Source organism: Oryzias latipes, chromosome 23 (genome assembly GCF_002234675.1).
Source record: "Oryzias latipes chromosome 23, ASM223467v1".
Taxonomy (NCBI): domain Eukaryota; kingdom Metazoa; phylum Chordata; class Actinopteri; order Beloniformes; family Adrianichthyidae; genus Oryzias; species Oryzias latipes.
This window is the reverse complement of record NC_019881.2, coordinates 3,203,689-3,347,867: the sequence shown is the minus strand read 5'-3', so window position 1 is coordinate 3,347,867 and position 144,179 is coordinate 3,203,689. Positions and strand designations below refer to the sequence as shown.

Below are 144,179 nucleotides of genomic sequence, written 5' to 3'. Positions count from 1 at the left end.
ATCCTTATTTTCTCCCCCTCAGTCACAGAGCACATCCAACATGTGCAACAAGTGCTACAGAGACTATTGGAAAACCGGTTATTCGTGAAAGCTGAGAAGTGTCAGTTCCACACCACCTCCATATCCTTCCTCGGCTACATCTTTGAGAACAAGCAGGTCAAAGCTGACCCTGAAAAGATACGAGCTGTAGCAGACTGGCCTACCCCCACCACTGTAAAACAACTACGTTTCCTGGGGTTCGCCAATTTCTACCGCAGGTTCATCCGAAATTACAGTCAGATAGCTGCTCCCCTGACAAGATTAACTTCTCCATCTGTCTCTTTCCACTGGTCAGAGGAGGCAGCCAAGGCCTTCTCCACGCTGAAAGAGAGGTTCACATCAGCTCCTGTTCTTCGTCATCCTGATCCAACCCTGCAATTTATCGTGGAGGTAGACGCATCTGACACTGGGGTAGGAGCCGTTCTGTCACAACGATCCATGGACACACAAAAATTGCACCCTTGCGCGTTTTTCTCCCGACGCCTGACCCCAGCTGAGAGAAATTACCATGTGGGAGATCGAGAGTTGTTGGCTGTTAAGCTAGCTTTGGAACATTGGAGACACTGGTTGGAAGGAACCAAGAATCCCTTTATCATTTGGACTGACCATAAAAACCTCTCCTACCTACAATCAGCAAAACAACTCAATCCCTGTCAGGCGCGGTGGTCTTTGTTTTTCACTCGTTTTAACCTTCTTTTGTCCTACAGGCCAGGTTCCAAGAACCAGAAACCTGATGCCTTGTCTCGCCAGTTTACTTTAGATGCACCAACACTGCCGCAACCCATCCTTCCTTCATCATGTACACTTGCTGCTGTCTCTTGGGAGATCGAGGACAAAGTTTTAGAGGCCCAGCAACAACAACCAGATCAAGGTACAGGCCCAGCTAAACGCCTTTTTGTGCCAGACTCTGTTCGCTCACAGGTCATCCAGTGGGGTCACACCTCTCGCCGTACCTGTCATCCTGGTGGGGCCCGCACCTGCTCGCTGCTGAGACGCAGATTCTGGTGGCCGACCTTGGAGAAGGACGTACGGCAGTATGTTGCTGCCTGCCCAACGTGTGCTCGTAATAAGGCCTCGCATCAACCCCCTGCTGGTTCTCAGTTTGTCCTCAGGTTTTCACCCTCAGACCAACGGACAGGCCGAACGCACCAACCAGGATCTGGAGACAGCCCTGCAGTGTGTGACTGAGGCAAACCCCTCCTCCTGGAGCGATTACTTGGACTGGGTTGAGTATGCCCATAATTCCCTCACCTGCTCTGCTACAGGTCTGTCACCATTTGAATGCTCTCTGGGGTTTCAGCCACCCCTGTTTCCAGCCCAGGAGGAGGAGGTTTCTGTGCCATCTGTCCAGCTGCACATCCGCAGGTGCCGTCGAGTGTGGAGATTGGCTCATCGGGCACTCCTGCGTGCTCGGGAACGTAGCTGCCGCGTGGCTGATGCCCGGAGGTCTTCTCCCTGCTATAGCCCTGGTCAGAAGGTGTGGCTGTCTTCCAAGAATATCCAACTCCGTACTGACTCAAGGAAGCTATCTCCCCGTTACTTGGGCCCCTTTGAGGTTTTGGCTGTCATCAACCCGTCTGCGGTCAAGCTCCGGCTCCCTGCCTCCATGAAGGTTCATCCCGTTTTCCATGTCTCACACCTCAAGCCGGTCTGTTCCAGTGCCTTGGTCCCTCCTTCCAAGCCCCCTCCTCCTGCCCGGTTGGTTGGTGGCCGGCCCGCCTACTCTGTCCGACGTCTTCTGGATGTTCGTCGACGTGGTCGAGGGTTCCAGTACCTCGTTGACTGGGTGGGGTATGGCCCGGAAGAGCGTGCCTGGGTTCCTCGGTCCTTTAACCTGGATGACTCCCTGATCCGGGATCTTCGCAGGCGTCGTCCAGACCGTTTTCCATCGCCTGGTGGCTCCCGTTGAGGGGGGGGGTACTGTTGTGGTTCTGTTGAGCATGCCTCCTCCTTGGAGCCCAACACCTGCTGCTCATCTCTACAATCAGCACCTCCCCACCTGCAGGCCATCACAGACTCTATTTATTCCTGAGGAGGATCTCCAGCCAGCGCCAGATTATTGTTCACCCTGTGGGAACAAGTCCTTGGCTTTGAACAATCCTTCACACTCAAGAGCAACTAAAATAACTTTTGCATCTCTTGCCTGCCTGCCTGCCTGCCTGCCTGCTCAAATTAAATAACCTAACTTCTATCAGTTTGTGTCTGCACTTGGATTCAGTTATCCACTCCCCTCTCCCAACAATGGGTCCAAGAGTGGTTCTTGGTCCCGGACCAGACTCCACTAGGGTGCATTTACCCAACACTATCAACACAGTTTGAGATGTGGATATCTTTATCAAGTTTTGTCTTTAAAATTACAGTGGCAGAAAAGTTAAGTTTGATTCCAATACTGGGCTGAGATTTGGACATGAAAACAACTCAATCATTTTTGTCTCAGTGCTCCTCCAGATCCTTTGTATCTGGGCAGTGTAACCACTCTGACAGTGTTTTTATATTTGCTTTGCTTTAAACCTTTTAACCCTGTTAAAATCACTTGTATTTTTGCTTTCAAGTATGTAAAATAAGGTATGTTTGGAGCCTGTTGATGCAAATTCGCATCAATAGGTGTCAAGGGGTTAAAAAAAATGAATCAGATCTCAATGAAGGGACCCCCATAGTGCTGATGTGGGACATGACAGGTTTTAGCAAGTTGTGTGTTTTTCAGTTCAGTTCCTTTGCAGTGGTTCCATTGTGCCTTGCAACAAACTAGCAACCTGTCCACACTCTAAAAAGAAAAAAGTTGATCCAACTTAACCCTTGTGCTATCCTATGGGGTCAAGATGACCATTGACGTGTTCTCCCTACCATGATAAAGGTGGAAAGATTTCATGTAATCCATGGACACCAGTGAAGATCACAAATCATTGAAGAAAAAAGGTTCAGAGCACTGTCTAGTGGGTCTAGATGACCCCACTCCCAATGTTAACGTGCCTAGGATAGCACAAGGGTTACATGAATCACTTCAATTGGTAACACGTAATTGAATTAAGTTCATTCAACTTATTTTTTGTCTAACTAACTTTAATGTTGATTTAAATTACATTTTTTGTAATTTTATTTGTTTTTACAACTTAAATTGACACATTTAGCTAAAGTTTCAACCAATAGGCCTTGTAATCTCCATATCAAAGACATGAATGACCCAGGCAGGAGCTCACGTGTCGTGAACTGTCTTCAATATTGGGACAAACCAATATTGGTGGGGGTGGGGGGCTTAGCCTGCGATGAGCCTTGGGGGGGGGGGGTTTACTAGGCAGTGACCCCCCTCCTGTGGTTGCCGTATGGAGTGGGCCCCCCCTCTTTCGGTTTTATTTGCACCTTAGACATGTAGGGCCCTTGGTAGGGGGGGTGCTTGGACATCACTGCCAGCAAGCAGCGGATGTCCTCCTAGCACCCTACCCGCCAATTTTAACCGCACCTTAGACATTTAGGGCCCCTTGGTGGGGAGGGTGAGGGGACGTCACTGTGAGTAATCAGGAGACGTCCCCTTAGTGCCCTACCCGCCAATTTTAACCGCACCCCCCTTAGTACACACACCCCTCCCCCCTCAATATATACATCCCAACATAAACACACACACATGCACACACACACTCTCTCAAACACACATACACGCACACACATTTTGCAAGGAAGGTGGGACCTAGGACAATCTGTCCCCTGCCTCTTCCCTGGTGGGGGGTACGGGCCCCTTTGCAACGGCGGCTGTGTCCCCGGGGTGCTGGCTTCCTGGGCCCGGCGGTGCTCTCTCTGCGCGGTGGGGGGGTTCACATTACATCTGAGCCGGGGGTGTTCGTGTCCCTGGGGGGTGGGTTCTGGTCCTTGCTCCTGAGTGCTGGGCCCCGCCAAATTTCCAACTGTGGCCGAGCCTGGTCGGGCCATATTTACAACACCCCTTGTGGGCCCTCTTTTTTCCCCGGGGTTCCCCCCTCCTGGGCGGGGGCGGCGGGCCCCTGCCTCGCTCCTCCCTGGACCAACCGTTGGCCGGGCGGATGGCTGCCTGGAGTGCGGAGTGGGTCTCCCTTGGGGGGTCCTGGCCCGTACCTGGGGTTGGGGCGGGGGGATGCCCGGAACTCCTGGGTGGTGGTGGGGTGCTCGTCTGGGGCTGTGGGCGTCCTTCTCCGGTGGGGCCCTGCGTTGGGTTCTCCCGGCGCGGCGGGGGGGCTGCTCTCCTGGTTGGGCTGGGGCGGCGCCCTCTTTCCCTCCGTGCCTCCCTGCTCTCTGGCTCTGGGGGCCTTGCGGCGGCCCTGCTGGCCCTGGCCTGGGTGGCGGGCTTGGTCGCCCGGGCGGCGGTTGTTCCCTGCCGGTTCCCGTGTGGTGTTGGGGGGAATCCGGCTGCCGCTGCTGGTGCGGTGGGGGTCTTGGGGTGGGGATGGCTGGGCACTCTCCCTCCTTCTTTTCACGTTCCACCATCCATTTTAGAAGAACATAAACACTCACCTGAGCACAGGTGTCAGCTCAACAGACTGAATGACTGAAATATTTCACACTAGTTGGTTTTAAGGCATAAGTATGCGTGTGAACACTATCTGTTTTGCCTACATGTCGACAGGTGGACATTTTTGCAACTAACAGGTGTGTTTATAACATTTGAGTGTGTGTGTGGACAGGCTCCGCCCTTTTTTTTTTTGTTTTTTTTTTTTTACATTTGAACCTTACCATAATGATTAACAACCAGTAAACTTGTTGATTTATGCTGCTTCATGGTCTTATCCCCCTTCCCCTCCTATTATCACCCCCTACCCCCCCTCTCTCTAACGTCCCTCTTTCTTCTTCCCCTCTTTCCTTTTCCGTCCGGTCCAACACCAAAGATTTTCAGACATGTTTGAAATTAATAAAGTTTGGCCTCAATTACAAAAGGGGTTTATTCAGACATACCTTTGGTTTGTCTGAAGATTAATAACCCCTCTTGTTAAAGTAAAATATGTCCAACCCAAGAGGCCCTCAGCTCTCATCTGTCTGCCTAGCTGTTGGACAGGACAAGTTAAAAAAAAAAAAAAAAAAGAATATTGGGACAAACCAGTGGCGGTTCTACACTAACTTACTCCCATGGCGAGTAACCCCACCAGCCCCCCCCCCCCCCCCCCCACACACACACACACATACAAAATTTGTGTTCCCTGTCTTCTATTTAGCCATTTTACTCAAAAAATGCATGAATTTTCTAGACTCGTATTACAGGGGGGTCAAACTCAGTCACACAGGGGCCTAAGTTAAAAACACACTTAAGGTTTTGGGCCGAAGAAGATAAACATTTTTTTTTTTTTTTTTTTTTTTTTTTTTTAACTTGTCCTGTCCAACAGCTAGGCAAACAGATGAGAGCTGAGGGCCTCTTGTGTTGGACATATTTTATTCTAACAAGAGGGGTTATTCATCTTCAGACAAACCAAAGGTATGTCTGAATAAACCCCTTTTGTAATTGAGGCCAAACTTTATTAATTTCAATCATGTTTGAAAATCTTTGGTGTTGGACCGGACGGAAAAGGAAAGAGGGGAACAAGAGAGAGGGACGTTAGAGAGAGGGGGGGGTAGGAGGGTGATAATAGGAGGGGAAGGGGGGTAAGACCATGAAGCAGCATAGAGCAGGCAGGTTTACTGGTTGTTTATCGTTACGGTACGGTTCAAATGTAGTACAAAAAGGGCGGGGCCTGTTCACACACACTCAAATATTATCAACACACCTGCTAGCCGCAGAAATGTCCACATGTCAACATGCACACAAAACAGATAGTGTTCACGAACGCATACTTATGCCTTTAAACCAACTAGTGTGAAATCTTTCATTCATTCAATCATGCAAACTATTAGTGCAAAGGTGAGCTAACACCTGTGCTCAGGTGAGTGTTTATGTTCTTCTAAAATGGATGGTGGAATGTGAAAAGAAGGAGGAGGAGCGCCCAGCCACCCCCACACCCATACCCCCGCCGCAGCAGCAGCGGCAGCCGGAATTCCCCCAGCGCCACACGGGAACAGGCAGGGAACAACCGCCCCCCGGGCGACCAAGACCGCCACCCAGGCCAGGGCCAGCAGGACCGCCGCGAGGCCCCCAGAGCCAGAGAGCAGGGAGGCGCAGAGGGAAAGAGAGCGCCGCCCCAGCCCAGCCAGGAAAGCAGCCCCCCGCCGCGCCGGAAGAGCCCAACGCAGGGCCCCACCGGAGAGGGACGCCCACAGCCCCAGACGAGCACCCCACCACCACCCAGGAGTTCCGGGCATCCCCCCGCCCCGACCCCAGGTACGAGCCAGGACCCCCCAAGGGAGACCCGCTCCGCACTCCAGGCAGCCACCCACCCGGCCCACGGTTGGTCCAGGTAGGAGCAAGGCAGGGGCCCGCCGCCCCCGCCCAGGAGGGGGGAACCCCGGGGAAAAAAGGGCGGCCCATAAGGGATGTTATAAATATGGCCCGACCAGGCTCGGCCATGTTGGAAGTTTGGCGGGGCCCAGCGCCCAGGGGCAAGGACCAGGACCCACCCCCCAGGGACACGAACACCCCCGGCTCAGGTGTAATATGAACCCCCCCACCGTGCGGAGAGAGCACCGCCGGGCCCAGGGAGCCGGCACCCAAGGGACACGGCCGCCATCGCCAAGGGGCCCACACCCCCCACCAGGGACGGGGTAGGGGACAGATGGACCCAGGTCCCACCTTCCTTGTAAAATGTGTGTGCGTGTATGGGTGTTTGAGAGGGTGTTTGTGTGCATGTGTGTGTGTTTATGTTTGAATGTATATATTGAAGGGGGAGGGGTGTGTGTACTAAGGGGGGTGCAGTTAAAATTGGCGAGTAGGGCACTAAGGGGACATCTCCTGATTACTCACAGTGATGTCCCCTCACCCTCCACACCAAGGGGCCCTAAATGTCTAAGGTGCAGTTAAAATTGGCGGGTAGGGTGCCAGGAGCACATCTGCTGCTTGCTGGCAGTGATGTCCAAGCACCCCCCCTACCAAGGACCCTACGTGTCTAAGGTGCAAATAAAACCGAAAGAGGGGGGGCCCACTCCATACGGCAACCATAGGAGGGGGGCCACTCCCAAGTAGCCCCCCCCCAAGGCGCATCGCAGGCTAAACCCCCCACCCCCTCACCCTAATATGAGGTTATATATAAGGAAGGGGGTAAGTTGGGGACAGCTGGTAGACTGTCCCCCGGTGGTCAAACAGCCGTCCCCCAGCCCACCCCCAGCAAAGGGGCCAGGGCCACCCAGCCCAGGGGCCCACCCCCGGAGGCGCCGACACCCCAGGCCCGGCACCACCCACCCCACACAGAGAGAGAGGAGCCAGAAAGCGTCGCCCCCCCCCGGAGCAAGCCCAGGCCCCCACCCCCAGACGCCGGCCCTAGAAGAGCTCTGGTCAGGCCTCGACGGGACCGAGGAGGCCAACCGGCCGAGGCAACCACTGATTGCCTCAGCGGAGACCCCGACCCGCTAGCCCCCCCGACCCGTACTAATAATGGGCCCCCCCTCCCCCCCAGAACGCCCCCCCACAGGACAGGGCCGACAAGCCCCCCACCCCACCCCACCCCAGACCCCGCAGCCGAAGCGGGTGACACCCAGAGCGACCGGGGGCCCCGAGAGGGTTGTCCCGTCCCGTCCCAGAGCCAGGGAAGGGCCGATCCCAGCCCCAGGTGCAGATGGGCAGCCCATCCGGCGCCGCTGGGCCCCCCCACCCGAGCAGGGCCCCCCGCCAACCCCCCCCAGCACAGGCAAAGGGACCACCCCCCCAAGCCAAGCCAGACCACCACCCCACCCCCCCACCACGCACCCCCACACCCAAGCCCAGAGGACCACGCAGCGCCCCAGCCCGCCCCACCCAGGCACCGGACCCGACCCCCCGACCAACGGAGCCCCCCACCGCCCCCGCCAGGCACCGGAAGCCCCGACCCCCACCCCAAACCACGGCAGAAGGGCAAGGAGCAGCGACGACCAGGCCCTCCACCCCCTAAGTCATGGAGTCAACCACAGGAGACCAGAGAGACTGAATTCTTTCAAAGTTACTTGAGCTTTGGGCTGACATTTTTTCCAAGCTGATATGATCAAACGGCAGATTTCTGTGTTGACTTATGTTTATATTTTTCTTGTTTTTCCAATTTATTAAAATAGTTTTTTTGGCAATACAAAGAGTTATGAAAATGATAGATGCTAATCCTTCTTCTATATCGATGGCACTCATGTCACCAAGCACACAAAGTGACGGTGAGGCAGTGATTGAAACCTTAAGCCAGACTGATAAATCGGCACATACCTGCTGCCAGAGAGCCCTGACAGGAGTGCAGAACCACAGTGCGTGCATGTAGCTGTCGGGTAGATTATTATCACAGTGCTCGCAAATGTCTGAGTTACTGAGACCCATCTTGAACATCCTCTGTCCAGTGTAGTAAATTCTGTGAAGAGTTTTGAGATGGATTAGCTGCAAGAAGCTGCAGAAGATAAACATTTACTGAACACACTAAAGCTAAACTTTTAAACCTTTTAAACTGAACTTTTTGAACATAAATATTAATAAAAACAGGAACATTAATCCAGAATAACTCAAGTTAAACCTTAAATAACTTGTAATATTTTGTTCTCCATATAAATATATTCTGTCAAAATTATACAAATATGAACATGCTGCAGGACAAAACAAAGAAAGCCTGGAAATATTAAGAAATTACATATCAAATAATTCCATTTTTTTTTGCTCTTTCATCATTTTTTTAGAGCATTTTTTTTTTAGAGCTAGACTCCTGCTTCATTTTTAGCAATAATTTCTTAATGTGTGACGTCCTGTGTGTGTCTTTGTGAAACATATCAGAGGGATTAGATCTAAAAAATAAAACTTATTGTGATTTATATGTTTAGGTCTTATAGAACATTAAAGACTAAATCTTAGAACTCATCAGTGGGATTACTCCAAAAATATTTGGCATTTCCCTAAATTTGTGCAACACCAACAGTAGAAATCCTCCAAAGAAACTCAATCCATGAAAAATGGTCTGCGCTCATCCCCCCTCCCCCCCCTCCTCTTCCCTCTGACACATGCGGCTCCGTCTCTATGACGGGAGGCGCAGCTGCGGCCCAGAGTTGATTGTCAGATAGAAAAAGACCCCCAATCGCCTATTAGTGTGATTCAGCCAGCCACCGGCGAGTTGCGCTCCCCTCTCGAGTTTTTTGACTTATGTTCCAAAGACTACCGCAAAGAGGTGTGGCCGCAATCGTCTTGCAGCAGAGGGCGGTGGTCACGTGCGCATCGGGTCTGCTGTGTTGGAGCAAAGAATTGTGGGAAATAATCTCCATTGCCTGCTTTTTTCGAAATTGGGTTGAGCACGGATGTTTGTTCTGCCTAATTCATTTCCATGTGCCTGTTTTACGTTGTTTCACTCTGAGGTAGTCTTTTTTTTTTTGCACCATAAGTGTGAAGAGCAAATAAGAGGAAGACATTCTTAAGAGTCTGATGTGTCTAAATAAAAGCATTAAGTGTCGGCTGCTGAAGCAATTTCAAATAAAAAGCTCCAAGCTTCCTCTTTGAATTTAGTATGTAGCATATTAAGTGTAACGCCTCGGGAACGGCAAATGCCGCCCCCTATGAAGTGCCGCCCTGGGCGACCGCCCACATCGCCCATATCAAAAACCGCCACTGCGACAAACGGTACTTTTCCGCACAAGGGGGTTGGTCATCATCCTCTCCCTCCCTCTAACTTGTGGTGCAAAAAGAAATAAACATAACAGTTTAAATAACTAGTTGAAAAAGAGTAAAACAGCTAGACAACAAAACACATGGAGAAAAACTCACACTTAAACCGCAATCTGCCCAGATAGGGAAAGAATTGTGGTATCCCACAATTCCTTGCGCTGCCTGATGTTATGACGTCATGACGCATTGACAGCTTCACACCACAGTTACACCAACTTAATTGAATTAAGTTGATTGAAAGTAAAATAACTATGTTAGACAAGTACGTGTTATTTTTAAGTTGAATGAACAGAAGAAAAAAAATGATTTATTTTCACCAAACTAAATAATTAAGTTAGATTAATGTAAAAAAGTTTATCTTTCCAACTACAGCCCAAAAACTCTTTTCAGAATGCAGGGTGTTCCCCAACTTTGCCCCACAGTACCTGGATTGGCTCCAGCAACTCCCTTTGAACCCGAAAGGGATCCAGCAAATTTGGAGGATAGATGGATGGAAGCTGGTTTGGAAATTTTGTAGTTTTCCTCATTAAAGGTTGTTCCAAATCTTCACAACAAAATGTTCCACTAAAACCTTATGGCTGTTTTAAATTTTAACCAAAATGTGACCCCCTGGCAGTCCTTCAAATCTTGCTTTTGTTTTTCTATAGAAACCTAATGGATATCATAAGCATAGTGGAAACACAAGCAGACCTTAATTAAACCAGCAAGACTTTCTTTCCTGGCTGTAACGGTCAATCAGTCCGAGACAGGAAAGTAGTCAAACTCTTGCAGTATTACTTTCAGTCACTTTGAGGATGTGTGACTGCTCACATAAAGCAAACAGCAGGAAAATGTCTTTCACTAATGGATTAATACACCACATCAATGGTTTTGGGTCTCAGACCAGTCGCAACATGACAGAGAGCAAGCGTGCAAATTAGAGCAGTTCATCAGCTCAGAAATAAACAGTCTGCAGAGAGTGTTTACAGAGTCTGCAGATGGAAATGGGAACAGATGCAGCCGATTGGTTTTGCATGAAAAAAAAATCTAAGAATTTCATGGTTTGGTTTGGAAAACACATGTGTGGAATAGAAATAGGCACAGCCTGCAGCTGCTCTTGATGCAAACTGCCATTGGAATATTGAACAAAATAAAACAAAAAAGTCAATTGTGAAGCAATTTTTTATCAATACAAAAGGAAACAGCTCTGCAAACAAGAAATACAGGAAATAATTGGAAGAAGATCTATGGGTAATTATTAAAAATATGAGCAATTAGCCTGTCAAAGTGAATTTACATTTACTATTTAACACACATAAAGAATATAAATATTACATAAAGTTAAAGGCTTGGTAAAGAAAAAGATCTCCCGTTTGTATCTCTGAGAGAAGATTTTTGGATAGTTAATCTGCATGTAAACAGGCTCATTGTATCCCTGTTCTGTATCTGTGGGTACACTGATCAACTCTTCAAAGCCTTAGTGAACACTTCCTCTACTGCTGTCTGAGGGCCAGAAATGGGCAAACATGGACGGGGTGGGGATCCAGGTCACGATACAGCACACAAGGGTAAAGTTAGGGTCAAGCAGGCAAGATGCAAGCCAGTTTTACGGATTTGTCTTATTTTTTTGACCACCCCTACAAATACTATGGTATGCAAAAGGAGTCTTTAAATGTTGTTTTTTGTCAGTTAGGAGCCAGTACCTGCACCTCACTAATGACTAGTGTGACGTAAGGGTACCAACAGCATCACCCGTATGTGTCATTAGTGTATGCAACTTACATTATTCTTAGGAATACTTCACAATACATTTAGCACTCAAATGACAGTGGTACCTTCCATTTTTGTAAAGTACCTTAAGCTCTAAGGCAGGGGTCGGCAAGCCATGGCTCCGGAACCACATGTGGCTCTTTCATCCTACAGTTCTGGCTCCCTGTGACTTTGGAAAATAATGAGTATTTTATAATAATTACATTTTATTTTAGTTTGTTCATTTTTCATGGCATTCGTAATGAGCTGGTATTTATCGGGCGAGACCTGCACAGCTGATAGGCGGGGCGGCTTCAATAAACACTCCAATCTTCTGCCGGGAACTTTATGTGCTGCGGGGCAGAGAGCAACTCGCTGATGACAGAGAGTTTGCGCCAGTGTTGCCAGATAGAGTCACAGTTTTCCAGCCCAAAAGTCATCTGAAAACCGCCAGACCCAGCCAAAAACCGCCCAACACAGCTTTTGCTGATGTTTTTTTTTCCGTACTGGACTGATAAAAGATTTTTCTAAATAAAAGAAAGTTCAGACTAATAATAAAATGTGTACAACATTGAATATTTCTTCAGCAGGCCGCCTTCTTCCATTCATTTGCTTAACCCCCTCTATCCCCGCTATAACCTGCGTCCGGCTCTTTCATCCGTGTGCTGCGCTGGAGCGCCCTGACTACCGTGTCATCCTGCTATGACCGTATTTTGGGCTCTCTGTGTAGGACACACTGAGGAGCGCAGGGGGAAAAACTCTCAGCTGCAGAGGATGTGAACAGGTAGAGAGGTAAAGCAGGTGGAGAGGCGGGGGAGGGGCTTTGGCTTCAAACTCTGTCAGAGAGATGGAAACACGGGCGTCAGATTGAGACACAGCTTTCCCTGCGGGAGTTGAAGCAAAAACTTTCTCTGGGATGATTTTATGAACTCAAACATGGAAACATGATTACCAAGTAGAACTCTCCAAAATAATAAACCTGATCTCTCCACATTCTCAGTGTCTTCAATGCATTGATAAACACATCGCTCCATGCAGCCATCAGACCAGAACCAGTAGCTCCTCCCACACGGGGCCGCGGTATCATCCTTTAAAGAACATAATGTGCATTTGCAGCGACGTATGCTTCAGATGATGTCCGATTGGTCAATCTACATGTCAATCAAGTCCCGTACTTCTCAGTGAGGATTTTGATTGGCTGGTGGATTTTTAAGAAGTACTTTTTTTTTTTAATCTTTTCTGGCCCGCGATCTACACTCATGTCATTCAAGATCGACCGGTCGATTGCGATCGACATAATGGGCATCTTTGAATAATATATACATGCATAATATATATAATGATGTCAAAACGGGTGGTGGCTCCGGGTGCTTTCTTTTTTATTAGGGGCGGTCCCAAATGGCTCTTTGAGTAAAAAGAGCCATGTTGCCGACCCCTGCTCTAAGGGAACTGCAAGACAGACATGTGCTCCCCTTAACCCTTGTGCTATTCTAGGCACGTTAACATTGGGAGTGGGGTCATCTAGACCCACTAGACAGTGCTCTGAACCTTTTTTCTTCAATGATTTGTGATCTTCACTGGTGTCCATGGATTACATGAAATCTTTCCACCTTTATCCACCTTTGTCATGGTAGGGAGAACACGTCAATGTAAGGATCGGGTCATCTTGACCCTAAAGGATAGCACAAGGGTTAAGAAGCAGCTGCTTCTCTCTACGAGCCTCCAGGGGCCCGGACAAGCCAACCCCTTTTTGTGCAGGTGACCCAATTTGCTTTCAGCTATTGATTAGTTATTGACAAACTGCGTCCAGACAATCTGGAGGAAGCAGAGGCTGGAAGCTATTAGTAGATCTCAACCAGAGACCACGTTTCCCTCCTTAGATTACAATGTCCAGCCACAGACCTGACATGTGGCACGTGTTCTTCAAAGAACTGACCACGCCCTGGGAGGGTGCCTTCTGGAAAGCTGATAAACGAAAGATTATCCCAAACTGGCAGCAGATGCAGAACAGAGAGGGTGGAAGGCTGGGTTCTACCCAGTTGAGCTTGGCTGTAGAGGGTTTGTGTGTCGGTCAACACTCATCCTGACAGAAGACTTGGGGATCAAAGGCCACGCTCAGCTGCAGGTTTTTAAATTGTTCTTCAGGGCTGCAGAGGAAGCTCATTGCTGGTTATGGATGAGGAGGACCGTCGTCTGGGTTATTAAGCATCAGCTTGAGTGGGGGATCCACCTGGGATGCCAGGTGTTCCCGATGAGCCCTCTGGAGGTGTAAAGGGGTCAACCATAGAAACACCTGAAGGGCGGTGCCCACCTGATGACCCCAGCAAAATCAACAGCCCCACTCTCACTCAACTCCTCCCCCAGAATATCCATCACTACATCGTCTTCTTACATGAGACTGATTATCTAGTCCTATGTCTGAACTTCAGATTCAACTACAAGTTTGGAATTTTGTCAAATTAGCAAAAAAATAAAAAAGCGTGCAGATTGGAGTCTGATGAGGCATTATTCCTCATGCTGGGGGGAGGAGTCAAAGATGCAGTGTAGAGAGGGGGGAAAAATGACCAAAGGGCAACAACTTCTATGCTTTTTTAAACATTGACAACATTTGACTGCTGTTCACAAACAAGTGAAGCAGAGACAGATTATGATGTGCTTTTATTCATTAAAAAGGCTTAGAAGCTGGTTGGGCTGCCATAGCAGTTCTTAGGATCACAGGGCCTCAGGGGCCTCTTTGGACTGCTCCTCCCATATTTGAGTGTGGCTCTTCAGCAGAGGTCTGATGGAGCCTATGCCCTCCATTCCCAGAATGTCTATTCAGTCTCAATCCCAAGTGTCCAAACAGAAAAGGTGGCTTTTTATATGAAGCACCTGCAGAATGGAATTCTCTATATAAAACCATTTAACTCCCAAATCTCACTTCACATTATTGAAGGTCCTGGATGGGAAATCATTAATCCGTCGCTGGTTTTAACTTTTTAATGTTTTTCAAATTTGTAAGAAATGTCCAAAGTGTGTCCCTTGGCCAGGACTCCATAGAAAAAGAGATCTCAATGGATCTCAATGGTACTATCCAGGTCAAATAACGAGAAAAAAAATACATTAAAAAGAACTATAATAATAATAAAAAATAATAATAAAATATAGTAAAAAACAATTTTAGAAATCTTAAAAAAATAAAAAACAAAATATGTAAAGTTGCCACAAATACAATCATTAAAATCAGGTTTATACAAACGTGATGAACAAGCAGACAAAAAAAAAGTTTGCTTCTTAGTTTGGAGTTTGCACATTCACAGGGTGCTGCCTGTGTTTTTAACTCTGAGTGAGTCTGTCTATGTGATGGACTGAAGGCGGTAAGCTCTGCCCCCACCCTGAAGTATTTGGGATTGGATCCAGGATCTCCCATGATCCCGGGCAGGAGAATAAGGGAAAAGGAAAGATGGACGGATGATTACATATGTCTTAACATATGTATTAACCTATTTTCAAAGGACACTTTTTGAAGTCGAATCGTCAGGCAGCCCATCAAAATGTTAGTCTGGTCTAGTATTTACTTTACAGCTGTTTTACTGCTTCAAGGAGCAAATCCACACAGCCATAACAGGGTAGCAGGAACATGTTTACCCCAATGCTAAATATGAGGAGTTAGCTCACGTCTTCATGCAGTGGATTTTAGCATCACTAATAACTGCCTGTTTCCAGGATTTTCCTTCACTAGACCGAATCTTGATGGAATGAAAGGGACCAAAACAATGATTTGGTCTTGTAGCGATAATTTCATAACAAATTGGTAAATAACAGTTCCTACTACAAATCTGTGCAAAACTGACTTTATCCTAAAGAAATCTTCTCCAGAATGAAAGTTTAATGAAACGCTTAATTTGCAGGTTTTGTATCTCGACATTTCATCTGGTCCAGATGTTTCCCACATGTGGTAAATGTTTTAGGGAATGAAAATGTGTGTGTGGCTTTGGAACCAACACACATTTACTTTTGATATGCTCTAAAGAATAATGAAAAAAAAGTTTGAAACAGACAGACAGACAGACCGCCAGACAGACCGCCAGACAGACAGACAGACAGACAGACAGATGACAGACAGACAGATGACAGACAGACAGATGACAGACAGACAGACAGATGACAGACAGACAGACAGACAGACAGACAGACAGACAGACAGACAGACAGACAGACAGATGGCAGACAGACAGATGACAGACAGATGACAGACAGACAGATGACAGACAGACAGACAGACAGACCGCCAGACAGACAGACAGACAGACAGATGACAGACAGACAGATGACAGACAGACAGACAGACAGACAGATGACAGACAGACAGATGACAGACAGACAGATGACAGACAGACAGACAGATGACAGACAGACAGACAGACAGACAGACAGACAGACAGACAGACAGATGGCAGACAGACAGATGACAGACAGATGACAGACAGACAGATGACAGACAGACAGACAGATGGCAGACAGACAGACAGATGACAGACAGACAGACAGATGGCAGACAGACAGATGACAGACAGACAGATGGCAGACAGACAGATGACAGACAGACAGACAGACAGACAGACAGACAGATGACAGACAGACAGACAGACAGACAGACAGATGGCAGACAGACAGATGACAGACAGACAGATGACAGACAGACAGATGGCAGACAGACAGATGGCAGACAGACAGATGACAGACAGACAGACAGACAGACAGATGACAGACAACAGACAACAGACAGACAGACAGATGACAGACAGACAGATGACAGACAGATGACAGACAGATGACAGACCGTGTGTTACACCATTGAACCAAATTGTTGCATCTCTACTGCATTAAATGTTTACGTTGGTTTATCTTAACTTGCTTATTAGCGAATGAAAACACAGATTTTTCTGAATTTTCAGGTTTTCGTTGTTGTTTTGTAATTCATAAATCAGATTTAGAATATAAACCAAAGTGTGACCCAAAAATCTACATTTTAAACAGAATTGTGGGGAAATAGAATCCTTGCATTTCCTAATAGATGGACAGATAAAAAGTAAAGTTTTACATCTCAGTTTTACATAAAGTTAAGTCAGCTATGGAAAACAAGCACTCTGCTTATTGTATAATTCCTTCATGTTTCATGTCTAAATTACTGTAATGAAATTTAGGGAAAAACACATAAAACATACAACAGAATTATTGCTGGAAATAATGAGAGAGATTCATCTAATCCATTATTCAGCAAATAAAAAAACTGAAATTTGAAGATTGAGTCGATCCAAGTATTTTAACATTAATGCATGAAGCACGTCAGAATTATCTGCCACAAAAAATACAAAGACAATTTAAAAAAAGAATAAAACATTTCACTTTTTAAAGGGTGTGAGATTTCTTCTTTGACAAGATTCAGAAGAAAAACAAAAGAAAGATGTGTGTCAATTCAACAAGTCAAGACACTAAAAAAAAATCAAAGAAATCAAATCACCTTCAAAACACTTCAAAAAGAGTTGCTTCCAAAATACAGTCATGAACCATGTTGCCTAATTCCAAAAGAAAGCCAGTGTCTGGGTTATTCTAACATAAACCACAAACATACTCCTCCAGCTTGGGGGTTACTGCCCCGAGTGCTCCAATTACCACAGGCACCACTGTCACCTTCACTTTCCAGGCTTTCTCCAGTTCTTCTCTGAGTCCCTGGTATTTCTCCAGTTTCTCATGTTCCTTCTTCCTGATGTTCCCATCTCTTGGCACTGCCACATCCTCCACAACAGCTTTCCTCTGTTCTTTGTCCACCACTACAATGTCTGGTTGGTTCTCCATTACCCTCTATCAGTCTGGATCTGGACGTCCCACAGGATCTTTGCCCTCTCATTCTCTACCACCTTCGGAGGTGTTTCCCATTTTGACCTTGGGGTTTCCAGTTCATCTTCTTCATCTTCTGCCAGCATCTTACACCCTGCAGTTATGTGCTGGATTGTTTCAGGCGCCTCTTTGCACAGATACCCCTTGAGGTCTTGTCTGGTGTGGTAGATCTACACCTTGGGTCTTGTCTGGTGTGGTAGATCTACACCTTGGGTCTTGTCTGGTGTGGTAGATCTATACCTTGGGTCTTGTCTGGTGTGGTAGATCTATACCTTGGGTCTTGTCTGGTGTGGTAGATCTACACCTTGGGTCTTGTCTGGTGTGGTAGATCTACACCTTGGGTCTTGTCTGGTGTGGTAGATCTATACCTTGGGTCTTGTCTGGTGTGGTACATCTATACCTTGGGTCTTGTCTGGTGTGGTAGATCTACACCTTGGGTCTTGTCTGGTGTGGTAGATCTACACCTTGGGTCTTGTCTGGTGTGGTAGATCTACACCTTGGGTCTTGTCTGGTGTGGTAGATCTACACCTTGGGTCTTGTCTGGTGTGGTAGATCTACACCTTGGGTCTTGTCTGGTGTGGTAGATCTACACCTTGGGTCTTGTCTGGTGTGGTAGATCTACACCTTGGGTCTTGTCTGGTGTGGTAGATCTACACCTTGGGTCTTGTCTGGTGTGGTAGATCTACACCTTGGGTCTTGTCTGGTGTGGTAGATCTACACCTTGGGTCTTGTCTGGTGTGGTAGATCTATACCTTGGGTCTTGTCTGGTGTGGTAGATCTATACCTTGGGTCTTGTCTGGTGTGGTAGATCTACACCTTGGGTCTTGTCTGGTGTGGTAGATCTACACCTTGGGTCTTGTCTGGTGTGGTAGATCTATACCTTGGGTCTTGTCTGGTGTGGTACATCTATACCTTGGGTCTTGTCTGGTGTGGTAGATCTACACCTTGGGTCTTGTCTGGTGTGGTAGATCTACACCTTGGGTCTTGTCTGGTGTGGTAGATCTACACCTTGGGTCTTGTCTGGTGTGGTAGATCTACACCTTGGGTCTTGTCTGGTGTGGTAGATCTACACCTTGGGTCTTGTCTGGTGTGGTAGATCTACACCTTGGGTCTTGTCTGGTGTGGTAGATCTACACCTTGGGTCTTGTCTGGTGTGGTAGATCTACACCTTGGGTCTTGTCTGGTGTGGTAGATCTACACCTTGGGTCTTGTCTGGTGTGGTAGATCTACACCTTGGGTCTTGTCTGGTGTGGTAGAGCTACACCTTGGGTCTTGTCTGGTGTGGTAGATCTACACCTTGGGTCTTGTCTGGTGTGATAGATCTACACCTTGGGTCTTGTCTGGTGTGGTAGAGCTACACCTTGGGTCTTGTCTGGTGTGGTAGATCTACACCTTGGGTCTTGTCTGGTGTGGTAGATCTGAGCCTCTATGGCACTGGTGCTCAGTGCTGTCCTGTAGGCCAGCCCTTTCTAGCCATTGGTAGGACTTCTTGATATCAGCCACTTCAGTTATGGTCCGGTGGTACATCCCATGCAGGGGTTTGTCCTCCCATGAGGATCTGTCCTCCAGCACTGTATCCTCTGCTCTCCATTGTCTGAGACATTCACTGAACACATTGTCAGTTGGGGCCTTGAGCTTGATGTACTCATGCATCTTGGATGTTTCATCCTGGATAGTGGCTTCCACGCTCACTTAGCCTCGGCCTCCTTCTTTAGCATACAGTCTCAGGGTGCCCAAATCCAGCACCATATCAGACTTTCCCTCCAGGTATGAAACAAGCAAAAAGCTGCACCTTCACAAAGCCTTCGTCACAACTGCCCTCACGGGTGTATATGGGCTCATTGCAGGTGAAAAATTGGCACGCTGGTGGCCCTAACACAAAATATCAAGGTTGTAAACCTGAGTGAGGCCACAGATAGATCATGTCCATACGTATTTTTTTTCTGTGGTCATGCTGTGGGCGACATGTAGGGAACACTTAAATAACAACCAAGGGTGAAGTAGGTGAGAGGCAGGTACTTTTTCTATAGTCTTTTATGACCCCCCCCTTGCATACTGCACAGGGTAACGCTGTTCAAGGGGTAAGTGCGTGCTTCATGCTTGCAGCAAGGCCCTCCATGGGGTCCGGACAACCCAAAAAGCTGCAGCACCCGTACTGGTCAATCCGAACTGCACATAAGTAGGGAGCGCTCCATTTGGAAAACTACATTGCATAGTGAGAGCACCTTTTCGCTGTGTTTATTCAGAATTTGCGACAATGCCGAGAATCTAAACTGGGATTAGGAGTATTTATAAATAGATTCAGAGGTTACAGTGGACCAGCAGATTTGCTGTCGTGTCAACAAGGTCATTTTTCAGGATCACTGAATTCTTTCTTTCTTGGTGCAGCCACAAGACTTACACATGCTGCGTTTGAGGATGCGTCCATCTCAGAAAACAAACAAGATGATCACAGAGTTTAGCACAGTAAAGACAATAGTTTTGATTATGGCTGCTCCTCTTCATGGAACCACATGATCACGTAATCGGAGTTCTCTGTCTCCATTTTAAAGCCTGGAGGAAAACTATGAAAATCCTTTTTTCCAAGGGTTGATTATGTCATGTTTTTGGCAAATGTTTTTGACACTTGCAGAGCTAATAAACAAGCTTTAAGTCAGCACAAAGGAACTTCACAGGTCACATGACCACACCCATCCTCCAACTTTTTCACAGTTGTTGCTTTCCAAACAGTGCGTAGCAGGTTAGTTAAACATAACCTGGGTTTTCCTAAATTTCATTTGACCCAAAGATTACACGAGGTGTGGGCTACAAGCACCAGAATCTAGGTTGCACACCAACCACCAACCGAGGGGGGTGTACGGCCTGACCTGGGCAGGTTTCTGTGTGCATGCATGAGACGGGTAGGAGCTGAGTGGAAATGACATTCCACACTAAAGTGCGACTGATTGTCCTCTGTGAGGATAACTGTAATCATCGGCAGCTCCTGTCCCTCGTTGACCCCACACACACTTGTCAAAAATGAGGCGTCAGCTTCCACAACTGCTTTGCCTGCCTTTCACGTCCATAAGGTTGACCATCTATTCTGGAAAACTGCATGCTGGGAATTATCTGGATGAAAAAAACGCCCCCCAAAACAGCTGTTTCCAAAAGGCCAAGTGTATTTCTGCTGCTGCTGTGTGCATGTGAGCGTGCAGTTCAAAAAATCTGATAAGCCTGGAGCTCTTGACAGGAGGCCAGAGTTGCATTTCCATGGAAGTTAATCAGATTTTCCCTGCAGCTATGAAAGAAGCTTTGACGGAAAACTAAAACTCATTGATCGAGTGTCCCTCTGGTGCCTGTCTGCTTTATTGTTCAACTCTTTCCATTAGCCTGATTGGAGCTGGCTGGTCTAATGAAACACTGAACCTGACCTTTATTTGATGCAGAAATGTCAGGGCAAAAGAATTGGCCACTAACAGAAATGCTAACTCAAAATGGAAACAGCTTAAAGTCAAATTCCCTTGCCACACACACCTAAGTGCGTGAAATTTGTTCTCTGCATTTGCCCCATCCCCTGGAGGAGCAATGAGCTGCAGGCTTTACCCAATACCCCCCAATCCAACCCCTTCATGCTGAGTGTCAAGGAGGTCCAAATTTGGTCTGACTCAGCCATGGAATTGAACTCATAGAACCCCAGCCTCAGGGCAGACACTCTACCACAGGGCCACTGAGCTGGAACAAATGGGTTTACATTATGATGTCAGCTTTAAAGTTTTCAGTCAAAATAGTCTGACATCTCGGAAAAGGAAAGAAGGGAAGAAGAGAGAGGGATGTTAGAGGGGGGGGGTAGGAGGGTGATAATAGGAGGGGAGGGGGGATAAGACCATGAAGCAGCATAAAGCAACAAGTTTACTGGTTGTTTATCATTACGGTAATGTTCAAATGTAGTACAAAAGGGCGGGGCCTGTCCACACACACACTCAAATGTTATCAACACACCTGCTAGCTACAAAAATGTCCACATGTCAACAAGTCAACATGTACACAAAACAGATAGTGTTCACACACATACTTATGCCTTAAAACCAACTAGTGTGAAATATTTCAGTCATTCAGTCATGCAAACTGTTAGTGCAAAGGTGAGCTAACACCTGTGCTCAGGTGAGTGTTTATGTTCTTCTAAAATGGATGGTGGAATGTGAAAAGAAGGAGGGAGAGTGCCCAGCCATCCCCACCCCAAGACCCCCGCCACAGCAGCAGCGGCAGCCGGAACCCCCCCAACGCCACACGGGAGCAGGCAGGGAACAACCGCCCCCCGGGCGACCAAATCCGCCACCCAGGCCAGGGCCAGCAGGACCGCCGCAAGGCCCCCAGAGCCAGAGAGCAGGGAGGCACGGAGGGAAAGAGGGCGCCGCCCCAGCCAAACCAGGAGAGCATCCCCCCCGCCGCGCCGGGAGAGCCCAACGCAGGGCCCCACCGGAGAAGAAAGCCCACAGCCCCAGACGAGCACCCCATCACCACCCAGGAGTTCCGGGCATCCCCCCGCCCCAACCCCAGGTACGAGCCAGGACCCCCCAAGGGACACCCGCTCCGCACTCCAGGCAGCCACCCACCTGGCCCACGGTTGGTCCAGGGAGGAGCAAAGCAGGGGCCCGCCGCCCCCGCCCAGGAGGGGGGCACCCCGGGGAAAAAGGGGGCCACAAGGGGTGTTGTAAACATGGCCTGACCAGGCTCGGCCACATTTGGAAATTTGGCGGGGCCCAGCGCTCAGGGGCAAGGACCAGAACCCACCCCCCAGGGACACGAACACCCCTGGCTCAGGTGTAATGTGAACCCCCTCCCCGCGTGGAGAGAGCACCGCCGGGCCCAGGAAGCCGGCACCCCGGGGACACGGTCGGATGTTGTTGGTTTTTGTGGGCGTAACGCAGACACACTGCCGAGGCCACCTCTAGGTTGACGTCATAAAATGGGCGACACCCACAAGTAGCGAAAGGCGGAGCCTTTGAGATCAAGTCGTCTTACTTCCTGGTTGGAAATGAGCTGCAAAAATTCTTAATGTTTCATTAAAAAAATCGTTGTTTTTTTTTGGTGTGCAGAGGTAATATATTATCATCTATATGAATAGTTTAGTCTGTACAGCTTAAGAACAGCATAATATAGGATCTTTAATATATAATGATATATTGTGATAATACCGTTTTTACTGTCATATATAATAAAGATCAAAGAAACACTAAAAAAGCCTGTTTCCTCCTTAGGGTCTTTCAAATAATGAAAAGACAACAAAAGGTTTTCCTGATTTTCCAACCATCCATCATGAATGATCTTTCCTTTGTTTAAAACAAGTAATCGTGTTTTCAAATACTGGAGCTCCACAATAACCTTCAGGGTTTGACTCCAACAGTGTTAGTTTGACTCACTCCTATCTTTAATTTGACACAAGAACACGGGTGAAAAATGGAAAATCACTACTACCTATTTTAAAAAAGTCATTTCTTATTATAAAGCCTGATGTGATTCATGTTTTAGTAAACCACAAGACTAAATCATGGTTGTTTGAGTGACATCCACCCTGAAATGATGTCCTTTTCACAAATGCAGCTTTTATGCTGCTTTAGTATTTTGATTAAAGAAAGCCTGGAATACTTGGTTATATTCTAAAAAAAAAAGAAAGACATTTCTCTATTTAACCAGATGTCTCAGGTGTTCTAATCAGAGCCAGTATAATCCATCATTACATCAATTGGCTTCAGTTACTGCTGTGTGGCTGCTAAGTTCAGCCAGTGTGTGTTAGGCAAACCTCTCAGGACAAACAAGCATGAGCTGCTAATGCAGAACTGATGTCATTTATTTGAACTTTTGGTTCGGCGCTGCCGACCCACAGACTGGTGGAGTGAATCTTCACCTTCTTGCTCTCCTCGATTGCCCGGACTCGGTCTTGTTCCTGCTTCTCCCGTTCCAACTGCCTACGGACCTGGAAAACACACAAAAAGCTGCACAGTCCTGCATCCTCTGCGTTGTTTTCCTTCTCCAGGGGTAGCACCTCTCCCGCATGTCTTACCCGCCTCTCCTTTTCATCTCTCCAGCGATCCTCCAGAGCAGCCAATCCTGCGGTTTCCTTCATTGTGCTTGCTGAAATTCCCAGAAAGGCATAGTCTTCCTCTTTACACAAGCTCCTCATGGACTACAACCAGAAAAGCAGATCATTTAAGGGAACCTTTTCTTCTCAGAAGGTCCAGAGGTCTGCAGGACTCGAACTGTGCACTCAGGCATGCCTGCATCTCTTCCAGGTGTGATGCTGAGCTCTCATCCGACATTGCGTCAACATAACCCATGTGTATAAGGAATTAACGAGGGCTTCCACAATAATCACATCTAAAATGCAGTTAGGCCTCATACAGAGCTTCCATGGACGTTAAGACCAGATGTTTGGCAGGCATCAACACTGGACTTAAAAAAAAAAAAAGTCATTGAGATGATATCTTTGAACTTTAGATATCCTTATCACTTGTAGTATAGGAAATTGTTATTTTTCGTTGGATTTAGTAGATTATTTTGTTTTTTTAGGGTCTTACACGTGACACATTGATAGTTGTGCCCTTCCATTACCTATGAGCCAGCAAGAAACTAAAACAAGAAATCAAAAATCCAAACAAAGCCTCCATTCATATTTCAAAGGTCCTACATCATGCTAAATGAACTTTTTTGAGCTTTTAAGTGTGTTATAATGTTAATTCCTCACAAAAAACAACCCCAAAGCGGTATTTTGATCCATTCAAACATTTCTGAGGGTTCCTCCAAAAACCTGCTCTCTGAGCACCGGCCCCTCCCAATGCACAAAAAACGAGGTGGTTCCTCACATTGTGACATCACAAAGTGAAGACCAGCCCCTTCCAGCTCGGCCCCTAGGCTTACACACACACCCAGTGAGAGCTATACAATAACTTACTACTAGGACAAGTAAACCCTCCCCCAACGCACACATACAAATTTGACGAGATCCTTTTCTGTTCCAAATGTTTATTTGACCATTTTACACCCAAAATGCATGAATTTTAAAAACTTGTATTACAGGGGTATCAAACTCAGTCGCATAAATCCAAAACAGGCATTAGTTTACTGGCCGAACAAAACAAACATTTATTGAACACACTAAAGCTAAACTTTTACAACTTTTAAAACTTTAAAATGTAACTTTTTGAACATAAATATGATTAAAAACAGAAAGGAATATTAATCTATGATAAATCAAGTTAAACCTTTAATAATGTATATTTTTGCTATACATGAAAATATATTCTGTTAAAATTATACAAATATCAACATAGTGCAGAAAAAAAAACAAAGTCTGGAATTGTTAATAACAAATCCAATTATTCCGTTTCTTTGCTCTCTCTTTTGTCTGCATCATTTTTAGCAATAAGTTCAGTTTCTGCTTGGTGTGTGATGTTCTTTGTGTGTCTTTGTGAAACAGATCAGAGGGATTTGATTTTTTTTGTAAAACCTGTTATCGTTAATATTATTTTTAGGTCTTATGAAACATTAAAAACTAAATCATAGAACTCATCAGTGGGATTACTCCAAAATATTTGGCATTTTCCATATCTCTGTGCATCTTTGTGCGACATCCCCAGTAAAAATCCTCAATACGTTCATGAACAAATGATTTATAGTTTATTTCTGATCTCATAAAGTGCAGCTGACTTACTGCCTGCATTACCTGCTGTCTTGATGTCAAATATGTTACTGACACCAACTTAATGACAGGCAGACGTCAAAAATACCTTTATGTGAAAAATAAAGGCATAGAAGAAAAATGTCTACAATAGTTAATAAAGAAAGACATTCTAGCAATGATAAAGGTATTGCGCAATCTAGCTGCACTCGCCTTCGCCCGTCACCCCTCCCCTTTCCTTGCGGCACGGGAGGGCGTGCAGCTGCAGGGGGCGCCAATTCCCAGGTTTCAGACCATTCCTAACTTTGGTGGCACAGATCTTTTTCCTTGTTGCTTGTTTCCGAGCACTCAGCCGCCACCCCACTTTAAATTTGCACCCCGGGCAATCACCCGTACGGCCCGTGCCTAAAGCCGCTACTGCAGACACCCACTTTCTCCATGCAGCTAGCAGTGGTTGGCTAAACGCTTTCCTTGTGTTTCTACCATATGTACATCCATATGTTTGTTTAAGGGAGACATGCAGACACTGCCAAGGCCGGCTGTAGGTTTAGGTCCTGAAATGGGCGATACTCACAAGAGATCGAGCCGTCTTAATTAGGGCCCGAGCACGGAGTGCAAGGACCCTATTGTAATTCGAATGTTTATTATTAGGGCCCGAGCACGGAGTGCAAGGACCCTATTGTAATTCGAATGTTTATTATTATTATTATTATTATTATTATTATTCTACCGGAAGAGTCGCCTTTTTGAGGCCTTTAACATACCCCAAAACTCACCAAATTTGGCACACACATCAGGAGTCGCGAAAAATTTCGTATTTTATAGGAGATTGGCATGGGCGCAGAAAAACGGCTCGATAGCGCCACCTACAGTGACTTTTGTCCCGACGCCCCGCATACGCTTTAACGTACAAGCTTGATTTTTACAGGGCATGTTCTTCAGATGGAGACCTACAAAAAAGTCTGAAAGGACCCACCTGTCACTCGCACAGGAAGTCTGATATATTGAGGTCAATATGTCATTTTTGCTCCATTTTGGACATTTGCAGGCCTCGCTCTAGAACGAACTCCTCCTAGAGATTTGTGAATAATGACTCCAAACTTTGGTTTTGTAAACTAAACACATGTCCGATGTTAAATTGCGAAGCTTTTAAGTTTTTACGGATGTTTGTGACCGTGGCGGCGCGTCGAAAATGGAGGTCATTTTGAAAACACGCCATGAAAAGAAAAATGGCCATTACTCAGCCATGCAAAATCCAATCTGATCCAAAATTGATATGCATGATTGTAGTCTGACTCTGAACACATCAGAAGTGGAAAAATCCAGAACAGGTGTAGCGCCACCTGCTGGTAAAAGGAAATGACATGTTTTACTTGGAGCATCACTGCTCCAAGTAGGATGAGCCGACACACCTCAAAATGATGTCCACCTGTTGAAAAGCCATTGATGTTTACTCTGATAAAAAGCCATAACTTTCAATGCGGGGGTGTGGTCGTGACAGAGCGGCGAAGTTGGGCGTCTCGCCATGCACACAAAAGTTGCTCTCACGTGCACATTCCTTGTCCAATCTCACTGAAATTCAATAGAGGTGATGAGGCTTCCATTCTGAACCAATGGATATGACAATCTTGGACGAGCTCCATAGCGCCACCTAGATATTGACAAATACATTTTATGTCACATTCTGACCTATCTTTTCTCTGTGCTTTGTCCGACATTCATAAAATTACAACAGGAGATACTCATAAGGGTCTTCTCTCATCGTCTAAAGTTTCATGGTTGTACACCTGACGGTGCCTGCGCAAGCCAGTGCCAAACAGGAAGTGGTTGATTGCGTTGCAGTCAGATAATTAAAAATTCATAAAAAATCAGCCGTTTGTATCACGAGGCTGAGATTTCAGAATGAGAGGCCTCTTACATATCTCCAACTTAGATACACAGCACTTGCATGGGTGAACAAAAAACGGCTCAATAGCGCCACCTACCATGTTTGTTTTTGAGAGCCCCGCCATGTTCTTTAACATACAAGCTTGATTTTTACAGGACATGTTCATCAGATAGAAACCTACAAAAAAGTCTCTTGGGACCAAGCTGTCAGTCGCACAGGAAGTCTGCTATATTGGTGTCAATATGTCAGTTTTGCTCTATTTTGGTCCTTTGCAGGCCTCGTTCTAGAACGAACTCCTCCTAGAGATTTTTGAACAATGACTCCAAACTTTGGTTTTGTAAAGTAAACACATGTCCGATCTTAAATTGCGAAGCTTTTAAGTTTTTACGGTTGTTTGTGACCGTGGCGGCGCATCAAAATTTGAGGTCGTTTCGAAATCACGCCACGAAAAGAAAAATGGCCATTACTCAGCCATAAATAATCTAATCTGATCCAAATTTGTTGTGCATGATTGTAGTCTGACTTTGAACACATCTGCAGTGGAAAAATCCGAAACAGGTGTAGCGCCACCTGTTGGCAACAGGAAATGACATGTTTTACTTGGAGCATCACTGCTCCAAGTAGGATGAGCCGACACACCTCAAAATGACGTCCACCTGTTGAAAAACCATTGAAGTTTACTCTGATGAAAAACAAATCTTTCAACGCGGGGGTGTGGTCGTGACAGAGCGGCGAAGTTGGGTATCTCGCCATGCACAAATGTTGCTCTCACGTTCACATTCCTTGTCTGATCTCACTGAAATTAAATAGATTTGATGAAACTTCCATTCTGAACCCATGGATATGACAATTTTGGACGAGCTATATATGTTCATAAATGATCATGAAGCATGATCATATAATCAAGCTTCATAGGAAATCAGCCGTTTGTCTCAGGAAGCTGAGATTTCAGAATTAGATGCGTCCTACAAAGCTCCATGTTTGAAAAGCAGCACTATACGTACGAGAAACATTTAACCACCTTAATCACCCTATTGTGCTGAAAGCAAATTTTTGGACATTTTGACTCAAGCAAATATTTTTATCATAACTTCTGTTTAGTTTATCAGCACCAAAATAAAAAATATTTACATTTATAAAATGAACTGGTCAACTCTAGGATTTTATTTATTCAATCTTACATCCTCAAGCTTTTCATCAGTCTCCCCTGCTGCAGGAGTGGAGTTAGCCCCCCCCCCCCCAACCCCCGGCTGTGTGCTCACATGTAAATTAGCCAGGAGTGGCAGACAGAAAGTAGAACAGTTAGAAAGCCTAGTTCAACACTAAATTACAGCAATTTCCTTTGTTTTGTTTGTCTTTTATACATCCTTAGCACTAATCATTGCTTTTTTATTCATCCAAAATACAATTAACTTTATATTTTATCTTTTTTTTTTTTACAAACAAAATATATGAATGTGCTCCAAAACAAAACCCAGCCTCAGTACACTCCTACAGATGTAACATCAGACAGTAAATGTCTCTTTTATGCTTTTTTAATCAATGCTGCAACTTCTTTTCATTTCCTTTCAATACATCCAATAAAATTAAACTACAACGACAACAAACACAACATATAGCAAATGTCTCTAAGAAGATTGTGTATATACAATATGTACCACCTTTAAACACCAAATAAATAACAAATCTTTCTAATACAATCACAAAAAATGGAACACAAAATGTAAAACCCAAATTAGAAATTGCAATTTTAAAAAGATACATTTTTCAGCAGCTTTTCAAAATCAATCACATATTTTACTCTTCTGTGGATGAAACAAAGAAGTCCAGAATAATGTAGCCACTTCTCCAAAGTCTCTGTCACCTTCAGTTTTAAACAAAGTCTGTGAAAATCCACCATACATTGGTCACATGTATTCAGAGACCTGCTAAAAGTCCACAATTGTAAAAGCTCTTATATAGACAACTGTTTGTTTGCTTGGAGCTCTAAATATAAAAAAATGCTTTTCTATCACCTAGACACAGATGGAGAACCATATCAACTGGATTAGTAACAGGGAAACATGTTTAGGTTTAAACTTACATCAATAGACAACATGAAGCTGTTCATCACATTTTTGACCTAAACATGTAAACACATCCTTGGCTCTGCGGTTAGGAAATGGTACTTGGGAATCTCTTCATACCAGGAGCCAGCCTGAACATTGGAACATCACCACAGTGCCCATCCAGACTGGGACAGCAACGGGGTCCACTTCACAGCCGTGAGGCTGCTGTGTTTAACTCCAGCTGTCCCAGCAAGGGAGACAACTGCAGCAACATCCACTGACCAAGCTGGCAAGCCCTGGCAGAAAAGATCCCCACAAGAAAAACACTGGCTCAGGCAGGCTGGTCAATAAAAAAATATAGTTTTGCCAATGTCTTGCAGCTCGCAGATCAAGTGGTTTAGTTTTCCAGTAATGTCAGTCAAGAATACAAGTTCAGATTCACCATATTCATATTCACCATATTCAGCAGATATCTCCACCAATAGCACCTTAAAAATCCTGTTCTGTTTTGCTTTGCAGCTGAGGTTTTTTATGATTTTCACAATAGGAGTCATTATATGTCCAGAGCCAATCACTTCTGCACATAAGGCCTACTGGTGAATGACGCAGCAGTAATGCAGACATTTTGGAAAGTCTTGGTCAGCTTTACAGTGAGTGATGAAACCTGTTTGTCGGTCAATCATAGCAGGAGCCCCGTCTGCAGGTATGGCTACCAGCTTTTCTAATGGTACCTTTTTCTGCACAAAAACTCCTTCACCGTGTTATACATTTCAACTCCTCTTGTTGTTGTCTGTTAGGGCAGATGTGTCAGGAATTCTTCTCTTGTGGAAACCAAAGGCTATGCTGTACTGTTGCCGTCCACAGACTCATCACACTGGACGTTAAACCACCTGCACTTTGTAAGATCCCGGTCCAGCTAATTCGCCAAGTTATCAGACATAGCTGACACTCATCTAGACATTGTAGTGAAAATTGAATGAGTTCTATTGTTCTCATCCTTAGGGACAGTGATAGCAATTATCATCATTGCTTGTTTCTTAATCTGATAAAAACCTTCTTCTACTTGATGAGAAAATGAGCAGGTCTAAACGAGGCTTAGATTTAAGAATTTTTTTTTAATGCTATATGCATAAGTCTTTGTCCCTTAAGGCAACAGATTATAGTCCCCCCCCCCCCCCCCCCACAGGCTGCTGTCATATTAACATTAGCTTGGAGCTCCAGAATGGACAAGAAAAAACGACGAGAATGGCTCGAGCAGGGCGTTGCTCACGGGGCGGTCGCTCGTGCCAGGCGGTGGCACGTGCTCGGGCCCGCTAAATGCTACTTGTAGCTTTAATTATTATTATTATTATTCTACCGGAAGAGTCGCCTTTTTGAGGCCTTTAACATACCCCAAAACTCACCAAATTTGGCACACACATCAGGAGTCGCGAAAAATTTCGTATTTTATAGGAGATTGGCATGGGCGCACAAAAACGGCTCGATAGCGCCACCTACAGTGACTTTTGTCCCGACGCCCCGCATACGCTTTAACGTACAAGCTTGATTTTTACAGGGCATGTTCTTCAGATGGAGACCTACAAAAAAGTCTGAAAGGACCCACCTGTCACTCGCACAGGAAGTCTGATATATTGAGGTCAATATGTCATTTTTGCTTCATTTTGGACATTTGCAGGCCTCGCTCTAGAACGAACTCCTCCTAGAGATTTTGGAGTAATGACTTCAAACTTTGGTTGTGTAAACTAGACACATGTCCGATGTTAAATTGCGAAGCTTTTAAGTTTTTATGGATGTTTGTGACCATGGCGGCGCGTCAAAATTGGAGGTCGTTTCGAAAACACGCCATGAAAAGAAAAATGGCCATTACTCAGCCATGCAAAATCCAATCTGATCCAAAATTGATATGCATGATTGTAGTCTGACTCTGAACACATCTGCAGTGAAAAAATCTGGAAAAAGTGTAGCGCCACCTGCTGGCAAGAGGAAATGACATGTTTTACTTGGAGCATCACTACTCCGAGTAGGATGAGCCGACACACCTGAAAATGACGTCCACCTGTTGAAAAGCCATTGAAGTTTACTCTGACAAAAAACCATAACTTTCAATGCGGGGGTGTGGTCGTGACAGAGCGGCAAAGTTGGGCATCTCGCTATGCACACAAAAGTTGCTCTCACGTGCACATTCCTTGTCCAATCTCACTGAAATTCAATGGATATGATGAAGCTTCTATTCTGAACCCATGGATATGACAATCTTGGACGAGCTCTATAGCGCCACCTAGTTATTGCATGGGGCACATTCTGCCCTGTATTTTCTCTTTGCTTTGTCCGATGTGCATGAAATTAAAACTGGAGATACTCAGAAGGGTCTTCTCTCATCATGTAAAGTTTCATGGGTGTACACCTGACGGTGCCTGCGTAACAGGAAGTGGTCGATTATGTGCACCCAAATAATAGAAATTTATTATAAATCAGCCGTTTGTCTCAGGAAGCTGAGATTTCAGAATTAGATGCCTTTAATAACCTCCAGCTTTGATATGTAACACTATAGGGTCTACGAGAAACTTCATCACTTGATTTTTTTAATGAAATTTTGGACTGAACAAAGATTTTTAGCATAAATTATGTTTAGGTTATCAGCACCAAGAATTCAACTTTCATAGGCATTTATGTGCTACTGCTTCCTAAAAAAATTCAGAATTATTGAAGTTACAGGTGAACTTTTATTCAACATTTCATCCAAAAAGGTCCGAAAACGTCTTTTTAGGCAAAACTGCAAACACCTATTTTTTTGCATAACTTATCTTTCAAATATCAGCACAAAAAGATTAAAAACGGTAGGGATCTGTGTTTGCTGCCTTCCATATTTTTTTCAGACTTAAAAGTGTAACAGATGATTTATAAAAAATCCTTTTCATCCAAAAACCTGTGTTAAATCTGTCTAGACTCCAAACAAACATTCTTTTATGGTAACTTATGTTTCAACAATCGACACCAATTTTCACAGACCTAAAGCTGAACATGTCCCATAGCTACCTGAATATTTTCATAGATATAAAATGAACTGGTCATTCTAACATCTGGCATTCTTACATCTAACATCTCACATGTCAAAGCCTCTCTCAGCCTGGCTCTGCTGAAGGAGTCGTGTTACAACCCCGCCCCCTCCTGCTGGGACCCCTGCTATGTAAATTAGCAAGCAGTGAACAGAGAGATGAGAAGTAAGAATGGCCATTACTCAGGCATGCATAATCCAAAGACAGCCAGTTAAACACTGAAAGACATATTTTTTCGGTATGTCTTTCATACATCTTTAGTATTAAAAACTCTCCAAGATGAATGTGCCTGACTCCACCTGCAGGTGGATCACAGACTTCCTGACGGACAGACAGCAGTATGTGAGGCTGGGGAAGCTCGTCTCAGATACTCGGACCACAAGCACCGGATCCCCCCAGGGCTGTGTCCTTTCACCCCTGTTACTCTCCCTGTACACAAACAGCTGCACAGCTGGTCACCTGTCTGTCAAACTCCTGAAGTTTGCTGACGACACCACACTCATCGGCCTCATCTCTGACGGAGATGAGTCGGCCTACAGGAGTTAAATAGCCAGGCTGGTGTCATAGTGCAGCGCTAACAACCTGGAGCTTAATGCTCTGAAGACAGTGGAGATGACAGTGGACTTCAGGAAGGCCCCAGCCCCCCTCCCCCCTGTCATCCTCTGTGACTCCCCGGTGACCTCTGTGGAGTCCTTCTGCTTCCTGGGAACCATCATCAGCCAGGACCTCAAGTGGGAGCAGAACATCAGCTCCATCACTAAGAAGGTCCAGCAGAGGATGTACTTCCTGAGGCAGCTGAAGAAGTTTCACCTCCCTGAAAAGATGCTGGTAGACTTTTACACCGCCATCATCGAATCCACCCTCACGTCCTCCATCACAGTCTGGTTCGCTGCGGCCACGGCCAGAGACAAGGCCAAGCTGCAACGCGTCATCCACTCAGCAGAGAAGGTGATCGGCTGCCACCTCCCGTCTCTCCAGGAGCTGCACATCTCCAGGAGGCGGCAGCCAGGATTGTAGCCAACCCCTCTCATCCAGGACATAATCTCTTTCGGCCCCTCCCTTCTGGCAAGAGGCTCCGGTCCATCAGGACCAGGACCTCGCGCCACAAGAACAGCTTCTTCCCCACTGCAGCCAGCCTGCTGAACAGAACCCCAACTCCCCCAGGTGACCCCCCCTCCACCCCCCGCCCACCAAAGGACTGTCGGTGCCACTTACAGGCCCCACCATCCCAGCCCATCTGTGCTCCCACTTTAATTCACCTTACTCTACTGTATATAGTGTGTTGTTGTTGTTAACTTAATTTTTAACTTATTCTTAATTGCACTATACACCAAGTCAAATTCCTCGTTTTGTAAAGTGCGCTCTACTGAACCTGGCAATAAAACTTTTTCTGATTCCTGATTCTGATTCTATTAATCATTGTTTTTTATTCATTCAAAATGCAATTAAATCAATATTTTATCTTTTTTCTTTTCCTTTTTCTTTTTTTTTTATCTCTTATATCCTTTTTTATAATCAATGTTTGAACTTCTTTTCCTTTCTATTGTCATGGTTTCAGTTTGTTGTCTTTTTTTTCGCTTTAGTTCTTGTTCTGTCTTGTTTGGTTCTGTTTCCTGTTTTATTTTGAAAGGTTTCCTGTCTTGTCATGTTTCTTGAGTTTTACTTCCTTTGGTCCCCATCTGCCCTAATCGTGTTCACCTGTGTCTTGTCTGCCCTGTCTGTATATAAGTCTTGTCTCTGCCTTCCTCCTGTGCTGGTCCATTAACTTCTGCTCATGTTGATCACGTCTTCTTGTCTGGCGTCCATGTCCCTTGCCATGCCACAGTAAGTTTTTGTTTTTAGTTTTGTCATCCTGCTCTGCAGCGCTTTTTGTTAGTTAAATAAACCCACTTGCCCTGAACCCGTTTGCCTCCCGTCTCTGCGCCTGGGTCCTACCTGCTCTCGAGCCTCCCCCCCACACGACATCTATACATCCAATGAAATTAAACTACAAATCAACAAACACAACTGATAACAAATGTCTCTAAAAAATGATGTGTATATTTGCAGAACCTTAAAAACACCAAACAAATAACAAATGCTTCCCAATTAAAGCACAAAAAATGGAACACAAAATGTAAAACCCAAGTTAGAAATTGCAATTTGAAAAAGATACTTTTTTCAGCAGCTTTTCAAAATCAATCACCAATTCTACACTTCTGTGGATGAAACAAAGAACTCCAGAACAATGAAGCCATTTCTCTAAGTCTCTCTCACCTTCAGTTTTAAACAAGGTCTGTGAAAATCCACCATACATTGGTCACATGAACTCAGAGACCTGCTAAAAGTGCACAATTGTAAAAGCTCTTTTATATAGACAACTGTTTGTTTGCTTAGAGCTCTAAATATAAAAAAAAATGCTTTTCTATCACCTAGACACAGATGGAGAACCATATCAACTGGATTAATAACAGGGTGGCATGTTTAGACAACATGAAGCTGTCCATCACATTTTTGACCTAAACATGTAAACACATCCTTGGCTCTGCGGTTAGGAAATGGTATTTGGGAATCTCTTTATACCAGGAGCCAGCCTGGCCATTGGAACATCGCCACAGTGCCCATCCAGACTGGGACAGCAACGGGGTCCACTTCAGAGCCGTGAGCTGCTGTGTTTAACTCCAGCTGTCCCAGCAAGGTAGACAACTGCAGCAACATCCACTGACCAAGCTGACAAGCCCTGGCAGAAAAGATCCCCACAAGAAAAACACTGGCTCAGGCAGGCTGGTCAAAAAAAAATAGTTTTGCCATTGTCTTGCAGCTCGCAGATCAAGTGGTTTAGTTTTCCAGTAATGTCAGTCAAGAATGCAAGTTCAGATTCACAATGTTCATATTCACCATATTCAACAGACATCTCCTCCAATAGCACCTTAAAAATCCTGTGCTGTTTTGCTTTGCAGCTGAGGTTGTTTACGATTTTCAGAATAAGAGTCATTATATGTCCAGAGCCAATCACTTCTGCACATAAGGCCTGCTGGTGAATGACGCAGCAGTAATGCAGACATTTTGGAAAGTCTGGGTCAGCTTTACAGTGAGTGATGAAACCTGTTTGTCTATTGATCATAGCAGGAGTCCCATCTGCAGTCACTGCTACCAGCTTTTCTAATTGTACCTTTTTCTGCACAAAAACTCCTTCACCGTGTTATACATTTCAACTCCTCTTGTAGTTGTCTGTTAGGGCAGATGTGTCAGGAGTTCTTCTCTTGTGGAAACCAAAAGCTATGCTGTACTGTTGCCGTCCACAGACTCATCACACTGGACGTTAACCACCTGCACTTTGCAAGATCCCGGTCCAGCTAATTGGCCAAGTTATCAGACATAGCTGACACTCATCTAGACATTGTAGTGGAAATTGAATGAGTTCTATTGTTCTCATCCTTAGGGACAGTGATAGCAATTATCATCATTGCTTGAATTTTTTTCATGCTATATGCAAAAGTCTTTGTCCCTTAAGGCAACAGATGACAGCCCCCCCCCCCCCCCCCCCCCAGGCTGCTGTCGTATTAACAATAGCTTGGAGCTCCAGAATGGACAAGAAAAAACGACGAGAATGGCTCGAGCAGGGCGTTGCTCACGGGGCGGTCGCTCGTGCCAGGCGGTCGCACGTGCTCGGGCCCGCTAAATGCTACTTGTAGCTTTAATTCCGTCCTAAATTCACTCAGGAAAAATAACTAACGTTTCATAAAATAATATGTGAATATGGTTTACTCTGAAAGATTTAAGAAAAGCATAGGCCCTTTAAATACATAGTTCTCTAATCATACTTCAAATCCATCCCAAATATTTTGAAAACAATTCATTTAATTGTAGCACTTCCTTTATGGTGAATATAAACCATGTGACAAAAGGACTAAACAAAGAACTACGAAAAGAAAACTTTAGACAAAAAAAATATGAAACTTTAGTCTATATTTCAAACAGAAAATTATCTACTTTTTAAAAATCACTGTAGATTTAAAAATGAAAATAATTTCGGAGGCAAAAAATTCTGCTGTTACAACCGAAACCTTTTTATAAACATGGCACATTAAGATGGCTGGAAGATTTGTTGGGTTTTTATCTTTGATCCTGAAGGATCATGGTCATTTTTGTAGAAAGTAACCGTGTACAAAAAACTTGATCTTGGGCAACCTAATCCAATATTCAACAATCTCACGTAAGGAAGACGTTACCCACCTTTGACATGGGAATCCGCTTAAACTGCTTCATGTGACTCATCTTCACTGAGGATGGGTGTGCTGGGCCTGTTAAACAAACATTTATAACTTAACTCAGAATAAACCTTGTATTTAAAAAAAAAGCAGGTATTTAAAAAAAAGCAGGTCATATTAAAGGAGTTAAAACCTTATTTTTAAAATAGTTTCCTATCAGTCATGAGCCGTCTCCTCTCCACTCCAGAGGGTTCTGTGTGGTTGATCCACTCTTAATCCGTCTTCAGCTCCAACAGGGACGTCCTGGCTGGGACGGGGTTCTGGAGGTTCTGAGCAGTGATGGCATGCTGCTCCATCCTCAGACTTTTCCACAGTGCAGTGACAGAAGTGCCACCCTTCTACTAATAAAAAGGCAAGGTCAAAAGATGACAATCAAAACAACTGGGTGCCTGTGGCAGTTTGCCAGGATGTTTAGTTTCGTTCTTTTAATGTATCCTCCAAACAATGTTTAATTAAGACCTTTGAATCCAGTGAAACGAGCTCTGATTGTTGCTAGATTCATTAAAGTCCTGTCATCAGAAGGGCCAACAGGTTTCTGCTGATGGGGACGCTGCTGTGATTCATATTCACATTTACCGCTCTGCTCTCACAATGTGAAGCAGCAAGAATGACGGTGAAATCTCACACCAGGGTGAAAATGTGTGTTTAAATAAAGACTGGTAAGAATAACACAATTAAAAATGGAATTCAGTTCAGTTATTTTTGTCAAACTGGCACATTTGGACCTCTTCTAGTCAATTTTCCTCAGATCCTCTGCTTGTTTGGCCTTTGTTAACGTCACCAGAACTCCAACTCCAACTGTTACCTGTATATAAGAACTGGACCAGGCCTCACCTGCAAAATATAGCTAAAAAATACATACATTAAATAAAATGAATACACTTTTTTATCATCAAAAGTTAAATATTATGTTTTAAACATGTCTTACTTACTGTTTTCTGTGTGGGTTTTCATTGTTCCTTTGGTAAAAAAAAAGAAGTGAATCTACGAATTTCCTCTTAATTGTCATAAAAGACGCTTTATTCTTTATTCATGTTTCTTTTTCTCGCCAACAGTCTGATAACATTGGTGTCAGATTGTTACTCATGCTGTCAAGCATTCAACCCTTTGTTTAGGTTTGGTTTTTATACACTAAAAACGTGCATTAGAAATACACTAGGTGAGGCCCGCAGTACGCCTGCCTAAAGGCAGAGGGCGTTGGTGATCCTAAAGAATGTGACACCGCGGCTATAGAATAATAGAATTAGTGGTAGCAAGTCAAGTGTAGCCATCCAGTTAATCCTTAATATTGTTTGGCATCATTTTCTAAATGGAGGTTTTTTTTGGCCAAACTCAGGAGTTTGTGAAGACACGTCTCTGGCAGTGATCACCATGGAGACAGAGAGACTTTTAAAACTGAAGAAAGAAAAGGAAGACGTCTACAAACAGGTTGTTCATGTGTCTCTTCAGGAGGAGTGGCGCACAGACTTCTTTTTTAGTTAAAGTAAGTCAAGAATAACAATTCTGGTGCTTTTTTTCTATGCTAAAGTTTGTAAACTGAAGAAAAATGAAAATGAAAAAAAAATCCCACTTTAACTGTTGCTAATTAAATGGTGACTAAGTTACTCTGTAGGGTTCATACGTCTGTAAATCTGACTGATGACATCAGTGCCTCAGCAGCCGTGAACCACACTAAATTAGTCCAATCATTGCTTGCTGACATCATCCGGCTCCAACATGGTGGCGTCAGTATTGTGAAAAATGTTGACTGTGTTAACTTCAACTGGTTGGAACAGGAAGTGAACCATTTTCTTGGATGATGTCACACTTGCTTGGTCCAAACTAAAGAGGCCACACTAAAGGATGATGGTCCCAGTAAAATAGGGCACTGACTTGTGGAAGTACATTACGTTCTTCGTCAGAGTTTATCACTTTCTGAGACGGTACTGGCCCGGCTGGAATTCCATGAAACCAAGTCTTTCATATATTCTGAATAGAGCTGTGAAAGAAAAGGCCTGGAGTGAGGTTCACTGGATTTGCACTGCTTTGACATTTCCCTCCAAACCTCTTCCAACTGTAGGTTCATTCATGCACTAGTATCGGGTAGCGACAGTCCAGTGTGAACACCATATGGTAAAAGCATCACATGCCCGGTCTGTTCGTAGCATTAGACGGACTTCACAAAACCTTACAGTTCCACATGGGCAGGGACAGTTGGGTCAGTTAGGTCTGTTAGTTGGCTTAGTCTGCCTACATTTTTAAGCCCTCTTTAGACGAAGTTCTATTCAGAAGACAAAAGGTTGCCTGTTGTACGTCAAATAAAAGGAGACATTAGTGAGTTGACAAATATAAGACAGTAAGGTGAATCCCCTTTTTTCATGAAAAAGTATATTATAAGAATTATCTTAAGACTTATATCTAATGATACTTAACTGTCTCCTGCAAAAGGGCTTAAATTACATTTATTTTGTTTTTCTGATACATTTGTTTTGTTCAAACCTTAGCGACTTTAACAAAAACTATATATATATAAACTATATATATATATATATATATATTTGTTTTTACAGGCGCCTCTTTGCACAGCCTACACCTTGGGTCTTGTCTGGTGTGGTAGATCTACACCTTGGGTCCTGTCTGGTGTGGTAGATCTACACCTTGGGTCTTGTCTGGTGTGGTAGATCTGAGCCTCTATGGCACTGGTGCTCAGTGCTGTCCTGTAGGCCAGCCCTTTCTAGCCATTGGTAGGACTTCTTGATATCAGCCACTTCAGTTATGGTCCGGTGGTACATCCCATGCAGGGGTTTGTCCTCCCATGAGGATCTGTCCTCCAGCACTGTATTCTCTGCTCTCCGTTGCCTGAGACATTCACTGAGCACACTGTCAGTTGGGGCCTTGAGCTTGATGTACTCATGCATCTTGGATGTTTCATCCTGGATGGTGGCTTCCACGCTCACTAGTCCTCGGCCTCCTTCCTTGCGGCTAGCATACAGTCTCAGAGTGCTGGATTTGGGATGGAACCCTCCATGCATGGTGAGGAGCTTTCGTGTTTTCTGTATCTCTTCCTTTGGCCATCTTATTATTCCTGCAGGGTATCTGATAACTGGCAGTGAGTAGCTGTTTATTGCCCACAATAAAAAAAAAAAGAATATATATATATATATATATATATATATATATATATATATATATATATATATATATATTTTATATACTTATATATACATGTATTTGCATGCAGCAAGATGTGTACAGCTGTAAATGACCCTTTTTGCGGAAGCGTGCTAATGTCTGACAGATCCTGTAATGTAAACTATCCGACAGACAGTAATGTTGTAAATGTGGTAGACTTTTGGAATGCCACAATTCCTTGACCTTAATCACCTCAATCTCTCTGAGGGCAGGATGAGTATGAGGGCCATTTGTTTGTATGCTGTATACACAAGCCTGAGCTCAATGTCCCCCTGAATCTGGAATGGAGCCTAATCTGTAATCCCCAATTATCCCAACATGCATGTTTTTGGGCTGTGGGTTAAAACAGAAACCCGTGCAGACATGGAGGGAACCCGGACACTACGTGGTAGAAACTCTGCTGCCAACTGAAATCCAAACACCACAGATTTTTACTATCTGCCACTGAAGAACCACCTGTTCATTTCTATTGTCATCAGATTTAAAAGGATTTGTGAGTTTTGAAGGGCTGCTCTTTTTTATATTGAAATGTTTTAACTCTCTAAAAAAAGCTTGATCATCCTTTCTGGTTTTGTGTCCATTTAGTGCAAATAAATAAAATGCACTTTTATGACGATGTTTAAGGTCAATTACTTTTCTGCAGAGGCAGAGACAGACACCTTTTAAAAGGGGTACAAATAAAATGTAAATCTGACATTGTTATTGATGACAGAAAGACGTTTGCTCCTCCTCTGCCAGCAAAATGAACCAGTCTTTAGGGTAAAAACCTAACATTGAGATGCTTTCCTCGCTCATCAGTCTCCACAGACCCATCTGTTCTGTGTTTAAACATATGAAAACATTTTGCATGCTTGAAGTTCCACTCTGATCATCTTTTGACGTATTTTCAAAGTGTTCCCGCTCGTCTTTTAATTATATTTATGCAGTTTTTGGCCAAAATGAAAAAAACCTGTGTTGTTTTCTTGGACATAGTTTCTGCAGAGTGGCAGTAATTCATAAAGCTACGTTCACACTGAATGCAATTCAGAGGTGGCCGGTTTCAGTGTTAAGTCAACTGTACAGACGCGATCTGAGGTCCCGCGGCGTGATTTGAGTGTCGGGCGCGGCGTGTCGGTCCTGCAGCAACATGTTTACAGCAACCGGGCCCAGCCAAAGTTTAACTATGTGAACTTTGGCAAGGTCGCCGCGTCGCATCTACTAATCAGGGACTCATCTTTGGACATGTGACATGTTCAGTGACTCAATCTCGTCTTACGATCTGCTACGCCGTCCCCGGGAGGCTGGGTGGCGGGCAGAGACAGGGGAGCTGCCACAGGACTGGGGAGGCAGCCTGCTCAGGTCTCCTGAACTTTATTATATTTTTCTCATTTTTGTTTTTTCCTTCTCGTGTTAATACAGGACAGTAAGTCTTTAAACTGGGTTACAGAGAGTCGGAAACATTGAGAAAGCCAGCTCTCCTTCAGGTGCAGCTCCTGCAGCAGAAGTGTTCGGGAGAATCTCTGAATAACTACATGAGAAAGTATTACCGATGCTTTTGACGAGATTAATTTAATAACTGGTTTCGATCTCTCAACATCCTCCGGGTCTTCCATGCATTGGAAAGGAGATGTACACAGACACATGTGGCATTTTTGGACAGGAATCGAGCGCGCGGCGATGAAAGCAGCATTAAAAAATTGCCTCCGAGTTGTAGGCGAGACGGAACAACCCCGCCCTCCCTTCCCATCCTCGTTACTGAGCGAGCTTTCTGTTGACACCCTCTCCTGCTAGCTTACAGCCCCTGACACCCCCAATCTAACATTACCGGTGCACCAAAAACAGCAGCAACATTGGAGCTATTCAGCCGTAAACTTTAGATCCAGATTCCATCTTAGACGAGGAAAACAAAGACGTACATAGATCTATTAGTCTACGAGTGGATGCATCAGAAAGGAGCTGACAGATTACATCATTTTTTGTCTGCCCCCCATTCACAACCTAATGAGTAAAGAAACACTCAATACTTAATTATTTATGCTCTCTAGTATCTGAAAAATGCCACAAGAACATGTTAAAAACACTAAAATCACCTTTGGGTCATTAACTCTTTGCTTTCTAATGCTAAAACCCAAACATTTATTTGAAGCAGTGGTCTCCGACCACCGGGCCGTGGACCGATCAATAGATCAATGCGGCCGCAGAAGAAATAATTAATAATGCCTACTTTTTTCTTTTAAGTTTTGACAATCTTTTATTTTAAAAGATCTTTTATTTTGAAAAATAACCGGATTCTGGGCAGAGGCCCCGGCGAAGAGCCAGGACGCACTGGAGAGACTACGTCTCTAGGTTGGCCCGGTAGCCACTGGCTGGGTGTCTGGATGGATGTGACATCTTATTTTAGACAGCTTCCCCCGCAACCCGCTCCCAGATGAGTGGAAGAAGATGGATGGGTGGATGGATGGATGGATGGATGGATGGATGGATGGATGGATTCTCTCAGCTTGAGCTGTAAAGTTTGGTCGGGGGAGGAAAAATGACTACATTTGAACGATCTTTAATTCTGAAAAAATTTAGTTTCTAAAATCGACAGGAATCTGTTGGTTACATTTCAGTCACTTGAGCGCTAAAAGTAGTTTGGCGGCGTGCTACACAAGAAAAGTCGCATGTGGAACATTTTCTTGCAAATGTGTGAGCAGGTGGGACAGAGACTAACTGCATGATTGGGTGGTTTTGCGTGTTTGCTGTGTTTCACAAACCCTTTACATGCTGCATGTGGACACGCCTCTTAATTGGATGCACCTGCTCTTGATTGAGAGACCATACAGTAGCAGAGAAGAGCAGAACAGAGGCGCTCGCTCCAGGAAGTTTCAGACTCTGGGAAAAGGTTCCCACCCAGCCAGGAGGGCGCACGGTGCACGCTCTGGGAACCACTGGGCCTGTACGCACGGGGGGACGCATTTGGACTGCCAGACCACTTGTCAGATGAGCCGATGTGAGGAGGGCGCACGCACCGGGAGCAATTGGGCCGCTGGGACCGCCAGTTCTGCCATGCAGTCAACACTAAGGGGCAGGGCAGGGCAGGGCAGGGACCCTGCCTATGGTGTGAGTAGACAAAGTAATGTTGCAGACTGGTTGAGTCGCACTAGAAGGCTGGGTGCAGCCTGCATGCTGGAGTGCCTTTGGTGCTGCCGCTTGTGCGTTTCCACGCAGGAGTCCCAGCGCATCGGAAGGCCAGCCAGAAGTGACACGACACGGTGAGGAGTGTGTGACGCTGAATACGCGCAGAGGCAGAGGGGATCTCTGTCTCTCCTATAAGTATTGGGACAACGTAGCCACACTCCTCGGGGTGGCCTAAGGCAGCCGTGGTCGCTTCTGGTGCTGGCAGATGTGTTTGCCTTCAGGTCCTGGTGCATGTGACCGGAGGACTTCCCTGGTCATTGAGAGAGTGGACATCATAGGCCAAGTCTGGCGGGAGGAGGACGTCCCCTCGATCCCGGATCTGTGGCCTCCCCAAGTTGCTTTTTATGTGTCAGCTGTCCCCTGGACTTTTAGTATTTCTCTTTAGTAGTTTTGATCCTGTTTTAGCATTTTGTGGTGTTTAATTATTCCTAGGACTTTTTAGAACTGTTATATATTTTATAGTTTTTAACCACATCTCAGTGGCCTGCCAGGGTTTGTTATCAATAAATTGCTGTTGTGGCTAAAAACCCGAGTTTGGTGGCGCATGTGTGCTCTCACCCAGATCATTTCCCTAGCCATTTAACATCCTTATTCATTTTATGTTTTCACCCCATCTTTCAACCCCTTACAGTCCTTACAAATGGATAAGAGATTAGTGCAGGGACAGAAGAACAGGGGGAAGAACGGGCAACGGCAAAAAAATAACCACTAGGAGTCCTGCTTAAAATATGGATTTATTGCAACAGGTGTTTATTATTTTATTTTTTTAGGACCAAAATTAAGCATCCCCGGCAACCGCCACCCCTTTCTGCCGGTCCCTGTTAAAATCCCCAGGGGTTGACCGATCCGCAGTCACATAAAGGTTAGGTAACCATGATTTAAAGGACGAAACATTTGTATTCTTTGCTGAAACAAAGTTAAATTGTGCAAGTTTAGATTTTTCTGCACCTTTAAATCCACACTTTTCTGTGAAATGAAGGGCATTAACACTGGGGACCAGACAGAAGTGAAAAAGGAGAGCCAGGATGACAAGCATGACAGTTGTACAGAGGTGGCTGTTGGGTCAGGCAGAGCTGGGAGGGCTCCTTTGAAGGCTGGCATTGTACCCACCTCTCATTTCCTGACAGCTGAGACGGCCTTTGCTCCGCTGTGACATGAAGGAAAAGTGAAACGACACTACTCCTAACTTCTAAGTGTGTAAAAGTCTTAATTTGACCTTTTCCCTGAGGGAGAGGAGCTGCAGCTGCAGTCCAAACAGGAAGTGACACTTTCAGGGTCTTTTATCAACCGCGGTGTCTCAACCTGAAAGAAAACATGTAAAAACCTCACATTATAACCCTTGTGCTATCTTAGATGACCCCACCTTCCATTGACGTGTTCTTCCTACCATGACAAAGGTGGATAAAGGTGGAAAGATTTCATGTCATCCATGGACACCAGTGAAGATCACAAATCATTGAAGAAAAAAGGTTCAGAGCACTGTCTAGTGGGTCTAGATGACCCCACTCCCAATGTTAAACTGCCTAGGATAACACAAAGGTTAACCCTAGATGGTTTTTCATAAAAACATAAAAATTGAAGTTTTATACACAATGCTGTCTTGTAAAGCACATAGTGCAGTACAACACTTAACCTTTTGTAGGACTTACAAGATCAGAATCTATCCAATCGCCAAATTAAAACAGACAAATCAAAACTTTTGCCAAAGTGCAAAAGGAAAGAAAAACGTAACATCCTAATCATTTTACAACAAAATAGATACACAACAACAGATTAAATATGCATAGAGATCATCCACTTTTCTTCCAAACTTGCATATTCCTGTGCAGGATTAGGGGTTAAAGGAAGCAGCTACTGTCAGGTTAAGGTGGAATTCACCCTGGACAGTTCAGGAGTCCATCAGAGGGCAACACAGATACAAACTACCACACACACTCGCTGCTACACCCAAGAGACAATCTAGAATCATCCGCCTGTGAAATGTGTTTTTGGACTGTGGGAGGAAACCCACACAGAACCTGCAAACTTCACATAGAAAGAACCCACCTGGGATTTGAACCAGGTGGGTTGTGAGTGCTAACCACTACACCTCTGTACAGTTGATTCCATAAAAATAAAAACATTGGTGATCCACCTAAAGAAAGGGAGAGCAAAGAGCCAAAAAAAACAGGCTAAGATGAGGACAAATGTCAGCTCACAACAATCAGTCAGACAGACATCCACTGTGTAAAAAAACAGGAATAAACACGTTTATTTGGGACATGGAGATGAAATGAACGTGTTTGTGAAGCCTTACAGGAACGTTTGGCTCAGTAATGTAAGTCAAGCCCTGCTTCACACTAGTTTGGGACAGAAGACGCTCTATGTTACTCAAATACTTCTGTGAGATGTTATAGCCAACACTGTCTGAAATAAACATAAAAAGCTTTCTGCACAAACTTGTCTCATTGGCCAGTGAGGAAGACAATGATATGTTTGTGCATTTGGTGTGAACGCGTTGAGCTTCACTTTATGGTAAAGTCCCGTTGAAATCTTTTTGTCTTTGCATTTTTCCTCTTCAGGATGCTGCTGCACACTGAGGCCTGCCCAGTCACTTTGCTCTTTAGGGATCGGATTGTTTTCTGTCAGACAAATGTCAATTAAAGCACAGGAATAAAATACCTTCTTACACACTTTATGGTTTTGTTAGACTTGCAAAGATGCAAAAAACAAAAAAAAAGTTGATAGCCAGATAGTTTGCTAAACAGATTTGGAGAACTTTGTTAACCTTACATGCCAGATAGAGTACACCAAAATGGAACTGTTCCTGCAGAAACTATTATTAAAAAGAAGTTAATTTTTTTGGTCATAAAGTACATCTATGTGTCTGTTTTAAACATAAATGCTGTGGGACATATGATCGGTATTTCTATCACCACAGATTTGAAAGCATATTAGCGTTCAGAGACTGTAATCTCTGCCTCAAACAAGATTTACTGTCCATGTTTCTCCTCGTGTCAAACAGGAAGATCTCCTGGTTTTAGAGGTCAGAGAGTTTACAGTGACCACTAAGGGTTAATTGGTGTGTGTGGGAGGGGGGCAGGTGGGGGGGGGGGAGTATAATCCTAAAGCCAGGAGACTCCTCCCAAATAAATTCAAACTGGGCATATTTTTGAGTTTTTTCTGAAATGTTCGTTCCTCATCCCTACATATATGAATACTTTGTTGACTTGGCGTGTCAATTACTAGTAAGCTAGTAAAATGAGGACATGGTTGACATAGCAGGTGATTCATCTTCTGATTGGCCAACGTTCTTTGGTCACAACTTTCAAATGGATGCAGGCTGTGTGCGGGCGAAAAACGATCAAACCTGAACGGGGTGCAAAGGTGCCCCGCATGAGATATCAAGGTCGTTGAACACTCAATGAGCCTGCAGTACGAAAAAGTTCATGCACATTGCTTTCTGTGGGTATGATGAGTGACAGCTCATATCGAAGACTTATACAACACGCAAGGGTTGGTCCCCCGGTGATGGTCAGGGGGGCGTTGGTGCGTACTGCCGGCCACGCCTCTGTCAGTGTGCCGTGGGGGTGGACAGACTGACACCCTGCATCAGTAGCTGAGCAAGTAGGAATGAGTAGTGAATGAATAATGGACACATTGTAAGCGGTTCGAGTGTCTGGAAAAGCGCAGATAAATCCAATCCATTATCATTACCTGTTCTACCCTTAACTCTTGTGCTATCCTAGGCACGTTAACGTTGGGAGTTGGGTCATCTAGACCCACAGACAGTGCTCTGAACCTTGTTTCTTCAATGACTTTTGATCTTCACTGGTGTCCATGGATTACATGAAATCTTTCCTCCTTTATCCACCTTTGTCATGGTAGGGAGAACACATCAATGGAAGGGTGGAGTCATCTAAGATAGCACAAGGGTTAAGAGGGGCTTTTTCCTGGCTACGATCCTCTTCAGGCCCAGACAACCATAAAAACCACAGCACCTGTACGAGTCAACCGCCGCACAGGTGCTGTGGCAATAGTTTTAATGACATTGTTTATCACGTCTATAGACCTCCTCTTTGGTCTCACTCTGCTCTCTCTCCATTCCTTGCACTCTAAATCTTACCTGTGCTGTCCCTCATTTTTGATCTGTTGTTGTTGTTCCAAATGAACACATTGACATCTCCTTAAACTGATAGTGCCAATGGGCTGGAGACTTTTTCACTCAAAGTCCCATATCCCTTGATCTATCTTCAACGCATTCCCAGTTGTCTTATAGTCATAATTATGCAATTTTTAGCCAAAATAAAAAGAAATTTGTGTTATTTTCCTGCACTACTCACTACCTAGTGCACTATATATAGTGGGTTCGCCATTTCGTAGTGCTATCCGAATCTAGAATTCCAAAATTTCCCAGGAGTCTCTGTGAAAAACTAGGGTGCATCGATGCTCACTAGATTGGCGAATATAAATTCGAATTCAAATTAATTTTATTTATAAAGCACCTTTCATGTCAAACAGACAGCTCAAGGTGCTTTCCATAGTAGACCATGATGCATTCCGTCTGAACAATTTTTGCCCAAAAAATGTATTTAAATGTATTTTTTTAATAAACCATCAACATTTTTATCTTCAGAAGACAGTAAACTCATAAATAATCATTGCAAAACGCTCACATTAATTAGGTTTTAACTTCGTGAAATCGATGATGTCATATTCGTTTAAAACAAACAAACAAAAAAGTGGTGAGCGTGGTGTCTGATTTGCTCAGACACCACGGTGGATGCATCAGAATAGAGCAGAGCAGGGAGCGTGAGGCCTGCCTTTACGTCACATCTACAAGCCTTTTCAAACTGCATTTTTTTCGTCTGCTCTTGATTTCCAATGATTTAAATAAATAAAAACTCCGAAATGTAAAGTGAAGTTTAAATTTCTTTATTATTCACGTCCTCCATCATCAGAAAACGGCTACAAGAACATCTTTGAACCATAGAGACTTCAGTGCGTTAGTCATTTTTAATTTAAAGCCAACAACATTAGAATGTATTGTTGTTGAAATCTGTATGACAACAGTAGAGTATTACCATCAGGACTGGAGCTTTCCAAAATCTCTTTGTCTTTATTCTTTTTTTCAATGAAGGTGTTTAGTGAGGAGCTTTACAGACTCAAAACATCTGTATTATACTGATTATTCATGGAGCGCATCCCCAGCGATAAACAAAGAAAAACGTTCGTTTTTACAACTTTATGCACTCTTTCTATATTTATGTTGTTTTAAATACATTTTTGTATTAGCTTTAAGCAATATGAGATACTAAAAATGTTGTATTTATATTCTACATTGACATAAATCTTCCCAATGTGTCTGGTAGCCAAAACTCAGTGATTGATGCTGCCACTGCTGTGTGAACTGAAGCTGAATGAATGCCTGTTTCTGCTGTCATCCATCTGTCCCGGGACCCACGTTGTCATTTTGTGTTACTCAGAGATAAACACAAAGTTTTTAGGACCAATACCGGGGCATCCACGCTATGAGAGAGTCCAGCGAGGTGCTATTTACAGCCCCCGGGGTTATGGCTCCGCTCTATCAGGGCCTGAAATAACATTATGTCAGAGACTTGTGGGAACAGGGCTCAGCCTCCGTGCAGCAGCCGAGCGCCGACGTTCCCGCCGAGGGTCCTGTGTGAGGCGGGAAAACCACGTGGGAAAAAGGCCCACTCGTGCAGGACTTGATCCAGCAAACATGAACTCAAGGTTTTTCATGTTTGACAGGTTCTCAGCAGCAGAGATTTAAAAACAACACGGCCATCAATCTCCAGGTTTCAACGAGGTAAAACACACGATGTCCTTGGGGTGATGGATGGTGAAACCCTTGTTTAAACAATGTCATGTTTTCTTACCATGGATGAATCAGCACCAACAGTTTTAGAGATGCCACATAAATGAACCCTTTTAAAGCAACTTTAACAGAAAAAAAGTGTTAAAATAATCAGCATTGCTGTGTTTAAGAGGAAATACCCAATAAAGGTCCTCATTTGGAAAGAAATCCAATGACAGCTGAGTCTTTTAGCTGCCAGTCATAACTCTGTTAACTGTTTTCAAGCAAAACTACTCAATATTATTAAAGAACTGTGGTTTTGTTGAACAAATGAGAGTTCTTTTGACAATACAGACTGCATCTGAACTACTTCAGTTGTTAAAAAAAAGTCTTCTTAATCGCATTTTTAATTAAAAAAGGCATCAAATAAAAAACACACAGTATGAAAAATCAGAACCGGTTTTGTTCAAACCTGTAGAATCCCCCCCCCCCCCCCCCCAAACTGTTTTGTTTTAGGTTGTTTTTCAAGACACAGTTACGATGTAATGGAGCCTTAAAAAGCTTTGCAGAGAAACAGAAGCTGTGACTACAAATCTAAATATTGTTGCCTCCATCTTTCAGAGATCGGAGCGAAATCCAGCCGTTTCACGTTTCTTCCTTTCACAAGGTCCGCAGCCCCAAGCCGTGAATTACTCATAAAAAAACAAACTCAAACTAGACACAACGGGACTTGAAAACATCCTCACATTTCGCTTTTTAAACATCACGAATAGCTGCTTTCATATATTTGCCCCCTGCACTAATCTTTTCTGAAAAAGAGTATTTAAAGCTGCTCTAGAATCACTGCTGGGTTTTTCTGGTGAAAACGCTTTACTTCTCACTGAAGCTTTAATATCTGGTTCCAGCTGACTATATTTACCACAGAAACATCTGGAAACAGACTTGTAGTTCTTCATTTTATTTGAACTTATCAAAGTATATTTTTATGGGAAAATGAAACAAACATGTTTACATAAAATACTGGATCCTACCTGTAAATACACCTATAAAAACTAAAGAAAAACAATCGTTCATTCATTCTCAAAGACCCACTCGTATAAACATTGTGGTTTTTGGTGTTTTTAGCATGTTCTTATAGTGTTTTTCTGATGATGGCGGAGATTAATTAAGAACATGAAGCTAAAAATGGCGTGTCTGAGAATTTCTTTAGTCAAATTGTTCAGGAGCAGAAACAGAAATGTCGTCTGAAAAAAGAGCTCATTTGCGACGTGGAAAAGACGGTGGGTGGACCACCAGCTCCCTGCTCTGCTCCATTCTGATGCATCCACGTATTATGTAGAAAAAATATACAATTGAAAAACGTTTCGATGTTTTATGGAGGAAAAACATGGGCAATCTCTGTTTAGGCCAACAAGCCATGATAAGTTCAGGAAGCCTCCAAACCAAAATGTGAGATCAGACGATTTTTAAACTCACACTTAAGACCCACGCTATCATGATGCTGTTTTTAGCTCAAATAAAAGAATCCTGTGTCGTTTTCCAGGACATAGTTTCTACAGAAATGCACCTCTGATGTGTTGGCGGCTGTTGGCAAGAAGTAAGCCCACCCACACTTCCCATCATCCATATGACAAGAGAGAGATGATTTTACCACATCTTCAGATTTTAGACCATCTCACTGTGAGAAACCTGGGCGTACTTTTTGACTCTGAGCTTAAGTTTTTTCCTCAAATCCAAACTGTCGTTATGACAGGATTTCACCATCTTGAAAACATTGCTAGAGCCTGTTCCTCTCTCTTGCCAGCACAGATGTAGGTGCCCAGAATTAACTTTGTTTTTTTTTTGGTTATTTTTTGTTTATGCTTTGATAGGTTTGATTTGTTGATCGCTTTATACTCTTTTTTGGCTTTTTTTGATTCTTTGTTTTTTCTCTTTTTGATCACAATATAATAAGTTGATTTAACAACCTTCTTTTTTCATTATTAAAACTTCAAATCACAAACTTCGTTATGCTTCATGGTTTTTTTGAGCACGTCATTCAATCCCTGGACCCAGCATCAGCCTCTCAGCGACTGTTTGGTTTTGAAGTCGCTACAACAGAGATGCTAATGTATGCTTTTATTATTAGTGGTTTAGCTTATTGTAATGCCCCGCTCTCTGGTTTACCCAAAGAGTCTCTTTCAAATTTCCCACTTCTACAGAACTTGTCGGCACGACTTCTGACGAGGGCGGGAACACATTACACCCACCACCACCACCACCCAGAACTCCTGGGGGGCTGGAGCTGCTCTCCTGGCGGTCCTGCTGGCCCTGGCCTGGGTGGCGGATGTGATTGCCCGGGGGGCGCCTGTTCTCTATCTGCTACCGTGTGGGTGTTGGGGGGTCTCGGTGTGGGGATGACTGGGCACTCTCCATCCTTCTTTTCACATTCCATCATCCACCTTAGAAGAACAGAAACACTCACTCGAGGACATGTGCTGTCTGACCTTTGCACAGGTGGTTGGTGTGACTGAATGAGATGTTTCACATGTGTTGGTCTGAAGGCTCAAGTATGCATGTGTGAGCATCGGTTGTATGGTGTACATGTTGCCATGTCTTGTATGTGAACATTTTTGGAGCCAACAGGTTTGTTTGTAACATTTGAGTGTGTGTGTGGACAGGCCCCGCCCCCTTTTAGACTTGTATGAAATCTGAACCTGGCTGTAATGATTGTGAACATTCAGCAACTTGTTGCTTAATTCCGGTGTGTGAGAAGATTCATAACCCGTACTGTAACAGTAAAATATGTCTAACAAAAGAGGCTTTCAGCTCTCATCTGTATGCTCAGCTGTTGGACAGGACAAGTAGAAAATAAATGATTAATAAAAAAAAAACATTGCAGCCTCACGGCTTTGATATGGACCCCTTGCTCTCCTGGTTTGGGCGGGAGGGCACTGTGGCCATGTTCTTACGGCCGAGCTGCTCCTGGTATGAAGAGATTCTCAAATACAGTTTCCTCACAGCAGAGTCAAGCCTTCAATTTCTGTTAGTAGTTACTTTTATCAGCATTCATTGATTGTGGGGTCATGGGTCGTATGTTTTAACGGAGCGGAGTGGGTGAAGGATGGGTTGGGTTTTTATTGTAATATTGTAATTTTTTTTCTAAATGTTTTTTTAGTGTTGAAGCGTTTTGTTGCGCAATGTATGAGAAGCACTTTTGTTTTTATATATAAAGTTTGATTTTTTTTTTTTTTAAGGATGGGTAGTTTATATAGCGTTTCATCTCTGCCATAAAGTGAAATAGCGTAAAGACAACTGAGCGGACGTATTCAGGAACTGAGTGGGCGAAACTCACAACCGCGCAGGCGCAATTCTAACCGAGCGACCCCGCATTTTACAACTGCACGCCTGCAATCCTAACTGAGCCGTGATCCCGCGCGGTCAGTTCTCCGTTGCGCCCTCACCAGGATTTGCGCACAGTGTTTAGGGGGCGTTTCTGTCACTTGGGGGGGACGGTATTCAGGGGTGTGTTTGTCACTTGGGGGCAGTAACCTTTCTGGTTGATCTGATTGGCCGAAATTTGAATGACTTATCTGATGGGGTAGGGGGCGGGACTTTCATTTTTCAGAGCAGGGGGGGGATAACAGGCGGCTCTTGAGCTGCATGCAGCTCTTTGCCTTATATCATATTTTCTATATACAGTACTTTCACGTTAACAAATGTGATTTTTTACATATAAAAATCACTAACTCACGTTTTTTTTGTGCTATAGGTTTTTCTCTTGCATGATTTATGCCTTTATGCGTCAAAAAAAACTGCTGCACTTTCCTACATTGGTCTTGGGTCATTGGTTAAGGTTTTAATATATTGCTTATAACGTTATATATATAGGACACAAGCCTTTTTGTTTCAATAAATTGGAATAGTTAAAAACATGAATCGTAATAACGTTACAGTTAGGTAAGAAATATCTTTGAAAATGATCTTTTCATTCTGCTTAATCTGCATTTATTGATTCCTTTTCCAAACTTTTTGGGCTGGAGGAAACCTCAGCATTTAAGCTTTTCTTTTTGGTCAGATGCATTGTTTTGTTTGATTTTTAAAATAAAGCATTATTTTACGTTGTGTATTATTGCAATGTCTTACTGTTATTGATAGGTATTATTAGACTGTGCTCCATGTAGGTGAATGCACACAGAGATGCCTGCAGAGATGTAATTGAAATATTTACAATCTTTATGCCTTTATGCTTCCTGTCACACATTTTGACCAAGAGAAGTCTCCCAGGTTACACCCTCATTCATATCTAATACTGGATGAATTGGTCTACATGAGCTGCCTTTTAACTCACCAGCGGTATCTTGTTGAATGACAGCCAGGGAGTGGAGGCAGCATGAAGATGGATCTTGGTTGCTCCTTTGTTATGCAACAGCTGCACAAAAGTGCTTTTGAATCCCGGCTCTGCTGTTTGCTGTCTCAGGTCGTGACCTCCTTGCTCTTTCAAAACGCAGCTGAATGTAAAGCAGGCGAGATGAGAACCAGCACCTTCAAGTTTCTCTCCAACAGAAGTGGAACACACTCTCTACGTGAAGGAATGAGCCTTTAGACCTGGTGGAGGAGCTTAAGTTTCTGAGTGTTTTGATCACAAGGGAGAGAGGGGCAGGGCGTGTCACCGACTGATGGATTGGTGTCGGATCTGCAGTAATGCAGATTGCAAATCAGTTCCTCAGATGATGAGGAGTTAGAAGGCGAACCTCTCAATTAACCTCACAGTTTGCGTCCTGGCCTCATCTTTGGCCTTGAACTGTAAAGCTATGTGCACACTGGGCATTCGTTTAGCCCATGTTGTTCACACTGGACAGGCAGGGAGGGGCTTTTTCTTCTTTTTGTTTTTGTTTTTACTGTTTACCAGCGCATATCCACCACCTACAGTTGGAAGAGGCTTGAAGTGAAATGTCAAAGTGATGCAAATCTGGTGAATCTAGCTCCTGTTTTTTTCTTTGCCAGCTCTATTCCGATACATGAAAGACTTTGTGTCATAGAATTACAGTCGGGCACAAAACGCAATTATTCATTTCTCCTCCATGATTTATTTTCAAACGGTTGGTACTTCCGTGAATTAAAACAGAAGTCATCGATATGTCACTACCCAATCCGAGTCCCTGTTTGGTCAAAGTTCGACCTGGTTTAACTTTCAATGCGCGTTCAATCGCCACGCGTTTTGTACTTAGAACCCGAAAACTGTTGAAAAAAACTTGAACGCTGGAGTTTTGAATGCAGAAGCCCCAAACGTGCGTATTCATTGGAAGTGGTGGCTTGAGCGCACGTTGCTGAGGCCGGTGTGCACGTGGCCTTAGAAAAAAAACATCAAAGGTAGAAGCGATGTCTTGTTTGTGGCCTTGGAAGCAGTGGTGTACTTTTTCTCCCTGTTTCCCCAACATTTTTTCCTCTCATTTTTTGCCGGTAACCACGTCCATGGAGCTGCTGTGATGGACTGTCCCTCGGGTAGGTAAGTTAAAAACTTGTTATGCAGTTGCAGACCTTTGCAGAGAGACGGGGGATTCTCTCAGAGATGGGTTCTACATAGCAGCAATGCAGAAGGATCTCAGGAAAGAGCTGTTACTCTTCTCCACTGACAGGATAGAGTTGTAGTCACTGGACTTGTGCCACACTGCCACTGAAACGCTTGTTAGTGAGGTGTAACTGCCATGAAGGAGACCCCAGTGAAGATGGAGAGATTATATCTTAGATCAGGAATAAGGAAAAGTCTGGGAATCTTTGCTGTTGCCCCCATGATCCAAACCCAGACAAGTGGGAGGTTATGGATTGATGGATAGTCAGTGGCGACCTGGCAGGGTGTAGCCCGTCTTTGCCTTACAGTAGCTGGGATAAACTCTGGTGACCCTGAAAGGGATTAAACGAGTTTAGAAATGGATGAATTGATGAATAAATATACACAGAGAGAGTCATGACGGGTTCATAGGTGTTCGAAGTTCAAAAGTGAGATGATGCTAAATGGTCATCTAACAACAAGCGACGGATGAGTCATAGTTTGTCTAGAAACCTCTTGATCTGCATCTACCATGTTTCCACATAGATTTTCTCCAATTCTTTTTGGTTGTAGCTCATAAATCGGATGGTTTTCTTATTTATTTTTTTTACATTGGGCCTTCTAGTAGAAACTGTCCATATGATAGATTCGACTGCCCAATGACCCTACACATATCTCTTCCCAGTAAACCTTGAGTTCTTTCCAGTTGCAGAGACCCATGATCAAAAGCTAAATAAAAATCTTGAAATAACACATGTGGACTGCAGCAAAGTTTATTCGATTAGATGGGCTTTACGTCTGGATTCACATTGGTCCATTTGACTTTGATTTAACAGTTCAACGTTGCAACACAAAGCCAGATTTCATAAAGGGAAAACTAGGGAGTGTATATTTGTGTTTGACTGTGTGTACACACACCCTTCCTGCAGTAAGAGCTCATTATGACAGAAACAATGTTTCCTATGTAGTCAATGTGCTCTGAGAACAGAGCAAACACACATATGCACAGGCCAAGTGGGTGGTCAATGGTGCCTTTAGCTCCAGGTGTTCAATCGTCTGCAAAACTACCTTCACACCTCAGAACATTTCACCTGCCAATCAACCCGGCGGTGATTAACATGCCATTTCCTCTTTTTTTCATTTGTCCTTCATGTTTATCCACATCGGGAAGCTCTCACCCTCTGTCATTTCCACATGTTCTACTTTCATGTCTGAATGTGGTGCAGCCTCTTACAACCAGGGCCAACGTCAACAGCAACTGCAGTGCTGCACTTAAATCCCTTAAGACTTTGAGCTCTTTTTTTCCACCTCTAGATCTGTTCTTTGGCAGCTGCTCTCTTTTCTTCCGCCTTTCAGTGTCAGCGACCTGCTCTGCTGGACACACTTAGGAGGAAAGCCCTGCAATACTCATTTCTAACTATTACACAAAGTTATCTTTAAACTTGGCACAGGTCGTCAAAGTTTAGTCTGGTTAATTGGAAGCAGTTTAGCACCATTGTAACAGCTAACCCGAATGGGCTTTATTTAAAGTTGTCAAACATATGAAATTAGATCCTACCATCTGTTAATTAGAAGGTTTTTGGCAGGTTCTAGGTGACCTAAAAGCCTTTTAGTAGGCAACATTCCTACACCTTTCATAAATTATGATGTGTTTTTCTCATCAATGGGCTTGTCTTTAAGATAGTGCAATGTCAGTCCCTCATAAGCATTCCAAGACGGGGGGATGAGTCTGCTTATAGAGACGAGGTGGATCAGTTGACGATGTGGAGTAGGGAGAACAATCTGCTCCTCAATACCACAAAGACCAAGGAAGCATTATTGACTTCAGGAGGAAGAAAACCGCTGTTTCTCCACTGTTTATCAGCGGGGTCTGTGTGGAGAGAGTGCCAGACTTCCGCTTCTTGGGGGTCCACATAGAGGAGGATCTAACCTGGGGAGTAAACAACTGTGAGCTGCTAAAAGAGGCCCAGCAGAGACTGCACTTCCTAAGGGTGCTTAGGAAGAACAACATCTCCCAGAGATTGCTGGTGTCCTTTTATCGATGCTCCATTGAGAGCATCCTCACGTATTGTGTTTGTGTGTGGTTCAGCAGATGCACAGTGGCTCAGAGGAAAGCTCTCCAGAGGGTCATTAACACGGCACAGAGGATCACCGGCTGCCCTCTCCTCCCTCTTGAAGAACTCCACAGCTCGCGCTGCCTCAAAAAAGCCCAGGAGATTCTTAAGGACACTTCACACCCTAGACACTCCCTCTTTGAACTGTTGCCATCAAGGAGAAGGTTCAGGTCAATCAAAACAAGGACTGACAGATTTAAGGAAAGTTTTTATCCCGTAGCAATAACTACATTAAACGCTGCAAAGAACAAGCCATGAATGGAAATATGACAGAATGTTCACGCGTGTGTGGGTTATGTCTGCTGTTTAAGTCAGTCCGTATTTTATATTGTTTTTATACTATTTATTGTGATTTTATTTTTACTATTTGACTATTTTGCACCTTAATCTCGTTGTACAATGTTGCAATGTCAATAAAGACTATCTATCTATCTATCTACATATGCCAGACCATAATGGTGTGGTGTTCTATTGGCCCGACATGCTCAACTAACACGGGACAACCAAACCCAAAACACATGTAAGTGTCAACTAAGGACAGAGGAATAACATCTTGGCAATAAGTATGTCGTCTTTAAATCTACGTCACTCAAGATAACAATGCAGAAAGTTAAGAATCTTAGATCGTAGTGTAATCCCAGGTCTTTATATTTTTATCCAGCATGCATGATTTCCAGTTTTTTGTCTGTTGGGGGAATTTCATTCCTTTTTTTTCTATCCTCCTATAAAATAAAGATAAACATCACTTTCTGGCTGCCCTTGTGCTCACCTTTGACACAATCCCTAAGTAAAACTACCTGCAGGCGATGCTGTCATCACATCACCCATTTTAAAACATGATTTATGCTCTTTTGGAACGACCTCCAGAAACATAAACTATTGGAAAGCTGTAGCCTGCAAACAATGTTTCTAAACCCTACTTATCGTAACTTTATTGGCTGGACACAATGGTTTTTAATAGTGACAAAAAAATGTCGTATTTGTGTATGTTTGGCGCTTTATTGTAGCAGTCTCTTTCTTTATAATTAATTCAACTGTGTCCTTCATAATCAAGTACACCCAAAGCCTTTTAAATGTAAGCACCCATCTCGTCAACTCATTGGACGTGTTGCTTATCTGCTTTCCTCAGTAGCCTGACAAGTGTAAATCTGCTTTCATAATAGGGGATTATCACTCCTGATCCAGGCTTTGAGTGAGCATTTCCTTAAAACAGCTTTACACTTTGTGAAATCCCCGGGTCACTTGAAGCCACAGCCTTTCCTGATCCATTCCAGCCTTTTCCCAACACTGCCTGGCGGTAAACCAAACCCATCGGCACAGATTGGCTGTTGTATCACTTATGTGACTGAATTTATCACCATCCCCTTAGTAAAGGACAAGGATAATAGGAATAAACAGAGTGGCTTTTGAGAACCTTAATGAATTTTAAAGAGACCATCAAGTCAGTAGATAAGATCAGGAATTGTTACTGCTATCACTGCTGTCGTTGGATAAAAGACACAGGATTGTTCTGTTTATACTGTAAAAACTGATAAATAAGTCCTTAGATACTGGAAATTAGGGCTGCGGATTATTACTTATATGGTGATGCGAATTGCTTGACGTGTCAAGATCAACGATTTAAAAAATCCAGCCCGAATTCTTTCTATTTATTCTAAATATGTATGCATGGTTCCTTTCAGGCTATGTCTGTCCGTTGACTGAATGAATGGAAATTAAAATATATATCTAATCACCATCATTTATACCTTTATCTAGAACAGGAAATCAGATTTAACAAAACATTACAAATAAAAACATAAAGATTTTAAAGGAAAAGTCTCTGCTTAACAAACTATTCTTCACTTTAGAGCCATAATTACATTGCCTGAAATTTATTTTCAGTACAATATTCTATATTTATACAGATTGGAAATCCGCGATCTCCAACCTACAAAGATTCGTATTAAAATTTTCTGGAATCGATCGCAAATATTGAAACATTCAGAAACTCATTACAGACCTACCGGAGATGTTGCTGGTGACACGAAATAAAACAAGCTGATAACTCTAACTAACATACTAACTTCTCAACCGTTTTAATTTCCATGATGACATTGGATTCTGAAGCGGAGTAAAGCAGCTTTGCGCTGACATTTACGCTACAAATCAGCACAGTAGTTCTTCTAAACTCAGGATCAGTTGGAATCATGGAAATTGTGTTGAATTAAAAAAAAAACCATCAACCCCGGAGCTAGAGCTCTGAGGTTGAAGGGTTACGAAACAACCAAGAACTCTTTTAATTTCCTTTTGCAGAAGACAGGCTTGGTCTAGTTTGTCTCCTTAAACATATTGTAAATAGTGAGTAAATTGCTAACAATTAATGCATCAATACTTTCAAATGGAATTTTTGTATTTGCTGTTTGTGTTTTCTGCTCACCAAATCTTTAACAGGTTAGTCCTGCTATCACCAATCGCAGTGACCTAATTGTTACTGACCTGGACCACTGGTTCAAGTGTCAGTGGTTCACAGGACCAGCCGCATCAATCCTGGGATGGACAGAAGCTCATCAACATTTGTCCCACCCTCATTAGCCCTACTATGGTGCCCTTGAGCAAGGCCGTTGACCCCAATTGTTTCGTTGGAACTTCAGAGTGGGCACAGGTGTGTCTGTCTTGTTGTGAGTAGCTCCAAGGCGTGAGTGGGAAACTGCACACGTCAACAGTGTCCTCAATAAACACAATTTCCAAGAGGACATCCCCTGAATAAATAAAGATTTAAAAATGTGTTACAACAGTGGGTCCTAAATTACCCCAGCCGTATGGCACGAGGCCAGTCGATGCATGTGTGTTGCTAATCGGTTGGTGTAAAGACAACTTTTATGTCGTTCACATTCCACTGACTTTTACAATGCAAAAGAGCATCAATGTCAGCAAACGGGTGCTTGGCTTAAGCCCAGGTGTTTTTTGGGTGTAACTCAAGTATGCCTTGCTGCTTGTCAGGTTTAGATCCCAAAAAAGGTTTTGTGGCAGGCATTGGGTTTTTAATCAGGCTGCTTCAAGCTGGAATACTGCTAGTTGTTGTCGTTAAAATGATAGTTTTCCAGCAATAACTGGGTAGTGGGTTCTTTTAGGCAGTCTTGACTATTCCAGAATAACCTTTTGTGAAAGAGAAGTTCATATGTGTTACGAACTGCTGCGGAAACAACAAGGAATAGTGAAAAAAAAGTACTGTAAATCAAGACTTTGCCCACTGTAAGCACATTGGGGGTAAATGCACTGTAGAATTTTACTCTTTGTCATTGTTCTCTATTAGTTCTTGTTAGGATTAAACTACGTTCATTTAGTTCATGTTAGCCATACCTTATTGTTAAATAATGTGTTGTGTTGTTAGATTTTGTGTTTTTGATGCCAACACCATGAGTATGATGAGAGGGAATCTAAGACTTTACTTCAGCGTACATCTATGGTACAGCACCAGAATAGAGTACTTCGATATTTCTTAATTTTTTACATGTAAGCATTATTTACAGGTCTGAATTGTATCCAAACACAAACTTTGTTCATGTCTAGCATTGAGTGCACCCTCCCACTTCAAACTTTTCATTGACATGGCAAACATTCACATCGTACAGAGATCTAGCTGTCCTTGCTCTCACAGGGATTCCTAGTGGGGGGCCATTAGGAAGTGTGTGGCAGCCATAACTGGAGTAGATCTGGGCTGATCTTCAAGGAGCAATACAGGCTCTGACTCTTGTCGGTTCACCATCTGCAGGAGGGGCCGCAGGCTGTGTTGTAATGTGGAATCGGAAGGCAGAGGTTTCGCTGTTTCAAATTCCAGCAAATAAATGGTTGGCTGGTTTCTTCCATCCATCTTCTGGACCCGCTAAATCCTTTTTTTTTTTGGTTCGACCCAACTGCTGTTGAGAAAAGGCAGGGTAGAGTTTACCAGTGGGTTGTAGGACCACACAAACACACTCACATTCAGGGACAAATGAAATCAGTCGATTACTCTATGAGGTAGGTTTTTAGACTGTGGGGGGGAAGGCAGAGAAAACCCTCACATGCATAAAGAGAACATGCAAGTTCCACTCCGACAAGTCCCAGTTGAGAAATGAATCTGGGCCTTTTCGCTGTGAGGCAAGAGGGCTAAACACTAGCACACTAGAGCACAGAGAGGACAACTTTTGATGCAACTCTAAAATTTTATGTGAATCATGGAAAACCACAGTTTTCTCTCTCATTGTATTAGCAGCATCAGACTATAACTCCATCATGCTGCAACTGAAGTGTAAAAAGTCTGTCCAGGAAGCAAAATAAATGATTATTGATTCACCATCTAATTAGTTATTGCTGTTGTGTCAAACACTGAACATACCATTGAGTCCCAGGCAGAGTTACACTTCCTACTTTGGTAATCCTTGTGCTATCCTAGGCACTTTAACATTGGGAGTTGGGTCATCTAGACCCACTAGACAGTCCTCTGAACCTTTTTTCTTCAATGATTTGTGATCTTCACTGGTGTCCATGGATTACATGAAATCTTTCCACCTTTATCCACCTTTGTCATGGTAGGGAGAACACGTCAATGCAAGGGTGGGGTCATCTAAGATAGCACAAGGGTTAAAAGAGCTCAAGGAAGGTTGGTCAGTGTTGCCAGATAGAGTCACAGCTTTCCAGCCCAAAAGTCATCTGAAAACCACCAGACCCAGCCAAAACCACCCAACGGGGTGGGGGGTGGGCACACACACGCACATATTTATATATAAAACGGGATCTAACTGGACTGCTTTAGCACCCGATCTGGTGATTTTTCAAAATAAAAGATTTCTCAAAATAAAAGATATTTCAGACTAATAATAAAAGCAGTACAGTATTGTATATTTCTTCAGCGGACCGGCCTTCTTCCATTCATTTTCTTAACCCGCTCTAACCTGCGTGCGGCTCTTTCATCCTTGTGCTGCTGCGCTTGCGCCAGAGCGCCCCGACTATCGTGTCAACCTGCTGCTATCATGACTGTATTTTGCACTCTCTGTGTGGAAAACACTGAGGAGCGCGGGGGAAAACAACTCTCAAGTGCAGAGGAAATGAACAACAGGTGAACAGGTAGAGAGGAAAAACAGGTAGGCTTCAAACTCTGCAGAGATGGAAACACGGGCGTCAGATTCAGACGCAGCTTTCACTGGGGGAGTTGAAGCAGAGACTTTCTCTGGGATGATTTAATGAACTCAAACATGGAAACATGATTAACAAATAGAACTCTTCAAAATAATAAACCTGATCTCTCCACATTCTCCGTGTCTACTATGCATTGAAATACACAGACACCTCTCCATGTAGCGATCACACGATAACTTTAGCTGGTAGCTCCGCCCACACGCGGCCGCTGTATCAATCTTTAAAGAACACAATTTTTAAGAGACGGGGCGTTGCACACCCCCAACAACAGGTCAGATGACAGAGCAGGAAGCAACAAAGCAACACAAAGGCAAAATATTGGATCTGGTGGCAGTAGAAAACACTTACTGGGGTAAATAGAGCCCCCCTCTCACCCAAAAAACAAACAAACAAAAAAAACAATGGAAGATGATTATTGTACCAAAAAAAATACATTAAAGTTATTCCAAAAAGGCCTACCAAAATCAAGACCGCCATGGGTTTATGTTGGATAAAAAATGTCATTATTCAAAGTGATATTCATTTAATATTCATTTAATACAGATAACTGGACAGTCGTTGTTTTGTAATTTGTTTGTCTAGATTGTCCCATGTAATCATCCTTATTTATTTGATTAATTCAGTTGTGCCACCATCCAATGCACACGTTCATCAAGCTCACTGACATTATAGTAGGAGAGGAAGAAAAAATACTGATGCACTATCCTCCCATATCATTGAGGTAAAGGTTTTTGCCAAATGTTGAGTTCTGGTTCCTTTGGCTAATGGAACCTTATGCATCTGCGAAATAAGAGTACGCCTGTGGGTAAACCTTTACTTAGGTCGGTTGACAACAATTTCTCATTTACAGGTGCAGAGATAGAGCTGCCAACCTCTGATGGGAAGATTGCAGATTCGGTTCCCGACTTGCCTGCCCATGTGTTGAAGTGTCCAAGACCCCATATTGCTTCCTGGTGGTAATAGGTCGGCACCTGTGTCAGGCAATGTAACCGCCATCAGTGTGTGTGCGCATAGGTGAAGAAGACTTTGACCGTAAAGCGCTTCTAAGGCGGTAGTTCCCATAGTTGAATCTTGCTCTCGACTTTTTCTGCACCACATTCAATACCAACATATGAAAGACTTGGTGTCATATCACTGGCGTCGGACACAAACTGTAACTATTGGTTGGTACTTCTGTGTTTTGTATAGGACGCTACTCATACGTAACTATCCAATCAGATTCTTTGATTAGTCAAAGTTCAACTGGTTTAACTTTTCTTACGCTTTCAATGGCGGCACTTTTGTATGTAGAGCCCAAAAATGGAAAAAAAATCATATACTCGTATATGTACAGACTTTATAGGAAGCAGGCAGAACGCGCATTGTGTGAACGTAACATGAGACATAAGTTTATTTGACCACAAAAGAAAAGCAAGCTTACGTCAGTGGGTCAGTCCTAATGTACTTTTACAAAAAATGTTGTTTACATCCTTGGATTTTACATTTATGCCAACTGTAAACAGGAATTTATTTTTCTCTGCTATTCTGTTTTATCTTATAATTGTCTAAAAAATGACCCACTAACTTTAGGTATGGTCTTTTAATTGACATGTTACAGATTTTCACATATTTGGCGTTACCCATCAACTGCAAGGTTAAGTTAAGTCATCTATTTATACATTTTTCAAAAGCATTGGTTGTATATGTGGCCAAGATGGCAAATGTCTCCTGCTAAAGTAAGAAACTGGTTTCAAATCAGCCCCTCATATGGTCATGTGACCGCATACAAACATCCATTTATCGTTGAGTCATGTTTCTGATTTTTTGTGTCAGCTTGGAGATAGTAGTCCATACTAGTCTTTTGATAGAACAAAGAAACTAAACATAGCAGATCAACATTGTTTTGGACAATGGGTTGCCCATAACTTGTCATAAACTTGATTCTTTTGAATTAGTTTGCATTCGGCCCGCCCCCTGAGGGAGCCATGGGCTACAATGGCCACAGCTGTTCCATTTGGGGTTATGACCCCCAATCCAGCCCTTTCATGTTGAACTTTGACTGAGAAGTCTTTGGGTTTACTTCTTCAGTGTTTGGGATGACACGGCCATTGATTTGAGCTGGCTACCAATGCACAAAATCCTTAACATTTGAAATAGTATTAGATTAAATTAGTTCCACTTTATGAAATAGAGATTTTTATTAGAAGGAAGAAACAAAAATAGCTCATGACAATAGGTGAAAGTAATAGGACAAATCCAGGCGGTGAATGGAATAATCAAAGAATGGCGTTTTCCTGAAATCCACCGGTCACCAGCAAATAACTCCACAAGAGGAATTTTATTTGGATTGGTTTGGTCAGCCCTGCCTCCCAATGGAAGGAAAGCGACTCTGCGTAACACAATAAAGCTGTCGTCAGCTGTGAAAACGGTGAAATTGCATAGCAAGACAGTTTTTGCATTTGGTGGTACAAGTCTGGCAACATTCTATCCAGTCCCACGTCTTTTTAATGCTTGGGATTTGGGCTTGATATTTGACAAAGGAACACTTTTTAGGTTCACTACCACAACATTTATGGCAACAGTTTTTCTTACCATACTCTTGCTCTGCAACCTTACCACTTAAGGCACATGTAAAGTTGAACTGTGAAGCACCTTTGCGTTGCGGTCTGTTTCATTAAGTTTGTCTCATTCCTTTTTCTAAACATCTGTCCTTTGGAAGACATGTTATTTCAATAAATAACACAAATATACATCCTATATAGATTGATAAACATGTATAAACTACATGCATTTCATATAATTTAAATAATTTATATGTACACTTCTCCCTCACATGCTCAGCCCCTCGCAGGTCAGTTCTTCCTCAACAGCCTTTTAACAGAAAATTGAAATGGACCCAAGGTTATTTTAGCAGCACTGTTGTAGCAGAGTGTCGCCGTTAACCACACTGTCCTGTACATTGAACAGGAAATGGAATTCCTAACAGGAAGTCCAACCACAAACTGGTAGTCCGTGTCACAGTCTGTACCGGTCCTTTATGTCTTGCGACGTTTCTTTGACAATGCACAGACACAAGAAGTATTGATGCGTATCCAAGTCCAGCTTGGTCTGTTATTAGTCTGTGTGAATGCTCGGACATATGTCTGTGTGGTCTTGCACTTTGAGTTCCAGTTCTTGTTATCAATGCCTCTGCACACATTGTGCTTGGAAGGGTTACAGTACGTCTCATAAAAATACTGACTGAAAACCTTTCCTTTAGGGCCTGTAAAAGTGCGTAGAACAGTTACACGGTTTCCTTTATCGTCCACGGCGTCAGTTTTATTTTTCACCCACTCGCTTTTGCTGTCACAAACAGAAAACTCGGCACTGTAGCTCCTATGTTTGATGTCACGTTTCTTTCGCGCCTTGTTAGATGACGGACTCCTGTCCATAACCCCACTCACAAAGTCATCCGAGGGGTACAGAGGCGGCGGGTGCAGTGGTGGGTGTTCGCTCAGCAGAACCCGAGATGAACTGTACCGCCTCTGCTTCCTGAAGAGTTCTGAGTTCAACAGCATCACCAGCTGGTCATCGTTCTCCAACGTCTCCACATCGACGCGCTCCTCTGAGGGGAAGTTTTCGTCCTGCAGGTGAGGTAGAGTATCTCTCAAACCCATTTCTCTGCTTCTCTCCTGCTGGCTCTGGTTGACCCTGGTCTTCCCTCGGGTCAGATCTGCCTGCAGCAGCTGGGTGATGAGAGAGTTTACAGGGTCGGGACTCGACTGCTGCTGCTCCTGCCGACTGCTGTCCATGTTGGTTGCCTGGATACCATATAGGTATACTAGGACCATCACATAGAGCAGGATGGACATCACTAGATTCACCTGTAGGATCTGGAAAGACAGACACACAGAGACATTTAGGGTTTCAGCACAAGTTTTTTTATGATTCAATCTCAAGAAAATCTCATTCCGATCATCTTTTGATCTATTTTCAAACGGTTCCCAGTGGTCTTTTAATTATGGTTATGCTGTTTTTAGGCAAATTTAAAATGACAAATGACTGTTTCGTTTTCTAAGACAGTTTCTGCAGAGCTGGAGTAGCTCAATAGAAACTTGCCTCTGAGTAACTTCCCGTCATCTCTTTTAGGGTTGGGCGATGTCCCCTAATTTGGCCGTTGACGATGTTTGCTGTCAACCATCGGGATGGACGATGACATCGTCGGGGGGGGGGGGGGGGGGGGGGGGTATTTTTACATTTTTCTTTCTTATATAACTGCTATTCGTTATTTTGCTTTTTTCATTTTATTTCCCAACTAATGGTTAATCCGCGATGATCCAGTATAAACTGAGGGAAGTGACTTTAACAGAAAAAGTAACAAGCAAAATAGAAAAGAAGTGGTCCGCTCCCGCACTTAACTAGCGAAGTGGACCGGCGGAGGGCGGAGTTACAGCTTTATGTTTGATGGGAAGGGGGGGGGGGTACATGAGCGGTATGTGTGGGAGATTTAAGACTGCGATCCGTCCCGCAGCTCTAGGGGTACGAGCTATCAAACTCAGAACCGGGTCTAAACGTGTGTCTGAGCACAGCTCGGATCGTCAGCAGACACACAGCGGTTTGAGCTTCAAAGCAGAAATTTCGCTCAGTCCTTAGAAAACATTCAATCAATCACGTGGATTTGTGTTTCCAGTCGTGTCCCGACTAAATAAAGGCTGATGTTATTCACAGGATGCAGCGCCACCCAAAGCTAATGTTGTTAGCCCGTGTTAGCATACTGCTAATCCTGGCTACGTTCAGAAAAAGCACTGACCACACGGATTAAAATTCAAATGATGAGCGAACAGGTGTTTCATAATAACCGTAACATTATTAAAAGCATGTTTAGAAGGTCATCTTGTATTTTACCGAGCTGACATGTCAATGTATATAGCTGCTCGGTGCTGTTATCGTTTTGTATTGAATTGTTACCTTCAATAAAGTTTGGAAAAAAAGCCGCTCGGCGGAAGTTGTATCCTCTTCCGGTTTTCAAACTGCGCATGTGCGAATACAGCGCGTGTGCGAATGATTTATTCCGACCGAAATTGTGACCTTAGTGAACGTTTTTATATTCTGAAAACATTTTTCTGGGCCCATGTACACGGTTGGATTCTAATCCGACCATTGATCCCATCAAGATATTTTGTACATGTAACCGCGGCTTATGGTGTCGACGCGCAACGTGGCGGGGGCGTGGCATCACGATGGTGGTCTCTCCATCGGGATGTCAGTCACCCATCACGATGGACGATGATATCGTCCATCGGCACAACCCTAATCTCTTTGTTTATATGCTCTCCCGCTAGCTTACAGCCCCCTCACAACCCCAACCTAACATTAGCGGTGCAACAAAAATGACAAGCAACGTTGGAGCTATCCAGCCGTACAGTTTAGATCTGGATTCCAGCTCAGACGAGGAAAACTAAGATGTTAATGGATCTATTTGTCTGCAGATGAATCAATCAGAATGGAGCAGAGCAGGGACCTTGAGGTCCAACAATTAGACCACCCACGTAGAAAATAAGATCGATTTCATCATCAGAACAGCATGTTTAAAAAAAAACAAAAAAAAACAACCATTTTCATTAATGTGTTTTTTTTAATGACTACCACTAAGTGATTGTTTTGTGTAAATTCACCAAAATTCTGAAAAATACTCCTTGAAAAAGTTGCAACAAACACATATTGTGATTTTTGAAAATGTTTCTGGTTATGGCATGACAAATGCGTCCTTAAATAATGACCGGGGGTTTAAGGGTACCAAAGTGTCCTACTTTGAAGCTCTTAATCCCTTAACCTATTGTGAGGGAGAACTTTGAAAACACGATGTAAATACCTGCAGTTCTTCTCCTGTCTGAGACCCAACATGCACTTTTATGAACTAACAAGTTGGAGCTCGAACAACATACCTTTCTTCCAGAGAAGACCAATGGCTCTACAAGTTTCAAACTGTCTGAGAGACATCGGTGACACGAACACTTTCCTGTTCTCTACAACTTGTTGACACTGTTGGTTTCACTGTTTTAACAACTCTGAGAGCTTCTCGTCCCTGGGGGCTGTTTACCATCCTGCCTTCACCCTGCAGTCATTCAACTCTTCTCCAGAAATGCATTTTTAAAGTATTACAATTCATTTTCCCTACCTTTTTTTTCTGATGGCATAAATTTGAATAATAAAACTCTTATGGCTTGCAATCAAAAATGATGTGCTTGCAATGGTTTTGTCCCTCCAAAATAAACATTCTTTAATATTTTGATGTATCTTTACAGAGTCCTCTTATCTGCAGACAAATGCTGTTTTGCATGCTTGCACAAGTCAGGGTGTTCCTGAGAAACGCACACCCTTCTTTCACTGCACGATTAGCTCAATTAAAAGGACACATAAGTTGCCATTTTCTATTGATGCTTTACTAAAGATTTAATAGGCTTATGAATAACTGGGAATTTTTGCTCCTTGAAACCAGTTTTAAAATAAAAAAGACAGATTTTCTAAGATGCAGACAAAGGTCAATAACTTCTCTGTACCCTTTTTACGTTTTAGCCACATTGTTCAATCACTCCAGTCCTGTTTGGTCGTATTGAAATAATATTGATCATTTTTTATGTATTTCTATATGCATATTTTGTAAACCAATTCAATGTAACATTTGTTAAAATGCAAATCAAACTTCAGGAAGCTATAGCATATTACAAAGCCTTAACCCCTGAACACTTGGCGTCCACATGTGTGGATATCACATTTTGGGTTATAGAACCAAAGTAGACCTACATTATTTTTTGAAGTATACGTTTTTTTTATTGCATAGTTTGACCAAGGGTGTAACTTATACTCATAAGGGACTTATTTCTGATGATTTTTACATAAATAGGCCCATATATTCATCTTTTTCACATTAAACACCAGTCGCCCTTTAGCGGTTGTTTCCCACTAACAACCACTAGAGGGCACTGTAGGTGTGTGTATCAGTATTTGCTACTGACTGCAATGCAGAACAAGAGACGCCGTCAAAAACAAACAGGATTGAGAATTTGATCGTTCTCCTCCTGAACCTTATGATATTTTTCGTATTTGCGTCGAGACATTATTATTATTAAGTAAGCCATCAAACTGGGTCAAAGAGAGATAGAAGTACCGCTGAAAGCGCCGTCATTCAGATGCAACTCCTGCACTACAAAGTAAAAGATCGCATTAAAATCAAGTTTGAATGATGTCATGGAGACGTGATTACTGGTGTTTTTGTAGAGCTCTTCAAAATACATAAACCTCATCTCTCACCATCATCCATGTCTGCCATGCATTGCAAATGCGATATACAGTCAATCCTACCGTGTGGTGATGAGGCTAAAAGCTTGAAAGTAGCTTCTTCCCCAATTGATGAGTGCATCTAGTTCATGAACAGATTTTTGGTCAAGGGTTGAACATTGAATTTGAGTGTGTCAAAAGGGGTAGCGGACATGAATTAGACATGTGAATCGTGTTTGGTGAGAACGTAACATTACGCCGGGCTTGGCAGATTTGTTCAGAAGCATCGACCTTTTCTCCTAAAAGTGCTACTTATAATCTTATTTATGTTATTTTTTTCTTCTTTGTTATGCATTTTCTGGCTCCTGCGATTTATACTCCAGTACGACTTTTACTCCAGAAATACGTGTGTTCAGGGTTAGCTCAACTATTACCTCGGGTCTTAACACATTAAAGAAAAAAGTGAGCAAAAAATGTATTTCTATGTAGAATTTAACGGCAATTTGATCCTTTCATTGTGTTTGGAGAAAAGGTAGCCATTCCCTAAACGTCATCTTAAGAGACAATTAGTTTCTCCACTCTCGCTGTGATAACCAGCCATTTATTTATGTCAGTCTGGAAAGATAAGACAGTGTGGCCAAACAATTTTTACAAGAGTGTTTCAAACTGTTTTTATTGAGCGTTGCCCTGTAATTACTTGTATTATCCAAGGAAATTGCCAACTTGAAAAGACCTTTTCTTCACACTGTTGTTTTAAAAGAGAGGCTCAGATTCAGGAATGTACTTGTAATTGGTCAATAACTAACTCATCTCTATGGTTTCCACATGATATGACTGGGTGGTCATTAAACTGTCAGATATCACGACTGATTGACAGATGTCAAAGTTTTCTCTTCTCTACTTTGGTTTGTTAGATTTGCCTCTAGGCAATCTATTAAGCTGTCACAGTAGAAGTTATTAGCAAAACTCAAAATGTGAAAGAGTCCATCATCAGAGTCTTAGAACTGATGTCAGGAAGGTTTTCTAGGATGTTATGCAGGAAAAACGAAGAAGTGTCCGTTCTGATGTTTATGTGTATTTATACTAAACTTTATGCACACATTTACTGGTGGCTTAAAAATATATTAGGTGAAAATGTTGACGTATGCCACATTTAGACCTATCTGTAAACAACAGATACCCAATGACTTTGGAGGAATAATTTGTAAATTCGGGTTTCGTTATACCCCAGAATTATGTAATGTGAGGGTTTTTTTTTTTGGTCACAGATGCACACGGGGTTTTCTGCTGGTTACCAGGACTGCTCTAGCTCTTGTTTATTTTCTTAAAAGCAAGTAATGCATGTTAAAAAGGTTAAAATAAAGTAGATCTAATAGTTTAGTGGTGCATTTTTAATTTAATTTGCACTAAAATGAGCTCTGGGTGCCTAATTATGAGCTCCAATGGCAGCTGCTACAGACAGATTCTCTCCACCTCCATATGCACCACAATGCAATCAGTGTGGGGATGACTGGGCTCTCCTTCTTTTTACATTGCATCATCCACCCCAGAAGAACAGAAACACTCACTCGAGCACAGGTGCCATCTCACCTTTGCACAAATAGTTTTTGTGACTGAATGAAATGTTTCACATGCGCTGGTCTGAATGCATAAATATGAGTGTTTGAACGTAGTTGTATTATGTCCATGTCTACCCGTTTGAATATGATTTTAAAGATTTGAAAGAAACTGAATTGCCACAGCAGGATCTCATCTGGATATCTGTCTTCAATCTTTTTATGATGACTGTTTCTCATCTTAATGAGGGAAATCCTGCCCCAAACCATTATACTGCCACCTTCGTACCACTTCTCTACCGGTGCAACAGTCAGCACTATGTTCTCATGCTCCAAGCTGTAGACAGTCAGGTTTCACTCTCAGAGCCTGGAGGTACCAAAAGCTCAAAACAAGAGCCAATAGCAACAGTAAAAACAGACGTTTGACTGAAACAGATCCGCCCTGTGTTTCTCACAGATGGTAAACGGCGTATACTTATATAACAGCAAATTGCTTTACGGTCCTAGTCCCATTCACCCGTTCACACACACATTCCCACACTTATGGCAGCGTCACTGCCACCAGCCCTTAGCCACCAGGAGCAATGTGGGGTTCAGTGTCTTGCCCAAAGACACTTTGACACATGGACAGACAAGGTGGAAACCGAACCTGTGATTTTCCAATCAGAGGTTGACCACTGTACCTCTACACCACGACCACCCAAATGTAAGTCACACCCCCAAAAAGGGAAACAATTAGACCTTATGATAAGCTTTCAGCCAAGAAACACAACATATTTGACACTTTGGTCCTCTTGGAGTGTCATAAAGTGTTTTCTGTGGTGTTACCCTCTAATGATGTTTTTATAAGACTCCCCAAGCGATGTCATGCCCAAAAAGAAATCAGAAGGCTTCAATAACAAAACAGCAGGTTACAGGTGAAGTTAAAAGGGAAAAATTCACTTCGTGGCTGCAGTTCAGGGTCTTGCCACTGTCAGGACTGACAGACATAAATTTATAAACAGTCTTATATGCCAACGATGTCAGAGCCAGTTCTCACCACTCCGAGGCTTTGTTGTGACAATGATCAAAGTGTTGGCTTTGACTCAAAGCTCGCTAGCTACCTTCAGGAGTAACGGCTCTGTTGCTCGAAGAGTAAGTCATTACGCGAGCAGGTCAGGGCAAGACAAACATCCAAAGCCTCGGGGAGCCACCAAGAGCTTCCTTATGCTCATCTATGTGAGTCACAAGGTACGCTTGGCCCTTTTCTATGGGACAGGAAATTGTCAACTCTTGTTAGGCCTAATTAAAGTCATTACGGAATTTGACATCAACGTGTTTACAACAATCTCACAGTGTGCCTCCAATCACTGTTCTTTATGCATAACTGGATTCAAGGAAAATGTGCTTCTCATGTGATGTCATGACGTGAATTTTTATGAGCTTCGTCACACAGAAAAATGCCGCACATGACCAGGTTTAATGTGACGCTCCATGTCATCTAGAATTCTTTGTTCCTGTTAAACATGACTTACAACAGTATTAGTAATTGTTTGAGGAAATTAATAAAACCACAAGTTTAACTGACATAATTTCATGAAAATGTCATACAATCAACACACTCCCAAAAGTATTTTCTATATGTACACATCTGTAAAGAAAATTCAGATTTGTCAGTTTTTTGTAGCAAATATCTCTTAATTTTATGCGAAGTTCACACCGCTTCCTACGAAAAGTCTATGGAAACACGCGTATGTGTGCTTTTCGAGCTTCTTAAACGCATTCAGGCATCGCTACGCAAGTTTTTAAGTCAGTTTTGGCAACAAGTTCTCACCCCAATTCATCAAAAATTGACGCACGGGTAGGGATTTCCCCCTTTGCGTCACATACTGATGGTTTGGGCGGGCCCCGACTATTGTTTTCCTTGTGCTGCCGGCTCCAATTAAATCACTTCGGTAAAGTTTCACAACTTTTGACTTCCGCCTAATTAGTAATGATAATAGTGAAAATAAAAAGAAAAGAAAAATAACCTTTTTCAACGTATAGTTTGAAAGTAGCACTTGATGCGTTGTTTCCACTTAAAATAGCTTTTTTTTTGGAATATAAAACAGAAATTAAATTAAAACTAATTTAATGGTTGAAAACGAAAATCAACCACTAGCGTTTCGAGATTTTTAGCACATTGAAAAACGACGAGTTGTGCTCACCCTAAGCATCAGTATGTGACACAGAGGGGTCCCTACCCATGCATATGTGACGAGCTGGGAGGACAATATGTTGGTTTTGGGCACTATATGTTTTTTTTTCTCTGGAATTCTATGATACCAAGTCTTTCATAAATTGGAATTGAGCTGTGAAAGAAAGCAAGATTCACTTCATATGCTGAAAGTGTGTTGAAAAACCCATGCTCAGCGCGTTCTTGAATGTGCCACGGTGTGTTCTTAGTAAAAAAGGCAACACTTGGAATCACTTTCTCACACCTTATCGATCTACTTCAAACACACGTCTCTATGACCATCACTGACAACAAAGTCTTTAAACCTAAAGCAGATTTTACATCATCAGTGTAGGTAAAAGAGAACCTGCGTTAAAAAGGGCAATCCAAGCAAACGTAGAAAAACTCCTATCAATCCAGTTCTGACGTTTTCACGATCATTGGAGGTCAGAAACTATAGACGTGTTTTGTCCTATATGCAACTTGAGCCAGAACTTTACAGGAAGTGGCCAAAGCTTCCTAAATATAGCTTCTCTTTGACACAGCTCCATTTACAAAATGCTCCTTCAGATGCAAAACATTTCTGCTGCCAAACGGTAACTATTAGAGTAACTTTGGTTGAGCGTGTCTTGACAGAGATCTTTTTGACCTAGTTAAAGTCTCCAAAGGTCAACTTTAAGCCAGACAAACTGATGAAAAAGGGTCATAAGTGACTCATTCACCACAAAGACGTCAGAAAAAACACATCTAAATCAAATGTGTTGGCAAGCAAACCCCAAAAACCAGTAAAGATGATATGACTCTTCATTTTAAGCTCACCAAAAACATATGCCTACAGTAAAAGTAAACTTGGTACTGAGTTCACACCTGATATCATATTTTGGTTTAAAAATAGGAACTTTTACTTTAAAAAAATATATATAAGTAGTAGGCTATACATTAGTTATACGTTGTGGGTGTGAATACATTCTTGCAACACGGTAGTTTGTCTTTCAAAAAAAAGTAAAATTAAAGCCGCAAGCGGCGTTGTACGGTCCGCAGACGCAACCCGCCTTTCACGGCCAACTCAATGCGCAACTGCCGCCCTCACCGCCCACCTTTGATCAAGGCTAGTCAAAGCTGCAAATGCTATTGATGCTAACAATGCTAATTATGCTATTGTGCCTAAAAGTGCTAGCATTGTGATCAGCATCATCAACTCACTCAGAAAATCACAGTGCTCCATTGGTGAGAGCTATATGTCATAAGTTGATAAAAAATAAATAAAAAAAATTTCAAAATAGCGGCTTCTCTGTTGATTTTATCTCCATAGCAACCATTTTATGTTTTGGTCGCCTCGGGATGATGAACAGATCGACGTCAGTTTCAGACGTATCGGCAGAAGTCAACTTTTTGTTGTCCTTAGCAACAGTGTTTTTTTTCTAACCACGCCCACATTATTTATATGTCCATATCCAGTGTTTTTCATTACGTTCAGTACCTGACATGGATTCATGCATTCACTTTTTACAGTATTCCATTGAAAAATAGAAGTCATAACAGTGTGCCACTTTTGCTAGCTCGCCACGCGCACGCCGTTCAATATCTACAACTTCTAATTGCAACATTTTGTCCACATCACCTTGCTATGAATGCCTGAGAATTTACGAGACAATCGCAAAAAATCCCTAAGACATGTTTTCGTTTGTATGTGGCGCTAGAGGGGCTTTTTAAAAAAAATGCAAGATGGCGGCCTTCTCCCAAGGTCAAAGGTCAACGACACTTCTGCGGTGTTTGTAGACTGGAGCTGGCAGGAAGTGTGAGCAATTTCGTGAAAATCGATCACACAAAAGTGTTGTTCTCCCATTTCGGGGAAAAACACAAAAATTGCCAATTCTCAGAGTTTGGCACAAAATGGCCGCCAAGCCGTAGGTAGTGTGGCCGTCCCATTATGATTTCAAAACTTCTGTGGGATATCCCCAACACGTGTGTTTTACATTTGTAACTGTATTTTGAAGTAAAAAATGTCGGCCTTTTTCGGCCCATAATTTTTTTTTGACGGGATCGCTGGCCGTGATGTCATCGTCTTCAGGGCGGTGACGTTGACTTTGTGGAAAATTCATTTTCAATTTATCCGAGGTGTGTGCACATTTTGGTGACTTTTCGAGTATGCGGCGGGGGTCAGATTTTTGCTGAAAGGCGCCGAAATGTGGTCCTTGCAGTCGGTGAATGCTGCTGCGGGCCAAAATAAGGTATTTTCAGTCACTTTACCGCACATACACGACTTTTAATCTGAACTGTAACCTCATAAAATTTGCATACCAACTGTCTAGGGAAGCTTACAAAATAAAATACTCCGACAAACTCAGCTGTCATGTCACATGTTCATGTGGTTTGTTTTGCTTTTACACTGAGTGGACTGAATCCAGGCCGAACAAAACAGGCAGTGACGGCAGGTTCTTCAATGTTTTTGCTCATCTTTTGTCCTCCGAAAATTTGAAAGTAAAAATGAGTTTAAAGTCCAAGTCCAACTATACTTTTATCAATTGTAAAGACCCAGTGGTCTTTAATTCATTATTATGCCATTTTAAGCCAAATTCTAAAAGCCTGTGTTGTTTTTTTTAAGACATAGTTTCTGCTGAGCGGCAGGAGTTTATCAGAAATTGGGTGGGAAATGTGAGCAGGACTGTTGGCACGGTGTAGGTACCAAAACTATTCGGCCTGCAATAACCCTTCGGGGTCCTTCGGGGTCATGGGACTAGTCCTGACGTAACATTATGTGATTGGCTGTCTGTTGGTCCGATGACGTGTCAGATAGTGATTGGTCTGGACAAATGACGATACCACCACAGAAGAAGATATTCTGCTGTCCGTTGTAAACAAACAGAGCTCCAACATAGAGCAAGATTATCTTCATAATGTGCTATTATTATTAATATTAACTTCATGTTCGCTTGTTGTTTTTTAACTGTGCGCCCAGTGCTTTATTATTGGCAGAACAGAACCGGAGGAAGGATTAGGATAAGGTTAATATGTGCTAACAACATTTTAGTGCAGGTGAACTTAAACTGGAATAACATCAGCCTTTATTTTGTCTGGACCCGACTGGAAACACAAATTCACATGACAGTTTGCACGGTTTCTCAGGACTGTTCATTCAAAAGCCGCCTCCACTAACGCACACACCATCACAAAGCTTTTTCTCTGCTTGGAGATACAAATCTCCCGGGAGACACGGTTCTCCTGAGTCTGGCAGCTCGCTCACACAGAGCAACTGTACGGACTGCGGTCCGAACCCTTGTCCTGATCGCACACTATAACAAAGCCCCAAGACACGGTTCGCTCGTGTGGAGCAGCAGGTTCATTCTAACAGCCACAAATCTTTTTACAAAGTGGGTTGTGGCAAAATCTCTCTGTAAATATTACAAAGAATAATGTCAGACACAACTTATGAGGGAAAAGAACTTTGGGTTACAAAAGGAAACGTGAAATGAAAATATGTAGAGCCCGCGCAGATCTCCACGTTACGTAGTTTGTCCAAGTGGGGCCACCGTAGTGTGACGTTACCCTCAGTTTAAAGGACCCCGAACGGTTGTTGCAGGCCGAATGGTTTTGGTATCTACAGCGGAAGTAACTCTCCGCTAATATCCCATCATCCCTTTGTTAACACTAACACCCCTAACCTAACATTAGTGGTGCAACAAAAATGGTGAGGAATATCGGAGCTATCCATCAGTACAGTTTAGATCCAGATTCCAGCTCAGACGAGGACAACTAAGATGTTCATGGATCCGTTTGTCTGCAGGTGGAGGATCAGAATGGAGGGAGAATTTGCTGTGTTCATCTGCTCCAGATTCCACCAGGACTTGGATAAAGAAATATTTTGAAATGCAGATTTAATCCTTAATTATTTTAGTAATGCCCTCCATCATAAAAGAAATGCTACAAGACCATGTTAAAACACGATTTTCCTCAAAATGAGTCTTTAAATGTTCGGTTTGTTCCAGCATGGAGAGCTCCTTTGACCGCATGTTGTCTGTTCACAGCAAAATCATCAAAATGCAAGCACGAGTCCTCTAATCAACTCCAGGCCTTTTATCTGCTTCACTCATAGTGACATAACAAGGGAATTGCCCACACCTGCCCATGCAATAGCATGGAAGTCAATTGTCCAATTACTTATGAGCCCATGAAATGCTCTAAACTAAAGCACAAAAAAGCTTTAGTTTTTCACATTTTTATGCTATCTTTTTGTTCAACCCATGGAACAAAAGCTGTAAGTCTGCACTTCAATGGCATTTGAGTTGTTTTATTTAAAATCCACTGTGGTAATGTACAGAATCAAAATTAGAAATAAATTAAATGTGTCTGTCATAATATTTATGGTCCTGACTGTATATATTTTATTGTATCTTTTTCTCATCACATTAAAGAAATACTATGATATGCTAAATCAGCTCCAGCTACAACAAGAAAAAAAAATCATTTTTTCATGAGTCATTTTATTTAGAATAAAATCTAAAAGGATTCATCCAGACCAATGGACCAATCAAACGTTTTTGCTTCCTTTTTTTCCACCATGTTTCAGATCCAATTAACCTGGAATTACCAAATGCAGCAGATCCTCAAAGAACCACTCAAGGTCTGGGAGTCATTTCTCAGTAACTCTTAAGCTAAAACGTCATCTTTTACACAAAATGCATTTAATCCAGAGGATTAAATGAAGTAGCTCCGGCATAACTAACTTCAACTGAGCTGAAACTTCATGAACCATTTTTATCTTCTTTTGGACTCAAACCTTTTAATGGGAAGACTGTAAAAATAGACTGGAATAAGGAGTCATTTGAAAAAAAAAACCTTCACAATGAGAAGCTGTGTAAATGTTTTCAATGGTTTTGTTGAATCCTCAAAATTGTAAGAGGTGAATCAAACGTTTAAACTCTTTCAAAAGGAGTCATAGTGTTGAAACTGAAGAATGAGGTCAAACTTTGAGAACGTTGAGAATTTTTCTTTCTGCAGAAAATTCTAAACATGGATGCTTTTGGCATTATGAATTCCTTATAAAATGAGCAAAGATCAGGTCAAAGGCAAGAATAGAAAGAGGGAGAAAGCCTTTTCATGCAGCTTTAACCCTTGTGCTATCCTAGGCACTTTAACATTGGGAGTTAGTTGGGTCATCTAGACCCACTAGACAGTGCACTGAACCTTTTTTCTTCAATGATTTGTGATCTTCACTGGTGTCCATGGATTACATGAAATCGTTCCGCCTTTATCCACCTTTGTCATGGTAGGGAGAACACGTCAATGGTCATCTTGACCCCATAGGATAGCACAAGGGTTAAGAAAAGTAAAATATAGCTTCTGTAAACTTTCACTTTCAGTCACATCTGTCAAAAATGTGGTTTTAATTTTACCTTGAAAGGAGAAAACAGGAAGTGATCATGTTTAGTCAGGCTTTGCCCACCCAGTTTTTGAGTCAATATTAGTATAATTATTGATAAAGATTAGGAAATCATCAATAAAAGCTTCTTGAAGCATTGCAAAAAAAAAAAAAAAAAAAAAAATATATATATATATATATATATATATATATATATTTATAAATGTGTCAAAACATTAAGGTGATATTTAAAATACCGGTACACTTTCACATAATTACTGGTGTGGATTCAGTTCTAAATATTGTTGCAATGCAAAAACATTTAACTGAAGCTGTGGATGACTCATTTTGTTGACTGTTTTGACCTCTTTGGAGCAACTTTTTCTCTGTGCTTAGTTTTGTTTCTTGGTTCAAAACTGCACCTTTGGCATGTACATTAATGAGATATTTAAGGGACTGAAATTATACAAGTTTGTATTATTTGTAGATGACACCAATATATTTTACCGTGATGTACATTTTAAAAATCTTATTGGCACTATCAATAATGAACTAGATATTATAAAAAAAAATGTTTTTTGGATTGCAAACAGTTATTAAATATAAATAAAACGAAACTCAATTACTTTTTGGTAAATATAAGGAAAATTTCAAGCAACAGTTAAGAATAACACTAATTTAAAAATTAAAAGACAATAAGTTTTTAGGACTAATCAATGCTAAACCTTCTTGGCAAACACTCATCAGACATATAAAAGTAAAAATCTCAGAAGATCTTTCATTAATAAATAAAGTAAAACCTTTTGCTTGATTGCAATTCACGACTAATATTGTATAGCTGCTTGGTGCTTCCCTACCTTAACCACTGCCACGAAATTTGAGGGAATAACCATAAATCTTCATTAAAGACATTTTACATATTACAAAAAGTCAGAAATATTCACAAAGTAGGATATTTGGAGCATACTAATCCAGTATTTTTTACAGTCAAAATTACTAAAATGACAGGACTTAGTTTAAAATCAAACATTAAAAATACTATGTAAAACATATAGTAATGCGTTGCCAAATAATATACATAAAAAATATTCATAGTAAGAGACACTTTCAAAAATTAAGAAGAACCGAAAAATTCCAACTTCCGATGAACAACACGCAGAAGATTTTGTGTCCGTGTACGGAGTAAAACGGTGGAATCATTTAGGGCTGGAATCTAAATATGTTTCAAACTTGTTATAAGCGGTATGGACAAATGATAAGAATGTATAATTTTTCTGACTGTAAATTCTTTGGGAATTAGCAGCAATGCATTATGGGTTAGAAGCTACCATTGTATGTAGAGGATGATGGTAATTACTATATGATCTGAGTACAGTATTGTAATCGGTACCTAAGGGGCAGGCTTATTCTCTTTCAAACGTGATATTTCTGTATTGGTTTTTTTTTGTTTGTTATTTTAACCCGCCCAGTCCAACAGCTGAGCAAACAGATGAGAGATGAAAGCCTCTGTGTTGGACTTATTTGACTTTTACTTTGTATTGTATTGTTGCTATTGTTATTGATGTCATTGTCTGACCTACCGTGTGAGACTGATTGTTGCTGTTCTTTTAGACAAGTTAAAACAAGTTGATCGCATAAACAGTCAAACACTTACAGTAGTTCAAAGAGCGTTTGTTGCTCTGGAATTCACCTGCAAAATCTCCGATTGTTAAAGGGTTAAACAAGGTCGCATTTGGTCTTGGTGCTTATCAGCAGTCCTCCCCTGCATAGAATCTTTGAGAGGATTGAGTTTACATCTTCTGAGCTTATCACACCTGAGGGATTGATGCAGGTAATCCGCATCTTAACAGGAACGCACACAGGTGGCTGCACTCCATGTGTCAACACGGCGTCATCACACCAAAGTCCGGCATGGTTTGATGTCTTCAAGGTGTTCATGCGTTCGTCCAGAGGTGGATGGAGGTGTGCAGACAGAGACACATGCGTCATGCGTCATGTCCAGTGACCAGCAAATGGTAGCGGGAGGTTTTTTAGTTATTTCTATTTTCTACCCTTCAAAGAGAAGATCATCGGACGCGCGCAGCTGCTCTCTGAGTGGCGTCTGTGGCAACAAGACGTCATGGCACATTGACTTGTCTGTTTTTTTGTTTGCTTTCTCTGTAATCTGCCTGGTTTTAGTTCTGTGTGTCAAGTACCTGCGAGGCAGAGCCAAGATAACCAAACTGTGGTAAACAGATGAGCTGCTGTTTGTTTTGGGCTCTAATGCATGTGAATGCGTGGCTGCATGTCACTGGATGTTTGTGTGTGCTCACTGGATTAGCACTAACATGCAGCACGACTGCTGGCCAACTTCAACAAACGGGAAACTGGAACTCCAGCCATGATGCTGAGAGGGAAGCTGCCAGCACTCGAACCGTTCACATGACCACAGCAACACAAAAGACACACAGTTGGGTCATGACAGAGGACATTTGCTGCTTTAAGTTGGCATGTGAACTATGAAAGAAAATAAACACTTGATTTAAACAGTACATGTGAATGTATAGAGAGTGGCTGGACAGCTAAACATTTTATAGAACCATTAAATTCAAATTATACACTTTTTTTGAGTAAAAAACTTTAAAAAAACACATCTTCTTATTGTACATTTAAATTGTAAAGTCTTTCTGAAAATATTAATTATATTATATTTTGGAGGCCGTGTAAAATAAGGAAAAGTTATTCAGCGAGCAAAAAGAAGAAAACAAACAAAAAAAAAACAGGTTGCTTGATATAAAGTGTTTGAGGTCAAATCTTTTGATCAAACATTCGAGCGCCACATGTTCTTGTGGCATTTTTCTCTGGTGATGGAAGACTATTAAGGCTGCATTTTGTTTAGTTTTTTTCTTTTTTTTTGTGTATTTATGTTTAACAGAGTGGGACTTAAGGATCTTTGTGTGTCGGTCTCTGATTACATTCAGGCGTGGTGCTGGAAAGGGTTTGGCTCCCATTGGACCCAAGATGATGGAGGCAGCCTGTAACCCTTGTGCTATCCTAGGCACTTTAACATTGGGAGTGGGGTCATCTAGACCCACTAGACAGTGCTCTGAACCTTTTTTCTTTAATGATTTGTGATCTTCACTGGTGTCCATGGATTACATGAAATCTTTCCACCTGTATCCACCTTTGTCATGGTAGGGGGAACACGTCAATGGAAGGGGGGGGTCATCTAAGATAGCACAAGGGTTAAAAGCACCGTGTGGACCTCCAGCCTGCGAGAGGGGAGCTTTCCTTCATCCTGTCTCCACTGCCGCTTGGTGCTCTTCTCCACCTTCCTATGTAGTCTGAGTTGCACTTTGTAGTTCTTCAACCATTGACCCATGTGCGTCTCTGTTGTACTCTGAGCTGGTATCTGGATCGAAACTCTTCGGCTCAATAGCTTTAATATTGCTCGCCATTTTTAAGTTAGGATGGGGGTGGGAGGGGCTGTAAACTAGTGGGAGAGTGTTTACAAAGAAGGGAAGTGGGGGCGGGGTTGCTCTACCCAATAGTCCACAACTCAGATGAGAATTTCTAAGGAACTGTGTCCTAGAAAACGACACAGGTTTCTTAATTTTTTGGCTAAAATCTGCAAAATAATAATCAAAAAGGCACTGGAAACACTTTTGACAACAAATCAAAGGATGATTGGAGTGGAATTTTAAAAGTAGGTCAAATTGCACCCTAAATATTTGGAGATTTAGTGCCTCAACACAAAATATCAATTTTTGAAGATAAAACTACCTAAACTGCATGTAGAAACATCAAAATGCTCTCACAACACATATGAATACTATTTATATCATAATTTTTGCAAAAGGTCAGGTCAGATTAAGATCAATGACATTGTGCATATGACAGACAGGTGCTGCAGGTCATTGTCGATGCTGTCCCATTGCCTCCTTTTACACTGTAACTGATATGAATTCAGTTCAGCTAAATCCATTTCAACCAAAACCTCAGTCTAGTTACAAAACTCGGCACAAACCAGAATATTTTCTTTTTCAAATTGCACTTTGTTTGGCCGTCTGCCATTTTTGACGTGTTGCTGGAGTGGGCGGAGCTAACGCCACTCAAAGCACAGATTTCAACTTCAGCCCAACTTTTGGAGAATCAAGTGGTGTCACTCCAAACTGAAGTCACTTCAGTTTAGGTTGGTGCCAAAAAACTGTTCAATTAGTTGGTAATTAATTTGAATTAAAATGCATAAATTAGATGATTAACTTATATTGCCTCATTAATGACTTGTATAAATCTTGTACATTTAAGTACATTGGATACTACAGACCAATTTTAAAGGTTTATTTGAACAGAAATGTACTTTTCAATTAAATTAAAATTGTTTAACAGAATATTATATAGCCAACCACAGTTCACAAAAATGGACAAAACTGTGTGACTATATCAGAAATATTATACAAGCAAATTCATGCAGCATAGAACAGACTGATTAGAAATCAAGACACAACAAAAGATTTATTCAATACTTGCAAAATAAGTGCGGCTGATGTAAAAAAGACATATGTGCTGAACTGCGTTCACTGCATAGGATGTTTTGAATGCTTTAGTAGGACACTTTTCCTGAAAACTTTCAACTGTTTTGTTTCATGGTTATTTATCATGTGTCTAATTGTGCAGCTTTTATTTAGAATTTGACCAATTACGACAAAAGAAAGTTCATCAACACGCTGACTGTGTGTATTCCCACTGTGGTTGCTCATTAGTGAGCAACCACACTGCAGAATAAAAAATACTGCAGAATAAAAATAAAAAAAACAAAAAAGGTTTGAAAGTAAGGCTTGAACTTTGGTGTTAAAGTTGTAGTTGTTGTTTACCTTTCGGCTAAGGGGTCACCACAGCAAATCAGCTTTCACCGAGTCACACAGGTTCTTTTGATAGAGATTTTTGCGCCAGATGCCCTTCCCTATACAACCCTGTGTTCTATCCAGCAGGGGACCGGCACAGAGAGACCCAGACTTGGGCCCCCTTGTGGCTACATAGTTTGACAGTAGCGGAGAGAGTCTTGCCCAAAGACCAACACTGGAAGAAGCTCATCCTCAGTGATGCAAACCCTGGTTTTCCAGGTCCTACACTCAGCCAACTGAGCCACCCAGCCGCTCGTCAAACTTTGATGTTAAAGTACACTTCATAAATGCTCATTTTTATCTTCAAAAACAATTACAAAATTCTTGAATTAGATTCAAGACCGAAACCTTTCAGGGATAAAATGGAAGTCCGGTTTTTGCCTGATGTGATCTTTCTGAAGCATTTTTCTCAAACTCCTTCTCAGCCAACAGCTATTTAAAACAAGTTCAATAACAGATGTAGCCACAACTCCAGGCTCTTTCTGTCTCCTGTCTGACATTTCAATTAAATAAGAGTCAACAAAATGCCAAGCCGGTTTGACACACATCCCATCTGACAGACCTCTCCGAGGATATGCTAAGATCAGGACATAAAGTCATCACAAAACAACAGGCTTGGTTATATCAGGATAAAGAGCTAATTAACTCGTGACACTGAGGTAATGGCATTACAGAGCAATTTTAAGTATGGCTGCTCAATAAGAACAAGTAAAAGAGGATTAAGGGATTTCAAGATGGATGAAAAGAACTGGGACCAAGAAAACACTTTAATTCCCAGCCAACCTGGCAGTGTCCTGTCAGCCTGCACCGGTGTCTGTGACGGCTGATGCCGAGAGTGCCATCTACTGCCAGGCTGCACCAGTCTACGGCAAGATCTTCATGGTTTTTAGGCTCCAAACCTAAATCAAATAAAAACTACTTGATGGATCGGTGCCAGAAATGTGCGTTTTATATATTGTAGAGAGAAAGGAACAGGCAATGTTAGGCATTATTTCTACAGTTTTCTTCGTGAACTTGAAAAAAAACCTTCTTTTTTTTTGTGGAAAAGGAAAGCTTCACAACATGATTAAAGCAGCAAGCGGCGTGGTATGGCCCATAGGACCGCCCTCGCCATTGCCCCCTTTTTACCTACCCTCACTGGCTGAGCTGCTGCTTCAGGCCTGTCGCTCTGCCTCTATACATGTGACAAATCCATGAAAAAATAGTTTTTTCAAAATGGCAGCAGTTTTTCTGTTGGTTTATCTCCATAGCAACCATTCCACGTTTGGTTCCCTGGAGGTCACAAACATGTCGATGTAATTTTCAGAAGAATCAGCAAAAGAAAAAATTTGGATTTCCTTAGCAACCAAGGTTTTTTAACCATACCCACACTCCTGATAGGTTCATTTTTTATGTTATATCGTTATTTCATTGAGCTTGACCCAACAGTTTATCTATTACAGTTTCACAGTATCCTAGTAAAAACTGTGCGAGCAACAGGGGAACACCAATTTCGCGCTAATGGCTAATTCCAACATATTTTCCTAGGAAGCTACCCAACAATGCTGATGGAGTTAGGAGGTGATAGATTAAAAGTCCTAAGAGAAGTTTTAATTTCTAGCCGATACTAAAGATGATTCATTTTTGGGAAATTCAAAAAAGCGCCCACTTCCCGAGGTCAAAGTTTGACTCAGGTTGAAGATTTAACTTTGTGGTTTGTGTGTGAAATTTTGTTAAGTTCTCTTTGACAAAAGTTTTTATTTCTCATATTGTATGAAAATGTGAAAATCGGCTAATTTCAAACTTTGGAACAAAAGGGCTGCCAAGCAACAGGTCCTGTGGGCAAAACTTCCTTGAGAAATCCCCGACACATGTCTTTTGGTTTCATTGGTGGATTTTAAACTATTTTTTTGAGTCCCATAAGAGATTTTAGCCCTCATGCACTACGATGACAATGATTTCTCCTTTTTAGATTATTTTTTACAACTTAATTATACAACTTGGTTTGATTCTTATAGATGCCAGGTTGGTTTAAAAAAAAAACTACATGTTTGCACCGTTTACCCTGTTTTAAAGGCGTGTCACACAGCCACAACGTACGTTTTGTACATTTTCCACATTTTCCACTTATGAAAGTTTATTCTTTCGAGATAAACAATGTTCGTCATTTGTAGATGTGCACAGATGTCTGTCGAGGTTTTTCGGCCAGCGGGTCTTTACGTGAATTCGGTTTTGAGCCAAAATTCTCGATCGGTTGAGAATTAGGCAGTTTACGCATATTTTATGTAGTTTACATGGAATCATTACATTAATTTTTTTTCGATTCTGCAAGATGCATATGTAAATTTGATGGCTTTCCACAACCATTTCATGGATGTTCAACGGACCTATCGTACATGAACCATTGATATATACCTTTCATATCACGTATACGGCGCACATATTACATAAAGTAAGGTTTAATGGCCTACGAAGTACGCATTATCACCTTTTTCTTCCCCCTGTTGGACGGTTGCTCCCGCGAAGTGCGTTAAAAAGTGATTATGCACACTTCGAAAGCTATTAACCTGCTTATACCATGGTCACTTACAAAATAAATAAATAATAACCACTTTTTAGTCCTTAATTCTTGTTTTTATTCTATTTTGGATCGCTTTTTTCACAAATAGCGGACTTTTTCACACGTGGTGCAGCGCCTTGTCATGGTAACGTGACAAGGAGTCAAGATTCTGCGATATAAAGCGATATATATATATACATATATATGTATATATGTATATATATATACATACATATGTATATATGTATATATATATATATATATATATATATATATATATATATATATATATATATATATATATATATATATATATATATATATATATATATATATACATGCTGATTGTCCCAATGGGTTGAATAAAGCATCCGTTCAGAGAAAAAGTTCACGTCTTACCGCTTGTTTTTGTCCAGATGATGAAGCTAAATGTTGTTTTAAAGAAGCCAGCACAGTGATACAGAAGATTTAAGATAGGTGACCGGAACTTCTTTTTGGGGCGTGCGGTTATCACTGTGTGTTATCACTTTTTAATGCACAACCAGCAGCCAATCAGAATCGAGTATTTACCCGGCCCATGGTGTAAAGTCACGTAATTGACGCACAAATCACTAATGAATTGCGTATAAACGGCACTAAACAGCAATAATCACACACAGTTCTACCCTGATTTTTGCATTCTTTGCATGGTTCATCTGTGATGCATCTATGAAAATTTCACGTACAGACGACAACCTTTCTCACTTTTTCCACGTATATTCACATATGACCAATTTTCATCTGTTCAATATGCGCAAAATGTTTATTGTGGCTGTGTGATACGGCCTTTAATCTTTCATTTAATATTTCTTACATTTAAACTTGGGACCACATAAATGTCTCTTCAAATTCTAAAGTCTTTCTGAGTTGCATCAAACGTTGTTAGTTGTGTTTATAATGTTAGTTGAAAAAAAACTCACAAATAGCAGGAAAGCCGGAGTCCAACAGAGTCATCATGGCTGGAAAGAATGTTGAAGGCACACTAACTTAAATTCCACGTCTTAGAGACCTGACATTTCCTTCCTGATAAAAATGTTCTGTATGTCACAAGCTGCTTTTATGGTCTGTGTCACATTCAGATGTTTGACTGTTTTGAATTTAGATGTGAAAGTTCTCCAACCAGATTCCAGAGCAGGAATGTATAATATGTTCCTGTAAGTGTTTTCTCACTTACCTCTCTGTTTTATCATACATGAACAGTTATTTTAAGAACACCTACAATAACTGACTTTGTGTAACCTTACTTACACAGACACAGCCAGGTAAATACTGTCATATCTACGTATGTATGCATATGTCTACACTCAACCGGCCAGTTTATTAGGTACACCTTGCTAGTACCGGGTTGGACCCATTTATGCTTTCAGAACTGCCTTAATTCTCGGTGGCATAGATTCAACAAAGTTCTTGAATTATTCCGCAGAGAGTTTGTCCATATTGACTTGACAGCATCACACATTTGCAGCAGATTTGTCGGCTGCAAATCCATGATGCTGATCTCCTGTTCCATCACATCCCAAAGGTTCTCTATTGGGTTGAGATCTGGTGACTGCTGGTATCCTGCTGGAAGTAGCCATCAGAAGATGGTACACTGTGGTCAGAAATGGATGGACATGGTCAGCAACAATACTCAGGTAGGTTGTGGCATTGGAACCATGCTCAACTGGTACTAAGCCGGAACTGTTGATACAAGGCAGGATGGATCCATGCTTTCATATTGCTGACGCCAAATTCTCCAGGTTGGACGTGTTGCGCATTCAGAGATTCTCTTTTGCAGAATTTGGTTGTAACCTGTGGTTGAGTTCATGTTGTCTTTCTATCAGCTGGAACCAGTTAATCTCCTCTGACCTCTGGCATCAACAAGGCATTTCACATCAACTATGCATTCTCACTGGATAGTTTCTGTTTTTCTGATCATTCCCTGTGAACTGTAGAGATGGTTGTGGGAGAAAATCCCAGTAGATCAATTGTTTTTGAAATCCTCAGACAATGCCACATTCAAAGTCACTTCCATCACCTTTCTTCCCTGTTCTGATGCTCGGTTTGAACTGCAGCAGATCATCTTCACCATGTCTGCACGCCTAAATGCGTTGAGTTGCTACCATGTAATTAGCTAATTAGACATTTGCATCAACGAGCAGTTGATTGAGATAATGTATGTATCTGATCTGTAAGACTACAGCAGAACGGTGCACAGGTACCTTAGCAGCTAAAGTTCAACACCCTCCGGAAGTTGATCATTTTTTTAAGCACTGAAATGCTGCTATGGAAGCACCAACATTACATTTGTTTTACCGGTAATCTGTCAGTTAAAAAGGGTTTTTATGAGGCTCCAAATGAAAAAAATGTCATTTAACAGAAAAACTTTACTGGGCCAAGTCGCTCCTCTTTATTCCCAACCAATATTGATATTATTGAAAATAACCACATGTTTACCCCATTCATTTCTCCCCTGTTTGAGACCAAAAATAAAAAAATAACTACACCAAAGTGAGACTTTGAGAAGTTTCATAGAAACCAGAGTGGTAAAGCGCTCGGGGGGGGGGGGGGGGGGGGGGGGGGCGCTTAGTGACAGGCTTAGTGGAGCAGTGTGCCAAACCGGCAAATCCTCTAGAGGGATTTTCGCCCAGTAATGTCTGAGCCTTAATGCTGTCAAATTGAATCCAGATGTTTCAGGAGAGGCCGAGTAAGACATCCAGATAAGGGTGAACAGTTTTTAGTCAAATGTCTGAATTTGATTTATTTACACACCAACAACAAAAACATCAGAGTACGGGTTTTTTCCAAGTTCTAGGTCTATGCACTGGACTGTTATAGGACGAGTGTGACGTTAGCTATATGCTAAACATGCGGCCCCTTTGTGGTCCACAAATGTGTGGAAAAGTTTGTGTTTTGTTCAGAGACGTCAAAGAAAAAAGGAGGAGAAAGTGTTCAGTGTTCACCATCTGGCAAAGAGGACCTGCCTGCAGACAACAAGATGGCGCCGAGACATCATCGGCCATAACTGGGCTCGTATCTGAATTCCTTCACTACTCACAACATAATGCACTATATAGGGGCTGAATCTACAATTCTAGAATCGAGTGCCCAAGAAATCTGCCAGAAGTCTCTACAAAAACCAGTGTGCATCGATGCTCACGAGATTGGGACAAATATAGACCACAATGCATTGGGTTTGAACAATTATTGTGAAAAAATTATATAAATGTATTTTTTTTATAAACCATCCACGTTTTCGTCAGCAGAACACAGAAGAGTCATACATAGTCTACATGAAACGCTTGTGTTGATTAGTTTTGTTAAAAAAAAAGTAGTGAGCATGCTGTCCGAATTGCATATAAGTTACAGGGCACTAAATTGGTCAGCACTTTATAGTTTTTTTAGCATTTAGGGGGTAAGTGAGAAAATTTGGTCATAGCCTGAGAGTCCTTAACTTCCTCCCCCCTAGAAAAAAAAACGTAACTTTAACTGGCGACTCTTAACAGTTACGGTTTTTACTGCTTCAAGCTTTAATAAAAGTTTTTACTTTTATCAATGTCAAATTCGGAAGGAACATAATGTTTATTGTTTTTGCCCCATTTTAAGCGAACCCTGCTCACTTAAACTTTATTTTGTACTGACGACCCCAACAGTTACCATTGATTCACATTTTTAAGCCTTTGACAAAGGGTGTTACAATTCTGGAAACTTTTTCATGTTAACTATGGCATTTAAAATCTAAACCTTGACATTTAATTGGACATATATGGTAAATAACCTTGGAAATAAAAAGCTGTTTATGTATATTCAGTGTATTCATCGTTTTCCTGCATTATTTGAAAAACTAGAACTCGTCTGATAATTATTTGGCTGCCTTATTCTTAACTTCTGAAAAATAAATAAAATATTTGAACAGAAAAACATAAACCTTGGCCTAAAGTTGTACAATTTCCACTTGATGCCAGGCGCCATCTTGTTGTCTGCAGCTGTCCTTCTTTACCCGGTAAGCCGCAGAGGGTGCACAGGTTGCCCACCCATAATGCCTTGTGATGCTCTGTAATTTTCTAGAACTAGACTTCATAAAGCAAAGATAAAGAAATTTTCTTTGCGATCTAAGTTGCTCAGTTTTGCTATAGTGTAAATGAATGGAAGTTGAAACCCACAGGTACGTTTATCCAGAGTTTGGGGAAAGAGGGTTTGTCGTCTCCAGCCTGTCTTTCAACCCCTGCAGGTGTCAGAGGAGGGAAGGGCAGAATTCCAGTAATGACAGTGAGTAACCCTCTGAGTACTTCTGCGCCTCGAGCTCGGTGACTCATTTGTATTCAGCGCCATGATTGCTTGAGAAAATTAGTTTATTGCCCATCGATGCATTGAAAGAAAGGTATGCGGCTGCAATGGGGACACAAGGTGAAGAGGGTGAAGTAACGAAGGTTTGGAAGCGTGTATGGACACATGTCTGGCTCTGAGCCAAACCACATTATACTGAAAAGACACTGACCTTAACAGTGCGTCAAAGAATTCCAAACATTTTACAGTGTGCAGGACGGGTAAAGGAAAAAGAAACGAGCAGGGTGCAGACGGAGTGGAACTACAGAGTTCCTGACTTCTGTTTTGTGTCCATTAGTAAAACCTCCATTAGCAGAACCCCAACAGTAGAGAGTGACAGCCCAACACGGAATTTTTCATAAACATCACAGACAAAAACACAAATAATCATCAGCCATTTTTTCCCTGAAATGGTCTTCTTCACAGTGAACCCTGTTTAAATGATTCAACCTGTAAAGAACAACAATCAAAGCAGGTTTGTGCTTCCAATGTATGACTTTGATATCAGTCAAATGTGTCGAAACACTGACCCTAACAGGAAAATAATTACAGGTTTAGCATGGAGGCCCCTTCAGGGCCCGTGCTGGAGATGAATGGTTTCATGCCTGTGGAGAACACATTCCTGTCTGCACCTCGACACAGATGTAATGATGTGTAGAATCCAAAGAGTCTGTCGTCTCTGGACTGGAGTGTCTCAAGCCCAGGAAAGCTCGCTGGTCTCATGGCAGAATCCTGTGGTCATAAACCGTCACCACAGCAACAAAAAACACTGACTGTTGCTGAAATGTGCTGTGCCGATGCAGACGTGAAGTTACAGAGTCCACAGTGACACCAGTGCACTGGTTTTTCAGGCTCATGTTATTGCATGAGCCTGCATCAAATCCTAAGGCACACCATCAATGAATGGTCTGTTTGGGAACTTATGTCATGCATAAGGCGCACTGAACTGTAGAGCGCATTAAGCGAGACAAAAGAGTCAGAAATGAGTTCATCAATCAGTCAGATTTATTAACTGCGTTCACAGTAACTCTAGAAATAGTTTATAACACTTAGCGTAATCACAATACCTGTAACTCCCAACCTTGTTTCCTACACGCAAAAAAACAGACGGTTACCGCTAAAACGAACATTAATGTGACTACCCTAACTCCCAACCTTGTTAGCAACGCACAAAATAAAATAAAAAGCACAGAAAAAAAAAAAAAAATAGATGTAATACAAAATAAATGTGATCAAACCCCCCCAAAAAAAAAAAAAAAAAAAAAAAAAGCACAGTCCAACACCATTACATGTTAGCCACGTTGGCGTATTTACAAAAACGCCCAACCTTGTTTGGAATGCGTTAAAAAAAAGACTGATACCACCAAATCAAACTTTACCGTGACAAACTACCAACTTAGTCCCCAACACTTAAAATACAGTCTGGCCCCACTACATTTTATCCATGTTAGCTTAATGACACCCAACCTTGTTTGTAACATGTGAAAAAACAGACTGATACTGCTTAAATAAACTTAACTGTGACTACGCTAACTCTCAAGCAACACATAAAAAAAGCAAAGTCCAACCCCGCCACAAGTCAGCTACATTAGGGTAGTTACAATAACGTCCAACCTTGTTTGTAACGCGTTAAAACTACAGTCTCACACCTCTACACTTCAGCTGGGTTAGTGCATACAATAACACCCAACCGTCTCTGCAACACATAAAATAGCAGACTGATACCGCTAATGCAAACATTACTGTGACTACGCTAACTTGGATGTAACACGTGACACAAACACAGTCTGACACCGCTATGCATTGGCCATGTCAGCGTATTTAAAATAACACCCAACTACATTTTTACAGAGCGTCTTGTTCCCCTCAAAATAGTTTTAACATCAGTAAACAACAAGAAATATACCATGGTTTGGGTGAATTCTCGATTCTGATTGGCTGCTGGGTGTGGATTAAAAAGTGATAAAACCTGCTTCTTTGAAACAAACGTTTGCTTTAAGATCTGGACAGAAACAAGCGGTAAGAGGTGATCTTTCTCTCTGAACTGATGCTTTATTTAACCCATCCTGATGATCAGCATATTTATCGCTTTCCTTTGCCGCTGCAGTCTAGATCGGAGGTTCGTAACAAATAGTCCTCTTTTTTGGAGAAAAGCGATCCAAACCCAAAAAATAAAACGAGTAAAGGACTAAAAACCGATTGAATGTTTAAATGTTTTGTAAGTGACCATGGTATAAGCGGGTTAATGGCCTTGGAAGTGTGCATGATCAGAATTAACGCACGTCCCCATCTTCTCAATGCAAAGAGAATGTAAACATTCTGTGGATGCACAACACATGAAAGTCATTTAGACTATGCAGTCAAAGACCACAACACTTGATTAGAGTATTTCCCATTCACAGGAAAAATGTTGTTTTTTCTGATTAACGGCTGTAATCAGCGTTCCCTTTAAACTCTGCTTTCAAGCGGACTGACTCTAATTCTTCCTAATGAATGTAAATGGGTGGAGTTTTGCCTCCACCTCTGCTCTCCTGACAGGATACGAGTTTCTAAACTTTGGCCTTAATTTTGCAGATAGGTAGAAAAAGCCTGGAGTAACTGGAATGTGGCCAGAGCATCTCACAATGACCAGTAAGTCAAAAACCAAAGAAAGCAAAAAAAAGATCCTGTGTTTGTGTGCTTCTATAGGTCAAATGGGAAAGAAAATACTTTGCTGGGGCACTGTCGAGGGTCCCTCCGGGAAATAATGCAGAGGAGCCAAGGTGAGAGTGTTCTTTCCTTCCATCAAGAACTTTGAGCACCACAATTGCTCCACGCAGGGCACAACAGGTCTTGCCACCTCCATCTCTCTCTCTATTTCCCTTCCTGTGACACTTCCTTTTAACCCATAAGCCCCTCCTACTGGGCGTTGATCTCCATTAGTCCACAGGTAAGGTCACAGGAAACAGTCTTATACATAAAGTAAATAAACGATGTGGGCCCCACCACCAGCTGACGGTGGTACACCGTCACAGGCACAGAAAACGGTTACATTGCTGTCTTTTTCTAAACGTTTATGTCATTGGAAGTGGCTCCAACTGCTGTTTTTTAAGGAGCCCCAAACTGGACTTTGGAGTTCCCAGTCATGAGACATCTGACACAAATGTACGAATTAGAGAAGAATTTGTGTTTTTTCACGAAACATCCTCTGTCCTCTGAAACATCCTCACCCTGATTGCAGTTGCTTCCACATGTACACAAATGCAGCACACGTGAGGTGAGACATGAATGCCCGCAGAACGTCCACACAAACTGCACTCGGATTTTCTAATTGCCTCATTTCAGCCTTGGCAACATTTTGTTTCCTTTTTTTGAGTTGAAATATTTGGTTCAGCTTCATTTTACCACTCTTTTACAGCTTTTACTTTTCTGAAAATCTTTCTCTTTTCCCCCTGCTTGAGAATCTTTGGTATTCTTGGTTTCCCCGACCAGCATCTTTTATAAGGCGCCGACAGGAGTTTTAATCACAGCTGTCTCTTCTTCCGTGAGCAGGGGGAGCTGCTCATCCAAACACGCCAGGAAAAAACGGCCTCCGCTCTGCAGCCTCTGCGCCGTTAAAATCGGTTCTGGAATTAAAGGTCCGATCCAGTCTTGTCCAAAAACAAGTCACCACTGGCAGCTAGGGCAAGGTCGCTTCTCTGTGGTACATTCCATTCCTGTCTTTGTCTCAGAGGCTTTACGTTTATGTGCGGATGGTGACACGACAGGAAATAGCATTTTTCTTTTTTTGGAAAAAGAAATGCACTCTTTTGAAAAGAAACTTGATTTAATGTGGCTCAGATTACGAAGAAATCTGCGGATTTTTGTTGACGTGAATCAGATCAGCAAATCTATCAAAAAACAATGAATTATGATCTTTAATTCGGCTATAAATTCTTCCTTAAAAAATAAATGAAAACTACAGTTTGAATGTATAATTATTCCAGGGTATAATAGACAACCTTATGATAAAAAATGATCTAAATAAAATCAAAACGTTTGCAAAATTCATAATAATCCAGACCTTTGGAACAGGAAATCATTTCTGAAAAGTATATTTTTCCTTTGTAGCTTTTGGCTGGTTTTGTTAATCTGAGATTTATCTCTTTGTGAAAGTTTATTTTCAAAGAGCTTGATGTGAAAAACCAATATTCAACATCATATTAAATGTTTTTTTAAACAAAAACCATAAGGTCACAATTAGGTCAATGTTATAAAAGGCAGCTATTTTGGGAATTCTCATTTATCCACAAACCTAAAGTAAAGATAAAGAAAACACATCTTAGTCATGTCCTTCTGCAGGGTTTGGTTGAAGATTGTTTTTTACATCTTGTAAATTGAAACTCAAATCTCAGAAACAAAGAAAATGCTCTTAAATATTATAATAACTGTTGGCAAATTAAAAGCGTAAAACAGAACAACAGAAAATTTTTAGTCTCAGATTATTCAGTCGCCATTGTTTCGCATTATTTTTCGCATAATTAATCTATTTTCAAAAGAGGTTTGGGACAAAGCACAGCTAGGGCTTTGCTGGGTCCACCCACCTGCCAATCAAAGGCAGAAGGCACAATGATTCACAAACTGAAGCTTGCATGAAAATAAAAACATTTGATTAAGAAAACATTCCAGTTGCCATGATAAAAAAAGTAAATAAATAAATAAATAACGTTTTTGACAGGAGGAGAAACACAAGTTCACTTCAGGTGTAAAGTTTGAGCTCTAAACACAGGGGTCAATGGGAAATCCCAATTAATTTCCAGCATTTATTGGAGGAAGTGCAACATTTAGTATACCCTGAGGCAGAAAGAATTGCCCGTCATCAAGAAGCGATATGAAGGGACCCACAGTAAAAGGGCAAGAAGAAAGAGTGCTGGACTTACTGAGACTTACCACTGCATCTGCAAAAACACTTTATGACCTAGAAAATATATATAAACTTATTAAATATACTGTATTCTGTAAAACTTTACAGATAAGTTCATGGAATTATTTTTAACACTGTTGAGTTTTTATTTGTTTAGTTTTTTTGGATTTGTAGTTATCAATTGATATCTTGTGATTCTGTGCCCTTTAATTAAAGTTTTTTTAAATTGAAAGTCCCACTCCGCTCATCTTTTGATCTATTTTTAAAGCATTTCCAGTGGTCTATTAAGTATGACTATGCCGTTTTTAGAAAAAAATTAAAAAACAGTGTCATTTTCTAAGACATAGTTTCTGCAGAGCGACAGTGTTACGGTTTGCGTGTCTTTGCTTTTGAGTTTTGTTCTCTTTTTGTTCTGTCATGTTTTTAGTTTCGGTTTCCTGGGGGGTATTCCAGGAAGCATGTTTAAACTAGCCTGACTTTAACCCTGAACTCTGGCTGAAATCCGCCTGAACTTGCTTACTCTGGGTATGTCGGTTCCAAAAGACCGGGTATGAGTTAGCGTAATTACGCTCGACTTGGTAACCCTGAGTTAACGCACGTGCACAGCAGGTACATAAAGACATTCTCAATGGATCGCTGATTTCTGGAGTCACCATGGAAACGCGTGGAGAAAAAAAAAGAAAGCGCGACACTTGAGACGGAAGTGAGACGGAGTCTGATGAGATTTTAATGACGCCGTATGAAGATTATAAGTCCATCAAAAAAGTAACACGGCTGCATCATCAAAAAAAGAGTTTCTGCTTGGAGAAAAATAACAGGCAAAGTAAACGCACGAGTTTCTGATCTTGTTTAGCCACCTTTTTGACGCATATATATATATATATATATATATATATATATATATATATATATATATATATATATATATATATATATATATATATATATATAAACTTAAATAAATTACTTCTATTGGTAACAAATAATTTAGTTAAATTTATTCAACTTAATTTCTTACGTCTATAAAACTCAATAATTGTTTATACAACTAAAATTTACGTATTTATCTAACTTAATGTCATATTACTCCATTAATCTTTTTTCCATCTTAATTACTTATATCTCTTGAACTCTCATGTCTATGTTTGAGCCGGCAGATATGCTCATTTTTATAACAATAAAAAGGACGGGGAAAAAAATGCACAAAGTGCAAAACTTCATTGAAGAATTTTCCATTATTGTAATAACAACATGTACATGTAGGGGTGCTATATAAACTCATCATCCTCTCCTTCACTCTCACTCATGGTGCAGAGACGTAAGCAAAGTAGGACAAAATAACTCGGCAAAACACAGTAAAACAGCTAAACAACTAAACACATTTGGTCAAAAAGCCACACTTAAACCCAAATCCGTCCAGACAGGCAAAGGGAATGATATCCCAGAATCCCTTGCGGTGCCGATCTAACAGCAGCACCAAAGTTACACCTACTTAATTGAATCAATTTGAATGACAGCAAAATAACTGTCTGAAAACTACGTGTTATTTTTAAACTGAATTACCAAAAAAAATGATTTATTTTAACTGAAGCAAATAATTAAGTTAGATCAAAGTAAAAAAGTCTTTCTATCTTTCCAACATCCATATGTGGTCTTATCACCCTCTCACGGTGGAAAAAGTATTATCTGAGCTTCTTCATCCACTAAATTATCTTCAAATGGACACGCCATGCTGCTTCACCTCTCTGTAAACAAACTAACCTTCAACTAAACCTGCTCAAGACCAGGTTATGTTCAGAGCATGAGTTGCTATGGTAACTTGACATACCCTGAAACATACCTCCATTTCTGGAACAGAAAGCTGAGGTTATCAACTTCCTTAGCCTCAAACTTACCGTGGGAGCTAGCATAACCTGCTTTCTGGAATACCCCCCTGTTTCATCTTGAAAGGTTTCCTGTTTTGTTTTGGTATCGAACTTTACTTTGAACCCCAACTGCCCTCATTGTTGTCACCTGTGTCTTGTTTGTCTGTATGTATTTAAGTCCCGTCTTTCCCTTCCTCCTGTGCTGGGGGGGTATTCCAAAAAGCAGGTTATGCCAGTGATAGTTCATCAGACATTTGCCTCTGAGTAGTGGGAGGTCTGTTGGCATGGAAGTAAGCCTCCTCTGCTTTCCCACCATCCCTTTGTTTACACTCCAGCTTACAGGTCCTCACAACCCCAAGCTAACACTACCAGAAAAACAAAAAGTGAGCAATATTGGAGCTATCCAGCCGTACAGTCTTGAACCACATGGCAGGAAAAGGAAGCCGTTAATGGATCTATTAGTCTGCAAGTGGATGTATCGGAATGGAGCAGAGCAGGGAGCTTGTGGCCCACCCATTTCAGTTTCTACATCACAACTGAGAGCTTTTTCAAACAGAATTATTCTTTTGTCTGCTTCCAAATTAATACAATAAAGAAATGCTCAGAAATCCAATTTGAATCCTAAATTTCTTCATATACATCCTCCATCATGCTACAAGAACATGTTAAAAACACCATTTTCATTGGAGTGAGTCTTTAAAGTCACAAAACAACTTGTTTTTTAAAGCAATTTAAATAATAACAATGACAAAGAGCATTAAACCAAGCAGCAAGATTTTGCACTTTTCATTTCTGGATAACAACGACCACTTGCTTTCATCATTATGCTCTCATAAACAATGCAAGAAAAGGCCCCATAGAAATTATTGCAAAATTCTGATCCCAATGGTAGATTTCTTTCAAATTAGCCACGCACACACAAAAAAATCTGCCAATGGGGTTGTTTCTTGAAACAATCTTTTTTTCTTTTTTCTTAAGATTCAGTTTTTGCCGTTTTGAAGCTCAAAGAGATGATTTTCATTTGTAATCTGGAAGAAACTGGGGATTTTCTGTTTTATTCTGGGTCACTGACAGTCGTTTTTAATGTGGAATTTTGTTTATCATGGTTCACAATTAAATCGGGGAACTCATAAGTTGCTTTTTCTGGTGGAAAAATGCGGTGAATTTGCTCTGTGGGAAAGCTTTGTCTCAAGCTTCTTCCTCATGTCTCTGGCTGGTTTTCAAACCGGCGTCTTAATTGCATAAACGACCGTGAACATGACTATCACACATGGATCTGGACAAGAATGGGATGTTTTTGCTGAAAGCCTGATGTCCTGAGCTTAAGATACACACTCCATCATAGAGAGAATTTTTAACTTTACTAAAATTCTGAGAGATTTAGTGTTTTCTGGGGCTGACAGGTGAGTTTTCATTCGTTTACAGAGAGCAGCTGACTGGAGAACAGGTCATCTGCTCACTCTGAGGGGTAAACAGTCGTGGCTTTTGGACTTTAGAGGAGGATGGAGGCATCAGCAGGCCGTGAGTCTGCTGACTCGCAGTGGTGAAAGCTCGCCTCTGCCAGATCTGCAGGGCAAACAAACACACTGCAAGGTGTAAAGAACGTCCTGCCACTTCTTCTGAAAAGAAAACAGGTCCAGTACATCAGTAGAACTCTGCTGAACAAATGATTGAGCTCCAGCTTTTGTCGTTTCTTGTACGTCTCGTTGGCTGCAGAGACTCTTTGGTTACATTTCCATCTCGTGTTACCACCGGTACGTCCTTTAGTGACGGGGAGTTTGTAAAAAGAACGTTTGCTTAAAGTAGCTGACATATCCCAGAGCAAAAGAAAAAGCAGACTCCTGGGGCCTCATTTATAAAACTTTGCGTAGGATTTGCGTCAGAAGTGGCGTACGGATGAAACATAGGACGTGCGTACGCACAGAAATATTCGGATTTATAAAACCGTGCGCACGCACATCCTACGCATCTTTCCCTTTATAAATCACAACCGATTCTAAATGCAGCGCAGCTTTTGCGGCTACATGACACGCCCATAGTTGCCCATAAATAGTCCGTGAAACGCCCACAAATTAATATTCATGGCTTGCAAAATCATGGCAAACACAGAGGGGAAATCAAAAAAACGTAACTTCACTCAATGTGAAGTAGAAGTTATCGTTGGCGAGGTGGAAAAGAGGAGAAAAGTGTTGTTTGGGGCACAGTGTGGGCATTACTAATGCCAAAAAGGCACGTGAGCGGCAAGCGGTGGCAGACGCCGTAAATGCTGTAGCCTCACAACCTCGGACGTGGCCGAAATAAAAAAGAAATGAAAGAAATGATCGGACATCAAAGTCGAGGCAAAAAAACGTCTAGCGCTGCATCGGCAGAGTGTGTCCGCTACGTAGGGGGGGGGGGGGGGGGGGGGGGACCGGAGCTGACCCCTCTTGATGAGAAACTGGCCGCTATTATTGGGGAATCCCTATTAAGTCCCCCTTATCGGCGTCCTCCTCCGCCTCAGTCACCTGACTGAGACGGAGGGGACGCCGACGCGCCAGGGTCAGGCTGACACAGGTAAGAGAAATAATTAAAATGAATGCAGTCAAGTCACATGTATGCAGGCTACACAATTACAGATTATTAATATAGAAAATTTTTATTTTAGTTGCTGGGTGTTCCAGCGGGGCCAGTGGTTACGATGCTGCAGCTGAGCAGCCGTCTGGCCCCAGCGTCTCCACGGCACGCGGCTCTCAACCCTCCAGCAGTGGACGCGTCCTCACCGATGCAGTCCTTGAAATGCAGAGGGAAGTCAGTAGTTCAATCAGAGAGGTGGCCGAAAATTGGGCGAAAATTGAAAGTTGGGCGAAATCAAGATCGCCCTGACTGAAATAAACTGCACGATGAGGGAATTCTTAAATAAATAATATTTTCCACACCTCTTTTTCTTTACAAGCGACGCATCACTTCCAAACGCTGGCGCACAGCAGCAGCAAATGGCTCAAATGCGTGGGGATGGGGTTCAGGGTCGGGGCCAACACAGCAATCAGCGCCAGGGGGTAGAGGCACGTTTTTAAGCTGTGCCACATTGTGTAGCACAGCACATGCCAGCACGATTTGGCACACACTGTCACTTTCACGTGTTTCTTCCATCTGCCGACGGTGTCGCCATTTCTCATTTCACCCGTTTTTGTGCGTACGCCTGGGTCAGAGCTTGCGTGAAGGACCGCACATTTTCCCGTCAAGTTTGCTTTTTATAAATCTCAACTATTGCGTAGAGAGTGGCGTACGCCTTCTTTTGTGCGTACGCAACGTTTATAAATGAGGCCCCTGATGTTTTCTGATTTAAAGTCATTGTTTTTGGTAAAAATGAACTAGAATGGGTTTGATTTCTTGTTATGCTGAACCACATCCAGCACCAAACCTGATCTCCGCCTCCAAGCGTTCACCAACCTATCCACTGGAACTGACAGATCTGAATAGCACGCATTTTTAAAACAGTTTCTCATGTAAATGCCCAAAGAGCTGCGTTTTGGCCTTGTCTGATGATTAGATACAAATAGTGGAAGTGAAGAAATGAGGTAGTTTGTTCAACCGGCCGCTGAGAAATGATATCCGGCCCGCCAGATCTTTTTACATTTTTTACATCAATGACCCCATGAAATTTTACAGTGGTAATATATTTTATTAACATTAGATTAAGGAGGCTAAGAGATCAGTTATCATGAACTCTGGCTCTATTTTTGCACCTTACATTTGTTCACAAGGGGCTTGTGATCATCCTGTCCCTCCCTCTCACTCATGGTGCAGAAATAAACATAACAGGAATAATTTGTCCCAATGTTTCTGTGACCATTCTCTACAATATTAGCTACACATCCTATCATGCAGTGCATCCGGTGCCGTGCCAAACACCATTGTTGCCAGAGTGGGTGATGTCCTGCCCAATTGGGGGGGTTTGGATTCTAAATTTGCGGGCAAAAACAGCGTCGGGTGGGTTTGGTTCTATAGTGCCTTATTGAAACCCGTCACAGCAGGGACATGTGGTCAGGAGAGGCAGGTGAGCCAGTGCCTCACCTGTAAACGATCCTCTCCATCGTTCTTGTGTGTGTGCGCATGTGTGTGTGTGTGTGCGCGCGTGTGTGCCAGTGCCTCTTGGCCAGGTCCTTCTCGACTTCCTGGTAAAATTATGACAGAGTTTTAGGGCCACCAAAAAAAAAAAAGCTAAAACAAACTATGTACTGGTTTTTTCTAATAAATTTACAAGATTTAAAGTGTAAGTGAGCGTTCAGAGCAGCAGGTGAACGCTGTGCAGCAGCAGAGCAGATCAACTAAATTTAGTACAGGTTTAGCTGAATGTTTATTGATAACGTTCCAAATGTTTGGAAGCTCATTTGTTTGATTTACGATTTATGAATGTTTTATTCATTGATTGGCGGCTTTCAGGATCTCTGCAGCCCGTTGATGAAGACGTCGGTGTCCGTGCAGATGTCCACTTCCATCCTTTCTTCCTCCATGAAAGACCAGATCTATACGTCTGTGTGACGCTTCCATCTGTGGAGGAGCACTGTTTGTCATTTTCAACGTTCTAATGCTTATATAACAGACTATTTTCATTCCTCTTTGTTGTTTTATGTTGAAATGGGACGTTTCATCTGGAGGAGGGGGCGTATGGAACTGTTTACACATTGGTGTTCTGCACATTGTCAGGTTCATGACGTAATGAGACAAATGGACTTCTGAGTATGTGAATGAACAGGAGAATAAAGTATTGGTCCTCTACACCCAAACGTGTCTCCGAGCTCCTTATTTTACAGATGACACTCCGCTTTACCGACACAGAACCCCGGAAAGACGGCTACACTGACAATAATCTGGTTTTGAGTCGTCAAAAAAAACCTATCCGGAAATAAAGCTTCACAAAATGCTCCACATCTTTTATCTTCAAGCTTGGTTCCGATAAATAGAAAACTTTGGTGTAAGGGGTTAAATCGATTTCGACTTTAATCTCGACATTTTTTTTCGAAACTTCATGTCGACTTTATTCTTTTTTTCTTGTTAGTTAGGAACAAGACAAAAAAATTATCCTCCCGAACTTTTTTGCTCACCGTGGCCCTAAAACTCCATTGTATAAAATAAAGGTTAAATAAAATGGTAAATTGTGAATAGCTATAATAAACACGCCAACCAGAAATGAACTTGATGCTAAAAGGCGAGACCAGTTCTGATAAAATGACACAAGAACAAAGAAAACGATTGATTTGATTTGTTTTTGCTGAAAAACAACATTTTTATTTTATTTCCAGCCTTTTTTTTTGTTCGACAGGATGTTTATATTTGTATAGTTCTGACAGTATATATTTTATGAAGAGAAAAAAATTGAAGGTTAAGTTTAAGTTGATTTATTCTGGAAAAATATTTCTGTCTGTTCTGTTATTCATATTTATGTTGGGTTTTACAAGTTTTAAAGTTTAAAAATGTGTTTTAAGTTTTTACAGTACATGTTTATCCTGTTCGGGCCGCCACCTAGGGGGTGTTTTGGAGTCTGGCCCCCTGTGCGATTGAGTTTGACACCCCTGTTGTAATCCTAAAGGTTCAACATGACCAAAATGAACGTCGTAGATGTATTTCACAATTATGTTTTTATGTACAAAATATTAACCCTTGTGCTATCTTAGATGACCCCCCCCCCTTCCATTGATGTGTTCTCCCTACCATGACAAAGGTGGATAAAGGTGGAAAGATTTCATGTAATCCATGGACACCAGTGAAGATCACAAATCATTGAAGAAAAAAGGTTCAGAGTACTGTTTAGTGGGTCTAGATGACCCCACTCCCAATGGTAAAGTGCCTATGATAGCACAAGGGTTACGACACTGCAAAAACTCAATCTTAGAGTAAAAAGACCCTAAATTTTTTTTTTGAAAAATGTCTTATTTTCTGTCTTGCAAGAAGAAAGTTTTCCAAAAGCAAAATAATCTTATTTTAAGAAAACACGTCTTTTCTCAAATTAAGAATTGTTGGTGAGAGCATTTTTCTGACCCCATTGGCAGATTTTTTGTGTGATTAAAAAAGAAAATCTGCCAATGGTGGGAAGATTTTTTGGCACTTCTTTCTCAGGGACATGTTTCTGCAGGGAAAGCATTTGAAAACATCCATGTTTAAAAGCTTCTGCTGCTCTTAGATGGGTTCAGGTCTCTCACAAACATATTGAAAATGTTAAAAATGCAAAAAAAGAAAAAAAAAGAGTTTTCAGCTCAAGTTGCAAATAAAGAATGCTAAAAAATGATTGGTGAAGAACGAATCTTTACTTTTTATCAAATGTAGAGGACGATCTGACAGCGTGGATTGAGTTTTGCCTTTGACAGCAACAGCAGCGGCTTTCCACCTTGAATAATCAACGCTGAGCCTTTCTACACATTCCTCCTTAACTTGCTGTTCAGAGAGATTAAGAAACAGTTCAGGCCAAAGGAAATTTTTCCATATTTTTCCAAATTACTTCAGTTAATGATTTGAAGTTTCTGGCTGGAAGCTGCTCTTCCGTGCGGCTTATGGTCAGAATGATCCGTTTGGCCTTAAAGTCTGTTTATGGTTTGGAAACATGGAGCATTTTGTAAATCAGCTCAAAAAGGCACATCTTGTACTCCAAATAACACTGAAATGTGTTTAGCTTGTAACAATCTGCTGATTATTGGGTCAAATATGAAGACGCTATCAGATGAAACCTATGCCAGTCGGAACTTGTTTACGTTGGGTGCTGAGGGAAACAGAATCCTTTTGCCTGCTGGACAGTCATTTGATACCAGAGGGGATGCTGGGTAAGCTCTTTTTCATTACTCTCTCTTTTTAACCAACAGGAGAAAATATCAGTTCAAATCCTATAACCTGGTTGTCAGCAGTTTTCTGTGAAATGTTCTGTTGTTAAGAAAAAAAACTGGTAAACTTTTGTCTCCACTTCTTTTTTTTAGCTAGATTCAATAAAAGCATTTCAAATGTCAACCGTTTTGCCTGCGTCTGCACACAAACTAATACTATTTACACTGTAATTGGTATTAAGAGACAGAGACAGGTATCTGATTAATGCGGCTTAACTGATGTGATTTATGTTTCCTTTGATGCCCGAAACCCAACGGTCAGAAATCAGCTGAGCAACGAGAAAGCCCCGAGATCTGATCAGGAAACGCAGAAAAAGGAAACTTGAGTCCAGTCTGAGGTAAGTGGAGCAGTCATATTAGATCATAGGAGAAATGACCCGAAAAAAGCCGCTGTGGAGGAGACCGGAGAGTGTGTAACGCCATTCTCTTCAGGTGCCTGATGCAAAAACAACACACACACAAGGGAATTAAAGACCCGCTCCAATTTTGACCCAGGGATGATGTGAAATACAACTTTTACAACTACATCCTTTCCATTTGACTGCAATCCTTTTATTAGACTAAAAGTCTGTAGATCTCTAATAAAATGATTTTTTTGTTGATTTCGTCTGTGGGTTCACTCACTATTCAGCTGTAAAGTTCTACCATCCGTTTCGATTCTCTTTGTTCTGTTATTGTAGTCACCTGGTTTTGGTTGTTCTTGTTTACTTCCTGGTTCCTTGGGAGCACTTCCAGGTCATCCAGTGGACCCACCCATTCATTTGGGTTTGATTGACAGGTCTGTATTAAATTGAAAGCATTCACTTTTTGTTTTGTGTTTTATTATTATTTGGGTTTTTTGTTTGTTTTCGGCACCCTTGTTACAGCTAAAATACATCTGAATGTTTTAGCTTCTTTATTTTGTTTAGGTTTGAATTTAATTAGGAATTTGGTTGCTTCGGAAAAGGGGGCGGAGCCAACCACAAATAAAAAAGGGACCTTTGACATTTTTGCGGGGACAGTGTAAACTAGGCCTGCACAATATACCGCAAATTTATCGTTATCGCAATATCCAGTTCTGCAATATGCATATCGCAAAAGACAGTTAAAATCGCAATAAATCATAAACCTTAAATGTGTTAAAACAACCTTATGGCAGCTTGAAGCATTTAACGAATCAAATAAATCCCTTTATGCATTTGACCAATCAGATGGACGCCTTCACCTTGTTGACCAATCGGATGGAGGGCTATTATGTTAGATGTTTGTCTCCTATGTCAACGAGGGTCATTTGGAGTATAATTTTTAAACTGTTGCAATTAAATGGGAATGATGTTTTTGTTTATTTTTTTATTTGTTTATATACCGCAAATTATACCGTTATCGCAATATTAATCTTAAATATCGCATATTGCGAGTTTACCTCATATCGTGCAGCCCTAGTGTAGACTTTTCCTTCTGACAGTCAACACAACTTAAACGTTCAGAGTGGGTCATCTGGACCCCACAAGATAGCACAATGAAGCATATCAATGAAGTAATCCAGTTATAGAGGTAATTCCTCGTTATAATTCAGCGGTAAACATGGTCGCTCTGCAAACTTCTGCACCTGCGGAAGAATAAACAAACTGTCGAAGGAGAAAAAAAAGAACCAGAAATATCCAAAGTTAGGCTGCATTAAGTCCTCATGACACAAATTTGATCCATCATGTCGATGTGGAGACAGAAAAATGATGGTCGTAAATACTTTACTTGGAAATAAAAGCCCCACTGAAGACATTCCTGCACGGATGCTTCTCCTGACAGACGTTCGGTGGGCGGGGGCGCAGAGGGTTAGGCTCCAGGCTACAGATTAAAGTTAGGATAAGTATTACGCTGGGCTCAGGGATCAGCCCAATGCGTGAGCCGGTGCTGAACCTTTGTTTGTGGTGTGTTTAGGACACCAGGCAACGGGTTGGTTGGGCCTCCGGGTCATCTGAACATCTGTCAGCTCAAGTATCAAAGGTGGCCACATCAGTCCACCCACAAGCCCCCAACAGGCGGAAAACACACAAACATTTGAAACTATAATTTCCCCCAGATAAAGTATTTTTCGATTGTTTGTGGTGTGAAGGTAAAACAAAGGCAACATTGTCCAGGTTTCTCTTAACATCCTTAATGGGATCTCTAAGAACTTCAGATGAAGAGTTCCAAACCCGATTAGACTTTTGGTGACTCCCACTGGGAGACGATCATCCCACCAACACCAAAAGGTCCCTGAATTGAAGCTGATCTACTCGCAAAATGTAATCCTCTGGCAAATTGGATTAGTGGGACTCAGATGGCAAAGCTAATGGAACATTGTGGTTTGGAGAAAGAAAAAACACTTCAATAGATTCGATTTACATTGGGGCCAAATCAGAGGGTAAGCAAACTCATCTTTTTACATAATGAGGGCAAATCTTCTGGTCATGTTGAAAGAAGTCAGGGGGAAGTGAGAAAAAAAGGCCTGACTTTGGAGGAAAACTCGCATTGTAGATGACAGAGAAAAAGAAAATCATTAATGAACTTACATAGCGGTACCACTGCATTACAGCCTTAGTCTTGGGTTTTTAGGCTGTTTGGGCCTGTAGAGGGCCGCAGAGAGGATCAGGCCCCGCACGGGTTTGCCCATTTTTTCACCCGTAAGGACTGTTGTGACTATGGCTTAAGTTGATCCCAGAGGGATTCTAAAAAAACAGAATTAATCAAATATGATTCATTTCTAAAGAAAAGTAGGATTCTTTGGTGTTGCTTTTACTTAAAGAAACTCCTTAAAATGTAAGAAGGAAAAGGTCCAAACAGAGCAGAACACACCATGCTGTCAATTCTCCTATTCCTTTCTTCTATCGGTAAAATATGAATACAAAAAACTGTTATTCATTAATGTAGAACAGTATTTATTTTGCCTAACGGCACCTTCATTCTAGTGATTAATGAATCTTTTTTGATGTGATACGCGCAACACCTGTTTTCTTTCAGAAGACTCTTGGAAGTTAGAACACTCCATGATATGAATCCAGTTTAGTTCATGCAATATTCCTTTATAAATTAGCACAAACAATCATAACTTTAATAGACAAACAAACTTCATCCAACTGCTAAAACAAACAAAAAAAAGCCTTTGGGAAGAAGAAACTAGTTTGTTCACTTTCTTGGCCAAAATTCCTCTCCTTGTGGTGTTCCTCACACCAAGCAGCACAGCAGACGCACTAACAAATGTCACCGCATATAAACGGATCCCTGCAGATCCACCAGTCCTCTGTGGACTGCTGAGTTCTTCAGTCTGACATGTCTTCACAATCAGAAGCACGGATCTTCCTCCAGTAGAAAAAAAAAAAGCCAAATTCATTTCAGGATGTTAGAAGGGAGAGCAGATGTTGCAAAGTCATAACTGCAAAATGTTGACCTCAGGACTATTTTATTGAAAGTAAACACGACCAAATCAAGACATTTAGCTAAAATTAAGTCTGACGATCCACATAAAGACGTGTGTGACTGGAGGCTTGGGTTGGAATGTTAGAACAAGTCCTTTTTACAAACTGTTACAGAACAGATGTGCTGAAGCCCATTGAATGGAAAGTGCAAAGAATGTCAAACATTTCCAGGCTTTTGACTTGAAGTACAGATGTAACTCACGTAAGGACTGCTGTTCTTACCAACCGGGCATTCACTGTGTGACGAGTCTGTTACGCAAAACACATTTCTCATTGATTTCTGCAGGGAATGATGTGTTCTGTTCAACTGAGCCGCAGAAATCAAGGAAACTAGGAGAAAACTAAGACTTTTTACTGGAAAATTAAACCTTTCCTTTAGCTGACATGTGGCTTGTTACGTGATGCAAGTTCAGTTTGCATCGTTCACAATGGCGTCCCCTGTGTCGGTTGGCTTTGAGGTTATTGCACGTCACTTAAATGTTAGCTAGCGTTTTGCAGAAATCCTTCATGCAACATCTATGTAGTTTGATTCTAGGTGCATTTTTCATAAAAATGCTTTGTATTTCGGTTATTTTCGGATCGGCTGTACTTACTTTTCACTTTGTACGTTTTTCCTTATAGTTGGATTAATTGTGGTTGTGTTTACTGATGTCAAAGCGCTCTGTAAAAATCTTTGGTGGGATGCTATTGTAAGTACGCTAACGCCGCTACTGTGTTGCACTGTCGGACTGCTTTATTTATTTTTTTATTTACAAGTTTTGGAGTTCACAGTGTTGGGTACAGCAAGCGTCACAATTTCAAGTTGTTCAGAATCTCTAATATCCAAACATTGAAACAAATATTCTTTTCTTCTTTTTTTTGTGGAATATAGAAACATTGAACTATTGGGAGTGACCAGTATTTATTTATTTGTATTTCTTTTAAATAAAATGTGGTATATGTTAATTGACGGGTCGTAACAAGGTTGGGAGCTAGCGTAGTCACAATAACGTTTGTTTAAGCGGTATCGGTCTGTAACGATGCTAACTTGGCTAATGTGTAGCGTGCTACAAACAAGGTCTGGAATTAACTTTGACTGCAGATAACAAAGTCTGACTGACAGACTTTTCTCTGACTCTTACGTCTCGATTAATTAATGCGCCTTATACTGTAGTTCAGTGCGTCTTATGTGACATAAGTTCAAAAATAGACCATTCATTGACAGCGCGCCTTGTAGTGGAGTAATTATGGTGTGTTGCTGTATTTTATAACATGGTCTTTCAAAACTAACAAGTCTTCACCTCTGCAACAGCTTCACAGGTTCCACCAACCATCAGGCTTGTTTTTCCTGCTTGTTGGTCCACTTCCAGAAGGGGAGGGGCTTAGGGACATCATTTCCTCCCAACAGGGCAGCAGAAAATCCAGCTGTTCGCTTGTTGCAGCTGGCTTTAGCCGTAGCTACCTGACTTTGAACCGCTGTTGAGTAGAAACGTGTGACGATGAGGAGAGCTCCATGAGATTACATCTGTTTACAAACAGAACAGCGCAGAGGAACATGCAGTCCCAGAACACAGAAGTCATCACTTTCTCGCCTCTGGATGACTTTTAACTTGGAAAAACGTAACATCAGAACTTCCAGTGGACAAAAACAGGAGTCCTCTGACTTGCCGTAGCCGTGTCGGGTGTTTGGGTTGCCTGACTCACCGTCTAAGAGTTTGGGTTGGGGGTAAACATCTCTGCCTGGATCACTGCTTTACTGCCACCTCTAAACCAGGCGAGATTTTGCTGCTGCAGAGGATGAGACGAATCTGATAGAAACAGTTCTGCACGGTGAGCTACCAGCTGGACCTCCTGATGCTCACGCTGCCTTTTATATGATGGAAAAACATTTGAACACCTAGAAAGAGAAGAAGAGAAGCTTTCTCCTCTTCTTTAATGGAGAAATCATCAAAATGTCTTTTAACAAGAGCAATGTTTTAAATTTGCTTCCCCTCAACAAACCACAACCAGAATCATGGCCAGACCCAGAGAGCATCGACGCTGTGAAGCGACTAGAAGAACCACAGACAGAACGGGTCTTCTGACCTCCTTAACCCTTTAATACCAGAATTTTAGCTTCAGTGTTGACATTCTTTTGTCTACCGTTCCCCTTCAACTGTTGACGCAATTATTTCAACGGACTCTGAAGCGGACAAAGCAGCTATGTGCTGATATGCTACAGTGGTGAAGTGTCTACGCAATCGGAGGAAAGCGGTGTCGGGTTGTTATGCAACACTTTATGTTAGTAAACGAACGCAATGACACTTTTCTCTGCGCCAGAATCAACGGAATCGTGTTGATCGCATAAATGGCAACGACACGTCCAACATCGTGTGTTATTAAGGTGTCGCCGGTGCCATCACCAATGTTGAAGGGTCAAAGAGCCATTCCGATAAAAAGGCTGTAAGAAGAAATGTTAGGTTGGGGATGTGTGGGGCTGTGAGCTAGTGCAGTGGTCCCCAACCACCGGGCCGCGGACCGGTGCCGGGCCGCAGGAAATTTTGGCACCGGGACGCACAGAAAGAAAAAAGGATTCCCGTTTTATTGTTTTTTTCGAAAAAAACGTTTTTTTTAAAAAAGTGACCGATTCTCTCTGTTACATCCGTCACACTTAACGCACGTCAAAGTCGCGACACCAAACATCACGTGATACACCCCCATGTTGCTCATGTGATGTTCTGTTGTTGGTGTGACGTTACGAGGACGCCGCTAATAAAGTTGCACCTCAACACCCCCCCCCCCCCCCCCGGTCCGCGGTAAACGTTTTTTGCGTTGTACCGGTCAGCGGTGACAAAAAGGTTGGGGACCACTGAGCTAGTGCGTAAACAGAGAGTTCTCTGTAACGGGGAGGGGAAGAGGGGCGGGCTTGCTCTGCACCAACAGTCCTACCAAAAACTCAAAGGGGAATTTCTAATGAACTCCAGCCGCTCTGCAGAAACTATGTCCTAGAAAACGACGGATTCTTAAAAACATGGCAAAAAACAGTTCAATCAAACTGAAGACGCTATTCCATAAAGATAAAAAGATGATCGGAAAGGAACTTAACAGTAACAGACCTTTCAGCATTTTCCTGTTTGTACCTTTATGTCTTCAAAATGCAATGAACTTAGAACTCCAGTAGCTTCAAAACTGCTATTATTTTGCCAATAACCTAAAATGTACGAGTTGTTTCCCTCAGTAGAGACCCACAGCTACAGGGCTCTGATCTAACGAAGGAAGTCTTATGTGAAAGTTTAAAGAGGCTGATATGATGTGAGAGTGTTCAAAGAGGCTCGCTGTCGCTCTCAGGTTGCACCGACAGCCACACCCAAAACATGTCTGGAGGCGTGGCCCAAAAAAAATCTGCTGCCGACCTCAGTAGCTCCACCGGGCTCTCATTCTGCCGTTTCCCTGAAGCTCACATCCATCAGATTTTCTTCAAACATGCTTTCTGGACATGTTCATCACGATGGTATGGAAGCTCTGACGAGGCAGCTTGGTGGGGGTCAGCACCTTTCTCTAATTTACACCTACAAGAACACACAGACATCCAGTGTGTCTCCAGATGCTGGAATTTTCCATGATTGTATTTGCAGATTAAAGATCACATGTTCCTAGGTTAATGACAGGGGGATTCTTTTCCAATTTACACTTCTATTTAAGTCTATTTTCCATCCTAAAGTTCCAGCTTCTAAAGGTTTTACGCACATTTTTGGGTTTTGCTTTTATGACAGTGTCAGCAGGGCGGTGCAACGCTCGGCATGCTGGATCCCAGCTGCTAAACACTGTTATTCGGGATAGACCCTCCTTCAAAATAAAATGAATGCAACCCATTAAAAAAAAGTGGATAATCTGAGATTACCAATGTGATCAGTAGATATGGATCTAGAGGTCATTGTGGTCTTCACTTCCAGAATCAGACAAGGAAATAGCAGGAATGTTTGCTGCGGTTCCACCAAACACAGGGAATCAAACGTCTTTCTCTCCGCAAACATAACGTTGTCTGTTGCATTTGTCCTGATTTATGGCTGGAATTCTTGAATGAAAGATGAAAATTGTGTTTTTTGAGGTTTTTAACATGCTCTTGTAGCATTTTTCTCATGATGGAGGACACATATAAAGAAGATTTAGCTCAGAATATGATTTTGAAGTATTTCTTTGTTTAAAATGCTGTAAATAAGGAACAGACGGAAAAGATGCTGTTTGAAAAGGATAGTATTTGTGTGGTATATGCTACAATGCCAATGCGTCTTCGTTTTCCTCGTCTGAGCTGGAGTCTGTTCTGCTGGATTGCTCGTTGCTGCTAGTTGGAGAGTGTGTAGACAGATGGATGATGGGAAGCGCACCAACAGTCCAGTCCACAACTTAGAGGGGAATTTCTAATGAATTTATGCAGCTCTTCAGAAACGATGTTCTAGAAAAAAAGCGTTTTTTTGGTTTTGGGCTAAAAAATTGCCTCATTTTAATAAAAAGACCACCAGAAACGCTTTTAAAATAGGTCTAGAGAATGTAGTCCATCTGGTTAGCAGCGGTCCCAGCATGGATGGAGAAACGTCGCTAACTTTCAATGACTCTTTGTTTTCTTCCCAGACTTGCACTTATAGATCTACAGGATCTAGAAAAGCTTGTGACGGGGTGAATCATGCCTTCTAAGGGAATTTGTTCCAGCTATCGGAGACGGACTGATCAGACCATCCTCTGGAGGTCACGGTGTCTCTTGTTTTTTATGTTGAAACGGAGAGTAAAAGGAGAAAAACAGGCTGGGATGGAAAGTTGGATGTAAATAGAGCAAAGGGGAGGAAATGAGCAGCATAAAGATCCAGACGGCGGATATGAGGGAGATAAAGAAAATCGCTGAGACAGGGTGGCCGAGCGGACAGGGAGAAGACGGCTTGAACTGTCATGTGACCGAGCTGCCGGGAAAGCTCACCTTGAAACCGCATGATCTTTATCTCCTCTGCCCCACAACGGGGAGACGAGCAGGGAAGCTTTTAGTTACAGTTCTGCCCAGAAGGTGTTTGTCTCAAGGAAAGCCTATGGTCACACGTTAAAGAAGACCCCTATGAACTCTTCGGCGGGTATTTGTCCACATGAGCTGTTTCCTCTTAGTTCTGCTCAGCGGGGTGATCTGTCCACACATCTGCAGTGGGTTTCCTCTCACCAGCCATAAGAATGTGCTCGATGTAAACACCGTGCACGGCGTATAAACCATTTCCAAGCAGCTGAAGCTGTGAATCTGCAGCTTTCAGAGGAACCAACGGAAAGATGGAAACCACACTTCCTTCTTTCTCCGCCCCCAACTTCAGTTTTGACTCCCTTCTTCAACAGAACTTGCCAAAACATGCTCAGCGTTCAAGCACTTGACCCAAATGGCCTCACTGTACCAGTCTTACCAAAATCCTTCAGCAAAGTACTTGTGCGCCACTTGACTTTCATTTCAAAACGTTCGGTGGATCAGATTTACCCTCTTGAGTTTTGTCTTTTTTTTAAAATCCACCAAAAAACACAATTCCAAGAGTTCCTCCCATTCACAGTTGGTGTCATTCAAAAGTCCCAAATGTCCCCTAAATACCCAAAGGAATTTATTCAGTAGGATTCAGAGTTTGGGAAATATTTGAATTTAGAAATGTCCTCTGCAGACGACAAATTTGGATCGCTGGTAGTCAGAGGGATATTTGATATTTTATATTTATTTGTCATTTTTTCTGCCGTTTTTGTTCTTACAACGGTTGTTTTCTTTAATATAATTTAATTTACTTGGTCATGGAAGTTACAGATGTTCTTTTGTTCTTTTCAAATGTTGCACTGTTCTGAATGTCACTTTTGCAGCTGCAGACAAAAGAATTCCATCCATCCATCCATCCATCCTGGAGTAGTAACTAAAGCGAAGATGTTATGATTTTTTGTTTTTTTTGCTCTTTCTATTCTCAAAATAGCTTGACCTATCAGCGTGTTTGCACAACATAGAAAAAGTGAACTAATTATTTTCTCCTTGATTTTTTCAGATTTATTCTTAATTTTAAATCTAAATAACTGTTAGCAAAGAAGTAGCACACTTTAAGTGTTTTTTTCTTTACTATTCCTTGAGGAAAAGTATAGCTAAGTGTACCACAGACCAGTGGTACCCCTGTCACCCCTGGCCCGGTACCACTGCACAGTTGATAACAAACCGCAGAGGGAAAAAACCACAACCTACATTTTCCATTTTATTTCTAATCTGATTCTGAAGGAAGTTTTATTTTGAAAAACAACTGGATTCTCCACTCCATCCGACTCCTCAAGTCGCTCGGTCACGTGCTGAAAATCCATCTGCTACTTTCTTAAAGTGGCACTAAATTGAAACCACTGAAGCCAGCCATGTCAACAAAAAACAAAGATATTTGGAAAGTTTGTTTAGGCGGAAAAGAGGCAGGAAACAGAAGAAGAATTTGACTTCAAAGTAAATGAAAACTGCCTTTAACAGACAGCAACCAGGTGTCTTTACTCTAAATGTGGTTTTATTGTGACAGTCGTTCTCACAGACCATAATGATGATGCTGAATCTTTAGCTGTCTGATGTTACCAGGATGCTGCTAATCAAGTTGTTAGTATAGAAAATACCAGTTTAGTGGCCTTCTTTAATGCATTTATCTTTTGCACCTTAAAAGTCTGACGACTTGGCGTCTGAATGTTTAGCTTCCACTTTGACAGTTATGAGTTAAGAGAAAATCTAACGTTCCTACAGGAAATCTAGTGAAAAGACAAAGTTTAAAGCAGCTGCAGGTGTTTTCCATGAGGATGAAAATAAACTTCCAGATAAACCGTCAAACGTTAAAGGAACATAGAGCCTCAAAAATTGAAACCCATGATTTTTCTGACCTTAAACAGATCCGTGGGCTGAAAAATGTTGGGGAGCACTGCTATAGACCATTTAGTGAAGGAAGTATACTGACTGAATACTTCTTCAGACTAAATTGGAGCATTTTAAGGTTACAATGTAATACATAAAAAGAAAATTTCAAGTACTTCCTCACTATTTGTATGGACTAAGGGATGATAAAACTCTGGAGTTCAAAACTCAACATCAGTTGATCATAGTTCACAGTCAAATATTTCATATTGGAAATGGAAATGATGACCTTCTTCCATCTCTCAGAACTCTTGCTTCCTGCTTCCTTGTGCTTTCGATGATGAATTAAATTATGGAGCGGCAAGAGCAAACGGACACAAACGTTCATGAAAATTCCTGCAGCCGTGTTGGAGCCTGAAATCTGAGCAGAGTTTCAGCTTCTGGACCTCCAAGAAAAACGCTCAAATCATTTGAAATTCTGCGGAAACCATGGAAATGAAACAGGGGATGAGAGTGAAGGCCCGTGTTTGGATGGTTTTCTCCACACAGTTAAGGCCAGTGACTATCCTTTTTTTTATATTGATCTACTTCTTCATCACTGAAAAATGCTGCTTGAGTTTAAACTAAACATGGGGAGGATTTTCAGCCAGAAAAAGGGAAAGTTCCTGTCATAAATTCTCATCGTAATCTGGAGGTTTCATTAAAGTTTTTGGAGGAAGGAGGTTTATAGACCACGCTGGCTTTGTTCTCCAGATGCTGGAGTCTCCTTTAGAGATGATGTGAGGAGCTCGGTCAAGCAGGAGGCCCTCGGAGTAAAACCTGCTGCTCCTGGAGGTTAAGAGGAGCTGGCCGAGGCGGGTTTTTTCCCCCCATCTGGTCATAATTCCTCCCAGGTGTCTTCTTCCTCTGAGGTGTTAAGGTGAACTGGGATGAGGCCCCATGGCAGAGCCAAGACCTGCTGGAGAGATTCTGTCCCTCAGCTGACCTCAGAGCCCCTCCTGTGTCCCTGCTGGGGGAGGTGGTGGTGCACAGGGAGGACCTCCTTCCTTCATTTGCCGCCACCACATTTTTCTGTTGAAAATTGGACTTTTACAAACATTTAACAGCTTTTTCACTAAATGATGAAAGTAAAGTTCCTCCACATCAAACAGGAAGTCCAGTCTTCATCTCGATTGGATCCACATTATTCAGATTGGTCTCTTTATGTTCACTTTGGGATGTTTGGAAGAGGAGACATACAACTTTTTTGCTCTCCAACTGCTTTGAGACCAGACCTGCTGTGTGGTTTTCAGAATTTTAGTGATGCAAAAAGCTCCAACTGGGCTATGGAGAACTTTTTAGTGGGATGCAGCCTTTATGGCCCATTCAGGTACGCCACAGACGCCTTCCTCCATTCAGACTTTCACATCATCTCTGAAGCAGTGCTCCTGCGCTGAACATAGATGTTAAGTCTATTTGGCTACATTCCTCTAACCAAACCACATTAATTTACACAAAAAGGATCAGGATCAGGATTTATGCATGAAATTTAGAGACAGCATCCTTGATTTTCCAAACAAAACACATTTGTGGCATCTAGAAGTTATCGTAAAAGTTGTGATCTTACGCTGCCTAGAAGTCATACATGCATGTTTTTACTTCATCAACTTAACATTTATTGTTCCTTAAACTCATATGAATTAAGTTTTTTTTTATTGGGTTTCCCTTCGGTATGTAATGCAGCTTCAGCAGCAGGGATTTTCCTGTTGGGTCAAACTGGTTGATTAAACCCATTTCTTCTCAGATAACAGCACAACAACTGGCCTCATGTGTCAATTTGGAATTGATTTTGCATCAGGCCACACTATGAGCTAATGAGACAGGATTATACGGTCAACCAATCAGAGATGCCCCCAACTCACGCGTGTTTGAAGATTAATCTGGGTGCAAAAAGTTGAAATTTTAGATTTTTTCTGGGAAAAGAAAACAAACTTTTTTCCAGATTTGTCAGAAAAAAAAATGTCAGAGTTTGCTAAAGTTCTTCCTGCAGCTCAGGAAGCGTCAGAATGAATCATCAGAGATGGGACAAAAGCTCCTTCCCTCAGTCTGGCTGATCCACCGCCATGAATCAACACAACAAAATAAAGCGAACTCACATGATTGCGCGCAAACTACTGACACTGCCAACTCCATCAACTCGACAAACACACCTGCAGGCGTCAAAGCGAAGCCGTGACCACTTGGAACAAACAGGACTTTAGCTGGAAAGACGTTTACTCTGATCGGACATGTGGGGTTTGATCAGGTGGATTTGGGCTTCTCAAACTACTGATTTTTCAAATTAAACATAATTAAAAGGAAACATATGATGCGCGTGTGTGTTATGGACACGTGGCGGCCTAGTCTCCACAAACTAGAATTAACGCAGTCGGTGCGTTTTCTACAGGTTCTTCCTCCTGTTGCGCACAAACAGCTCCTCGTCGCCTCGTAAACAGTCGAAAGAGGACGTCGCCAGCTCCAGTGCGCTCCGTACCTTCAGTTTACGCGCCTGCATGCCAGCCAGATGTTCTGCGCTCAATCCTGAGCCGCAACAGCTGCAGCGGGAACTCATCCACCGAATGCCAAGACGCCCACTGATGCGCGCGTTTACGCCGAACGCGCTGTCGCGTCACGCAGCCCCACAGCTTCACTTCGAGCCACACAAGCGCGTGCTCCCTCTGCGGCTCTTTATCAAACCTTGCTGATTGAGGAAGGAACCAGAACTGAACCACAAAACCCACATACTAGTATGCATACACTTTGCAAACTTTATATTAACATTTTTTTAATCCAGAATTAACTTTAGGGTCATCCAGGTCTCAGTCAGGAGCTCTGCGCGCGAACAGACGTCCTCTCAGCCAGGAGTGTGTGCAGTGACCACGCGCACCAGGCGTGAGGAGCGCGCGGGGAGGAAGACAACTTCCACATTTATGCATGGTCTGTCTTTGTTTTGAGATTCATCAGTGAAATGTCTGATTTCACTGCCACAATCCGAGCACTAAGGCGCAATTCACAAGGGAAACCCCGGAGACGCGTCGCCCCCGTGCGCACTGTGGCCAGATCTGCCACTTCACGCGCAGCACGCGCCGGCTCTGAGCGCAGAAAGTGGCTTTTAAAGGCAGCAGTCCCTGTTCCTGTCTGTGGGACACATTCTTAACTACCTGTTGCTGCTGTCTCCAAGTTTGCTTCCACATTTTCTTCTTTATTATTATTTATTTTTATTTTATTTTTTGCTTCTACCAAAAAAACCCAAAACGAACTCAACCCTAAATCCCAGTTTGCTGCAGGTGACAGCAGCTTCTGTCTGTCTGAAACTCCGCCAGGCTGTTGCTCCTCGGGTCCTAAACCTGCTGCAGAGTTTGTTTGTCCTCTCGACCCCCCCCCCCCCCCCCTGGCTGGACCGGAGACCTTTCAGCCGCAGAGCCGGGCTCCGGCTGAGGGCAGGTAAAGGGAGCTCTTACCGTAATAAAGGTAACCATAGCATCGGCGGGTTAGTATCCAACACAGTCGACATGAAGGTGATTAATTTTGACGTGGAATCCTTTGGCGAAAAGTTCCGACTTTCCGAGTGCTGCCGCCCGTCTGTGCGCTCCACTGGTCCTGCGTGGAGAGGATCAGGGCGTGCGTAAATCCCCCGCCCCCCTCTCCCTCTCCCTCTCTTCTGCTCTTTCCGCGGCGGGACAGATGGCTGTTGTCGCAGCAAAGACCTGCAAACATGCGGCTGCTGTCAAACGGCGCAGGAAGCCTGCTGACATGAATTAGGACAGCGAATTAAGAGCATGTGCGTGAGGACGCGCGTGTCTAATGCCGCCAGTGGAGCTCCCGCGTTACTGACTCGAGAACATCTAAATCAAATGGAAGGTTTACTTTTAAAATCCTGAACGACCACCTTCTGTTTCCTTTTTTTCGTTTTTAGTGAAGAAGCTCCATCAAAAAATCTGTAACTTTCCATATATGTGAAAATAATAAAGAACTAAAAACTAATAAAAGTGCACTAAAGTGATAAATTCGTTCATTTCTGGCTCTTTTCTGACAGCAATTCACATTTTAATCTTTTTTTTATGGTCCTTTGAGGCTTTTGGAACATCAAACATCCCCTAAACCAGGAGTTTGCAACTTTCAAGGCTATTTGCTCCAGTTTCTTACAGACCAAACCAGTGAGAACCACAGAGTTTTTGTGACCAATAAGCCATTATTTAATCAAACGTACCATTTACATTTTTACAATATTTAAATTGTTATAATTTTCTTGATTTTATCTTACTAGTACTCTACTCTTGAGCAACACATACAAGGTTCCTTTAAAATAAAACGAAGTAATAAAGTCCTCCTGCTGTCTTTTATTTATTTAATTTGAAATACGTTTTTAATCAATTTATTTATTCAAAATGTATTTGAAATAAAAATGCAAAAAAGTTCAATCAAACATTTTCTTTTTACTATTTAAAATAAACATGACAACAGTGTTGTAGAATCCACTTTTTTAGCCCAATATTTAGCACACGCCTTTCTAAGATCCACACTTTTTTAAAACCCCCACTTGGTCCATGTTTTCTGCCCTGTAGTTCCTCATCATACCACTAGGGGCGGTAGAAGGGCTTTTCTTGTTCATTTCGAAATGGCTGCTTCAATAAAAAAGTTCATTTCTAATTTTCTCATTTTGTAGAGAGAATAACTCATCTATTATTTATTTTTCAAATGACCGCCTGCTGTATTGAGAAAAAAAGTCAAATTAGTGGATAATGATTAAAATCTAATTACACCATGTTTAAGATGTGTGGATCAAATTTTTCCATGAACACTCATGTAAATATTTGTTTTATCTTAAACTAACATCATTGTGAGCAAAAACATAAATCACACAAATAAATTATAATTGATATTATCTATATCTCATTTAAACAAATACATTTTCAATTTTTTTGCAGATTTCATCAAAGTAAAAAAAAATCTTAATTATTTTTTTAAATCAGTGAATTGTTTGATGTAGTGGACTTTACAGGGTTAAATAAATCTATATGTGCTTTAAGCTTATTCTAATAATAAACCATTCTTACCATTCATTTTCTGACTTATCTGTCATGTTAAAATTATAAAAAGAAATGATGACACTTTTAAAAATATCAATACAAACCCCTCACTCACTGAAATCGTTAGCCTTTTTCTTCACAGCCAAAGAGTCACAATGGAGGGATGAAGGAGCCGCGTTGGCTCCACAGCCTCAGGTTGCAGATCCCTGGCCTAAAACCACCCTCTGTGAGCCAGTTCTTACTCACTTTCACCTTTTTACCCCCGCATTCACGTGGCAGGACGCCTGCGCTGAGCCAGTTCTGTCAGGATCTGAGGCTGATGGAGAAACCAAATGCAGATCACGGCGTTTGTCTCAAGCATGAATGAAAAAAGTTCAACTTTAAACCAAAACCTGTACTTGGCCAAACGAATCCATCATAAAAGACCACATTATAATAAATTCATCCATGATGAATGCAAAGGGACAGAATCTATGAAAACAGAGCAAAACAAACTAAAAAACAGTTCAGATCCGGACATTTTTCTTGAACATTTTCCATTTTATAAAATCCTTTTGTCGTTTCTTTTTTTTTCAAACAACCTGTGAAGCTGCGTCTCGACAAACAGCAGGAACTCTTGTTTTGATCTTCTGCATGTAACAACACGTAGACAGTCTTACCAACACTGTTGTGCAAGTTACTTCCAAACTCTAACACATTACAGATTACTTGTAATTGTGGTTCAAAAGTAATCCATTACTATACAGTTTTCCTCTCATTAAACAAGACGCCTGTTTTTGTTTTGAACACCTGCAGAAGCAAAACACAACTGTCCTGCAAAGTATTTCTCATTTATGTTGTGGTTAAGATTCTACTGGTATAAACGCGAAAGCACATTTGGATTAGCAATCCTCAACTTTTGACAGTTTTTTTTTAAACATTGAGACTAAAACAATGAAAAATGTTCCCTAATGAAATTAATGTGCCTGCACCTCAACTCGGTAACAAAACCACGCAGAGCTCTGGGAACACAAGGAGCACAAACAAAAGTTAAAGCGTTGGGGTGAACAGGAATTTGCCGACAAGATGGCGGTCGGAGCTCGCCTCCATGCCGGAAGCAGAACTTGATGAATGTGTTTCTGTATTCGTTTCAGCAGAAGATGAGAGATGGCACACAGAGGAGCGTTGTAAGAATTCAAAAAGTGCAAACTAGATCGTTGCACGCGGCTCACCTGTTGGATGTTCTGCAATCACAGTCCAGAACGGGGAGCCCAGAATTAAGACAAAAAAAACACACCCCATCACAATTACAGGAGTTTATTGAGTTCTATTTTACACTGCAGCTTCGCCTGTCCACTTAAAAAAAAAGCACCAACAATAAATTAAAAAATGATGTCTAACTTCTTTTGGGGAGACCTACTTTCAGCTACCAACTGTTTCAAAATAGGATTGTAACGATTGATGAATCAATTTATATTCCTATGATTCAACCAGATGGATTTGTCTGAGGAAAGTTTTCAATCGAAGCCACCTTATATCGTTAGAAAATGGTTTAAAAATGAAAATAAATCGATGATCAATGTTGGAAAATTCCATTTGGATTGAGGGATCCCAGTTGGCTCATCTGTGCTCCTGTTCCTGACCGAGTACCTCGTCTCTGGCTCGCCTCTACTACTGCTCCTGGCTGTAGATCCTGTCTCCGGCTCGACTCGCGCCCCCTGCCGTCCCCCAACTTCATCTAGATGAAGCTCGTCTGCTGGACTTTAAATATGTAGTTGTAGAGTAAGATAAGTTAATTATTCTCTAAGAGTTCTGGTAAATCGCCTGTCCGTCCTGGGGGAGGATCCCTCCTTCATGTGGGCACCCCTGAGGTTTCTACGTTTTTTCCGGAATTCCTTTTTTTTAGGAGTTTTTCCTTACCGCGAAGGGGGGTCTAAGGGCAGGGATGTCCGTTTAGTTTAGTCAGTTTTTTAGTTCAACTTAGTATTTTTCTATTGAATTCTATGAATTCATGATCCTTTTGATTTTATGTTTTACTTTTTCAATACCAATACGAAGCCCATCGAGACGACTGTTGTTGTGAATTTGGGCTATACATATAAAAGTGAATTGAATTGGTCACCATAGTAATCATGGTCACCGTGGTGACCATGGACCGCGGTGACCATTGCCATGGTGACCATGTAGATGTACAATGGTGACCACACAGTGTCCTTGAGTATTTTGAAAGGCATTTAAAACTAAAATGCATTTTTATTATCAAAGCATGTTTTATGGAAACCCACAGTTCAACCAATACCAACCGTCAAGCATGGTGGTGGAGGAATGATAATTTGGGACTGTCTAATGTTAGGAATATACTGATTATTGCAAATGTAGGGCCACGTCTTAAGCAGCCAAAGTTGGGTGTACAGTGTTCCCTCGCTCTTTCGCAGATTTTGTTGAACAGGACACTGTGTCTGTCCTCCGTCCTGATTGGCTATTAACTTAATCAGTCAGTCTCCTTTGCATGGCTTGTGTACAGAATGTGTTCAGTTTGCCACGTTTACATAAATCTTAGCTTTTTTCTTTGTTTTCATTCTTTAATACTGGACCTTTTTCTCTCTGAAGGTTTGAACTATGAGAGTTTAAACAAAAGAAAAGTCTGAGAAAAGTGTAGAAAATGGGCAGTGAGGAGTTTTACAACCTTTAAAACATCTGTAATTTCTACTTTCACCCATCATGGGTTATTCATGGAACGTATTGAAACCAGGGATCACTGTTCATGCAGCTAAACCTTTGGCCTCATCTATATTTTCCAAAAATGTGTTCACATTTGTTTTCCAAAACTACTCACGACCACACGGGAACCTTTTTCCCACTGTTTTTGTTTCTCAGGGTCAGGAGAAGGTCATTCAGATGACTCTTCATGGTGCTGATTGCTCTTTAAGGGATTTCATCCCAACTACATGACCTTTTTTTCAGTTCTCCTAACCACGCCTTTTATTTTGTCTCTTCAGACTCGACCACTTGTAGATGACTTTGTTTTCCTTGTCTGAGCTGACTTCTGGGTCGCCATTTTTCCCCCCGGGGTAATGCTAGGTTGGGGGCGTGAGGGGCTGTAAGCTACTGTGTAAACAGATGGGTGATGGGAAAGGGGGGCTAGGGTTGCTCCACTTCGGCAGAAACTATGTCCGACACAGGTTTCTAAAATTTGGCTAAAAACTGCATCATAATTAAAAAAAACTGGAAACCATTTAAAAATAGATGGGTCTTTAAAAAGCACAACAGTGTATTTTCGTTTTTTTAAATCATTTCTAGAATAATGAAGAACAGTTTTGTTTGTTTAAAATCCTTCCTCTGACTTTTTTGTAAAGGACCAGCTGCCAGTGGGGGGGGTGGCAGCGGTGACTGGGACCTGGGGTCCGCTATGCCTGGTATGTGGGGTGGGGTCTTCATCCTTTCACACTAAATCAATCTGCATTTTCCACCATCACCTTTGGGGATCACACACTGCTCTCTGACGGAGGACCTCTGTTGTCCCGTTTGCCCTCCTCCCTCCTCCCTGATGGAGGTCAGCCTTTGTTTCGGCCCCACGGGGACCTTCCTGTGGAAAAACAGCCACCCCCCGACTCCCTTGCACATGCACAAGGTAGTTTCCATGGTATAGTTATGTACATACCATCATACCAAACACAATAGATTACAAATACAGAGAAATGGGCTGTGATGTTATCTGTTTTTGGAATCATCTGGAAGTGAACGTCTTTATTCATGTCCTGTTCAGGAGCTCTCCACTCTACACTGACTGAAGATCACGGGGCTCCCGATGGTTTCATGTTTTTGCTGATGTCAAACATTTTCCTAAAGAGGGAGAACATTTTCTGTTTTACTAATTATAAAGTATGTGTTTGATAATAAATGTAAAATGTTTCAAGCCTAGGGCAAAAACCCTAGATGTAGTGTTAATTTGAATGTGGTTTCTGGAGAAGAACAGAGGAGGTCAGAAGGAGCTGCTTTGTGTTGTTGTAGAGAAGGTCTGTGACAGGATCCAGAGAGAGGAGCTGTGGTTTGGATGAGGGAGTCTGGAGTGACAGAGAAGAAGGTTGGAGGACATGGATGAGAACTGGAAGACAGTGGTGTGATGTGCTGCGGGTGTGGCAGAAGAGTTCAAGGTGGAGGTGGGACTACACTGTGGTGATGGACAGACAGACAGGTTTGATTTGTTTTTTTGATTTGAAATGGTTTATTTCAAGCAATCAATTAAGAATAATACACAAAAAATTACAATCATTAGTTATACCTTCATACAATGATGTATCAAACTTAGGATATTCATTCATTCATTTTCTATTCCCTTTTTTCCCTTTCGGGGTCATGGGCTGCTGGAGCCTATCCCGGCCACTTGTGGGCGAAGGCAGGGGACACCCTGGACAGTTCGCCAGTCTGTCGCAGGGTAGGATAATTAGACATAATATTAAATATTGCTTGAAAGGGAGTGGAAGGAAGCAAACTTACATAATCCCACCCCGTTATACCGTAACCATTTTATTACATGACTTATTATCCGGTTCCTGGCTTACATCAGACAGAATTAAGAATCCTTAGGTATCAATAAAGCACATGACAAAGATGAATTACCTAATTATTACGTAAAAAATAGACATAACCATTTTAGAAATCAACATGGCTCATTCGCTCCCCGTTTCAGAAGACCTGCTAGCAATGCTAGTGCTATTAGCATTAGCAATGCTAACTCCAGCTGCATTTAGCTTTGCCCGAGGTTTCATCGGTACGTCAGTGAGAATGACATTATTCATCCTTGCTTGTTTTTCCACATCGTTCAGTCTTTTCTCCAGAATGTCAACCCGGTTATCTCGTTGCTCGTCTTGAGCTCGGAGTCTTCGGAACTCTTCAACTAGCTCCATGAGAGGAATTAGCTTAGCCTGGATCTCGTTCACTCGTTCCATGAAAGGATACAACGTAACTTGGATTTTTTCGAGATTTTTTTTAATGTCATCGTAGTCACGTGTTGCTTGGTTTTTCTTAGGGGCCATGGTCAGCCCTTTTTTTTGGAGACAGTAATACAGTGGTGGTTTTATTCCTATGGGCATTGTGGGCGTTCACCCAGGGCGAAATCTCGTAGAGAGCGCATGAGCACCCAAAAAATGACACCCCCCCTGCAGTTTTTCTTGGCTAAAATAATAATAATACATTTTCTTTAAAAGCGCCTTTCAGAACACCCAAGAACACCGTACAGATTCAAAAGAAAATCATTAATAAAATCAGACAGCAGATGAAGAATTGTGATCTGGAAAGGCCAATTTAAACAGATGGATTTTCAGTCTGGATTTAAAAATTGAAAAGAAGTCAATACTACGGAGGTCTGGGGGGAGAGAGTTCCAGAGTTGGGGAGCTGAGCGGCTGAAGGCACGGCTCCCCATGGTGACCACACGAGCCGGAGAGACGGAGAGCTGAAGGGAAGAAGAAGACCGGAGAGAGCAAGAGGGAGTGTTGATATGGAGGAGATTGGAAATATAAGAGGGAGCAGGTTGTGGAGGGCTTTGAACGTGTAAAGGAGAAGTTTAAATTCTATCCTGAAAGCTACTGGAACCCAAAGCAGCTTCTGGAGAACGGGAGTGATGTGATGGAAAGAAGGAGTTCTGGTGAGGATGCGAGCAGCTGAATTCTGGACCAACTGAAGTTTATTACGTTTTCTTGGGAAGACCAGAGAGAAGTGCATTGCCGTAGTCGAGGCGAGCAGTGACCAGACTATGAACTAAAATGGAGGGAGGGGCGGAGATGATTAATATTGCGGAGATGAAAGTATGCAGACAGAGTAATGCTATTGATGTGAGATTGAAAGGATAACGTACTATCAAGGATGACACCCAGACTCTTTACCTGAGGGGAGGGGAAAACTGGAGACGAATCAATGGAAAGTGTAAAATTTGAAACTTTGGAGAGGGTGGATATGGAACCTACAAGGAATAATTCGGTTTTGTCGCGATTAAGTTTGAGAGAGTTTGAGGTGAACCAGGTTTTTATTTCAGACAGACAGGAGGAAAGGGAGGCAGGTGGAATAGAAGAGTTCGGTTTACTTGACAGATAGAGCTGAGTGTCATCCGCAAAAAAATGAAAATCAATGCTGAATTTACTGAATATATTGCCAAGGGGAAGTAGGTAGGTAATGAAGAGGAGGGGACCGAGAACAGAACCTTGAGGAACACCAGAGAAAATGAGTGAGGGTTAAGATTTTAAAGAATTCAGTTGGATAAACTGAGTGCGGCTTGCGAAATATGAATGAAACCAGCGGAGAGAGGGGGGCTCGATACCGAGAGCTGACAGTCTGTGAAGGAGGATGGAGCGGGATATGGTGTCAAATGCTGCGCTCAAGTCAGGGAGGATGAGGATGGTGCTAAGTCCAGAATCAGCTGCTAGGAGAAGGTCATTGGTGATTTTTATTATTTTGCTTGAGATGATGGTGAAGTGGGGAGGCGACTATTTTTTCGTGAATTTTGGAGATGAAGGGGGAGGTTAGAAATATGAAAGGAATTGGGGTCTGAGCCGGGCTTTTTTTAGGATGGGTTTGACAGCAACGGCCTTGAGGAGTGAGGGAACCATACCGGATGTCAAAGAGGAGTGGATAATAGCCAAAATGAAGGGAAGGAGAGGAAGGAGGCAGGATTTTACCAGGGATGTTGGGAGGGGATCAAGCAGATGTGTTGACTGTTTGGACTTATGGATGAGGCGGGAAATTTCACTGGGATCAGGGAGCAGAGAGGAAGAAAATATATGAGAAACAGAAAAAGAGTCAGAAGGGATGGGAGGAGAGATGGAGGAATGGAGAGGCTGATGGATATAAGGAATTTTCTGGTCAAAGAGTGACTAAAGAGAATTACAGCTGTCATCTGAATAGAAATGAGGAGGAAAACAGTCACGGGGTTGAAAGATGTTATTCATTAAAGAAAAACCGCCCATTTCCTCGTAAAGGTTAACAAAATTTGCGACAGGCGCCACTACTATCGTGTCAACTCGCTGCTATAATGACAATATTTGGTGCTCTCTGGCTAGAAAACGCTGGAGGAGCGGGCGGGGGAAACCAACTAGCACCTGCAGAGGATGTACACAGGTAGAGAGGCAGGGGAGGGGCTTAGACTCACCGCTTCTGATTCCAGCCCCCGCAACAAAGTGCTGCCTCCTAATAAATACCTTAATGAATCGTTTTCCGTACATAAATTAACATACTTTAATGGGTTTACTGGATTTATTTTTTTAAGAAAAGCTTTTTTTTTAAAAAGGGAGTCTGCATCAAAGTTAATTTGTTTTCATCATCTCACTCGCCTCAATTCTGGGTGTTTGACAGACGGAAAAGTCTATACAGGGTTGAGGAAAATGGGCAAAAGGCCAAAGGAAACATCAGGTGCCCAGTTTAGAAACAACAGAAAAGAAGAGGCAGAAAAACACTCCAAGAATGAATGAAAACAGGCGGTGTCCAAAATTAAAACTTACTAGCTGCCAAAAAATAAAAAAACAAATTTAAAGTTTGTAGCAACATTTGAATAATGAAGGTTCGCACTTAATTAGACTTGTCTTGTTAATTAGTTTATTCATGAATTTCATCTAAGCTCTCCTGCTGTTCTCATATAGAGTCAATGATGCAATGAACGCACTCGTTTGTCTTTTTTTGTTTAGCTGTGTCAATTAAGCACAAAAACAGAAGAATATGTCCTATAATCTCCATCGATGTTCACTTATGAAGCCAACGGAAACGACCAGAATAAATGTATTCATAGTGTGTGTCAGGGTTGTATTCTACGGCGCCCGTGACCTGAGTGGGTGGGAGAAAAAACCATTTGTTCCCACGAAACGATTATTTCATAACAATGATCGGATTTATTTCTTTTAAAAAGCTCTACAAAGGCATCGGTGATCACGTCTTCATGTCTGGGTTCGTTCACATCCCGGTTCGCTCTTCGTCCTGCCGCTACATCCGTGTCTGTGTGACCCACGTTAAATCAAGAGGGGGAAACTAAAAGCAAGGGCAGGGGTGGGCAAATATTTTGACTTTGGATAGAAGTGCCAGACCAGGAGCAGAAATGTGAAGGAAGAAAGAAACAAGATGGAATCTGGATGAAAACATTTGGATTGAAAATTATATTTTAGGACAGCATTTTAAAGTTTTTAGGTTAAAACTTTTGTTCTCATTTTAGAGCCAATTGCACCAACGGCTTAATGTACCTCATGTAAAACTTAAAGAAATGCTGCGTTTGTGAGGTGTTTGAATGATCAGAAGAATGAAAACTACAAATCTTCAAACACCACATGGATGCTAGAGCGGAGTCCCAAAACTTTTTCTTGCGAGGACCACAGTAATTGTTTTTCTTTAAAACTTTAAACTTCTTTTGTCTTTCTGTTACTGTGAAGCCCTTTGGTACCCTGAAGGAGTTGTAAAGTGCTAAATGAATAAAGTTTCTTTCATTCATGATCCTTTTAATGAAATAACACTATTTAGGAAATAATAAATGACCAAATAACTGTGATTTTCAAAGACAAAAATTCAGGAAAAATATACTGATGCATTAAAAAGAATCAATAAATAGTGGATCCTCTCCTGTCATTTTCCCGCTGAGACTTTTAGGGCTGCAGCTCCTCACGTCTCACAGTTTGCACTAAAACTGAGCAGCTGTGTCCTGCACGTCTGTTTTTCATCAGTAATAATGAAAAAAACAAATTTCTATGTCTTCTGCTGCAGCTAAGCTTATATCTGTGTTACCTTTTCACCAGAACGGAGTTCCCTCGTTTATTGCAGGAGTTATGTTCTAAAAATAACCGTGATCGGTGAAATCCACGGAGTCTGATTCCAGACGTTTATGGCAGTAAAACTCTTCACTGCCTAAATACCCTTTTCTCACACAGACATGAACTTTTTCACACTTTTCTCTTGTTTATATTCTCAAACCTTCCTAGAAATAAAGTCCAGGATCTTAGAATGAAAACAAAGATCTGATTGATCACAGATTTCTGATCTGAAGAGCTCCGCGTTTCTGTACAGGAGACACGGAGGAGATTGATTGACAGGGTCTCCAGCCAATCAGGACACAGAACAGGGTGCGTTGTTTAAGAAAAGCAGCATAATCGCTCTAAAAGAACGAGCTAAACCGCTAAAGATGAACTGCTACGTAGAAAGAAAAGACTGTCTTCTGTTCTGATTGACAGAGATTTTTAGGCGGTTTCAGGTCACCGGCTGCAGAAGGGTGGAAGACAATGTCATGTTCTATACAGGTCTTGATCGTGTGGCCAGATAAAAAACAAACAAACAAACATAGGTCTCTGATATTGTTCAGTGGGCCGAACTGAACATGGAGGCGGGCCAGATTCGGCCCGTGGGCCGTTGTTTGCCTAGGGATCTATTTATTATTGTCTCAATGAAAATAAGAAAAATATCATAAGATTTAGGATGCTGCTTCCACATACTGCAGCGGCTCTCCGTCTGCCAGCACGCCAGCTGACCGGATGCCGGCATGACAAGCAAACAAGCTCCGGTCGGCCGCGGGCGAGCTATGCCCGGCCACGGGCCTGTGGGCCGTGCACCTGTCAATCTCACTAGTGAAGAAGACCCCGAGTTATTTAAACTCCTCCACCTGCAGGAGCACTCCCCCCACCAAGAGAGGACAAACTATCTTTCTTGTGTTTGTTTTTTAAAAACGCTGTCTGGGTTCTGACTTCAGACCATTTCTTTGTCTCGTTCAGTTGTCAGTGATGAAGACTTTGTCTGAAGTTAGAACTCAAATATTGTTTTTAAGAAGAATTACGTTTTGCTCTTTCATGCAGAAAATGTGATAAATCTCTTTGCAAAAATGAATTCATAAAGATTTAATAAAAAATTTGAGAAAGTATAATTAGACTTAATTTGTCTTGAGAAAAGGAACAGGTAAACTGATCGACCAATCAGTTTAAGTCCCCCCTAAAATGGAGACTTTTAGAAGAGAACTCCAAAATGTTCTGTGCTCATTTTAATGGCAACCCCAAATCCCAGAGACTGCTATGGAAAATAAACATTTATCACTCGGTCCAGTTCTCATTGACAGTCAACACAGGCTGGTTTCAGAGGGTAACAATTTCTCCTGTGGTAAAAAGTAACTTTTTTCCAAAGAAAAAAAAACCCAAAACAGTTTCTGAACCTGTTTCAAGGTCACAGGGTTGCTGGAGCCTATCCCAGCGACTGTTGGTCAAAGACAGGGTGCACCCTGAACGAGGTGCCAGTCTGTTAAAGGGCAACACACGTCGGGACAAACTAAAATCCCTGAGAGTTCAGAGTAAAACCACGCATGCACGAGGAGAACATGCAAACTCCTCACAGAAAGAACCCAGCCGGGAATTGAACCAGAACCTTCTTACTGCCAGGCAAGAGAGCTCACCACTGCATCACCGAGCAGCCCATCAAAAAAAAAAAACAGAAGAATGCTGTTTATTTCTTAAAACATACATCATCCTCCACCTGCGGGGGAGGGGTTTAAAGCAGCTGTTTTGATTTCAGAAGAGTTCAAATATGAGTGGCGCCTGGGGGTATTTTTATTAATTATTGGTAGTAATACAAAACTCACTTACTTTGTCCCAACTAATTACTTAAGGATGTTTTTTGAGGTGGGTGAGGAAAACTCTAGCCCTCCAATTGGGTCATGAAATCTACTACTTGGAATTTCAATTTTTGAAACTAAAATGTAAATCCTGTTTGTGTTTTTCTCTTTCTTTGCTTCAACAAGGACAAAGACGTTTTCTCATAATCGTGGAATTTCTACAAAAAGAGCAGAAAATTGATTTGTCAGGACAAACAATACATCAATAAAGAACGAGCCCTTTTAAAAAGTTCAAGTTCTTATTAAATCACAAGCAACCTCATAAATTATATTACCCATATTAACCCAGAATGTTAGTTTGGACTGCAAACATCCTGTGGTTTATCCTCAGATCAGGAGATTATTTATAGGAAGCATGTGCCTCTCTTTGTTATGGAACACACCATATGTTGATCAAAAATATGTTTGTTTTTCCAGCTTGTTGCAAAAAACAAATTCAAATGCTAGAATAATGACAAAAGTCCGGTGACATGACAGTCTGTTTTATATGTAGCCGACTGAAAGTCATTTAAACCAGACAGTAAAGTAAAATTGTGTCTTTTAAGCTCAGGTGTCAGCGAGTCCTCCAAGCCACCAGGGGGAGACACAGTCTGTCATAATCTGTCCAAAAAAGGGGCGTCTGTAGCACGAGTGTCAGGTGAGCTGGTAAACCCCACAGGTATGGCAGCACAAGGGATTCGTGAAGGGAATGAGTGGAACTAAACGCTCCATGTCCTGATCCTCTTGATTCCCGGGAAATCCTTTCGCTGACAAATCCACTTATAAGTTCATTAACTCCTTTACAAAATAGAAAGAGTTCATGAATGTACGGAGCGGAACGCCCTGAGATCCAGGAGGTTAATTCAGAGAACACAGGTGACTCTCAGTGTTGCAGAAGGATCCATGGTGACAACACGGCCAACATGCCTGTGACGGCAGAGAAATCTGAGCGTGAGCAGAATCACGGTGTAGCAGAAAACACCTTATTTACATTTATACTGGATCCTACTGAAATATTAATTTGAATTTCATCATTAATAAAGCTGTTCTTTTGCCTTTTGTAAGACAGTGTTTCCTTGTTTATCGCGGGGCTGTGGTCTATAATAAAGCAGCGATCAGTGAAGACTGCAGTGGCTGTCGATCAGTGACTAGAGCAGAAATCACCCTCCGCGGGTGGTGTCCCCTCCAAGGCGGCTGTGGTGTAGTGGTAGGGCGGTCGACTTCCAATTGTGAGATTATGGCTTTGATTCCCACCTTGCCCGCCCATGTGTCGAAGTGTCCTTGGGCAAGACACTGAACCACACTTTGCCTCTGGTGGGAGGTTGGCGCCAGTGTTCGGTAGTGGAGCCGCCACCAGTGTGTGAATGAGGGACTGGGACTGTAAAGCGCTTTGAGCCTTTGAGGAAGGCAGGAAGCATTATATAAGTATACACCATTTACCATTTCCAAGTTCGGGTCCTCTACCAGAGGCCTGGGAGCTTGAGGGTCCTGCAGTATCTTCCCAGCACTGCGCTCTTCTGGACTGAGAGGTCTGAGGTCTTTCCAGGGATCTGTTGTAGCCACTCCTCCAGTTTGATGTTATTATGACAGGATTTGAAACAAAACGTCGCAGTTATGCCAAAGCTTTGGAATGGAGGAAGGTGAGGACGCTCCCACAGAGGAATTAAAGTCATTGGAACAACAACTTCTGCAATTTCTAAAACAGCAAGAATATCACTCTGGAAAAGGGAAACATCTCCAGCTGCTACACGATTCCAAACAAAAATCCTAAAATGAAACCATCTGTTGTCGTTCAGGTAATGTTTGTAAAGCAAAAGATTGAGCTACTAAGACTATTAAAAAAAATGAAAAGGCTCTGGAGTTTACATGAACGAAAGTCTTACGAAAAACAAATGCTGAAATAGCAGGATGTGCTCGACTGCTAAAGAAGCAAAACAAAATGCAAGCAACTTGGACAAGGAATGGGAAAGTTTACATCAGACCCAACGGAGTGGAATATACACGCTCAATGATGATAAGAAACAGGAAAGAACTGGACCACCTCAAATGTATTAAGCAGGTTTGCTGGGAACGGGTTTGGGACGGTTCAAACAACACCGTGGAAGTATTCCCACATTAATTTGAAAACTGGACTGGATGCCTGATAATTATGACAGACAACACAAAAGTAAAACAAGCTGCAAAGTTAACACAGCCACGGAAGATCACTTAATGCTGTGTACAGAAAATCAGTCTGTTTCACTTATCCATGATCAGTCTGAAAACACGAAGCATGACTTTGAAAATGACATTGACCAGGACTCAAACTACTACAGTACAATGATCTTGAAATTAGTGGTAATTATTATACTGTGGAACAGTTTAACAACAATGTGGACACTCAAGAAGGCTTATCAGTTATTCACTTCAACAGCAGAAGTTTATGTAAGAATTTTTCTTCTATAGAACTGTTTCTTAAATCTTTCAAAAGATTTAATGTGATTGCTGTATCAGAAACTGTATCAGAAAGATGGTGGTAGTAAACCTTGAGGCGTACGAGCTTTATACTACCAATAGAAATAGAAGAAAAGGTGGAGGAGTGGCTTTATACATTGAACAAACAATAAATAGTAAAATTATCTTACACTATTGATAATGTTCTGGAATGTATCACAGTAGAAATAGAAGATGATCATTCAAAAAAGATATTGATTAGTTGTGTGTATAGGCCACCTGGAATAAATATGGTCAACTTCAATGAAAACATGACTGACAGTTTAAATACTATGGGGACAAATAAAATAAAAATAGTATGACTTTAATATTGATTTAATCAATCCAACTGGTTTAAATCAAAGAAGGGAGTTTATCAATTCAATGTACGGTAACTGTTTATGCCCAATAATTAACAAGCCAACGCGTATAACTACAGAACCAGCAACATTGCTAGATAACATATTCACAAATAGAACTGATAAAGACTTTTTGGGAGGCCTTTTGTTTTGTGATATTACTGATCACTTGCCTGTGTTTGCAAGTGTTGAAACATGTGTTTTCAATGAAAATCTATACACAGACCCAGGAAAAATGTAAAAGATGTTGCAATCCTGATAACATTGATTCATTTAGGAGGGCTCTATGTAATCAAACGTGGAATGAAATCTATGTTTCCACGAATGTGAATGCAGCTTATGATGCCTTTCTGCAACGATACATAGAGCTTTATAATTTAAACTGTCCAATGATTAAAATTAGTCAAAAAAATAATGAAAGGCATTGGATAAACAAAGGTATTGAAAAGGCCTGTAAGAAAAATTTACTATACAGACAGTTTGTAAAAATTAAAAGCAAAGAAGCAGAAAATAAATAGAGAAATTATAAAAATAAATTTGTGAATATAATAGGAAATTATAAAAAAACTGTATTATCATAAGTTAATAAAGCAACACAAATTACACATGCAAGAGACTTGAAAAATAATAAACAAATTAACCCAAAAAAAAAAAAACAATAAGAAACAAGGGTATCCAATCTATTTTAAAAAAGATGATATTCATATTAGAAACCCAATGCTTATTGCAAATGATTTAATGAATACTTTGCTAATGTTGGAAATAAACTCGCAATGAAAATCAAAAAGCCAATAAAGAAGTTGAGCGAACTTAAAATTCAACCAAACAAGTTTTCAATGTTTGTGTCTGAGGTTAGTAAAGTAAAGTAGTAAAATAAGTAGGGAAATACTAGAAATTGAAAGAAAATTCCAAAATAAAAGATCCAAAGATTGGAATGACATTGATATGTCATTAATTAAAAACACAATAGAGTTAATTGTTGACATTTAACATGTCCTTTAGGGAGGGCATTTTTCCAAATAACATGAAAATAGCAAAAATTGTTTACAATTTTAAAAATGGAGATCGCCATTTATTTACAAATTACAGACCAATTTCACTTTTATCTCAATTCTCCAAGATATTAGAAAAACTTTTTGTTAAAAGAATGAATACTTTTATTGATACGTTTAACTTATTGCATGAAGATCAAAATGGTTTTAGGGCTGGCAGATCTACTTCATTGGCGATAATGCAGCTGGTTGATCATATTTCTTCCTCGATAGAGAAGAAGAAATTTGCTGTAAGCGTTTTTGTTGCTCTTCAAAAAGCATTTGATACATTAAATCACACTATGTTACTTAGTAGGTTACAGAAATATGGTTTCAGAGGAATAGCATACTCCTGGTTAGAAAGTTATCTTATTAACAGATGTCAGTATGTTTATTTCAATAACGAAAACTCTGATATGTGTCCTGTAACATGTGGAGTACCTCAGGGGTCCGTACTGGGTCCTATTTTATTTATTTTATATATAACCGACCTTTGTAAAGTTTCCGATTTGTTAAATTGGGTTTTTATATGCTGACGACACTACTTTGTATTTATCAGGAGATAATCTGGAAAAACTTCTTGCAGATATAACAAAAGAATTATCCATAATCAAACAATGGTTTGATACAAACAAACTGTCCTTAAATATAAATTAAACCAAAACTGCAAAACATTTCTGAGTTAAAAATTGAGGATGTTGTTCTTGAAAGAGTAAGTGAAATAAAATTTCTTGGAGTAATTTTGAGTCATAAATTATCATGGAAACCACACATGACTCATGTTCTCTCTAAATTGTCCAAATCATTAGCTATTTTACATTTCAGGCAGACAACTCATGCAGTAAAGAAGATTTATTCCACATTTCTTTTAGTTTGGCACAAGGCTCCATTTAGATACATAAAAAAAAGATCTCCATAGAAAACGTTTGGGTAATAAACTACCCCAAATGGAGCTCACAGGTGGAAGGGGTGGGGTGATGAACGCAGAGCTCGCGGAAAAGGAAGAAGAGGGATTGGACCGTACCTGGAACTTAAGTAGGATGCTGAACAGGTGAGTTGATCAGACTGAACCACCTGCAGGGAGGAGTAACCAGGTAAACGCAGTGCTCGAGTTACCTGCCCGAAATACTCCCAGGGTCGTTCACTTCAGTCACTTTTTCTTTTTTTTTAATCTAGCCACACGATCAACAAGACGTGACATTTTCTTCCCCCCTTCTGCCGTCTGTGCTCCAACCTGAAACCCTCTAAAAATATCTGTCAAATAGAACAGAAAACAGTCTTTCCTTTCTACATCGCAGTTCATCTTTCCCGGTTTAGCTCATTCTTTTAGAGGGATCTTGCTGCCTTTTTTAAACAGCGCATCCTGTTCTGTGTCCTGATTGGCTGGAGACCTTGTCAATCAATCTCCTCATTCTAAGATCCTGGACCTAATTTCTATGAAGGTTTGAGAATTTAAACAAGAGAAAAGTGTGAAAATGTTCATGTCTGTGTGAGAAAAGTGTAGAAAGTAGGCAGTGAGGAGTTTTACTGCCATAAACGTCTGTAAGCAGACTCTGTGGATTTCACCGATCACGGGTTATTTTTAGAACGCAAGTCCTGCAATAAACGAGAAACTCTGCATCTGCTCCGGTCCGGCCCTTCTACCGAATTATAGAACCCAATGTTGCCCGCAAGTTAAAATAATTGCCCGCCCCTGATCTAGTGGATCTGCCATGTGTGACCCGGCACCATTTTCGGCACCTTTCGAGTGCAGCGCCATGAAGGGAACATACTATCTAGATAGAAGAGGAAAAGAGCCAGGCAATGTGGAGCCAATTTCCGCAAAGACGCTGTAGGGAACTTCAATTGAAACCGCAAACCAAACCTGTAAGAGGACACGAAGCTTAACATCAAAAAATCCGATGCTTCCACTGGCATACCATGATACGAGCTTAAGTAACATCCATAAATTCAACGTCAATTCGATAATTCCACATAATAATAACAATAATACGAGATTAAGTAACATCCAAATTCCAGCTCCATTAGGTTCTGACAGTATTTTAGCTGGGCTGGACCTCATGCAATTAGAGGCGAATGACAATAAGTCTCTAAATGGAGATACTCTTAGTCGAGTGCCATCTGCTTGAAAGCAGGGCAGACTGAAGGTTTGGCTTGCGTCACAAATTTTAACTTTTGGAACTGAAGCTAGAAAGTCTCAGTGATATTGTTTCTATGGCCTGGGATCAAATTTGCTCATAGTGTAAAGTTATTTAAACATGTCAACCGATGAGGCATTCAACTATTTATCATCGCACTTCTTGAAACAACCTTTGTAATAATCTCCACGACTGAATTTCCAGTGGCCGGACATTCATAAACCACTCTTCATAAAATTCCCCCCAAAACCAACGGAGGGGGCAGCCTCAGAAAACAAGTGGAGGGAGACCAAAGACCAGAATCAGTCATCGCCACAACAAAACACCACTCCAAGCATCGAGAAGGAGAGACCAGAAAAGCAAGACAGAGAAACATCCAGAACAACAGGAACACGGAGGTCCAGGACTGAACCACCTAGAACAAGAAAACAAGATGAACGAATGACTGTGGGGAATAATGTACATAGCAAAATTCAGGTGGCCCAACGGCGAAAAAATTCCTTTTTACACTTCCAAAGATTGAAAAAACGATTCGCGGCACGAATACGAGGGACTTTGTAGTGGGAAGAGAGGCTTACATCAATGAACCAGAGATCCACGGCAGATAATAAATCCAGATGGGCGGAGGACCATACGTCTTACTTAGATAAAGCGGAAACCCAGATTCAAAACGAATCGCAACCACAGAGATACAAAGACCGGGAAAAAAGGAGGAAAATCGACCACCGAGAAATCATTAAGAAGATGCGAAACGAAGGGGAGCCCATAGGATTACACATAGTCAGGCACAAGGCGTCTGACAATGTAGTCAAAACCATGAGGACTGGTACGACAGCCGAAAAGTAAACTGATAAATAACACTTTTAGCGCCACCTAACGCCAAAAAGACACCACTGAGACGGATAGGGAGGCAGAACAGGGAGAACATCTGTAATATCCGCTAACCCCAGCCATGCATTGCGTCCGGTGGAATTAATCATGGAGATGGCATGGTCAGCCGAAGTGCAAAAAAAACAAAAGGAAGAGGTATTCAAGAGGAATAAGGCTGCTGATGCCCAGAATGGATAAACCGTGAGGCTCAATATAGGTCTAATGTATGTCGCGTCAAACCTGAATACTTCCCAGAGGCCACCCTTAGGGGCTGACACGAAAACAGGGCCCTGGAAAGAGCCCATTACATAGCCCCCACAACCAGCCAGAAACCCCTGAACCCACCAGAGAGAGAGAGAATAACAAAATATCTGTAAGGTTGAGAAGACAGAGCCGCGTACAAAGCGAACACACTCACAATGGTGGCTGATGTTAGCTCCCCGAAGGCTAGAGCTGGACTCTCTGGGAACCACAGAGCAGGGTGACTGCCAACACACCAGCTGGCCCCAAGCGAGAAACGGTGGAGCAGAACCAGACATCTGAGCATGCGGTGGTGACGACACGAGGATCGCTGTTTCCGGACCAAGTGAATTTAAATGAGAAAGGGAGCCACAGATGCTGCATAAAGAGACCAATGACAAGTAAAACGTCCACAGACGAGAGACAGGTCCAACGAAGGACCAATCCAAATGCTGGTTAAACCATCCAATGTACACAGCAGCTTCAACAGAAAAGAAATAAAACAGAGAGCCACCATAACAAAGCCAGCATCGAATGATGGCTAAGATTCACATCTGGATCCTAAATAACACACAGCAACAGAGAAATACCCCAAAAGCCACAACAAGTCAGCCAGCATAAGAAACCCGACCAGGCGAGGACCGCCAGCCCTCACAACCACGGAATAGACCCCACAATCTCCGAAACGATACCCGGACGACGCAGAGCCACACATCAGAAACCGAACCACGTCCACATCATTACGTTTAAGAAAAAGAACTGCAATTCCCAGGGATCTTAGGGGTGTGAATACCGATGACCGGGTTGAGCAGAGAACCAGGAAGAGCCTCGGAAAAGCCTAAACACAGAAAAACACAGGAAGAGGACAGCATGGAATGCTCACCAAAGGGATTCCGGTGATCACGGCATTCAAGAAGGCCCAGACATCTCCGGATAGAGCCCCACTGACAACCCAAACACTGCAGGACGCTCACCCCACAGATGCACGGCGGAGACGCGAGGGCTGCAGCGCCGAAAGGAATAAGGAATCGTAGTTTTGTTTTACGGGGGTCAACATGTAGAATTTATTATCTGAAGAATGTAAACTCCATATATCAGTTTAAGAAAATATATGCATTTAAAATGTATCAAAAATACCTTCTGGACTGAGAGACTCTTGTGGTTGTGAGGCAATTTTAAAAAGTGTTTTGTTTTGCTTCGGCTGCGGGGTCTGGGGTGGGGCGGGGTGGGGGGCTTGTCGGCCCTGCCCTCCATAAGTTTGGTTTTGGAGAAGCATTCATCAATTGGATCAAAATATTATATCACAACCCCAATGCATCAGTAAGAACTAATAAACAGACTTCAAACAGGTTTTTTCTTGGAAGAGGAACCAAACAGGGCTGCCCACTCTCTCCTTCTCTTTTTGCTATATTCATTAAGCCTTTAGCTGCAGCAATAAGACAGAATGAGAGCATTATAGGAATAAAAACCAAACACAGCCATCATAAAATTAGTCTTTATGCGGATGACATATTACTGTTTTTAAGGAATTTACATTCTGTAAATGAAACAGCAATGATCAGAAATGAATTCTCCTCCATATCAGACTATTACATTAATTGGAATAAGTCTGTTTTATTACCACTCAACAGGAATATGGAACAAAGACTCACAATTCCAGTTAAAACAGGAAATATCAAATATCTGGGTATCTACTTTTCCCCCAAAATATCAGAACTGGTGCTGCTAAACTACACCCCATTACTGAAAAGCATACAGGACGATCTAACACGCTGGACCAACCTGCCTCTGTCACTTATGGGCAAGGTAGCCACGGTTAAAATGAAAATCTTACCCAAAGTTAATTATCTCTTCTCAATGATTCCCACACAACCGCCATTAAAATGGTTCAAAACATTAGACTTATCCATATCAAGCTTTCTATGGAACAACAAACCTGCAAGAATTAGTCTAAAAATTTTAAAATCTGCAAAAAGCTGTGGAGGATTAGAATTACCTAACTTCCACAAATACTTTCTTGCAAATAGATTGCAATACATCTTAAAATGGTTAAAAAATAATCCAGAAACTAACTCATGGTTAGACTTGGAACAGGCGTTATGTGGAAAGATCAACCTGTCAGATCTTCCATTTAGCAGCCAAATAGTTAAAAAACAGGATTGTTTCAAAAGCATTAATATAAATGCCACTTTAACAGCCTGGTGGGAATTTCTCAAAATATCAAAATCATCAATTCAACCGTGCAAAATGACACCAATCTGGAACAACCCGGACATCCTTATTAACAAAAAAATGATTCACTTCCCAGCTTGGCAAGCAGGGGGCATAAAACAACTAGAGCACATAATTATTGATAGAAGATTCATAACTCCCCAGGAACTTCAAGACAAACATGGAATAAATAACTTCTTGGAATATCAGCAACTTAAATCAAGTATTACTAAAAAGTATAAATTTAAAGACGACGATTTAAAGCTACCAGATGTAGTTACCACTCTGATTAATTTTTCAATGAATAGAACTCTCTCCAAAATATACAAACTTTTATGTAATTTAGATAACAATATTGCCCTTCCAACAAAAAAATGGGATGCAGATTTGAGCATCAGCACAGATGAAAGCTTCTGGTCAGAACTTTGTCTAAACACCTTTAAACTGACAAAAAGTCCAAATCTGCAGCTAATCCATCTCAAAACTCTTCACAGAATTTACTACACTGGACAGAGGATGTTCAAGATGGGTCTCAGTAACTCAGACATTTGCGAGCACTGTGATAATAATCTACCCGACAGCTACATGCACGCACTGTGGTTCTGCACTCCTGTCCAGGCTCTCTGGCAGCAGGTATGTGCCGATTTAGCAGTCTGGTTAAGGTTTCAATCACGGACTCACCGGCACTTTGTGTGCTTGGTGACATGAGTGCCATCGATATAGAAGAAGGATTAGCATCTATCATTTTCACAACTCTTTGTATTGCCAAAAAAACTATTTTAATAAATTGGAAAAACAAGAAAAATATAAACATAAGTCAACACAGAAATCTGCTGTTTGATCATATCAGCTTGGAAAAAATGTCAGCCCAAAGCTCAAGTAACTTTGAAAGAATTCAGTCTCTCTGGTCTCCCATAGCTAACTCCATGACTTAGGGGGTGGGGGGCTTGGTCGTCGCTGCTCCTTGCCCTTCTGCCGTGGTTTGGGGTGGGGGTCGGGGCCTCCGGTGCCTGGCGGGGGCGGTGGGGGCTCCGTTGGTCGGGGGGTCGGGTCCGGTGCCTGGGTGGGGCGGGCTGGGGCGCTGCGTGGTCCTCTGAGCTTGGGTGTGGGGGTGCGTGGTGGGGGGGTGGGGTGGTGGTCTGGCTTGGCTTGGGGGGGTGGTCCCTTTGCCTGCGCTGGGGGGGGTTGGCGGGGGGGCCCTGCTCGGGGGGGGGGGGGCAGTGGCGCCGAATGGGCTGCCCATCTGCACCTGGGGCTGGGATCGGCCCTTCCCTGGCTCTGGGACGGGACGGGACAACCCTCTCGGGGCCCCCGGTCGCTCTGGGTGTCATCCGCTTCGGCTGCGGGGTCTGGGGTGGGGTGGGGTGGGGGGCTTGTCGGCCCTGTCCTGTGGGGGGGCGTTCTGGGGGGGAGGGGGGGGGGGCATTATTGGTACGGGTCGGGGGGGCTAGCGGGTCGGGGTCTCCGCTGAGGCAATCAGTGGTTGCCTCGGCCGGTTGGCCTCCTCGGTCCCGTCAAGGCCTGACCAGAGCTCTTCTAGGGCCAGCGTCTGGGGGTGGGGGCCTGGGCTTGCTCCGGGGGGGGCGACGCTTTCTGGCTCCTCTCTCTCTGTGTGGGGTGGGTGGTGCCGGGCCTGGGGTGTCGGCGCCTCCGGGGGTGGGGCCCCTGGGCTGGATGGCCCTGGCCCCTTCGCTGGGGGGGGGGGGGGCTGGGGGACAGCTGTTTGACCACCGGGGGACAGTCTACCAGCTGTCCCCAACTTACCCCCTTCCTCATTTAACCTCATATTAGGGTGAGGGGGTGGGGGGTCTAGCCTGCGATGCGCACTGAACAATGTCAACATAAACATTGAACAAAATTCGTAATCAGGGTCGGGGAAATAAGCCATGGCTTCACCCAACACCATTTTCGGTTAATTTTGTTCAATGTTTATGTTGACATTGTTCAGTGTCGATGTTTATGTTGATGTTTCTAAGTTTGTGTGTTTAACATAACCGAAATGAATGTCTTTTTCTCTATATTGCTCCAGCCACTTGATTGTGGCGCTCCATGGATGCTTTCCCTGCCAGCATCTTACACCCTGCAGTTATGTGCTGGATTGTTTCAGGCGCCTCTTTGCACAGCCTACACCTTGGGTCTTGTCTGGTGTAGTAGATCTATACCTTGGGTCTTGTCTGGTGTGGTAGATCTACACCTTGGGTCTTGTCTGGTGTGGTAGATCTAGACCTTGGGTCTTGTCTGGTGTGGTAGATCTACACCTTGGGTCCTGTCTGGTGTGGTAGATCTACACCTTGGGTCTTGTCTGGTGTGATAGATCTACACCTTGGGTCTTGTCTGGTGTGGTAGATCTGAGCCTCTATGGCTCTGGTGCTCAGTGCTGTCCTGTAGGCCAGCCCTTTCTAGCCATTGGTAGGACTTCTTGATATCAGCTACTTCAGTTATGGTCCGGTGGTACATCCCATGCAGGGGTTTGTCCTCCCATGAGATTCTGTCCTCCAGCACTGTATCCTCTCATCTCCATTGCGACATTGAGACATTCACTGAGCACACTGTCAGTTGGGGCCTTGAGCTTGATGTACTCATGGATCTTGGATGTTTCATCCTGGATAGTGGCTTCTACGCTCACTAGTCCCCAGCTACTATACAGATGATCATTTTTCATTCTGTCAAATAAATTTACACAATGAAAGAGCTCCAACGCTAACACTTTTACTTTATTTGTTGAATAATTTTAAAATGTCATCATGCTTTCTCAATGAAGCCTGGATTAAAAAAATGATACAGGCATGCAGCACATTCATCATTTAACTGCTGATGTAGAAACTAATTTTATAACTTCCTTTTAGTTCACTATTTTAAAATAGAATATTCTGTTTCCATTGTTTTATTCCCAGAACTATACTTGGTGCAGTTTCAACTGTAGAAAGTGAATTTCTAAGTCACCCTTTAATGTTTTCCAGCTTTGTGTTACTCAACAATCTGGATCTCAGAAAGCTCTTTTTTTGGAGACACGGTCCACATGAGTGCATGTTTGGCGTGCAGAGCTGCCGTTTATTTTCTCAACAGGAATGAAGGTGGGCTAACACCTGACATCAATTAACTTTATTGAGCTTGTTAGCCTAACAGTTGGCATACTGTATCAATTAGCGTCACAAAGTCCTTCAGGTTGTTCTTTTTGTGTGCTTCATTTTCTCAGTCAATTCTCTCAATCCGGGTGTAAACTGGATTATGTGTTATTTAAAATTCACGCTGAAAACCATTTTAGAGGGTACTGCGATTTTACTGCTTAGTAAGCAGGAAAAGATTTGACTCTGGTACACAAAACCTCTGAATTGGGGCTGTGGACCCCCATCCTTCTCCTAAATATCCAAGGTTAAATGTTCCAAAGTGAAAAGGGTGAAAAGTTCTTGAACACAAACCAGGTTGACATAGATTAGGAGGTATGAGAAATGTGGAAAAACGCTAACAGAAAATGATGAAAGATTTCAATGAGCTGAGAGATTAGAATCAGAGCAGACAAAAGTGGAAGATAGTAAGGGGGGGGGGGGGCAAAAAACCAAGTCTAAAAACCGCAACGAGCGATCCGTCTCTCTGCTCTGCTGCCTCCTAGACATGCAGACAAACATCCAGCTGAGGGGGAAAAGAGCGAGGGGCTGGGTTCCTCACACTTTCCGTACGGTATGCGTCGGCGCAGCCCTTGGCGAAGCGGAACAGACCAAACGTGTTAGAGTAAACACGGACCTCACATGGAGAGGATGTGTTTGTGTTGACTCACACATAATGGAGTCCTGCGGGGCAGAGCGTCACTGCGCCGCACAGCCTCTACAGAACCTGTTTGCACTTGCGTTTGCTGCATAATGCACACACAATTTAAGCACGTGGCAACTGGATGAGTCCTGCAATGCCTGGTCGCTTGACAACAGAGATAGGCTCCAGCAACCCCCTAAAGCAAAACAAGATAAAGAACGTACAAAAAATAGTTTGAAGTATTGGAAATACGGAGAAAATTGACTGAATAGTTAGAAAAATATTTGTTTATGAGTAAGAAAAATGCTGTTGTAGCTCTGAAAATGACCACTAGGGGCATTACTTAAGCACATTAGGTATTTGTACGCCAAAGCTTTAACCCTTTATGGTCTTGCGACCACCACTTTCTCTTAAAAATGATGCTTCATTTAACTTATCTGACAATCAGATTATGTCGCTTTCCTTTGCTTTTGCATGTCAGTCAGTGCGGTCTCTGTAGCTGTTACCACGCGTCGCACCACATATCAAATACTCCACAAACATGAATAAAGTACCAAAGAATTATTGAATACATATTTCTTTCCCAAGTGACCACGGTACAAGCAGGAAAATGCCCTTTGAAGTGTTCAATTTCAGAATTAATGGACTTCTCGAAAGCTACCGGCCTCCGTTTCACGTCAGAAGGTTCAGGCTTCCGTGTCGGTTAAGCGACGTCGTGTGTTCATGGCGGTTTCAATGATGAACCTTTTGACAAAATCAGCTTTTTAAACGCACAGAATGTTGACACTGATGCCACATAGAAATTTTTTTTTTTTTAGAATTGTTTGTTTTTGGCCCCAATTAGTAAGACACACCGAGCACAGTGAGACCATTATGTGGAAAACAAAATAGGAGGTGTGTCTATCACCTCCATACTATTGCCACCCTGAAAATCTGTGAAGTGAAACAAACACTGTGTATGCCACATGCACAGAGTTTCTCACAATAGCCTTCACTCACTGTCAGTAGTTTAGTTGTGTTTAAGTAATACAATAGGGTAAAGTGATGTGAGGCAAGAGTCTTTTTCCACCACGACAGTTTCTTAGTATTTCCACAATCTCGTATTTTGTAGTTAAATAATCGTTTTTTTCAATAAACAAACAGATCAGAGAAAAAACGTAGTAAGCAGTTGTGAGGTCCTCATGCTCCTTCACACAAAAAAGAAATCCACAGAGCTCTCTAGGAAACACCCTTTTTTTATTATATTTGATTGTTTTACTTTTGGCCTTCAGTCTATACTGTATTTGAACATGACTGCATAGTTCACAAAGGGGGAGTAGCTTCACTTCAGTTTCTATCCAGACTCAATTTACTATTGGTGCATTTTACTAACTATCTCGTTGGATGTAATTGGTATTTCTACAGTTTTTTTTAAATAAATTGGATCAACTGGAGACAAGTGAGAATGGTTGAACAAAAAAATGCACGCCCAGTCTTTCATTCATGAGCACAGTGTTTACATTTTCTATTGTGAGCTCCAGACGTCTTTTTCTTCATCTCTGCTTGAATGATTCTGTACAGTGGATGTTTGCATTCGTGTAAACAATGAAACTGTGTACTTTGGGAAGGCTGGTACAGCAGCACTGATTTATGAGAAACTCCACGTCCACTATGTAAAGCAAAAGCAGCAGTTTCTGTGAAGCTGTTGCAGAACCTGAGCAGCAACTTGAAGGATGACAGAACTTTGACAAGCGTCAAAAAAAAGGTAACTGAACAAAGAACTGAAACCATCTTGAGTCATACTTGTACAAAGAAAAATCAAAAGAACTAACAATTGTGATGGCCAGGAACTAAAAACAGTTTTATAGACAACCTGAACACAAGAACATCAACTTACCTGGAAGAGAACTTTAAAAGAACCAGACATGACAAGTAGAACCAGGTCAGGTGATCGTGAGACGAGGCCAAGTATGAGAAGACATGGGTCCAAGTACACAGAGACGTCATGGATCCAAATAAAAAACGAAAACATGGTTGTTAATAATTACAGAAAAGATGTTTCAAAATACACTATATATATATATACACATGTATATGTATATACATATATATATATGTCGTGGCTTGGCTGGAGATAGTGAAACAACCCTGGTCGACACTTGTGGGGTAAAGATCCTGCAGGAGGTAGATGGAAAGCTTGGATTAGAATTAGGTTCAATACGAGGTGGGTCCAGAGTAGACAAGAAAACATCAGACCAGACCATAGAGGGCAACGAACTGGCGCTGAATACTGGAAGGCGGCCACCATATATACTGGAGCAGGAGATGAGGTAATTGCAGACAGCTGGGTTTAATCTGTAGATGAAG

The 144,179-nt window shown here is 42.1% G+C and overlaps 2 protein-coding genes across 4 annotated transcripts in view; both read right to left on the bottom strand.

Annotated features, from left to right (window-relative positions):
* Positions 1 to 36,829, bottom strand: part of LOC105357032 (calponin homology domain-containing protein DDB_G0272472) — a 43,856-nt gene extending 7,027 nt beyond the window's left edge. The window contains exons 1-4 of the mRNA XM_023952568.1: positions 36,377 to 36,829; positions 36,209 to 36,276; positions 23,388 to 23,510; positions 23,232 to 23,300 (exon numbers count right to left, since the gene is read on the bottom strand). Coding sequence (XP_023808336.1) covers positions 23,232 to 23,300; positions 23,388 to 23,510; positions 36,209 to 36,250 — 234 coding nt within the window. The 5' untranslated portion in view covers positions 36,251 to 36,276; positions 36,377 to 36,829. The remainder of the gene's footprint in view (positions 1 to 23,231; positions 23,301 to 23,387; positions 23,511 to 36,208; positions 36,277 to 36,376) is intronic.
* A 26,500-nt stretch (positions 36,830 to 63,329) lies between these two features.
* Positions 63,330 to 116,970, bottom strand: ntf3 (neurotrophin 3). 3 transcript variants are annotated; one of them, XM_020714204.2, is made up of 3 exons: positions 83,532 to 83,611; positions 83,183 to 83,298; positions 63,330 to 65,022 (listed from the first exon to the last, which is right to left on the bottom strand). In XM_020714204.2, exon 3 carries the CDS (start codon positions 64,999 to 65,001, stop codon positions 64,186 to 64,188), a length of 816 nt encoding a protein of 271 aa, XP_020569863.1. In that variant the 5' UTR covers positions 65,002 to 65,022; positions 83,183 to 83,298; positions 83,532 to 83,611; the 3' UTR covers positions 63,330 to 64,185. The 3 variants fall into 3 exon arrangements, with proteins under 3 accessions (XP_020569863.1, XP_011489177.1, XP_020569862.1); XM_011490875.3 differs by lacking the exons at positions 83,183 to 83,298; positions 83,532 to 83,611 and adding an exon at positions 116,620 to 116,970; XM_020714203.2 differs by lacking the exon at positions 83,183 to 83,298 and having other exon boundaries at positions 83,532 to 83,616.
* Positions 116,971 to 144,179: the final 27,209 nt, after the last annotated feature.